Below are 144,179 nucleotides of genomic sequence, written 5' to 3' on the forward strand. Positions count from 1 at the left end.
TATTTAATAAATTGATAAAAATGCTTATATTAATATCCTTTAGAGTTTAAAAATTATTTTAATTTAACTTATTTTCATCTTTTTTTATCATTTTTAGTTTTTATGATCTTGTTTAGCACATAATAATCTTTTTATGCTTTGGAGTTAATAAATATATAAAAATAAAAATAATTCAAAATTGCCCAATATCCCTTACTAACGGCAATAATTTCTTTACACAGTAAGTATACAATGTTTTATACGTATAAAAAAATTGGAAAAAATAATAAAATAGAGATATATTACTAAAAGTGAAAAAGTGAATAACAATTTTTGTAAGAAATTTGAAGGGTGCAAGAAGTAGTAATAGGCTAACAATTTTCATACTTGGATGACCAAAGAGCATCAGAAAGCCCAAATAGCTTTGTTGGAATTATGGGACTAAGCCCAAATCATAATCAAAGTGTACAGATTATTTCTTTTTGCACCTTGTTTATCTTGCACTCTTATAAAACCCATAAACCCCACCAAAGTTTTTCGAAGTTTGAATTTCAAAACACATTAATGCATTTTTGATTTGTAATCTGAAAAGTATTTTTAATATGAAAATACATATTTTATAATGTATTAATTTTCAGATCTAAAATTATGTTTAATACATATTCTGAGATGTAATTTTTAAATGTATTTTAAATTATACAATTCAGAAAATATTTTTAAATTTAAATTTGTTTTCCATAATACACATCATATAATGTATTTTCTTTAAATGTGTTTTAGATTATACAATTCAAAAAATATTTCCAAATCTAAAAATATGATTTAGTATACATTTTGAAATATATTTCAAAATACATAATTCAAAATATATTTTAAAATCTGAAAAAAAAATCAGATGGCCTATTTTGAAAATTATTTAAAAGAAAATAATGCAAAAGGTAATTTGATATTTATGAATTTTACGAGGGTAACTTCTAATTTTGGAATTTTAATAAAATATAATTTGATATTTATTTTTCAGGTTGCACATGCACAAGTGTAACATGATTTGATTGGGGTAATTGCTTTTTTCAGCTTAATTTTTTTCCACATCTTTATTTTCCTGAAAAATTAAAAAAAATATACCTTTATGCGGTTTAATCAGGAAGATTATAAAAAGAATACCAAAATATTTGATTAAAAAAAGTTTGATATATGATTTAAAAACTAAGTATTTTCACTTTTCGCAAACTAATGTAGAAGAAATAGATAGAAATAAAACAGAAAAACAAATGATAAATTTTATGAGTAATGTTATTATAAGAAAAAGTTGTCAAAATTTAATAGTTAAAAAATATTTTTTGAAGATAAAATATAAAAAGGTGTAAGGTTGTTACAAATTTGAGGTGTGAGAAAATAGAGTTGAGATGAGTTGGAAAAATAATGTATCATTGACTTTCAAATCTTAGATATTTTAATTTTATATATATATATATATATATATATATATATATATATATATATATATATATAAATTCCATGAGAATATTTAATCATAATGGGAAAATAATTGTTATACAACTAAAGTAGCACAACTTTGATGTCCACTTTTTATTTTTTTTTAAATAGTTTTTGGATACATACATACGAAAAAAGATAAAATGATAAAAGATAGATAATATCTTAATGTGAATTATTTGATGTCAAAGAATTAATGTTTCGACTTTGGTGAATTTAGAAAACCATTCATTTGTTTGACGAGGAACATGCATTCATTTTCCCCTTGTTTAGGTTATAAAAGAATTTCAAAGAAAAGATTAATATATCTATTTTGTTAATAAATCTTTGTGCTTGTAATACTCACAATTATATTAAGTATGATTTTATCAAAGATTAAATTATGTTACCTAATTAGCATAAACATTAAACATTATTTAGTTTTTCACCAAGATGTCTTAATTTACATGATCATTTATTGAATTTATTGAATTTATGATATGTCCTTTACTTAATGAGTTAACATTATTTAGAAATGTTGTCAGCAAGGTTTGTTTAATTGTATGTGTATCAGTCACTTTTCTACAAAATAATTGTGCAATACGTGATAATAATTACAATTGATAATTAAATTATAAAAAATAATATTTTCACATACTACGTTGATGTTTAATTAATTAAAATTATGTAAAAATAAAAATACTGTTTTTGAGATTTTATCAAACACTTAGAATGCAAAATAAATTACAAAAGATATGGTATGTCATTGTTAGGATTAAACTTCATTGAACATCACTCTCATACATATAATTACCTCTTTCAAATTCACCACAAAAAAGAAATTTGACATAATTTTGTCAAAGAAAAAAAAAATGTCGATAAAATTATATTTTTCAGTAGATTTTACTAACGGATCTCATGATTTTAATTACTGAAAAATATATTTGTTGGTAAATTCATGGATAATGCATAACTTTTTTTACCGACGGATACTTTTGTTGATAAATTTTGTTGGCAAAATGGACACTAAAGTTTCTACTTTAACTTTGACCATATTGTCAGTAATTGAATTTTTCAAAAATCCCTCGATAAGTCCATTGGTAATTGAATTTTTTAAAATCTGTTAGTAAATGTATTTTTTTAAATTCATAAATAATATCATCGGTCAATTTGTCATTAAAATGAGTGTTGATTTTCCCGCCAAATTTGATGGAATATGTATTATAAATTAAATGGAGACGAGTAAGAATAAGAGGATAAGAATACGATAAAGAGGAAAATGAAAAGAAAGAAAAGGAGTAGGCAACGGTGGCAACTATAGCAACAACAACGACAACGATGAAGGAGGAGAAGAAGTTAAAGGTGGTGGACACAACGATGATGGATGATGACGATAGAGAAGGAGAAGGTGGAAAAGGAAGAAATGGAAAAAGAGAAAGAAGACGAAGAAAAGAAAAATAAAAAAGGAGGGGGAGAAAGAAGAAAACCAAATTGATATATTTATCAACGAGTTTTACTAACAACCACAAATCTGTCAATAATTATTAACAGATATTTACAAACGAAGAATTACCAACAAATTTGTTGTCGTCAGTAATTACCAACATATTTCTCAATTTGTTAGTAAAATTTATTGACAGTCATTTTATTGATGAGTTTTTTACTATTGATAATTTTGTTTTATCTACGGATTTTTGTGATTATTGACAAATTTTATAATAAATCAAGATTTTTTTTTCCTAGAGATTCAATGCTAAAATAAATAAAAAAGTTCACTCAAACTTAGAGTTGTCTAAATGAGCTTGACAAAAAGTAAACCCATAAATGAGAATGATGACAAAAAGAACACATTTGATACCCCTTTTCCTTTTCATTATTTAGTATTTCACTTATGTCTTATCATTATTTAGTATTTCACTTGTGTCTTAAATTTTCTAGACTCATTTTTCTTAATTTCACATTATATTTTACTTTTGGACACCTCCTTTTCTCTATTTAAAAATTTTCTTGGAGGCACTTTTCGTGTGGATCATAAGTGGCACGATACCACTCGTCTTTGGTTGTCTAATCCCTTAAGTGGCATGATACCATCATCCCATACCTTGTCCTCTAACACTACGCATAATTTTTTACTTTACTTTGATTTGAGTAAAAATGTATTTGAACTAGTCATGATAAGTATTGTTAACTATCAAGGTCGCATGGTAAAGCAAGTGAAATACTTGTTTTATGCTTCGAGACAAAAAAAAAGGTCTAAAAAAAATTTGCTACTAATATTTCTCTATAAAATTAATTATAAAATTATGTTTGAGAAAAAAAAACCTCGATTTTTTTTGGTACTAATATACTTATACTAAGTTAATTGTAAAATTATGTGTAAGAAAACAAATGCCTCAAATAAATATTTTATTACTAATATAGTTCTATTAAATTAATTATAAGTTTATGTTTGAATATAGGCTTTAATTAAATTATTATTAGTGTCTGCTAATTTTTATTGATATTAAAAATGATAATTAATGAGTCAAAACCTTTATTTAGTAAATTATATTTTAGTTTAAAAAAAATAATGATTAGTTATCTTTATTCTTTTATAATAAACTTGAATTCTATTTTCTTCTCTTATCTTTATATCTCTGTGTGACTTCTCTTCTCTCTCTTTACTTTCTTCTCTTCTTAGAGGCATATTTTAAGGTTTTCACATATTACATTCATTGAATTTTATATTGTATGTGTGTACCAAAATTTTCATCCCCATTTCTGATTAGTATTTTTTTCCTTTTTATTTGTGTTGTTGTGTTTTTATTCTATTATATATGTGTATTAGAATTAGAAATACGTTTCTTTTGTCTAGTTTTGATTTTCGGTACTTTTCAATTTTCGAGTTTGAAGAGTTTTTTTTTGCATATATCTTGATGAGAAACTGAAATTTTTCTACAAAACTATTAATTAGATTAGGTATGATCTTTTGGTTGATAATAGAATAATATGAGCATAATTCAAAGTTGAAATTTCTGTAGAAAAATAATTCAGTTTTAGGAAAAAAATACTTACTATCAAGTTGGGAATTTACAATCAAAATATATGTGCACCGATGAAGCTAGTGAACAATTAAAAGGTCATCTTTTACTTTTCGAAAATGCATTGATTTTTGTCAATGATATTGCTTTTGAAATGAATATAGAACCGAAGTTTCATGAAAAATGTATTAGACACGGAAAGAGACAATTTGATGAAAACATTGAGAATGAAATTGTAAAATATCTTCAAAAATCATTTAGAGTTTATTACTTTTTGTATATCATAGATAAAAACAATTACCATACTTCAAAGAAAATTTGAACAATTTAAAATATGTGATGATATTTTTGGTTTTTTATTTAGTGTTAAAAAATTAAAGTCACTAGATTGTACATTTTTTAAATAAAAATACTTAAACCTTGAAAAATCTTTAAAACATGATAATTTATTGAATATTGATGAATTTGATTTTTTTAATAATTAAATATCTTAAGAGAAATTATAAGTTTGGAAAATGATAAGCCAATTGTCATTTTTAATTGTATAAAAAAAAATAGTTTCTTTTACAAATGCTTATATAACTTATAGAATAATGTTAACAAATTCATATGCTATAGGAGTTTCTCAAAGCTAAAAATAATAAAAACATATTTAAGATCAATAATGTGTCAATAAAAAATAGATGGATTCCCTTATTATCTGCTAAAGAATGAATGTTAAATAAAATTAATGGTGACAATTTAATAAATAATTTTGCAACAAAAAAAATTAAATAAAATGCATATTTTTTAAGTTTGTTTTATCCTCCCAAATTATTGAGTTATCCCTATGATATGAGGAAATTAAACCTGTTTAGCGTCAATCGACTCGGAAAAGCTGACGCTCAACGTTACCATGTGAGGCTCGACACTGTATCAGAAATCCAAAATTTGCACACTATGATATGAGGGAATTAGACCTGTTTCATAACTCAATTTGGTACCCCTCTCTTAGTACTTTGGTTTAAAACACTTTTAAAAACATTGAGGCTCATACCGAAATAGTCAATTTCTCAAATTCTAATTTCCTCAAACATTACAAGATCAAACTAAACAAACACAACCATTATAACCTGCAATTTTAAACTAGATCATACAATATCACGTTAGTAACACACACCATGTGATAATTCATCCAAATAGTCAATTTGTTCCCAATTTATCCTAACAACTAGTGGCGGAACTTGGACTAAAATTGTAGGGGGGCCAAATTAGATTTTTTATATATAATTTTTTTTAAAAGAAAAATTATTCATTTTTTTATCTTCATTTTCTCTTCTTATAACAAACGCATATAACAGTAGAATTCAAAAAAAATATTACTATCATTCGCTATTATATCATGATACTAATTCATAAATACCATTTTAGATAAGTCATTTGTATGTCATCAATTTGATTTGGTGGTATTGTCAAATTTGATGTCGTTTTTCCCAGATCATGTTCTATTGAATTGTTAAATTCATTATATGTAACTCTGATAACTTTAGATATTTGTTTTATATTGTCTTAAATTCTTGGTTCTTATTAAATTTCTCAAGCTTAGTTAACGTAAATGCATTTCTTTTTTATCTTCATCTCACAAACCTTCCTCTTTGAAAAAAAGGAATCATTTTTTTTACTTTTTATCATAATCTTTCTAGTATAAATTTATCACCTCTTACCTATTTAGAAAAAATAAAATTTATATTCACAAATCACAATTATCACAATGCAAAACATAAAAAAACTCATACTACTTTAATTAAATAAGCAATATTGTATAAATTCAAAACTTAAAAAAAAATTACCATAGGTAGCGAAAAACACAAAATCCCTAAATTTCATAATTAAGGATTATAATAATTTAGGAAAAATTATAATTAGGGTTCATGCCAAGTTCATAAAAGAATCCCTAAAATCATAATTAGGGGTTATATTAATTTGGGATAAACTTAATTTGGAAGAAACATCCTAAAAAGAATCATAAACTAACATACATAAATCATAATAAGATACTAACTTGATTTGTGATAGATCATGCAAGAATGTATATATGAATCTCAATCTATTTGTTTCCAACCTCTATTTCCCAACCTTTGTATTTATCTCTCTTCACAGACTTTCATGATAATTTACATGATGAAAAAATCTTATAGTCAGAAAAAAAATCTAATCTCTTTTATAAATTAATGTCTCTATTAAATTTTTTTTTATTTTATCTTTTATTATAATTTTCCATAATATAATTTTAATATAAATAATATATAATATAATTTAAAAAAATATATAAATATATATAAAAAAAATTAAAAAAAAAAATTGGGGAGCCGTGGCTCCCCCCTGTCACATCCTAGTTCCGCCACTGCTAACAACAAACTGTGTTCATTAACTACCACAATGATAACATGTCCTCATAACCCTTGATAAATAGAGAACCAAACAGAAAACTAAAGGAACACATGCAATATCAAAGAGAGACGCATGCAAAGATTGTCAAAATTACAAAAAGCAATAACTAAAAGTCAACTTACTTAAATGGAGAAATTGATTGGATAAACTTGAAGATTTCACCTCAAGAATCACATAAACGGTCTTCGATCTTCAAACATATGATCATAAGATCAAATAACTTAAAGAGAAAAATATCTCTAAGAGGTTTATAGAGATATGAAATATTTTTAAGTAATAAAATTCTTTATTAAATTTATATTTATAATTAAAAAAATTATTATTAAAATAATATAATTTCATTATTTTAAAACATTATTATTTTTAAAATACTATTTTATAGATTCTCACATTAAATACTTAATTAAATATAATCTATAACTATATATAAAGGGGATTCCCTCTTTTGTGTCCACATTTCATAATTCCAATTTTACCCTTTACAATTTAATTATTTATTAAATTTTTAAAAATTAATGGTTAATTTTACAAGTTTTTATAAAACTATTTATTTATCTCCTTTTTCTTTTTTTCTCATACTATTCATCAACAATTATTTTTTTCATATTTTCTCCATATATTTCACTTTAATTTTTATAAATATACTTTTATTTTGTTCATTAACTTAATAACATTACAATATCATCAATTATAAATATAATTCGAAAAATGCGTACACGCAGGCGCGATAGCGCCTGTGTTTACACTAGTATATAATGAATGTAATACTAATAGTACATAACAAATTCCAACAAATTTATAGTTTGGATTTTATGCTATTTCCAAAATATATTAACTTTTATATTTGAAAATATATTAATTTCTTTTAATATATAAAATTAAATATATTTTGAAAGACATATCATGGAGATATTATAAAAAAATCAACAGATTTCTTTACACATTTTTAATTGGACTTTTTGATTAAATGAGGCCAATTATTTTTTAATGTTATAAAAATTAAATTGTCAATTGATTTAATGGTTCAAAATGTAATAATATTGATATTTACTTTATATAAATCGGTTTAGTCGATTTATTAAATCGATTAATGATTCAAATTTGAATATAATAATTAGAAAATTATTATAATTTGATTGTTTGGCTCTTAATTTGATTGACTTATCTTAATTATTATTTGATTTTGACTCTCTACTTTTGTTTTACAAATTACATTTATAAATTTTAATTTCGAAACCCTAATCTCACTTTTTAGTAGAAAAAATAAAATACAATTCAATGTAAATTGTGTTCTATAGCATAATATTTTTAACAAATGCAACATATATAAAAATAACTTAATGTTTTACAGATCTTTATTTGTACTCGTACATCAATAGTACTAAATGCTACCTATAAAATCTGTTCTCAAGTTTAATTTATGAGTACATGCAGATTTATAATGAGATAACATTATAAAAGCTTTTGATATTGCAAGTGTATTTAAATTATTTAAAAAAAAACGCTTTTACTTCATTTTTGCACTCGACATAACTTTAAATAGATTTTAAAGACATGTTTGTTTCAATATATTCATGCGAAAAATGGTATAATTTCTATTCTATGTTTATAACAATGACTTTATTTAATAATTTCTATAATAATAATATGCGAAAAATGGTTTAATTTCTATTCTATATTTATAACAAAGACTTTATTAATAGTTTCTATAATAATAATAATAATAATAATAATAATAATAATGCATTACAAAAAGATATTAATGCTTAAGATTAAATATGAGAATGTTAATTATATGTTCCAATATACAGGAATGAAGATAGTAGTAATAAATAAACCATGAAAGTAAACGAAATAAAATTAATTACATTGATCCTAATAATAAATAGTAACTATATTCATCCTAAAAAAGAATTAATTACATTAATGATTTATGATTCAGGAAAAAGAAAAACAAAATTCTGAATTTGTAGCAGTGCATTAAATTGTAGTGGTGAGAGGGGTAGATGTAGAATGATGGGTGTGCAGTGTTTAGGTTGGCACACAAATTAATAATGCAAAAGAAATTATTATTAATAAAACATCCATGTCCACTTTTACTTTATAGTAATAAATATTTTCTAATTATTATTAAATCAGTCAAAACTATAATTCCAAAAAATAACTATAGAACTTAGAAGCAAAATAATTAATAAATAGTCTATACTATTGATAAAGGTAAAATGGAAGTGAAATATGTTAAAGAAAAAGATTTCCAATTGGTTACCAAAAGATTTTTTTTATTAACAGTTATAGATTATAAATAATTTTTTAGTTGATTTATTTTTAGAGTTAAATATGATTTTATCTTTCAGTAAATTTTAGAATTAGTTTATTTCAAAATTTTAGATCAATTTAGTCATTCATCTATCAAAATACATGAATTTAATCTTTTTAATCAAATTTTGATATCGAAATACATAAATTTAATCTTTTTAATCAAATTTTGATAGGTTTATTTGATGTTTGGGTTAAATATGTTTTTGGTCCCTCAAGTTTCGGTAAATCTTGGAATTAGTTCCTCTTCAAAACTTTATACCAATTTAGTCCTTCATCTTTAGAAATGCATGAATTTAGTCCTTCTTATCAAATTTTATGAAGTTTATTTGACATTTTAAACGCATTTTGTGATAATATTTGAGTTAACATTGAAGCAAAAATGTTTCAAACGGTGTAAATAATTCAAATACTATCATAAAATGCGCTTGAAACGTAAGATAAACTTAACAAAATTTGGTTAAAAGGACTAAATTCATTCATTTTTAAAAATGAAGGATTAAATTGGTCAAAAGTTTTGATGAGGAACTAATTCCAAATTTTGCTGAAACTTGAGGGACCAAAAATATATTTGAGTTGTTTATACTGTTTGATACATTTTGCTTTAATGTTTATACTAATACTACTATAAAACACGTTTAAAATGATAAACTTGATTAAAAAAACATATTTATCCCTTATTATTATTCAATTCTGTTATTTCTTTTATTTTGATGCAAATTTAAAAATAATATTTGTTACATTGATGAACAGTGAAATATGTTTGAAGGCAGTAATAATTGCACCGACGAAGAGTGTGGGTGGCTGGTTTAGAGGGACAGCACGTTTCCCTGTGTGGGTCCCACTCTCTCACTCCATTCCATAAAACGCACAGCACAAACCCTTTTCTTCTTCTCTCTCTCTTTCTCTCTTTCTCTCTCACCAACCACACTCCGTCGCCAAGCGTGGTTGTTGTGTGAGGAGCGCTGCGAATTCACTCGCCGAGACATGATGTCCTCCACCGGCGCCGGCAGGTACATGGCCTTTCCGCCGTCGCCCTCCGCTCCTCCCTCACCTCATCTCTCCGCCCTGCGCTCCTCCGCTTTAGCCGAGCAGGACAAGTATACCTATATCTCTTTGTCTTTGTTACTCTCGCTCTCGATATGTATGTGTGTGCGTGTGGATTGCTTGGATCTTCGGTTTAATTGTTACTTATTGTGTTTAATTTAAGCAATTCCGCTCACGAGATTCTCTCTCTATTTTTGTTCGTCTCGCTTGCGATGTTGTTTGTTTAGCTGATTTCGGACTTCGGCTGAGGGTTTTTTAGCGTGGGGGGAGGGGAGGGGGGATAGGGTTTTGGTTTTTGTTTTTCGGGAATGGTCAAAGAGGAGTCGCACTGTGTTCACTTCAATTGCTGATTGGTTCTTTTGTTTTTGTTTATTTTTTGCTGTGTGGTTGGATTTCGTGGCTGATGGTTTGGATGGTGGTTTTCGTGACCTGATCTGCCGCTTTTGCTGGAGTTGGTCGGGAGAATGGATCCTTCTTGGTGGAAACGGAAAATGGTTGTGGATAGTGGATTTGATTTCTGTTTGTGAATTGATTTTTGTTGTGGTGGATTGTTGTTTTGGCTGGTTTTATCTGTTCACTGATTGCTTTTGTGCAGGGTGATCTTTGTCGCTGATTAGTTGATCTTGTTGTTTTGCGATTAGTTCATCTTGCTGTCGGAAATAAGTTGACATTTTTCTTTGGTTGGGTTTATGTTGTTGTGTGATCCTTGTACTTGACCTGACTTAGTGGTAGAAGGCTTTGTTGTTGTTTGTGCTGAAGATGACTTTGCATTGTTGGTACTGCCTTTGTATGTGTGTCATTTTTGTCTTTGTTGTACTTTTTTATTCATGATCTTTTTTAGTTCATGATTTACTACCAAGCTAAACAACTGGCATTAGTCCTTCATCCTTGATAAGTTTATTAAACTGTTCTTTTTGTTTGTTTTGTGATTTGTAATGGCTACATTGTCCTATTCTCATTGTGAGGTTTTTTGCTTGTTTTTCAGATATCTAGCTGAGTTGTTGGGAGAACGTAACAAGCTTAGTCCTTTCATGGCTGTGCTTCCCCAGTGCTTTCGATTATTAAACCAAGGTGAGATTCGTTACTCAAACCGGTGGCGAAATAGCATGAAGCGCCCCCTGCATCTCTCTTTATGCTTTAGTTATCTTTATCATAACATGAGTTTACTTCGGTCCCAGTCCCTTATTGTCTAGGGATAGGAAATCAAAGCATCTATCAACTTGCGAAGCTTCTTAATCAGTTGTCTATTTACTTTGGCATAAGTCAGATCTCAAATTTAATTGATGTTTCTTATTTTATTCCATGATTAAAAATGTTCCATCGTAGGTAAATTATGGGGCACAATTGTGCTTTGGCAAACTGAAACAAGTTTGTACCGATATAAATTCAATACTTTTCATCTTAAATGTTGTAGACCTGTACGTAAATTTCATCGAACTGTTTAATTATTTTTAAACTAATAATGATTGATTATCTGCATTAATGTTTTGTAGTCCCAAGGAAACGTGGACTATGGGGAATAATGTAGTTGTCCGGACTTATGCTGCTTTCGTGTTGCATAAAAAGTAGTTTATTTTGCGTAGCACCCAATATAGGCAAGTACGTGTTATTTTGCTTGGTTATATACAGAAATATGAAATGTGTTTTGGTAGATTCATACTTAAATGTTTAGATATTCTATCTATAGGTGAAGTTAATCTATTACTCCTATTGTTATAAGTTGGTGTATCATTTACCATAATTCTTGTAAATTAAGAAAGATTGATAGTTTCCATAGTTTTAGGCTTATATCTGGGAAGTGCTGATGCTAGTTGGTGTATGTAATGTACCACCTTTGTATAGTTTCAAACTATCAAGTAATGTTAAGAAATTTCACTCCCATTGAGGTATTAGAACTCCTGATTAATTTAGCTCCTGTCGTGGGCCAACCCTGGCCTTCAACACAACTTCCTTTCGCCACTTCTTGTCCTGTCCCTTCTGCCAAGTCTCCAGAACCTATCCTAATACTGCTGCAGGACCTCCAGAGTCCAGCAGACCTGGCTATCCCTGGAGCCCTATTACTGGAAACGTCCACATTTGCTCTCACATGCCAGTGCCCCTGCTGGCACGTGAGCTCCATGTACCATCTTGCATGAAAACCTGCTGTTGGAGACTTCTTCATGTCCCTCACGTGCCACTTTCCCCTTCTTGCGTGTGTGCTCCATTTACCATCTTCCCAGCCACAATTACAACTTTTTGTTTACATGCTTTTATATATTGGAAGCCCCTTTTTTTGGTGGAATATAGCCTGAGGTGCACCATTATGGTGGTTCCTTAATTAAAACCAAATTCTCTCTCATGAGCAAACCCTGAGCCTCTGGCAATGGAGAGGAAATTGGAGGAAAGAAAATCAAGAGCTCTGTAGGATGTGGTGAGAGCACAGTCGAGTACAATGGTGAGGAAGATTTGGAGGCGGCAAAGACCAAGGAAGGTGAGCTGGTATATTCTGCGAATGGTGACTGATTGTGGTGGATGGTTTGAGCATGGCACTGATGAGAGAGATTGAACTGATGAACTGTTGTGAAACTTCCGAAGCATCAGAAACCAGAAAGAAACAGAGGAGGCATGACAGTGACTGCAACTGGTGCCTTAGTTTGGCTTTGGCATAACTATCTTGGATACCTTCCGTTTACTCCATTAATATCAATGTTTTTGGTATTTATTATACAATGAGTTGTTCTGTCCTTTCATTTTGATGTTTGTGACTCAATAATTTGTTAAAAGCAACAACACGTACTTCCTTTCCAGCTCTAATAAAAATGGTGCCCCTTTTGGTATTCTTCAGCTTGATGCGTTGGGCCTACCACTATTTCTAGTATTTATAGTTTTAAATGGTCAATTTCTTTCATTGATGGCTGTACTTGAGTAACTTGCCTTTTCGGGATGAAAGCTAAGTCAGAAGTATATCAATTGTTTCTACTTTTACCATAGTTTAGACATAATTTGGGAAGCCAATCGAGTGTATATGAAGTGTAATATTTTCTGTTGAATGATAAATTATTCTGGGAGCTGAAGATTATATGCCAACAAATTGTGTGAAAGCCTATGATATTCAGTTGGATGGAGCATAGCAGTGGACTTGTACTAACCTGTGCTGATTTGTGTACGAAAATCTGTAAAGCTACTGTATTTCAAAATACTATAAAGTACAAAGGGTAATGATAGGGAAGCATAAATGTACATTTTTCCATGCTGTGCTAGAAAATTGCACTTCAACTGTGAAGAGAATTATACACTTATATGTGCACTGTGTGTATACTTTATTCTTTTATTATTAATTGCTGCATTTGTTGAAAAACCTTTTTAAGTTTGTTGAGATTGGAGAAGTTTGGGAGGACATCATAAGTTTAAGAATGTAAGCAATGGTGTGAAAGAGTTCATGTGAAGGGTTTAATGAAAAGGATTGACAGGTTTAAAACTTTTGGTCCACTGTTATTTGAGTTCTAACTAATATCACCAATTTTTTTAATGGGGGATTTACCCGTATCTTTTGGTTTGGGGGATGGGTTTGGATGGTGTTAGATCCCTGACCCCTGCACATTGAAATTGAAGAGAGGATCTCAAAGGTGTATTAGAGAAGGAACAGAAGAAAAAAAATGAGTAATAGTCAGATGACCAGTCAGTCAGAGCTGGCAATGAGTTTGACAGTTGAGAGTGGGGACAGTTAATAGATTGGGGGATTTATTGTGCAAGGGATTTGTGTTATTGTACTAAGCCTATCTATCATTCATAGGTTGCGAAAGGGTACTCTGGTGAAGGAGTTCTCTCCTTGTTTCTCCTTCTTCTAAACAGAGATATATTTCCCGAGTTTCTTTTCTATCCCTCTCACCTGATGTATTGTTACTATTTTTCTTCTATTGTGAGATGTTCTTACTAGAATGGCCATAGATGGATTTTTGGTTAACTTGGGGTTTCCTTCACATGACAGTGGAAACAGTGATAGCAGCTTCACGTAATTAGTTAGAAATGACATTTTAAATGGAATAGCATTCAAACTGGAAACTCTTGGTTGAGAAACCTTTAAAAGGCTTTCAGTCTTAGTTTCCTGATTTAATTGTTGAAAAGACTGCTTATTTGCTCCTAGTGGCCTTTTAGAAGGCCTGTACCACACCTTGTATGCTTACCTTTCATCTCATTAGGGTAAGTTTTCTGTAAGTCAAGATATTTTAATTGACTTCAGCCAAAACTAGTTGCAGGAAATCTGTGTCGTATTCTTGATTTCAATTGAAAGTCTAGGGTGTTGTAATACGTGCACAGTTTTAGTTAGTCCCTTGTTCATGACATTGCAAAATTCAAAGCAAAATGTCGGGAAAATTCTTCGTAAGTGATTCAGTAAATGCAGGCGCTGAGGGCTCTTAAACATCATGGCAAGCCTTCTCATTCACCTAATAACAAATCATCCCTTTTCTATTATCTATGTTTAAATAAATGAGATATGAGGGAAAAGGAGGATTTGTGAAAATATTCTCTGTTGGGAGTTAAGTTCTTACTACGTGGAGAGGAAGCTGAGAGATTATCAAGTAAACTCACAAAATCCTCACTAATAAATTTCTGCAAACATTTTAGATTTCCTTTAATTTGGATCCTTTTAAAGGTCCACCAAGGGAAAGAAAAATTATTACTTAACCCTTAATCTTTGTTTCCTTTTTTCACCTTCATTTTCCTTCAATTCCTAAATGAACCCAAATTGGATCAGATGTTAATTGTTAACACTATTTTTAAATACTTATTAAATGAGTGTGAAAGGTGTTTCTTGAGTTGATGACTTAGTTGTTAAGTAATTGAAAGTTAGATGTCATTGATCTTGTACTTATCTGAATGGGGTACTAGGGGTTCAATTAGCTTAGTTTTAGCAGAGTTTAATGTGTGTATAACTTATAGGATCTGATGTATTATTACTAATTGTTTTCCATCTGAGAAAGCAGAGAAAGAAAAATTTCCAGCTGGAATATGTGATTGCTTCTTTATGTTAATCTAATAGTATGTGCTTACAAGATATTGTTTAAACTCTTTAAATGTTTCTGTTAAAACAATGCTTAAATATCTTTCAATTTTTAAAGATGTGTTGAAATTATATTCTTATGTTGGAAATACGAGTTTCAATGGTTTACTAAATGACTTTAAAGGTTTTATAGTTTCAATTAAGTGCGTAATATTATTTTCTGTAAATATTATATGACAAATAAGTGCATTCCCCCCTCACCATTTAGAGTACTACCATCAAAACCTGGAATATATCTCATAAGGATAGCATTAGTTTTTACTGACTCAGCAAACATCCGTGTTGCATCGATTATGTAGTGACTGCTAACATGTTAACAAATGCTGATTGGTAAATCTTCTTCTTGAAAATTGACATTTTTGGAGCAGAAATTTTGCGTGTAACATCGCTGATGGGGAATGCATCAGTTTTAGGTCAAAGTGGGCTTGAACAAGCTAGCCCCCTGGCTACTGGAGGAATATTTTCAAACGGAGGTGCCAATGTGAACGGATGGGCATCACGATTTCAATCAGAAGTATGGATACTAACCATTAACATAACTTCATTAATTCATTTTCATCTAATTCTGTATTTTAGAAGTATTTCTGACTCAATTTTTCATCCCATGCTAACTCATGACATTTGTTCTAGTTATTGTAGCTCTAATTGTTTGTGACAGGCAGTTCAAAGCTAACATCAGGATCTGACAATTATTCTATAGCTTAGCTTCTGTTTCTAAAATCCTGCTAGTCGATATCGTCTTTTTATGTCAACATAAATTTGATGTCAATACTTGGCCGCCTTTACAATTTTCTGCCAAATCACAGATGTGGTGAATATTTGCATCTGGATAAATCTGAGTATATTAGCATGAATTATGAGTGCTAACATTAGCCAGATTAAGAGAAGTGAAACTGTAAGTTTTATGAGGTTTAATGAATTATTAGCTAAGTTCCCAAAATGGCTTGTAATTATCTTAATGTCTTAATGGTCTGACTTCAGCTATAATTTGAAATATTATTTGACATTATTTTCTGCTCTCTGGTTCTTCTTGACAATCATAGTCAGGACATGTGTACATTTTTGTCTTTATGTATGTCATCTCATGACCGTAGATACTCTTTGCTTGATTATATATTCCGTTATGTGTTTTCAACTTATTTTTAATTCTGAGCAGCTAGTATTGTCCCTTTTTGGTGATCTATTGGTGGCCTCTGATACAACAGTAATTTTCATCTGCTTGCCAGTAAATAGACTACCATATGTCTTTTTTCTAATTGACATTAGAATTAAAACATGCAGAGACCCAGCTTGTTGCAGTCCTCACCAACACCAAACTGGCTGAGTCCACAAGGTAGCTCATCTGGTTTACTTGTTAAAAAGACAGTCAGAGTCGATATACCTGTGGACACATATCCTAATGTATGGAGGATCTTATCTCTGCCCCAATTTATGTAAAATTTTACATTGTAGAAAGATCTACTATTGACTTTAGTTTATTGCAGTATAACTTTGTTGGTCGCCTCCTAGGCCCTAGAGGAAACTCTCTAAAGCGTGTAGAAGCGAGTACTGACTGTCGTGTCTTGATCAGGGGCCGAGGTAGCATTAAGGATCCGGCTAGGGTAAGAGTGAACATTTCATTACGTGTTCCAAGTCTAACATGATTTATGTTACCTGATAAAATTACTGCACTATGATGAAACATGAAAATCTTTTGAGAAGATGTTTTATCATGCCATATCGTATCAAATCATCGCATCTGGTTAAAGTAGTAGTATTTATTTTATTAGAGATCTAATTTTCTTCTGGTTGCAATCTTCTCGCATTGATCCTGACAAAAGGATTTTAATAATTGGTGTAGCACCCTGTACTGTCTTAATGTACGTGTGGTCAATTATTGTAGTTTATATTTCTATCCGCTCTGGTGTCCAACGACTGTAATAAATCTAATGTTAATGGCTACATTGCTTAATGTTCTGTAGATTTCATTTGGACTCCTAGGTATTTGTGGTGATTGAGTTTTAATCATATTTTTGTAGGAGGAAATGATGAGAGGGAAACCTGGGTATGAACATCTGAACGAACCTCTCCACATTCTTGTTGAGGCAGAATTACCGGTTGAAATAGTTGATGCACGCTTGATGCAGGCACGTGATATACTTGAAGATTTGCTCAAACCGGTGGTATGTTCTTGTGAATTCAATTGATATTGGTAGTGGTACACAACTTTATCAGGATTTTGCTTGCTCTAATTGTTTGAAGTTCTATCTTTTAGGATGAATCTCAGGATTTCTACAAGAAGCAGCAGCTTCGGGAGCTAGCAATGCTGAACGGCACTCTTCGCGAGGAGGGTTCTCCCATGTCCGGTTCTGTTTCACCCTTCCAAAACAGCCTTGGTATGAAGAGGGCCAAGACCAGGGGGTAAATTGTCTTAAAGGGTGGGAGAGCTTTTGGAGCTTGTGTTAATTTTCTAAATCAGCACTTACCATGCCACTGGAGCTGCTGTCAATGAATGCCCTGAATTGCCATCGGGGCACTGGCACCATAGTGCCAGTTCTAACATGTTCTATGTGCAGTGTGTTTACATTGAGTTTGGGGGAGGTTTAAAGATGGTAGCACGTAGTGAAGGTCCAATTGAGTTTGGTGATTTTTTTTAGTGTCGGTTAGGCGATTTGGTTAGATATTCACCAAATCTGTCTATATCTTATATGGGGTTATATTTAAGCTTGCAATGACAGTTTTGATATGGTTTTGGAATTCTGTGAGGAAGGTTATGTTATGGCTTGTACCCAGATTGTGAGGCAGATAGATAATATTTACTTCAATGCGTGTATGGTGACATTTTGTAGTATCTAATGTAGATTATAAATTTGTGAAAGTACCTTTTTTCGGCTCATTTAGTTTTTTTTTTTTGCTATTGTTAGTGATCTTTCCTTTTTACTTCTATTCTTTTACTAAAACTAATAACTACCTTGTTAGTTTGTGATTGAGGATCTTGGTGTTACTACATTTCATCAAGTTGTTCAATCTAAGATTTGACACTTTCGAAACAGTATAATATGAAATTCTTCTGGTGGTATGTCTCTACTGGATTGTACAACTTACAATTTCATTGAACATGAAATTATACAATTTAGAAATAATTTAAAAATCAGTGGCACCTCTACAGTTGTTCAAATCTTTAAAAAGAACACACGTGTTAAACCTTCACCTCTAATAATATTGGTTATATTCAATGTCCATAGTAAGAGTTCACAAGTAAAGACACTAATGGAAGTTTTGGAGCTTGAACGAATTATAACTTAGAAAGGGCAAAACGAACGTTTTCAGAAAATGGGGAGTATAAGAGAAATATGTGGGAGTGTAGGAAGAAGGAGTCGTAGATTAATCCAAATTAGTAGCACCCCATTTATTTCTTATTGCACCCCTAGTTTTTTAAATCTCCATTCTACCCTTTTGACTTAATATTATATTTTCACTTTATTCATATGAGTTTTTGCACTGTCTTCACTCTCATCTCCTCTCATTCACAGTTCATCTTGTTTGTTTTCTTGTCGTTTTTCATCACTATCCTCAATGAGATGTGAAACATAGAATGGTTTAGAAGATTTGGAACAAAAGTAAGGTGTTTTATCTTTGAGTTTAGATAAGATGTTTATTTTAATTTTGATTTTGACAATGTCAATGGTTGGTGGAGGTTTTGTTAGGATTTTTTCATATTTTTAGAATATTCAATTTGGAATGTTATACCAGATTCGATAAATATGTTCGAGTGAACAATTCGAAAAAAGGATAATGTAGTGGGTGTCTGGAACTTGCAATCCAGAACTTATTTTTGGTTGTGAAATTATTACAAATTAGGTAATCCAAAACATGTTAATCTATTTTTGGATTAGCCAATCCGAAACATCCTACCAAATTCAAAAAGACTTTCGAAATAGAAGTTCTAGAAGAGAGGATGTATATTAAAAATGATGAGAGGAGATTATATTGGACCGTTTACCATTGATGAGATTTTTGGTACATGGGATGCCTAATTGAGTGGGTGCAAGGTGTAGCTTTTGGTCTTGGTCTTGGTGTAGCTAATGGACATTTTGGAGGATGACATATGTGTTGTTAGGATGTGAAAGGGGTGGTAACTATAGAAAATATAAACCTGATTTGTAGCCAAGTGTAACTGGGACAAGAAATGTGATTGTCCTTTTAAATTGCGATGTAAACCAGTTTATAATGGAGAAGGGTGGCAATAAAAGGCAATATGCGGCACTCATAACTATGATTTGTCAAAGACTTCAGTTGCTCATGCTTATCCTAGTAGATTAAAGGCTAGCCAAGCGGACAAACATATTACTTACACTCAAGGAAAACAATGAAGACAATGTGACAACAATAAATAAGTTGTATAATGGAAGATATGTATACAAAAGATCTTTGAAATGGTGCATATATTGGTAAAACGTGATAACTATGTTCATTGGAGTAGATGCATATAACATTCATATGTGGTAAACGACATCTTTTGGATACACCCTAATGCAATTAAATTGTTGAATGCATTTAGTATCTTTTGTTGATGGATAACACATACGAAAACCAACAAATATAGGTTGTTGTTCTTGAGATAGTAGGTGTCACATCACCATGGTTGAGTTTCTCTACAACTTTTGAGTTGTTATCAAGTTAAAGAGATATTAGCTTTATCTGGGCTCTCGAAAGGTTAAGAGAGTTGTTTTTGAGATGTTAAGTGATATGGAATCCACTTTGATAACACTATAAGCAATAAAGCTACAAAAAACCAGTAGCAACAACAAGAGAGAGAACAGAGGAAGAGGAGATGATGGGAGCTACATCGATACAAGGTAAAAGATGATTGTAAAATTAGGATTTCATATTTATTATTTACTCATGAGAAAAATGGATATTTTAAAAATTTATGGGAGTGTAGGGAGAAATAAATAGGGTGCAAGAAGTGGCAACCATCCAAATTGCTTAATGGTGACCAAAGTTAACACTATAATCCAATAAAAAAGGCATTTCTTTCTTTATCTTCGTCTTTTTCTTCCTGCACCCCCATAAATTCTAATATACCCATTTTACCTTTGATTAAAATACATTAAAACCCCTCAAGAAATGGGAGAGACTCCATAAAACCAAAGGCCATGAAAGTCCCCAAGAAACACCCACGTTGCATAGCAGATGGCAATGAGCTACTCAAGTTTTCCAGCACCTCCTTCACATGTTCTCTAGGCCTAAATGTCTCCACCAACTTGTGAAACTCAATACCACAAATTAGATGAGTTGGTTGTGTTTAACCCAAGAAGGAAACAAAGTGTAGAGGTGGGGAGGAAGGAGCAGGAGAAACATGAGGAAGGAAATAAAAAGTGTGGGATAGGAAGGATGATGAAGATGTGACAAAGATGTACTTATGGATGTAGAAGAAGTTGTGTGAGTTTTTGGGTGGGAGAACAATTCGAAACACTTAATCCAAAAGGTATTTTCAAATCTTATCAGATCCGAAACATGTTCTAAAATATTCTTCCGAAATTTGCAAAAAATATATATCAGATTTAGCTTTAAAACCTATTTTTGAATTTAGAAATAAAATCTATAACACTCAATTTGGAATATAAAAATATTTTTCAAATTGAGTGTTCCGAAATATGTTTTTGGATCCAAAAATATTTTCTAAAACACTCAATGTAGAAAATATTTTTATATCCCATATTGGGTAGTACAAAAGATATTTTCAAATTAAAAAATATATTCTTGAACACCCAATTTAGAATATGTTGTTTTAAATAATTTGTATTGAGTGTTTCAAAAGATATTTTCGAATCCAAAAATATATTTTGGAGCACTCAATCTAGAGATATTAAAAAAGGAGATGGAGTTTTTATTATAATTTTAATGAGAGGTAATTTGGGAATTACAAATTTTACTAGGGTGCAAGAAGAAAAAGGGGAGAAGCAGGAAGAAAAACCTTAAAAAAGCCTTAATATAATGAACTCATACCTGTCTCCAGTGAATTGATAGTATTCTATTTCAAAATAGGATAATGTTGCATCTCCATAGGTTTTGTGTCATACAATTTAGAATGCAAACATGACAACCATGTTAGCTAAACATTTATTATATGTTATCACAAGCATAATCGTTAATGACTTAAGTATTAAAGTGTGTAATTATTTATACATCCTTGATAAACCATCGCTAATGACTTAAGTATTAAAGTGTGTAATTATTTATACATCCTTGATAAACCAATGAGTGAAGTCAAATATTAATATATAATGCATATTACCTAGTGTTGAATTGAACATAAAAATAATGAAAGATATATGCAAAGTTAATTGTGAATCACACTTATAATAAAAATCAAATACAAAATTATGAAAATATGAATGATTTTGTCTATAATGCAAAATAAATGAATAATTTGCATAATTTAGAGAGACATACAATTCATTCTTATGATGAAATATAAAATAGTAAAAAATTAGTTAGAATTTAAAGAAGAAAGATCCTAACTAATTATTTAAATGTATACAATGATTATATATCAATGTACAATCTTCCTATATCTCATCATATTGTTTACTCTTTATATGTCTATTACTGGACGAGATCCTTGAAAAAATTTAGTACATCAAGATTAACAAACTTTATCTTGGACTATAACTTCTTTCATTGGTAATTACTACTAATAATTTATATTCAACAAGTCTAAACAAGCACGAATTTGCTTTTGATAACTTACTATGTGAAGATATTTGCCAAATTCTCTTTATTGTCGATCTTCTTCACTTCTATCATACAAAGAAAGTGATGTATGACATTGATGTGTTTTGTTGCAATATGATGAACATGATTTTTTACCAAATAACTACACATGTACTACCATAAAATACCATTGTCTTCTCTTAAGTAAATCATAAGGATTAGACCCTTCAACAAAATACCCTCCTTAGTTACTTTTATTAACTCCATTTGTTTTAATAATATAAAAGGCTATTGTTGGTTGAAGAGTACGTTTCAAAGAAACCAATGACCTGCAATGCATATCCAATAATGGACTATCTAACATCAAAATCCACAACGTAATTAGAAGCAAAGAAACCTGCAAAACTCATTATTAATTACCGTTAAAGATGATTCCAATGTTTTTAGTTCCCTTTAGGTATCTAAGGATTCATAGCCTATCAATACTCATTCCGAAGTTCTTTCACATACATACTTATTACATTGACTGTTTGAGCAAGGTCAAGTTTAGTGTACAACATAACATGTATTGAAATTCCCACTGTATTCCTTCTTCTCATTAGTTTGAGTATAATTGAGCCAAGAAAGGTGTATAAACATTGTTAAAGGTGTACATGACTTAATAAATTTCTAACCTAAAATGTCTTAACACTCCATGTCTTAACTCACTACACGAATAAACAAGATCCTAAGGGACATGTCCTTTGTGAGATCCTATAAAATTGTAACAATTAGTATGGTGCATGATTGGTTAAGGTAACTAAAAATGTAATTTTTATGAGATTAAGAAAAAAAAAAGATAGAAACTTTGGTGAATATTTATTCCATTAAAGTGATTACAAATCAAATCCCTAAATATTTAGTGAATAAAAATGAGTAGATAAGTTGGTTTTTGAGAATAAAAGTAGTTATGAAATGAGATTTGTGACGTGAATCTATCTTAGGTTGTGAGATTTAGGGAGAATGAAGATTGATGAATATGATAAAGGGCAAGCCACATTTTTACCCGTTAAAGGACGTGGTGGAAGCGCAATAAAAAGTGGAGAAAACATAAAGTAGGACAAGAACAAAAGGGAGAAATTTGGGGAAGAAGACAATGCGTTTATGAGGAAAGGGAAGCTAACTAATCATGGTGTTTCTTTTGGGTGTGAATTGAGTCCCTATTATTGTTATGAAGGTTTTTCTTGGAAGAACGTTTTGTCATCATAGACGAAGAGGCTGCTCGGAAGAGTGGTGTGTTCCATTAGTTGGGGAGGTTGTTCGGAAGAGCACTTTGTTCCACACAGTCGAGGAGGCTTCTTGGAAGAGCAAAGATTGTGCGCATATTTATTCTATGTATTTGATTTACTATCTTTGGTTTTTAAACTCTAAAAGTTTGGATTTTGTTAAAAACTGTTGCATTTTGGCAATGAGTTTCATTTTTTTAGTTAGAATTAAGATGTGTGGAAGTAATATGGGGAAAACTCTAGCTAGGAAAGACATGATTTTTAATTTTGTCCATTGTGACTCAAAATTGAAAAGTGAAAGTTGGACAAGACTAGTTTATGCATTCATAGTTATAGAGATTTTATTGTTATTTATTTTTAATTTTGTCAAGTTAATATAATGTACCATGATGTAAAACATGAATTTTCCTTTTTATTTTATATGTAAATAAAGTGTCACATTTTTTAGTAATTATTTGAAATATGATTATTCGTGTAGCTATGTCTTAGGAGAGCGAAAAAAAAATGTTACATCCTTTACTACTTAGAGACAATATCTCATTATAGTTCATTCTTTTACTTTTGTAATAGCCTTTGACCATCAACTAAACTATGACCCATAGAGTATAATTCTCTACCATCAAACAATATAGAATTGATTTTATTCTTGAAGATTTACTTGCAATCAATAACATTCCTACCTCTAAATGGTTTAACCAACTTTCAACTTGTATGCTTTTATAGAGACATTATCTCCTTTTGCATGAAAGTTATCTATATGCCACCCATAACATAAGAAATTGCTTCATGAAATGTAGTTGGCTTTAAGAACTTCACCTCTTTTGTTGCGTAGGTCAAACAACCACCGAAGTCATATCTCATATGTTATCTCACTGTCTTTGAGACTTTCAAACAAAGGTTTCAGAACTTCATGATTGTTGTTATACTAGATGGTTGGGTGCCTAACCTATCATATGATTCCTTCAAAGAGAACTTCACTTCTTTTTAAACTTCCTTACATTCCTAAATGCTTCTCATGGTGTCTCCTCAAGTTAAGGATGTATCAGGCTTCATCAAACACTTATCTACTGATAATTACTTATTTATTAAAAAATGATATACTTTGAAATATTTTACTTCATGAAAACAACCTTTTTGGATGTAAGTCTAAACTTACTGTTATCTACACAATTTTAAGCATCACACCCTTATACCTTTAACATTGAGTAGTTAGATTTTGGACCATATCTTTGTTGTGATAAAATAAATGGACTCTAGAAGGGGGTTGAATAGAGTTTGTAGCACGCAGTACCAGATTCGACGTCTAGTATCAAGAACAAACACAAAGGATTTATACTAGTTCACCTATATTCACATGCTACATCTAGCTCTCCTTCCTTAAGCACTCAAATTAAGAGGTTTCACTAATCAAACACATATTACAAAGAGTACATAAACCTCTTCAGGTTAAAACAAAGGATTTATACTAGTTCACCTATATTCACATGCTACGTCTAGCTCTCCTTCCTTAAACACTCAAATTAAGAGGTTTCACTAATCAAACACATATTACAAAGAGTACATAAACCTCTTTAGGTTAAAATGAGTGCATAAATCTCTCTAAGTTACCACTTCTTAATCTCCCATTAAGATTAAAGACTTATAAGAAAACAAAGAAAGTAGACGGTCTTACAGAGAATACAATATAAGCTCATTTGGGAAAGCTTCATGGTGTGAAGTATTGAACAATTCTTCTCTCAACCTAACATAACACTACATATACAAAATAAGAAATATGTTGCAGGTCATGTCTTTAATTTTCAACTCGTTCTCTTTTCGAAGCTTAAGAGAATTTGACCGTTGTTTCTATATATGGTAGACTTTGATCATGCAATATCTTCTCGTAGATATCTTGATCTTTATCGTTCATCTTGATGTCAGATGATACTTGTTTTAGAAAGATCTAGTGATATCTTTTGTAGTGTTCATGTAAAACTTCACTAAATAATACTTTTCAAATAGGTGTATTAGTATTTTGGTACCTGTAATTAGACGGTCGATTCAAAGTGATCCCTTAATTCTTTTTTGTCTTCAATCCAATTCCCATTTTATTTTAAAACGATTCAATGTGGTATTTTATGTTAAATTAGATATTAACACCATTTAAAAGATGATCACATGTTAGTCCAAATTCTCTTCTCTTTTCCATATTCTCTTATGACACAATCCCTCCATCCATCCCAATGACACCCATCACCACCACCACCATAACTATTACTTAGATAACACCACCATCATTAAAACTTTCTGAACTCTACTCCCTCCAACTCGATATTAAGACTTTAACGACAACTTCTATTAAATTTTACATTTTTTTATTCAATTTTTAACTAAGTTTTAATATTTATAAAGATTAATAATTAGAGATATTTATGTATGATAATATAAATAAATTATTCTAAATCAAAAATATTATTTACATATTTAAATTATTTTGTTTATAATAAACTTAAATTATGCAAATAAATATTTATTTTTGTGGTTCAAATACAACAAGAGTGAGTGAATAATAATAATAAATAAGAAAGTAAGAGAAAGAATATAATAGAATAGAAAAGAAAGAAAAAGAAAAAAAATAAAGTATTTGGACACGTAAGAGCATCACACTTCTAAAGAAACCGAAAGTGGAGACCCCGCTTTCCCACAAATAATAAAATTCATATATAATAATACAAAGTTTTTAATTAAAGATGACATGACACGAATTTTTTGTGACGGATGCTTTAGTAACCGTTGCTAAATGCTGGCACCTTCACATTGCATTTCACTATTATCACTTCTATTTTTTCTCAATTTCTTTTATTTCTTATTCACTTCTTTTCTTTCTTCATTTAATGCATTATTTTTCTTTTGGTTGAGAGTTTTGGTTTCCACTTTTACATGTCACTTCACATCAATACTTCAACCAAATTATAACTTCAATATCACTTTTTCTTTATAAATATCGACTAAACTAGTTTATATTCATCAAATAAAAGTTTCTAATTATTTTTGTTGTAATTTATGATATTGAAAATACCAAATAATAAATGAAAATTATATTTATATAATTTTTTTGAAATATAAAAAAAATTAAAAATATTTTAATAATTTAAAACAAGATAAATGTAAAATGAATTTATGTAATAACTTATGCTTTCTTATTCAATTTAAAAAATTTAAACATTATTTATATCTACATTTATATTTAACTAATATAATTTTTTTAACATTAAAATGTATTTAAAAAATATTTCAAATAAATAAAGTTTGCTTGTGATCCTTATTAACTATTATTAAGAATATAAGTATAAATTTAAGTTTTACTTTAATAAAAATAACAAAAATTAAATATTTATAAATACACAGATCTATAAATTTAATATTTTAAAATAGTAAATAAAAAATAATACATAAATTTTCGTGTAATTATGTTCAACCAATAGTATATATAAATTAATTCTAAACTAATTGTTAAAGTTCAACATTAAACTTTTCTAAAAAAATATTAAAGTGCTGTCATCAAATTAATTTTTAAATTAGAAATTGACAGTTTGTTACTAATTACATTATTTTTGGCCTTCTATCATTAATTTCATTTTAGCAAGTTTTTTTAATGTTAACAATTTATTTTTTGTCTGTATAATTGAAAAAATAATAATAATAATAATAAAGAGAGGAACAGTAGAAAGAAGGAGAAGGATCTACATTACACACACCATTCTCTTCTTTCTAAAAGGTATGTATCATGCATGATATGCATGCCTCATCTCTCTAACTTCATGTACATCATATATTCGTATCTATTCATATATTTACACTTATTTTCTGTTCTTATTTTTTCAAAATTTAAGTTTACAATGAAATAATGATGATGATTATTATTATTATTAATGTAAAATTCAATTGAAATGAAAGATGAGTTTATTTTTGCTGAAGTTTGGTGTTAATATAGGCAACCACAGATCCAAGGCATGACATTAATGATGTATGATGGTTCATGTGTATACCAACTTCACATCTCTCACTTCATTAAAAAACACCTCTTAATTTAAATATAAATAAGAAGAGAAAAAAAAAATAAATATAAAGTCTCTTCTTTTTCTCAACTTGTTAACATTCTCCATTTGTACACTGCAATCGTGGAGAATCTTCGCTCTGCCAAACGCCGTTTTTGGGAATCCGAGTTGTTGTTTTTGTGTTTTTGCTAGATTTATGGTTTTTGTGCTTTTGATTTTGGTTGAAGAATGAAACAGCTAGAAAAAGGTCCATGAGCGACCATTCTCACACCATGCTAGGTTCATTTCTAGATTGTTTGATTCTATTTGATGAATCTGCATTTTGCATTTTATTTTGATTTTTAATTTTATGAGTTTTTGTACCTTACAATTCAGTGACATACAATTAGGTACTAGTTCTGTGTTTTAATGGATTTTTCTTTTGTTATGATTTTGAATTTTTGATTGTGTGTGTGTTTGTGGCAGTAATTTATGATAGGACGGAGGTTGGTGTGAACTTGTTTCGCTGATTCAAGGGTTGCGCATCACCTGTAATTGGTTTTGTGTTGAGACTAAAATGTCTGCATCAGGTATTTTCTGCTCTGTTTTTGTGTATGTTGTGATGATTGGTGAGTCGGTGTGTTAGTAAATTGAATTGCTGATGATGTTTTTTTTTTTTTTCTATGGTTGTTGATGGAATGTGGTGTGGCAGGGTTTGAAGGGCAATGTAGTAATGACGAGAGTAGAGAGAGGAGGTCTGATGTTGAGAACTCCGAAGATGAGAGGAGGCGGTCGAGAATTGGGAACTTGAAGAAGAAGGCGATGAGTGCTTCTTCCAGATTCACTCATTCTCTTAAGAAAAGAGGGAAAAGGAAAATTGATTACAGGGTTCCCTCTGTGTCTATTGAGGATGTAAGAGATGCTGGGGAGGAGACTGCTGTCCATGAATTGCGCCAAAAACTTGTTGAAAGGGGTTCTTTGCCTCCTAGGCATGATGACTACCATACATTGTTAAGGTATATGATCAATTCAAAAGGTTCACATACGAATATCTAATGTTGTCTTTTGGCTCACTCTTGCTATGGTGATCTCTACTTCTTGTTAGGTTTCTTAAAGCCAGGGAGTTTAACATTGAGAAGACAATTCAGATGTGGGAGGAAATGCTTGTGTGGCGAAAGGAATATGGAACTGATACTATTCTTGAGGTAATGACAATAATTTGTCATAGCCATGAAAGAAATATAGGCTGCTTTAGGCTGCAGAATGTTTCAGTGTATATAGGGGCAACACAATTCCTTTATTTATCTGATTATGTAGATTATGAACTTTATCTGTTTGTTTTGTAATTTGAACAAGTTAGACATAAAACCATCCATGAACTTACATCTCATTGCTTATGCTCTCACTAGAATTGGTCATTGGCATGGCATTTTTTAGGCTTTCATGACCAAGCAAAATGGTCAAAAACAGTTCCGCCAGATCTGCTTAATTCTTCTGCAGATAACTTTGGAAGACAAAATTTGTATTTTCTTCACTTCAAGTGAGGCATGCTAGATTTAAATATAGCCACTGGTGGGCTTTCAGCCTTCTACCCAATAGCTTAAGCTTTTAGGAAAGCTAGGCTTTGACAATATTAGAGTCTCTATGGTCATGTGATTAACTCTGTGCTACTATCCCAATTCTGTCCGTGCATCAAGCACGAGTATTCCATGTGAAGGGACATGTTAAAACCATTCATTTACCTAATGGCTTAAGCTATTAGGAGAGTTGGTCCTTGATAGAACAGAGTTATTTGCTCTCTTAATCTTTGAATGTTTCTGCATCAGCATAAATGTACATCAGAAGATACTTCATACACACACTTTTGACGTGAATGTGATAATGTTGTTTAAAAGGATTTTGAATTTGGAGAGCTGGAAGAAGTACTGCAGTATTATCCTCAAGGGTACCATGGGATTGATAGGGAAGGTAGGCCAGTTTACATTGAGAGACTTGGGAAAGCCCATCCAAGCCGCCTAATGCGCATAACTACAATAGATCGATATTTGAAATATCATGTCCAGGAGTTCGAGAGGACTCTGCACGAGAAATTTCCAGCATGTTCCATTGCAGCAAAGAAACGGATTTCTTCGACAACAACAGTATTGGATGTACAGGGCCTGGTACGTTGCATTACACAATTATTTGCATGCCATATCACTAATATCAGGTGTATTTCTGTAGTTTGTTTCTCTTTGTATGCCTGATAGTCTATGCTGTATTTTGGTTGTATATTATTTACGTACTTATCCTTTATGTATTTTATCAAATACCTTTATGCATTATATCAAACACGATTTCTGTTTAAAATATTTAAAATCCGTTGTATTGTATTTACTGCGGGAATCTCTCCTGATTGGGTGCTTCTCAATTTTAGGACAGGAGCATACTTGGTTTAAGTTGTTGAAAAGCTTTTCTGCTAAAACTTTATCTGGCACTTCATATGTGTGATGCAGGGAATGAAAAATTTCTCACGTACTGCTGCAAGTCTTTTGTCTGCTATGGCAAAAATAGATAGCAGTTACTATCCAGAGGTTTTTGTCCCATCTTTTCCCAAACTAACTTCTTCACGTCCCTCCTCCATTTTCTTTTATAAAAATTCGTAGTGTATATCTACAGACATTGCATCAGATGTATATCGTCAATGCTGGTTCTGGATTTAAGAAGATGCTTTGGCCTGCTGCACAGAAGTTTCTTGATGCCAAAACTGTTGCTAAGATACAGGTGAATAATTCAACCTTTTAGCTTCAACTCATTTCATAAGATGTATTCCTGCGGTGAACTGACTTTACATTCATTTCCCAATTTTCCAGATTGTTGAACCTAAGTCTTTATATAAATTACTGGAAGTCATTGACTCTAGGTATACATCCATGTCTTCACCATACTGCATTTCTATTCAATCTATTGGTTAATTTGGATTTTGTAAATGAATCTATGCAGTCAGTTGCCAGACTTTCTGGGTGGTTCTTGTACATGTGCTTCAGAAGGTGGATGTCTTCGGTCTAACAAGGGCCCATGGAATGATCCTGACATCATGAAGGTAATATTTCTTTGTATATCTTGTTTCTTTGTATTTGCAAGTGTCAGATTTTGAAAGCATATACAACTTGGAATTGCCTTATCCAACAAACTAGTATATGTTTAACTAATGTTGGATATTCTGATCTTTAGCTGGTACATAATGAGGAGGCAAAATTTGTGAGGCAAATCATTAAATTACCTGATGGACAACACAAATTTGACTCCTTTCAAATGCTCCACCCGTTGAAGGCATGTATCTTGACATTGAGAAGTCGGGACATCACAAGTGTTTGCTTAAGATATATGGAGTTCTAAACATTTTTTTCTCATCTCCCAGGAACGGTGCAGTGATACATCAACAGCTGAATCGGGGTCTGATATGAATGAATACTCCTCTCCCAACAGATACAGGAGCTGTCCCTATCCTTATTTAGCCCCAGTTCGCGAAGAAGTACAGTCTGGAACTGGAACCTTTGAATCTGATTTATCTGAGATTCCTCATTGTTGTCTTTACCTATATGCACGATATTTGTATTTTTGTCTTGAGTTTTTAGTCATACCTAACGCCACATCTTCTGTAGGTTAAAGTACCAGATCGCAATGGCTACTACAGTTGTGATGATAGCTCTCTAGCAGTGGAGAAAGTGATTGAAAGTGATCATTTTCGCCTTAATCAAGAGCAGCCAGTGCAAAGTAATGATGTAGGGAATGTTTCTTGTAGAACAGATTCAAGAGGTATTGTCATGAGATTGTTCAAAAAATTATATTTATATGCTGTTCAGAACCTAAGTTGCAGATATACCTTGTCATATTTGCATGTGGAAGTTGCAAACTCATAATAGCTACGTTCATGCTAGGTATAACTGATTTAATTGGCAATTATTTCAGAGTGTCCTTATCTAATAAACTCACTAGCTTTTTTTCAGGTACTTCTGACAGCAGTTGGTTCGGCATTGTTAAGGAAAAAGTAGAGAAAATAAATATCTTATACGTGGCAAGAGTACTGACATTTTTCACAGAAAAACTAGTTACACTCCTCCACTATTTAACATTCGAATTTTGGAGAACGCAGAACAATATTCACCCATCAATTACCGTGGACCATAACATTCATAACCATTCAGCAGCTGTTGAATCAGGTTCTGAAAGAGAATATATTCTTCCGTGTATACAACGTCTTCAGAGACTAGAAAAAGTCTTTGAGGAACTTAGCAACAAACCTGATGGTATGCCTCAGGAGAAGGAGAAAATGCTAATGGATTCCATGAATAGGATAAAATCCGTTGAGTTCGACCTTGAACAGACCAAGAGGGTATTGGTCTATATTTCCCAGTCATATAGATCTTTAGATTATGCTGATCTGATCGGATGGTGGTTAAACTTTATGCTTTTAATGCAGGTACTACATGCTACAGTGATGAAGCAGCTTGAGATTGCTGAGTTGCTGGAGAACTTGAAGAAAACAAAGTGCCGAGTAAGTTAACATTAACGAACTATGTTATCTGAATGAATATTAACTTGTAAAAAAGGATTTTCCCTGTTTTTTTAACTAGATTTCTGTATCTTTAGATAAGTGAGCTAGCAATTGTCAAACTCTGCTGATGAATTCGTAGTTACAGGCTTACAGCTTACCAGTTTCATCTAAAATTTGAATAAGATCTCAATTTGGTAGTACTAGTTCGGCTTTCCCATCCTATTGTTCTTGTCGTGTTGTGTTTTGTTTCTTTCTTTATCAGCTATAACGCTACAATCACATCTTCTTGGCTCATTTGTTTTTGCAATTGAAACAAGACATCATAAATTACAGTAACACAAAAGAACACTTTTGTAACCGCTTTTAACAAGGATTATTCTTGCAGCAAAGAAGACTATTCTGTTGAATCATTTAAACGTTCAGCAACACAGGTCGTAGGCACCACAAAATATTATTTACATCAAAGAGAAGACACAGTGCAAGCTCACACTTAGATTGGACCAACCAAACCTGAGGCAAAAAAGGACACATTTCAAGCATAATAAGTTTTGGTAGAGCATACATAGAAACACGAGGAATCGAGATGGTACACAGTCCACTTTCTTTCTATAAATAGGATTATAATAATATATAATATAGATTTCCTTTCAAATCTTCTTTGTAATTTTTGGTAGTAAATAAATAGGTGTAAAGGTGTAATTATGCATGGACGAGATATATTCTCTTAAGTTTTAGACAGTTTTGAGAATAGAAAGAAAATGAAAAGGTTTATACAGCAGAAAGTTTAGTAAACCCCTCCCCTTTTGTTGCAGCTAAAGGATTTTGAAAATGTTTTTAAGAAACATTGGAACGATTTTAAGAAACAGTATTGGAATGTTAGATATCTATTTTCCATGTTGGTGGTGCATGTAAGGGTTGTTCAGCTCTCAAACTGTATTCATTATCACAAATTTGGAAGTAGTAGTACTAAACCACTTCAGCTCAAAGACAATTTGTATTGCACACATTGGTAGGCAATTTACAAGTACCGTGCTGATCAGAAACAAACTTTGGCAAATTTATCTTCGTTGTTTTGGCAAATTTTCATTGTGTTTTACCTCTTTCTCTCTATATTATATTTATTTATTTTTTCTTTTATTGTAAAACATACACTCTTTTCTCGAAAGATGTTGCTTTATAGTTTATTTGAATATAAGGATTTAAATATGTTTTTAGTTTTTAATTTTGGATGTGAAATTAAAATTTATTTCTGTCTGAAATAATTTTGATATATTTTGATTTACAAACTTTAGAAATGAATAAATATAGGTATCTTAAGTTATGTTTCTTTTTTACAATATTTCAAAATAATAGTTGAATTAAAATATGTCAAATGGTTCAATTAATCTAAACGAAAACTTAAACTGTTGTTTCATACATAAAAGAAATTGATGTAATTGAACTAGAAAGATATTTATTTATTTTTAAAACTTGAAGATTAATTATATCAAAATATGGGATGGCAATGATTTTAATTTCAAGTTAAAGTTAAAGACTAAAATTATATTTATTCTTAATATAATCTCAAATCTCAAAAGATCATTCGTCATAATAATTTAAAAAAATGTTGTGAGTTTAGAGTATATGAAAAATAGATTTAAGAAAAAAAGAAGAAAGTATTAGTTAATTTACTTACTATATTAGATAGCTTATAGGACGTTGAAATTTTGAATAGATTTGTGGTCCAATGTCTCGAATATAGTGAACATAATAAATACGCAGATGTAAACATGCTATTACTTTTAATATCTCAAATCTCTGTTAACAAATCATCTTATCTATCACTTTCCACTATAATCTATCCCTTCTTACATCTTAAATCAACATTTTTTCTAAAACAATCTAACGAGTGTTGGTTTTAGTTTATTTTTTAATTGTAATTTTTAAAACACAATTTACTTAGTAAAAAATGAATCTGAAATAATCAAATATTTATCTGATCAATAAAAGATTAAATTTAGATTTAAATATTTAAGGCAAGTCAATTAAATGTATATCATTTATACGATTATATATATATATATATATATATATATATATATATATATATATATATATATGTAGTGATAGTGTAAAATTTTTTATAGTATCATCTAAAATGACAATTATTATGAGTCATATTTACAATAAAATTTTAACTTATCAACAGTATAAAACTACTTGAACAATACATATAAATTAACCTTCACTTTCTTACAAAATATTTTTTACTTCTAATTTTTTACCAATATAGGAAACATTATCTAATGTTATTATGTATAATATAGTATAATCCTTCGGCTTTTAAATGAAGATTTACATTATGTTTATTAATTGATATCACATGAGCTAGTTAGTCCATGCGACAACAGAAAAAATCAAATATAACATTAAACACTTAGTTAACATATATAAGATAGTTTAAACAAACTTCATTAAAATATATTCTAAATGGCTTTGATATGAAGTTGATTTAAAGTTTAATTTAATTCTATAAGATTAAAAATTGAAATTTACACTGTAAATTGATCTTATTTGTGTTGATATAGATCTCTAACACAATTCTTGAGATTTGAAGAAACTATCACATATTTTTAAACTGATTTAGATCAGATTGAACCAAAATTTCAATTTCCTTTTTCTAAAAATTATAATTTTCAAACATCAATTTAATTAAATAAATAATATAGTTTTTACAAAAATTAATTTAAAACTTTAATAATTCATGATATCTAAACTAATTTAAAACATGAAGAAAAATATAATATAACATATTTACAATACAGATATAAAATTATGGATACCAATCATATAATTTAACTCGTATAAAAGCAAATTAATTTGAATGAGGTCAATTTTGATCAATTACAAATAAAACTCATGATAATCTAATCAAATTAAATTAATTTGAGTTAAGTGAAAAAAAATAAATTGACCCATTGATGAATCCTAATTCTTTCAAAAAAATTATTATTAATAATCCTTTTTATATCTTTGAAATCAAATTTAGACAAAGACAGACACTTTAAACATAAGATAAATACAACAACTTCATCTAACTTTATTAATAAACACAGTTCAATATTTATGTTGTTCATTAGATGTCTGAAAAAAAGACAGCTTGCAGAAGAACGTGTTTACGCGTATTTGTGTATTTGTGCTGTCAGTCATTATCTCTTTCATTTCTTTATTATTACACTCTAAAGAACCAAACCACACCAAAATTTCTTAGTTCAACTTTCTTATCTAATTCTTCTACCAAATTTTCATTTTTTTTTTCTCTCTTTGCGTTAAAATCTTCTCATTACCCGTTACTGAAGTCAGAAACATAACTCAGTTTCAAAACAAATCAAGATCAAAAACAACAACTACCACAAGAACAACCCTTTCTATAATTGGATCTACCCTTTCTTCTCTCAGTTTTGAACCAGTCATGGTGTTTTCTCTCCACAAACGCTTCTGGGTTTCTTCCTCGTTTCTCCTTCTCTTCTGGGCCCTCTCCGTTTCTTCTCTCACTCCCACTTTCATTTCAGGTAAATGTTTTTACTTTAAGCTGGACTTTGGTTTTTTGGTGTTTGATTTTCTCAGTTTTGGTGAACCAAACAGTTTTCTGACAAGTTTTTGTGTTAATTTACATTTGGGGTTTTTCTTGTTCTTTGCAGACCACGTTTTCGATTCTCAAGCACATGCCGGTCGGAATCTCCTTCAGGCGAAAAAAGGTTTGGCTTTTTTTTTGTGGTTGTATCTTCGTTTCTTGTTGGATCTACCGATAATAAAGCTCTGAGAAAAAGGAAGAGAAAAACCACAATGCATAATATTACTTGTCATATTAACTGATTCAACTTATATTTTATGTTCAGTTACTTGTTTGTTCTTTATAAATACTAAAACTTTACCTTTTTGTTTGTATTCTTTGAAACATTCAAGTTTAGTTCTTAGTAACTAAAGAATTAGTTCCATAGCTGATCCAAAAGACTAAAACTTGTAGGGATACAAGGTAGTCCCATCTTGGAGTCAAAGGCCTTTAATTATGATAGTTAAGGGAAAATAGTGTTTCCAGTTTACATTATCATCCAATTTTCAAAGTGTTATTTCTGTTAAATTTGACATCTTTTACCATAATTGTCTTAAAAAAAAAAGTCATATCTATATTGACTTATAATTGTTTGATAGTGTCAAATCCTTCTATGTGATATATTTATGGTGGTCTGCTTATTTTGTCTTTATTATTATAGATCTTCTGTTAGTATCATTTTCATTTTGAGATTAAAGAAACTAGGTGCATTCTTTTTGGATAACTGATAAACAACAATGGCTACTACTAGGTGGTTACTGCAATGTAATTTGTCTTCTATAGTTCCATAGGATTTTTGTTATTCAAAATTTCTAACTGGTTTATATGCAAAGTAGAGAAGTGGTAGGTTATATGAACTTCATCAAAGGTACAGAGCAAGTGATTCATGTACTAATCTCTTGAACTCTTTAAAGAACTGAAAGTATGCTGTTTGAAACCCTCAAAATAGTATTCTGATGACACATTTTTCACCTTTTGCACTTGCAGGTTGTTCTGTGAATTTTGAGTTTTTAAACTACACAATCATCACAAGCAAATGCAAAGGACCCCAATACCCTCCCAAAGAATGTTGTGGGGCATTTAAAGAATTTGCTTGCCCTTATGCAGATGTTATAAATGATCTCACAAATGAGTGTGCCTCAACCATGTTTAGTTACATCAATCTGTATGGAAAATACCCTCCTGGCCTCTTTGCCAGTGAGTGTCGTGAAGGGAAGCTTGGTCTTGAATGTCCTGCATTGCCACCATCAGTTTCAGCAGATGACACTTCAAACCAATTTCTTCACTGTCCATCTCTGTTTCTTTTGCTCACAACCTGTTTCTTAATCTTCTTATTCTGATATATTTCTATACCAACTTTCATTCTTTGTTCTTGCACTATATATATTCGTGCATTACCATTTTTTGTATGCTGTGTTTGAAGTGCTTTTTGAGCCAAAAGAATTGTCCATGTGCCTGTAGTTTGAGGATTGTATTATATTGAAAAAAATTACTTATGCCTAGTGATTTATCTTCTTGCTGCATAATCATGTGTTTTGATTTCATTTGATTGAAATGCTTCAAATAACTTCTTGCTCAAAGATCTGTAAAAAAACAAGCCTTGTTTGCAATTTGTTGCTTTTCATAGCAGGGTTGCTGTTTGTTCCTCTCTTGCTATTCTAATTCAGTGTTTGATAACTTTGAATTGAATTGTTTTTTATATAAAGAATAAACTATTTTAGATTGAATATGAATATAAGATTTATATTGACCAAAAATTGTTTAATATCTTATTTATGTAGATAAGTTTGACGTTATGTTGATTTTTTTTTATTTATCTATAACAATATATAAAAAAATTATCTCTTTTTTATCTACATTTCATAATATCAATTTTACTATATAATATAATTATTTATTAATTTTTTTAAAATTAACGTTTATTTTTATCTAATTTTTATAAAACTGTTTATCCTTTTTTTTTATTCATCAACAATTAATTTCTTTAATCATTTCACTAATTTAATAATATTACACTATGATAACCTATTACAATATTATCATATTATCATTCATATCTAAAATACATACACATATATGTGTACTTATTACAATATTATCATATTATCATTCATATTTAAAAATACATATATACATATATGTGTTCGTTAGTGTTTATTTAAAATGAATTGTTTAATTTTCTTTTTATTATTCTTCTATTTTGTCAAAAATTGACATAAACAAGATTATAAATTATCATTCAATTATTGATAGTGTAATAGGTAGTGAAATTTGATTTAATCACAAATAACTTTTTTTGTGTAAATTATGATATCAAGTTTTTAATCTTATTTTGTATATTATATAACTACTATAATAATTTATTAAAATAGATTATCTGGTAATCTGACATGACTTACGGTAAGTCATACAAGATAAATTTATACATTTCTATTCTGAAATTATGAACCCCTAAATATTAAACTGCAATGAAAGTAATTTAAAACTTTGACTCTTGTAATATAATTGATCTAGAGTTTAACCATTGAATTTTAAACCGGAATTTAAAGAAAGTTCTGAAATATTTATTTGAACGTTACATAATTTCTGATAAACAATTTTCCATCTTCTACCGGTTTATCATCTATTTTTGCTTTGTTTATTACATAAAAACACATATTTTTTTACCAATTTTTTTTTAGTTTTTAATTTAAAATACTTATGTTATGAATGATAATTTATAAAAATTTACTACCAATTATTTTAGAAAATATTTTACACAAATTTTATAAAAGATACTTCCAAATTTTATAAATTTATAAAAAATAATTATTTACGAAAAAATTATCTGTTAATTAAAATTCATAGGAAAATAATAAAAAATATCTTTTCTTATAAATCTTTTTAACAAATTTAAAAAATCTTACAAAATATGAAAAATTCTAATATTGGTTTAAGTGTTCATTTCATTGCATATAAAACATGTATTAATAAAGAACTGCATATTTAATAGTTTCTCTTAAATTATCCTTATTTTTTGTGCATAGAATGTTTTCGGTGCATAAAAAGTCGCCATGATTATAGACCGAAACAGATAAAATAATCAAACTCAGAGAAATTGCAAGTTGAGGAGCAATTCATCTCAGAAATTTATGTCATTCTTAAAGGGTACATCTCACTTCAACAATAAACGTGAGAGGGAGATCCAGAAATACATTCCAATCTTGCAGCATTTTTTCAACTTACAGCAAAACTCTCATGTTGTGGTTTTGCTCTTCAACTACAACAGTTTCTTGACACTTGCAGTGTAGCCATCAACCTTATTACATTATTCTTAACAGGCTAAATATTAATTAAAGGCTTCTTATCAACGAGGAAAACATAGTATTTGTACATGCTAGAGCAGTTGCTAGAATTCTGATCTTCTGTTCTTAGAGGGAATAATTGATAAAATAAATTATATATCAAGATAATCACCATATGAGGCTGAGTCTAGGCTTCTGACGGAACTGCTTTTTTGTAACACACCAATGACCAGGAAAGGTGCTCAACTGTACACAATTCAGACACAGTTAGCCTTGAATCAAAGACCTCTTTATTTACCACATTGATTATAAACTAAAATATCTCTGCTATCAAGTAAACCAAATTTGTATGTTTATCTCAGGTAGTACATAACTCACATTGCCAATAATCTTAGCTCCAAACCATGGCGTATCAGCACCATATGGAGGAGGTATGACTCTAATTCCATTGAACATGTAGGGAGGAAGTAAGGTATGGAGTTCCTTCTCTACCCTCTCTGTACCAAAATGGTTTCAAAAGTAGCATAGTTAGAAGAATGTCATACACCAGAAGAGGTGTTTAGATCCATTTCATGCAAATAAGATGTTCCAATAGAAAGAAAACAAAAATCATTTACCAGCCAAACCAGGTAGGCATGCAGTGCCCCCTGATAAAACTATAGTCTTGTACCAATCATTGTCACCTGGTAAATCTGCAAAATGGCAATGTTTCACACAAAGAGCTATTGCTTGGTGCAGACCCATGGCTTGCCTAAACCAACAAGTGAGAACAACATAAGCTTCAGGAAATATATAGAACTCAACTAACAAAAAGAAAGAATCTATATTCTAAGTTGTAACACATATTATGTCCCATAACATGACATGCAGTGTAGTTAGATTTGCATATCATTTGGTTACAAAATCTTCCAAGTCTAACACACAATGCCAACTGGTCCCCTCAAACTTTAGACAAAGATTTCTGAGTTGCACATCTACTGGCCTGACAAAAAATAGATGTATTATATTTTTCCTCCTAGTCTTCTCTTGAATATCTTCTATGTTACCTTCACTTTTTGGATTATTGCTAGACAAATTTTTTTTCCTTTTTCTCAAATTACATAAGATTTCTTGATATCTTATGGTCATTCTTCATTCATTTTCTATCATACCAATTAAGTATCAAATTGTGATTTATTCTCATGAGTTTACCATGGATCAACTAGGAGAAATTTACCCCATTCATCTTAAATTAGACAGCCCTTATGAAATGCAACTTGAAAAGGTTAAAGCAGTTCGAGTATGAAAGTAAACAGAATGGAATTTAACTTAGCCTAAATACACGATTTCAATTTCATCCCGCAAAAGCTGGTAGAAGATGCAATTTAGTGCATGCTTTAAAGATGACAGAAATCGGTAACATCAACCTAAGAAAAAAAATATTTTTACTCAATCAAAATAGCCATTAATTGAAATCTGATTAATAGTTGGGAAAATAAAACAAATAGGCAAAGCCCGTCCATAAGAAGAGGTATCAAATAAAGACTTTACAAAGTCATGCCAATCATTTTCATTTTAACAAAACTTCCTCCTGATTCTTGTGCTTTTGAGTCTACCTGTTAAAAAGGATAGTTTAATTATTAATGTTATTATTATTATTGACAAATTAACCTATATAATGCAAATGGGGAACCCTAAGTTTGTTGGGGGTAGGAGTAAAAAAAGGAAAAGAATTTTATTTATTTTCAAGTTAAATGCACTTTTGCAAACAATCCATCCCAATAGACGATGATATGATATCACAATGATTGAAGTAAATATGCGTGATTAATCTGTCATAGCTGTATGGCAATAAATAGAAAAACTTACACTCCAGCAAAATGAGGCTTGAATAAGACCTCTGCTGTCTGAAACCTCTCTTTTGAGAGGGTAAACCATCCTTCTCCTGCAGCCTCATATGATGCGTTTGTATCCTTTAATAGCTCAGCTTCATAATCAAGTGCAACATAGCATAGCTTCTGTCTCCATGCAAATAAAAAATTACCAAACAATTTCTGTGAACATTTAAGTAAAAGATATCTGCAATACCAATCATTCCCATTCCCACCACACTTCAGTGAAAAAGGGAAAAAAAAGTAAAAGATATAAAATCATATAAAGACAATTAGAAAGATATAAAAGAGGGATTTGTTCAAACAGTAATATCCTGTGTTACTCTCAGATGAATCTTTTTTTCCCAGGCATAACTCATGGCATCTCTCAGCTGAGAATCAAGAAACAATCCTTCAAGATACAGATATTACATTTAAAGGACTGACTTCTGGCGATGAATAATATTCCACACATTTAAAGATTAGCATGTTTTCTTATTTACCAAGTAATGCCAAGATTTCATTCAATTACTGAACCACCACAACCGAGTGCTTTCCACCTCCAGTCTTAGTTCAAGTAGCTGATCTCACCACATGGTTTCAAGGCTACGTTATGAACTGGCTATTTCAAAAATTATTTAAGGTATTGGGTGAAGACACACGAATGTTTTTTTCTATTATATTTCTGACTTTACCCTTCATGCAAGAATCCTTCAGACTTGAAGCATGGGCAATAAACAGATCTACCAACCTTTACTCCTTTACTTATCTGTCATTTATTATTTAATAATGTGCTCTAGGTTGATTCTTGCTAGAAGTTAGAAACATAAGACATAAGAAATATCTGAAGATAATATCTTGGAATATTTTAGAGTATCTCTGATGATCTCTTAGGATTTATTCTTCTTTTATATTTTGATTTGTTTCCTCATTTAATTAGGATATTCCCAATTATAGGAATAACTTATTGTGTGATTTATACAAATCTGCCTCTGTAATTAAGGCCATTAGAGGCCAGAATGACTCTCTTTTTCTTTGTGTTTATACAGGGAAAAGTTTTCATGAGGATTCTGATTAATTTCAGCAAACTCCAACAACAATTAATAAAAGCAAGTTCAATAACGCAAAGTTAAACCTAACCTTTTCTCATTATCATTAGATAGAAAAATCTTCCTCTGGCTGAAGGAGACCAGAGGCTATGTCTTCTCTTAAACGACCAAGTTCTTAGAGCTTCCCATCATCTAATATTTTAACTACTTAATAAGTATCTTTCTAAAAGCTGGCAAAATAAATAAATATTAGGCAGCTAATACCAGGAAACAAGACTCATTATAGGGCAGTTTTTAGAGAACAAATGGTGGGAGAGAGAAAAAAAGAGATGACTAAAACATTGTATCTTTTTGAATATAATGAGTTAAGCTTATAAAAATGTCAAATATTTTGAATTCCAAAATCTAATCCAATTTGAGAAAGCCAGAAGTAAATGTGATAAGTGGATTGCATTTCATAAGTAATGGAGGGTCCTGTACTGTCCTCTAAGATGTGCTGTCGTAGCACACTTGACCTGATTGACATCGTAGAATAAATCTCCACCACACTGTAAATATTTCAGAGCACAAAGATGAATATCAGTACCTCTTTCAGTGTGCGAACAGTATACAAAGATTGAAAAGTTAAGTTGTTCAACTGCATCTTCTCCCTGAGAAATCCTGTAAGCTTCAGTGCTCCCAGCCCCACAACTTCCACACCCACCTTGCGCATTACTTTACCATTTAAAACTGTGAAAAGATAATAGGTCACAATTGCAACAGAAGGAAAAGTAGAAAAATGTTCATTAGCTTCTAACATACAAAATACTGTTTGTGTATCAGAACAAAGTGGTGAGATTTAAGCATTATGAGTCTTTCCCAAGTCCCATTTGCATTTCAAGAACAATTAATTTAATGCAAAAGAATTGTTGCTAAGCATAAATAAATTAAGAATTATATTAAGACAGAAAGGTAAGAGAAAAAGAAACAGAGCATACTTGGAACAATAGAAGTGACTTGAAAACCTATATTAACAACTATTCCAGAAGTTCGTTTTGCAGCGTACAGAGCTAGAGTGGCCTACATTTTACAACATAGATGGTAAATACACATGAAAAAAACTAGAAACACACATAATTCATTAGGTAAAAAACCATGCACTAATAGACAATGATTTCAATATTTGTAAACAAGGTTCTATTCTCCCAGGTTTAAACTCGTAAGCTGGCAGAATAACAATTCTACTGCAAGTAATCAAGTGCTTTGCGCTCTCACTTTCTTGCAACTTCAGCAGAAAAACTGAATACCTAGAAGATGACGGTCAAATCCTAATTTACAAGTGACTCAATATACTTGATGGAAAAACATATATTAAATGTAAAATAACATGTCAAACAAACAAGGAAGTATAAACATGAATTACCTGGTTGACAGCACAAACAGCAGGAACATTCATGTCAAACAAAGATGCGTAGATTGCCTCTTTAAGCTGTTGTCTTGAAGCTTTTGCAGATTGAGTATCTGGAATGAGGAAATAGATTAACATTGTACAGCTGAACATCATATTTTAAGAAAAACTATGTATTATTTGTTGAAATTATAGGAGTGGAAATGGCATGTCAAGACTGTGTTCAAGACAATGATTGTGGCCTCGTGTCTAGAACAGAATGAACACTGCTTCTGAGATATAGAACAAGTTCCCATCGATGCAATGCCTACCATAGGAAAAAAATCACAGAGGATCCCGAACAATGAATAACCACAGATTACCACCACAAAGAACAGCAAGTAACAGAACAAACAAGTCAAGCTTGATGAATGGAGAGAGGATGTCAGAATTGAGCACTGAACACAGAAAAGTGCAGTACATAGAATCCTAAGAGACATGGGAAGGTAGAAAACAAGGCACGTGACAGGGTGAGCTACACATGCTCACAAGATAGGGTGCCTGTTAAGGCACATGACAAAGCCCCAAGTGACAACCTCATAGGGGCAGTTGGTCAAACATTTGAGACAGTTTGTGCCCTCAGCTTGATGGTTTATATCTTAGACTATGGATTGGAGACCAATTACCCAGCCCTGACAATGATAGAACTGTAACAGAACATTCCAGTAAAATAGTTCCAAACTTTAGGGAATACCACAGTGAATCGTGTCAGGTCAAGTCACAAAATGATGGGTGTTTCTCTGATGCAGACAAACCAACGAACAACTATGTACAATAAAAGAAATAAAATAGATGACACATGAATTTAAAACTGAACTATTGTAACAATTGCGTTAAAATTCTTATAGAACTCATTCTCATTTTTCTTTTATTTTGTCAACCACTTGAATATATCACAAAATGAAACTGACCTTCATAATGACATATTGGTACCGAAACAATAACTGGTTGTTTATTTGGTTTCACCTGCATCCTGCCAGCAACATAAAACATGTGTAAATTAGAAACAAAGCTTTTCTGAAGTGCTTTAGTGAGAATCACCATTCAATTGAATGATCTATTTATATTTGATCCCAATTGGAGTACAAGACTAGATATGCCAAAGGCTTGAGGCAAAACAATCCTCAGGCTCTTTATTTACATTAATCAGAAAGGAATACAAATAAGAGAAGAATCCCTTGATAGTAGGGATGATAGAATCTTACATTGAATGTAAAGATAAAACAGTAACAAGGCAATGGTACTAATAACTGAAATAAGGAAAAAAGGAACAATTCTCAACAATATTCATAAGTATTACAAACATAACCATTGCCAATTACATTTTACAACAGATTGAACCTGGAAATACAAAGAATGTAGGCTATTTGGGAAGAGGAACATCATTGAAAATTCTCTCGTATTTTCAAAAAAGCAATGCCTTAATTCACGATAAGTATGAATATTTCTCTATTGATAAAATTTAAATAATCATTAAAACTACTGCCCTCTCAACAGAGTGATTGCTCTGGTACAATACAATTCATCTAATATGTACATTCTAAAGTGCAATGCATGAGACCAATACGGATTTACTTCACTTGAAAGATTATTAAGTGTTAACTGTAACCAATACCTGTTATAAATAGTTGCAAAAAAATGTCGAAGCCTAGTATACATTGGAGACTCAATGTTACCAAACTCCTGCCCATCAAAGAGGAAAGAAAATATGCAGCCAAGTAAGAATAAACTGAAAAACACAGAACGCAATGCCTAGTATCTCCATAAGTGTTTTCTTCTATTTCTAGGTTAGACCAAAGTCGAAATGAGAATAAGGTAAACTGGCAACAACGTGCAAGCAAGCCTCAGTTAGTGCTAGTTTACAATTAAAATCATTACCAAAAATGTTGCTGATCGACCAGATGGACATTCGTATTTGCTCCAGCCAAATTTGCAGTAGCCAGAACCACCTACAGAGATTGATGGACAAAAATAAAAGTAAGAGAAAATATAATCATCACGAATAAGAGAAACATAAGCTCACAGTTCAAAACTGCTAGACTGACCATCAATAATAATAGAACCAGGAACTTGTGCTCTCTGGCCATAAATATGCTTGAATGATAGCTGGGGCCAGTGACCAACGTATGCTCTGCAATTTAGGGAAAACCATTTAAAATCACAAAATATCAATCACTTTCACTTATAAGATCTATAAAAGCATAGGACATCAATCACATGCACAACCCATCAAATTGAGCACAAAATACAATACCAATTACATGCCACCAAATTCAGCTCACAACACAACCCACCAAATCACAGAATTTCAATCTCTATGAAGTAGACAATACAGTCCATGAAATTCAATACATCACAATTAGAAGTGCCAAATAAAAATCACTTGCACATCCCGTCAAACAAAACAAAGCACACAACACCATAAACATGAAAACTAACCATTGCTAAAACCACCAATCATCACTAGCGCAACCCATCGTCAAAGCACAAAATGTAAATGAGTATCAACACAAACAATCAAACAAAGCACACAACACCATCATAGCTAAAAGAAACAACAACCATTTTGGACCACCCACCAAAACACAAACTTCAATCACCAACAGCACAATCCATCAAATTCACAAGCAAGACATACCAGGGCACAAAATTTAAATCACTACCCTACAAAACACAAAAATGTCAATCACCAGCAGCACAATCCATAAGATACACAAGTGACCGGTCAAAGCACAAAATTTTAACCTCTAACACACCACCAACCACTAAAACACAAAATTGTAATCTTTATCACCACACAGTCCATCAAACTCACCAGCAGCAAGACCCAACGATCAATCCAAGCGCATGACCCATCACAGCAATAACTTACACAACCCATCAAACCACAATTTTTCAATCACAATCCACCAAATTCACTAGCACCCATCCAAACATAATTCTCCAGAACCACCCATCAAAAAATAATTTTTCATTCACAAACCAGCAAATTACATGACACGAAAATTGAATCCAAGAAAAAGTGAAGAAGGAAGATCGACGGTAGTACTCACGGAAGAGGGTAGCCAGAACTCAAGGTGGTCTCAGCAAAGAAGACAGAATCCCCAGAAGGTTCAGCCTGATGGGTCTGAAGGAAGTATATCCAAAGTCTGTTATCAGACGCAATGGATCTCAAACTCTTGCAAACCACACTTAATTTTGCCACCGCTTTTGGACCCAAAAGCTTCAGAATTTGCATCAAGATGTCACTGGGTAGCTGCTCCAATTCACCCATGTCAGAATGTGCCACTTCAAGTGAAAATCTTGTTGCAGTTGTTGTTGCTGTTGATATGGATGATGATGATGATGATGATGGTGACGAGTCAGATCTCCACAACACCATATCCCAGGCCTTCCTCAGCAGCATCGACATGTTGAGAACAATGAACTGAGCTTACCTACCAATCACACCAACACACCCAATCCTTCTGGTTCTGTTCTGTTTGAATCCTATCCATGGAATTCTAACAAAAAAAACACCATACACATGTTTTTTGTTTTACCATTCTTATTCTTAAATTATTCATTTTTATAAAAAAAATCTATATATCTCTCTAGAGTCTTCTTATCCAACTACATATTTCTTGTCATCATAAATTTTTATGTGGCATTAGCTTTAGATATTCAAATCTAATTTTACTGAAAAATTAGAAAAAAAAATTAATCGGAAACTCAAGTTTGTTTTTTTTTTTTTTAAGTTTTTTTTTTAATTAGACCACTAATTAAAAAACATAAAATACGTCTTTACATACAAATAAGACTTTTCTTAATTTAGAGAATTAAGAAAAGTGGTTTATGTAGTTTATAATAGTAAATTTGTTGATAATTTATAATTTGTACTATCACTTAGATAAGTTTCTAAATGTATTTGTTTAGGAAAAAACAACTGTTTAAATCAGAGAACTTTATCTTATTTTTAATGAAAATATCAAGATTTATTTAGTTATACAAAATTGATTAATAGAAATATGTTTAGTTTTATAGTCTCACTTTTTTTTCGTGTATGTTATTAAAATATGAATTTTAAATTTAAATCAACTTTACATAACCGATTTAAACTGATTTCAAATTTTAAATGTACTTCAAATTGCATAATTTAGAAATGTATTTGGATTACATTATATAATTATGAATTTTAAATTACATAATTTATAAATGTGTTTTAGATTACACAACCCAAAAATGAATTACATGAAAGTCATTTTAGTTCACACCCAAATGCTCCATTCCCAAGTTAATCCATATTAGGCAATAAATAAGAATCATTGCATACATTTTTTTTTAAGTGAAACCAATACACATCATTCATTTTGTGAAGGCTTCTTTATCATTACCACATTAGTCAATCACGTTGGTTATTAAATTTCACAAATAAGATCAACCTTTCATAATTTTAGTCCCATATTTATCGTCCCCTCTTTTCTTCACCATATTTTCTTCCTTAGGTGATTGGTTTGTCTGAGGATTCTAAAGGCAATATGAGATAGGGAATCAAGATTGATTCATGATATGTCAACCACCAACCACACAAGTATCTTGATATTAACCTTTAAGAACCGGACCATTTTCTCTAGATGCGAGTCACGATTCATACCTACTTTGACCATTTTTCTTCCTTTTAATAAAACATCCTTTAAGTTTTTATTTCGATTCCGACCCAAGTTTGTTCGGCAACCATCGTTAGGAACAACTATCATGTTCCCGAAGTATTGTCCACTTTGGAACGTTTGAGCTTCGTCACGGTTTTGTCCTTAAAAGGCGCCTCGAAGAGTGAAGGGAGGTAGGAGTATTTAAATTTCGCTTGACCTCAATTCCTAAGCGATATGAGACTTATTAGGTATATCGAAACAGTTTTCAACAGGTTTGTGGTGTCCTTCTTCAAACGCAATTTTGGGATCTAAATCTGATATATAAATTTATTAGTTTACTTTTGAAATAAAGTAGGTGCATCCATTTTTCAAGCTACCCTCATAACACTTTTAAACTACATGTCAGTAAACTCAAATAATACCTACATCTTTGTCAGAAATTCGATACTTGACTTTAAGATGATGAGTGGAAACCACAACCCCCAACTTATGTAAGGATGGGTGACCCAAACTAACCTTTTATAAAGATGGAACATTTACCACCAAATACATGGTGAACAACGTTTTTGTTAACTCTCTTGTACTGAAAGTTGTTCTTAACTTAGGATATCTTTTTACCTCTACATGATCATTTATGAAACTTGCCTGTACTCCCTAACAAGTTTTAAGTAGTCTTTTGGACTTAAAAAGGCCTACAAAAGTGTCTCAAAACAATCATGGAAGAGCCTCGATGATCAACCAAAACATGATGCACATTCTAATGTATCATGAACATGAATATGACTATTTGATCATCCTCATATGGTATTATATCATACAAGTTCTTAATTGAAAATGTGATAGTTTGGTTCTTCGTTGGTGAAGAATACCTACCCATTACATTCATTATCTCTTAATAATATATTTTTCGGGTCGAACTAGTACACCCACTTCCAACAAATCCTTTAGTAATATTATATTGGCGGATGATACCCACTTTTGTTCGGATGTATCAGTTTGGTACTTGCTTCTAAAAAGGTATCAATTGAGTCTCAACTTTTGAAAAAATGCCTTAATTAGGCCCCTTTTAGAAAAAAAAATTATTAACGGTATTGATATTTAAAATGACTTGCAAAATCGAGTATTGATATTTATAATAAAATTTAGTGATAAAAGTTATAAATAAAGTTAATTGCGTTAAATTTTTTTTTTCCAAAAAGGACCTAATTGAAATACTTTTTCAAAAGTTGAGACTCGATTGACACTTTTTAAAAGCGAGTACCAAACTCACACATATGAACAAAAGTGGGTACCATCTGACTAATTAAACCTAATATTTAAATTCCCCAAGACAAAAGTTTCATGTTCATCATTTGACTAATGGTTCTTCTTGGACTGTCCTTCTTGACCTTTATCAAACTTTTCCTTACTCATTATTTCTTATAAATCGCAAATCTTTCATCTCTCATTCTCTTTGGACACTATTAATAGAGATCCAATCGATGGATCCATTGCCAAAAGATTCACAAACGAGTGTTGTGTTCATTTTATTCGGTGGAAACATGTATATTACGCATATATGGACAAACCAAACAAGAAAGAAACCATAATCGAAACTAACCAATAAACAATGCCAAGAATCATGACTTCATGCATCAAGAAAGGACGATAACGGAGAAAACAAATGATTAAGAACACTTATTGGAATGGCGCTTCAACCAGTGAGCGGAAGATGAGCACTGGTGCAAATGGAAGAGGAAATGGAAGCTTTCAAGCAACTTGGTGGGAAACGAACCAAGATGAGTAACCGGTGGAGTTGCCACGAGAGTTACAAGCCCAAGTAAGACTTAACACATAACACATTCTCTATCTCTCATAATTCAAAAACCTTTCATTCTCACTTTTTCCCAAATCTCTTTTTGTACAATGCAGCCCACTTATTTATAGTAAAAGGTTACGCATGATCTAATAAAAAGAAGCAACTAATCATGTGAACCCTTGTGGAAAACGTGCTGCCAGAAGCAAAAGTTACGTTGTTGTCTGGCACTAGAAACATGTCGTTGGGCGCTGGTGCAAATGGAAGAGGAAATGGAAGCTTTCATGCAACTTGGTGGGAAACGAACCAAGATGAGTGATCGCTGGAGTCGCCAAAAGAGATACAAGCCCAAGTAAGACTTAACACATAACACATTCTCTATCTCTCACAATTCAAAAACATTTCATTCTCACTTTTTCCCAAATCTCTTTTTGTATAATGTAGCCCATTTATTTATAGTAAAAGGTTATGCATGATCTACTAAAAAGAAGCAACTAATCATGTGGACCCATGTGGAAAACGTGCTGCCAGAAGCAAAAGTTACGTTGTTGTCTGGTGCTAGAAACATGTCGCTGGGTGCTAGACCATGCCGCCGGGCTCTCGCCACTACTTTCCAATAATGTGAAAAATGCACAAATTCTCACACTTTTGCTGAATCATGCTCCCGGTAACTCGCCTATCCATCTGAGGTAAATTCGTAGATGATAAATCAGTGCCTATGATCATATCAAATGTCCAATTTAAGACATAACATTTTTTTCTTGTTATAACTATTGACACAATGAAAATCACACTATGCATCACAAAAAGGATCAAGTTGTTTGCATAGTCATACTTGGAATGTCAAAATCCTAGTTGCATGTTCCTCCATCAAAAGTTAACTTTTGACATGGTGAGCAACATTGGATGGAAATTGAAACTACCATGATTACCCTTTTAAGTTCAGTAATGTAGACTGTTTGTTAAAATTTTGGAGTGATGCTTTTGCCAATTGCTTCTCAAGCCTATGTTTTTTTCTCCTTTAACCTTTTGCGAGCAATAACATCCTCAACCTCAACGATATCGGTAAAATTTTTGCATTATACACCATCAGACATTTAATGGACATGAATTGGTTCATTCATGACCTGGATCGAGAATGGCTAGAAGGTGTATTGTTTGGTCTCAAGCTCTAATTTTTTCCTTTTTCCATAAACCACTTGGTGAAGTGTTCATTGAAACTCCTCTTTGTGTTTATGAAGTTGCTCATATTTGTTAAGCTTTCGTTGTCTATCATCTAAAGTCATCCACCATTTGCATGATTTTAGAGTGAAAGTATCATCCTCCTAATGTATTAAGAGTTTGTTTACAACCCCCTCATGGTTGTGTATTTAGTTTTTTAAGAGTTTTTTTATTATGAAGTAGGAACAAGTTTATTTTCCCATGATTGATGTCAAAATGTTCTAGAAAAAAATTTCTCTATTTTAACTCGGAGAGCATTTAGTATGTGTCTTGTTTATTTTTTAACTAATAATGTTAGGGTCTGTGTATATACTCTTAGATAGTTAATAACAACATTTCTCATCCTTTTCATATTTCATCCTTATTCTCAAAGTAAAAAGTTCATTCTCATTTTCGTCCTAAATCCAATCGTTATCAAACTTTTGTCGAATTCTCTCCCATCTACGAAGAAGTACATTGGTACACACGTTCCTACTCTTTTTTTATTATCTAAAATATTAATTAAATATTTTTTACAAAAAATAAAAATAACAGAAAAGAAAATATCATTTTGTAAGTATTCAATTGTTGAAGGATGTAGTTTTTTCTTTTCTCTAATTTAAAATATCAGTAGAAAATCATAATTATATAAAGATTAAATGAGAATTTCATATAGGTCAATAATTATAGAAAAAATAGAAGTATGAGATATAAAACTATGGAGTTTCTAAAAATAAATTAAAATTAAAATTAAAATAAAATTTATATTATCACTTGAACTTCAAATTTCAATTTTTTTTTACAAACATCATATTTTAGATCGAAACAAATTATTGTTAAAAAGTATGTTATGTATTGTGTGATTTTGTTTTAACATCCTCATTTAATAATAAAGCTAAAAATAAATAGAACTTCAAATCATAAAAATGAAAAAGATAAAAAAATACATTATAGAATATTGACTAATCATTTGTGTATTATACTTTAACTTTTCTTTAAAATTATTTTAAAAAAATAAATAATATAGAATTCATATTATTGTTTTAAAATATTGTATTGTATCTTTCTTCAACTAAAAAAATAATTTTAAAATATAAACAATTGTATAAATTTTTTGTTTACATTATTTTAAGAAATGCCCCTTTTTTTATTTTAAATATAAATTTTAAAATAAAATATTTTCAAAATTAAAGTATAGAAACTTTTTCTAAAATTTAATAAAATATGAATAATTTTAAATTCTAAATTTTGTTTCTGGTCTCTATAGTATATTTTAATTTATTTTTTTTATAAAACTTCTTTCCTTCTTCTAAATATTAAAAAAAAAACATTAATGAAGGAGTAATCGTTAGTAATAATAAAATTAAAGTCGACTTTTGTGTAAGGATGACAATTGATTAGGCGGGACTAGTTTCGCTATCTCATACCCATCCTTCTAGAAAAAATTCATTCATATTTTCATCTCCATATTAAAATGCAACGGGTATCAAACTTTTGTTTCATCATCATTCATTCTCATCGGGTAATGGGTATAATCTCGTACCCATACCCGAATCCGTTTTCTTACTACTCCAATATTAATTTTAATTATTTTTTATAAAATAATAAAAAATTAAGGTAAAGAAAACATAATATTATCAAATATTCAATATTAGGAGGATGATTGTTTTTTCCATATCAAAGACTTTGAACTAAATTATAATTATTTATATTTTAAATTAGAATATCCCATAAAATTTTATGAGAACCAAAACATTTATTAAATTTGTAAATATTAATGAAATCTAGTTGATAAATTTTAAAAATATTTTTTAAAATATATAAAAGAAAAAAAAATATTCAAATTAAAATATATTTTAAATGTTTTTTTACTTCAATTTTTTAAATTCTAATGAATATCTTTTATATACACTAATAAAAGTTATAATACATCACTTGATAAATATCACACTAATAAAAGTTATAATACATCACTTGATAAATATGACACAAACAACAAACAATAAACATAATAATAAAAATTTGACATAGATCTTGTATCTTTTGAACTCTAATATATGTTTGATGGTGATAAAAAAAATATTCATAACAATTACATTAAATTTTTATATTGTATTAAATAAAAGTTATACAATTATAGTGAAAAATATTATAGTATGATTGATAATGAGTTAAAAATAAAAAACAATTATATAAAATATATCGAAATAACATTCTACATGATGAAAATAAACAACAAATAAAATATAAAAAATTAACAAATGTGTGTCTTAGAAACAATTTGAGAGACTATTAAAAGAAATCTAAGAAAACTTTTAAAATATTAACATATATACTCAATAATTGAGAAATAACGAAACGAAACTTGTTTTAGTGAAATAAAAGAGTTATTTAAATGAAACAAAAATGAATAATAATAAGTAAATATTTTTTTCTTATATTACCTAGTAAATGAAAAATTTATGCTATTAAACACTTAAATTGAAAGGATTAAACATTTTCATGTGAAAGAAAAATATACAATAAATAAAAATATTAAAAAAGAATAGAAATATTTAAATGTGAGACAATTTTTTTTTATTTGAGATACATCACTTTAACATAATTACATAAATGTTATGATAAGATGAAAAATATATTGGAGATGCAAATGAGTTTCATGATAAACCAAATAATTAGAAGAAATAAAAAATAAAAAGTATATATATAGTTACTTAATTAATTGTGAATATTTTAATAATTTAAACAGTGATGAAGATATAGCGAGGACATATATTAGGAGAGATATGTACATCCCCACATTCCCAATATACCCATACTCATACTAGTCAATGTAGAGATTTTCCGTCAAAACGGGAACGAGTTCGGACAATACATGGACAATTTATTTGTCATCTCTAATGTGGTGTAAATTAATTTTAGTTATTTTATATAAACGACTCCTTTTTAACTTAAGATTTAAAATAATGCATTTTCTTAAATGTTTAAAGAAGTAAATAATTTTGGGTTAAATATGTTTTTCGTCCCTTAACATTAAGTGAATTTTAAAACTAATGCATTTCAAACTTTTGAACCAATTTAGTCATTCATCTTTCGACATACGTGAATTTAATCATTTTAATCAAATTTTGTTATGTTTATTTGACATTTCAACCGCGTTTCATAATAGTATTTGACTTAACATTAAAGTAAGAATGTATCAAACAATATAAACAACTCAACTACAATCTTAAAATGCGTATATAAAACATTAAATAAACCTAACAAAATTTGATTAAAAGAACTAGATTCACGTATTTCGAAAGATGAAAAACTAAATTAGTCTAAAGTTTCAAAATTCAATAAAAGTTAAGGAATATTTAACGCAATAATTTTTATAATATACCTATTATATTAGTTTATATATGTAAAAAAATGTTTTTAGTTCATGTAATTTAATATTTTATTTCATCGTATTAAGATATCAATTATCATATGATTTTTAGTTTTCATATGTGAACTTTATTTTTATTAAACTTGATAATCAAAAGAATATAAACGGAAGTATATAAAACTCTAACTTTGTGGCAATAGAAAACTGAAAAAGTAACAAATTTTGTTTTTAACTTATTTAAGTAAAAAAAAAAACCCTAACATGTAGCTGAACAAAAGGAAACGGTGGATGTAGAGAGTAATATAATAATTAAAATTTAAAACTTGATATACAGTTGAAAAAAGACGCAGAAAAATAAGTTAATAATCTTTTAATTTATTATACTTTTGAGATAATTTGTTTATTTATATTCATCCGTTAATTTGCATTTCTGAGTACTGACATCGAGACAGCTCCTTCCAACAAAGGTTCGCATCAATCTCTCAAATCTCCATTTTTTTCCTTCAATCTTTTCCACTTTCAATTCCTTTTTATCGTTTTCAGTTCAATTATTCTTTTTTTATTTTTTTTTCAATTTTACGTTTGATATATTATTTTTCCAGAACAACGAGGTTTGTTGTAGTATTTTTTTTTGCAAATATCGTCAATTTCTAGATGGATATTAAGAAATTATCTAAATAAAATGGCCGTAATTTTTTTGTAATGTCATTTTGGGCTATAGTCTTTCAAAACCCTAAGTCTGGGTTGTCTATTGGTTATTTAGTTTTAAATGAATTTGAAAAGAAAAACTGTTCAATTTATCATTTTGTTTCCGTAGAAGTGCCCTTTATTTTATTTGTGTGATTTTGGAGGGTATTTTATCGGAACCCTAGTTTCTGGGCTGTGTAAAGATTCTTTTTTTCTTTTTTTTTTTTACGTTAATGGGTTCATAGAAATTGTGGTTACTGGATTATTGTTTTCTTGTTTTTGTTCATTTTTAGCTCATTTATTTATTTACTTACACATGTAACTTTTGGACCCAATTGTGGCTGCTGGAGTATTGTCTGCCTGTGATTTTCTAATTTTTTTCATCATTCTTGTTATTACAGGTTCTAAATTCTAATTAGTTGGACAGAACATGTCCCATCACCACGAGGGTGATGCTGAATACATGGCGGATGAATGTGAAATGGAGGATGTGGCAGATGATGTGGACGATGAATCTATTGATGATGGAGAAAGGGGTGGTGTAGAGTCTGATGCAGATGAATTTGATTACTCGGTTAGTAAATTGCTGTTTGTGCTGTTGTATGAACACGATGATGAGTCTGTTTCTTATAATGATTAATCATTTTCAGTCATTGGTGATGTGTAATTACCTTCCTCCCACTTCAATGATTCATCAAGCAAATGTCAACTATGTATGCAGTTATCTTTGGATTTCTAGGACTAATGTTGTGATTTTGTTACAGAGTGACAAGGTAGTAGACACTACAGCTGCTCAGGCTAGAAGAGGACAAGACATCCAGGGAATCCCTTGGGATAACCTTAGCATCACCAGAGAAAGATATCGGCGAACTAGGCTTGAGCAATACAAGAATTATGAAAATATCCCTGGTTCAGGAGACAAGTCAGGGAAGGTAACACTTGATATCTTTAAAGAAGACTCTTTGATTTCTATCGATTTTCCTCCAGTCAAGGTCGTTTTTTCAGAAGCATAACAGTATAACACCATTTAACATGTCTATTATCGCATGCAGGACTGTAAGAACACAAAAAAAGGATACTCATTTTATGACTTTAAAAAGAATACAAGATCAGTAAAGTCAACTATTCTTCATTTTCAGGTAGGCTGTTTCTATTCTGGTTTCTATGTAGCAGCATGCTTTAAGTTTTAGGGTACACTGTGACATCTTGCTGCATGCTGCCTCTGTTTATTCTATTTCTATGAAGTTGTTAACAACTTGTTACTGTAAGGAAAAAAAAAAGACATTCAAATATATAAGCAAATTTTGCAGAAGTTCTCTTAAGTCTACAGTACTCTCCCTCCAATGAAAGCCCGTTGATTTGACTGAGAACGGAACATAAGCATACCAGTACTATAACTACCTATATTGGTGCCTAATGCACCTTATGTTGAAATTGTAGACAAATTTCTTAAAATCTTAGAACAGATTCAAAATTAGTGAAAACAATCAGATAGTGTATATTTCTGATACGTAGCTCCTGCACTGACATTATTTAATTTTTAAATGATTTTTCAGTTAAGGAATTTAGTATGGGCTACATCAAAGCATGATGTATACCTTATGTCTCAGTTTTCGATAATGCACTGGTCCTCTATGACTTGCAAAAGTTCAGAAGTTCTCAATGTTTCAGGGCACGTTGCACCATCAGAGGTTAATATCCCTTGTGTAAATGACCACCATAAACGTCTGATTATTCATTGAATAAATGTATGATAAAATTGATCAATCATAATCTTAATCTTCCAAGTTATCACTTCTTATTGTCAGAAACATCCTGAAAGTCTGTTAGAAGGATTTACTCACACTCAAGTCAGTACTCTTGCAGTGAGAGAGAAGCTTCTAGTCGCCGGTGGATTTCAGGGAGAACTTATTTGTAAGGTAATTTGATGATTTGATTGTTTAAGGGATGTTTACTTTTTTAATCTGTACACCTGTAACTTGTAAGTGTAAATTTTGCTCTTGGATCTCTGGACATTTTAGTTATATGAGGCAATCCTCTTCCCTTGAGTTAGCCTTTTGGTTTTGGTTAGGCCCCAGTTTGTTCTTAATATGGTATCTAAGCCGTTGTTGTTAGGATCATGGTTAAATAGTACAACCATAGGATCCTACTAGTTGAACCACCTCTTCCAGGCCTTCATTCATCAAACCTTTTATTCTTATTTGATTTTGGTGGAGTACTATACTGTTGATACTCCTTTCTTCTTCATTATGCATCTTAGTCTTTATTTTTTCAGCTTCTCTTCATAAGCATTGGTTGTTTAATCTTTTCCTTCGTTTCATTCTCTATTAGTCATTTGCAAATGTATATTTTCATAGATTATTGCTATCAGACTGTACATGCTTATGCTTTATAGTTACTCTGCCAGATGCTGCTAACTTGTTCCTCATAGGAATTGTTCATGGTTTTAGAACCATCAACAGATATCAAGATCTTATCTCCTTCTTTGTTACTGGAATGCAGCACCTAAATCGACCTGGTATTAGCTTTTGCACGAGAACAACTTTTGATGATAATGCTATCACCAATGCCATTGAAATTTATAATTCTCCTAGGTATATAGTTTTTCTTCTTCCAGTTATTTTACCACATGAATTGTGGATATAGGTTTCAAGTCTAATGTACTTTTATGATTTTTAGTGGCGCAGTTCATTTCACAGCGGCAAATAACGATTCTGGAGTCAGAGACTTTGATATGGAGAAATTTCAGCTTTCTAACCATTTTCGTTTTCCCTGGCCTGTGAATGTGAGTCCTGACATTTTTTTTCTTCATTTCCCTCTCCTCTCCAGGACTGGTAGATGGATACTTTAATTTTGTTCCTTTGGAAATTGCACTTTGATTTGTTTGCATCAGATTACATTGTCTTGCATTCAGGAACAATTTTGCCATAGGATATGCTGCCTACATTGGCAATATGGATGGGCCAATTGGCAGTATTTGCTGTCTATTCCCAGTCATGTCTAACAACTATCCTGAAATGTTTAAACATTTTATAGAATAAATGAAGAATGGGAGTGTCAATGACTCTGCCTTTGGAATATGGTGATCTAACAAGCCAGTAGTAATATGGATAACCTTTCTGTTGGATCGTACATGTTAATGGTTTTCTACCATTCCCTTACTCTCTAATTTATTTTCTGTCTCCATTTACTGCAGCACACTTCTCTCAGTCCAAATGGTAAACTACTACTAATTGTTGGAGACAATCCTGAAGCTATGCTGGTGGACTCCCAAAATGGGAAGGTAACTCCTTTTTATCCAACAACCAATCAATTATTTTTTCAGGTGTATCCCAAGAGAGCTTATGATGGAAATTTTTTTAATTTGATATTTTTTATTCTGCAGCCAGTCGATACCTTATCTGGGCACTTTGATTACTCATTTGCGTCATCATGGCATCCTGATGGCATGACCTTTGCCACTGGAAACCAGGATAAAACCTGCCGAATTTGGGACATGAGGAATTTATCCAAGTCAGTGGCTGTGCTGAAGAGCAACCTTGGAGCCATCCGTTCAATCAGGTATTCCTCAGATGGCAAGTATATGGCTATGGCAGAGCCTGCAGATTTTGTACATGTGTATGATGTAAAAGGTGGGTATGAGAAGGAACAGGAAATTGATTTCTTTGGTGAGATATCAGGCATATCTTTCAGTCCGGACACCGAATCCTTGTTTATTGGGGTCTGGGATCGCACTTATGGCAGCCTTCTTGAGTATAGCCGGCGCCGGAATTATACATACCTTGATGCACTAATTTAACTTCAACATTCAAGGAGCAATAAATGACAACTTAGTTTAGTGTCTGATTGTGATGAGTTGGTTTATGTATAAATTAAGTATCCTGCTCATGTTCTCTATAAAGTAGTGGTAGGATACGTTGTTATCGGTGTGTGGAAAGGGAGGGAATGTACAGAAGGCTAGAAGGTGATGTTAGTGAAAATGGGATGGAAAGTAAATATTTTGTATGTGTCTGGTTTGTGATGCTGAGAATATCAGTATTTACTTTAGAAAGCTTCTGTCTGTGGCTGTAGAAAATTATGGAGCATATAATTCATGTTGTTCTTTGCTTCTTGCAAGTCACTTCTCTTGTTAATGTTTTTGTGGAAAAGTAAATTTTTAAAGGGAAAAATAATGGATTTTGCTCTTTGGGGATATAGCATTTAGTTTTTCGCATAAAAATTATAACAGATAGTGGTGGGTTTGGAAGTCAAAAAAATATACTTTTATCCGATTTCCCTTTTTTTTTTTCTCTGTGCCCCTCTTGTCCGTAAAATGCCAAGATCTGAGAAGGTGATGAATGCCAGGATATGGCCAGTGAACTTTGTGTGGTAAAACTGATTATTGTTGAAGCAAAGTTTATAATTTGTCATATAGTATTTGGGTTATATTTAGATTTCTGACGAAAAAGTGCACTATTTTTATGTTCGTGCGGTATTCCTTAAAAACATGGAACTAATCTGTCACCTTTGAACCATAAAAGCTATTTTCATTTCAAGGTAACAATATAGATATGGCTGAAGATTGTTGAAACATTGAAACAGTACCATTGTTAAATGGCAACAACTATTAAAATTTTGCTTCTGAACCTGTCAGAACACTGTTTTGGTGAAGGTAAGAGATATGTCTCTACAAAAGAAATGCTTAATTTTGTGGTTAACAATGAATATAAAAAGATGTTGTGTTAATTAAATTAGTGTTAATTAAATTAACAGTTCTGAGTTTAGTTTTATCTAAACTGTTAATCACACCTGTGGTCACTAGCAAGCAATTATAGTACTCATTATTCAAGTGGCAAATTAAAACCACAAACAGAAAGCACTAAAATATCTGTGATCCAAAACTAGCCAATAAAAGCGAGCCATGTCAGAAGGCAAATCTTGATTCCATGGCTTACATTCAAAAAGCATCTTATCTGTGTCTCCAACCACCCCTTTTCATGGTATATGATCCCTTCTCATACATGCTTGCATCCACCTACTCCTCCATTCTGCACAATTCTCTTATCTTCTGTACCTGCAAAGCCACACCAGAACTAAAATGGCAGCCTCAGCTTCATCCATGATATCAACTTCTGCAGCCTTATCTGCCACCATCCAAAAGCAGCATCATGTGAAGCCCTCCAACGTGTGCTTTCAGGGTCTGAGACCCCTCACAAGGTCCACAGGCTCAGCCAGAGTGAGCACTTCCAAAAGGGTCCCTCGTGGCAGTGGTGTTGTGAAGGCTGAACTCAACTCAGCCCTTGTGATAAGCCTCAGCACTGGCCTCTCCCTCTTCTTGGGGAGGTTTGTGTTCTTCAACTTCCAAAGGGAGAACGTGGCAAAGCAAGTCCCTGAGCAGAACGGGCTCACACACTTCGAGGCTGGTGACACACGTGCCAAGGAGTATGTCAGTCTCCTCAAATCCAATGACCCTGTCGGATTCAACATCGTTGATGTCTTGGCTTGGGGTTCCATTGGCCATGTTGTTGCTTACTATATCTTAGCCACCACTAGCAATGGCTATAACCCTGCATTCTTTTAAGTCATCGCCATCTTCTTCCAAACTCCTTGTTCCCTTTTCTCTTCATCATTTTTCTTGGTAGTTGTATTGTAATGTCATCATGTATAGGTTCTCTCTGCGATGCCAACAAGTTCAGCATATTCTGATTTGCTCACTCTTTTCGGCTGCAATTTGGTTTGCTATGGTTAATGAAAAAATGGGACTTCTCTATATATGTTGAATTTGAACTCTCTTAACTATGTTCTGCTGATTCTGTTTTCGTTTATGTTTTAAATTCTGTGGCTTACGAGGTTATGCGATCTTGTTGGCATGTGTTTGTTTGTTGATATCAAATTTATTCACAAAGTATTCTGTGGACATACTTCTTTTGAATCTTGACTTCATAGTTTACTAATTAACTACCTAGCAATAAACAGTTGTAAAGCCTATTTGAAAACCTTAATTGGTTTGCAATTTGGTGATGTTCATTATATTGTAAGAAATTGTGGATAAATACAATCATAATAATGGTTACAGTTGACCCTAAAACTTCGAAGTTGCAATTGAAATAAGTTATAAACCTTTTAAAAACTTAATTGATCACAGGTGAGGAAATTAGTTGAGATTTTTTAGCACGATTATTATAGGAACTTAGTACTGTGATTTGTGTGAAATTGATTATAATTGAGAGCTCTGATGACAAAACTATCGAAGGCATAAAATTGGAAAGTCTTGGAATCATAGTATTTTTTTCTCTTGTATCTAACAAGATACTTTATCTATCTGAAAAATATCTTGCAATGATGGATTCCAAGATTTTGCAAATGGGTTGTTTGATATTACTCAACTTTCTCACATTAGTGAGTGAACTTGAAATTTGAGTATTTTGTACTGTGAAAAATAAAACCTATACAAGGAGAAATTTGCTGAACAAAAAGAGTTCGTTGATTTTATATACTTGATGTCTTCTGAACTGTTCCTCTTTAGCTTCAAATTGGGATGGGTTAGGTTCCACCGCTATAAGCATTAGGATAACGATTATTCTGCACAAGAGTGAAACATCAATATAGATATCTAAGCATCATTCTCATACTCTTCAAACCCCAGTTGCAGCCAAATAATTTATTTAAGGGGGAATGAGGGAAAAAAAGATCAATAAATTAATGATGCAGTAAGTGTAAAATCAATCCAACTTATCATGACTCAACCTGTTGAGAAACCAATCAGCTATCAGTGGGATTACCCAAACTAAAATGGAAGTGCCATAACCACCTCACAAATCGTGTTTCATTGATTCCTAGACCAATATTTTGCACTCACTAAGGGGAATTATTGAGTGATCAGAGAACAATAACAATAGCCAGCATTTCGTTTTAGGTGATGTTGGCTATGACATAGATCAACAAATTGTGTTCAGCACTAACAAGAAAAAATGAATTGGAAATACTTAAAAATTGCATCAAACTTCCTTGGTAGTATTTCAATTTATCATCCTTGGGAGCCTGGCTATAGAACATGCACAAAGGTATTTTAATGGGCATTTTATTTTTAAGCATCAAAACCTGCTGATTGAAACATTGCTACAATTCGGTGAAAAATAGCTTACACAAGAAGACAGAGGCCACCCACCTGTTCTTAACTGCTTATTTAACATTAATTCCTCGTCCACCTACAAGAAAAAAATTGATAAGACTCAATATAAACACCAAAAATTAAATCGAAATTGCTTTCAATTAATTGAAATCCCAAACTACAAGAGAACAAAATCTTCGGTTAGGAATTCAAAAACAACATAAAAGGCTTCCCTCAGATTGAGAGAACTCCTCAGTCTCATCTTAGAATTCAAAACAAAGCTATCTGCTATTTTTCCCAACTTCCTTTGTACATAACTTGTTACAGTATCTTTACTTCCTTCCATCTAAGGCCAATGATAGGAACCATACCTATTTGAGGTGGAAGTGTATTAATGTAAACAGAAGTCGAAGGAATTACAAAAAAATAATGGCCAAGCTCCACGTTTTCTCCCTCCCTGTATATAAAATTCTATCTTCTTTTTCCCTTCTATAACTAACTCCTCGCTTCCCCAAATAGTGATTCCCGGAAGTTTGTGCTAGTCTTAGGCACATGGGCCTTGGACCTCCTAGTGTAGACCAAAGGTGGTTTCTCACTTGTAGGTTGTGCAAGAACAATAGGTAATGGGTTACCATCAATGCCGTCCTCTCTAGTTTCTGTCTTGTCCTCGAGGCAGAAAGAAGGGAACTTCTCTTTGATCGTCTCTGCTGCCTCCCAAGTTGCCTCCTCGACCGGTTGAGCTTTCCAACGGATGAGCCACTCCAAGATTGTCTTTCCATTTCGCTGCTCTTCTCTAGTTGCCAGTATTGCTTCAGGAGCAACTGGTTCCTTTTTATCTACCTGCATGTCAGAGGCCCTTGAGTTCGACTCTCAAAGAAAGCAATAAATAACATAAACTAATGCTATCTGAAATGGATTTGTATTACTGTTTATTAAAGAGGAAGGGATTACAAGAAAATAATGGCCGTGAAACCCCAAAGCCACACACGCCTCCTGGATCTGATCCAATTCAATCAAAATAATCTCAAAACATATCCACCCCTCATTTATTCTCTCTTAGCCTATATATTAGATTGTATCTCCTTTCATCCTCCTATAACTAACTCCTCGTTTCTCCATAACAGTGATTCACGTAAGTTTGTGCTGGCCCTTCTTAGGAAGTTGGACCTCCTAGTGTAAAACCTTGAGAGGTTTTAAGCTGTCCAAGAACCATACCAAATGGGTTCCCATAACTAACACCCTTTTGAACTAAAATTATAAACCATTAACTATAAGATCGTGTTATTAAACATCAAAAAAGAAATACAAATTATCAACTCAATATTTTGGACAGACTTAAAGAATAGTACTTTTAATGGACTCATAATGAGATGTATAGATCAACATACCATTTTGGTGAGACCATGAGTTGACATAACTTCATGCATCTTGCGCATAAGCATTTCTTCTTCAACCTAAAAAATAAAATCCAAAAATTCCATAATTCATGTCAATGTAGATGATCAGAAGAACATGGCTTCAATGTAAAGGTCATCAGAGAAAAGATAAAATGAAGTTAATTATGTCTTGAAAATATTAAGACAGCTTCTCCCCGGGCTGAAAAAGGTGGTGTAACATGACAGCCACCACGCTATCAAATGAGGAGGTGGGGGATTCAGCGTGAAAGTAGGCAGAGTCATTAACCTAGGTTTTGAAGTTTGTTTGACCAAAAAAGCATGCCAGTCAGAAATGAAACAGATATATCACAAATAGTGCTATAATGGAATGAGGCTTTCCAATAAACCATGAAAAAGTGTATCATAAACATATAATTTAAAAGATAAATCAGATAAAGAGCTGATAACATCGATGAACAAAGGGATTTGGGAAAGAATGAGTAGTTGCATGAGATGAAAATAAGATATCAAATGAACTAGAATCATGTGTTAATTAATAAAAAATGAAAATCCTCTTAATCAGACAAACAAAAATAACATCATTCCATTATCAATTCCAAACAATTTGAGATCAAGTCTCAAAAGAAAAATAAACAAAGCAATTTTGAGTTATTTTTTGCTAAACCGGTAGTAGAAGAAAAAAAGTGCAGAAAAAAAAAATACAAGTGATGCAAAGACTGCAAACCCTAAAAACCAAATTGCAAATTGGAAAATCAAAACAGCGGAGATGTGAAAACCTGAAGTTTCCGTAATTCATGGAACATCGATCTGTATGCTTCCATAAGGACCTCATTCTGCCTATCTATGTGCCTGTTAAAGTAGAATCATAAAATGAAGAACAGTTCAAGTACAGTAAGCAGAAGCACAATCGAAATAGTGAATAAGTGTTGGTTGAAGGAGATGTACTTCAATAATTCCCCAGTGTGTCTTGGGTCAAAATTTCGGAAGTCCATATTGATAATGAAAATTGACAATCCAATCTGAGAAGGAGTTCTTAGGAATGCCAAGAGATTCTTATAAACCACACAGCCACACACCTTTTCCGATCTTCTACAGAAGCAAACAGCCACAAAATCAAATTTGCAAAACTTGAAAGCTTCAACAACAAAGGCCAAATTTTAATCTTAGCAAAACTTCCCTTAATAACGTTAGGGGTAAGTCTTAAAGTAAAGATTTACTAAACTCTAGAGGTTAATACAATAAAAAAGAAAAATAAAATAAAAGATGTATATGATAGATCAGATCAATTTGGGTCCTCAAAATCAGAATCCAAGATCCAAAACAACAGATCAAATTTGGATTTTTTCAATGTAATCTAAACCAACCCAAATTTGTCGGTTTCAATTGATTCAGATTTATGTGTTAGGATTTGATACTAATCCATAGCCACCCTAATTCTTAACATTAATATTAGAATGTAACACCCATATATACCCTCTGTTCGTATATATACAATTGGGAATTACTCAATAAAGTGAAATTTAAGCCTAACTAAATTTCAATAAAACTGACTTATTAAGATGAAGTTTGCATCCACTTGTATACTATAATTTGGCCATATTTGTAGACAATTGTGTAGAATGGAATCAAGAGTTCACCTAACAAGAATTCAACCAATTATGTAAAGTGAATGACAGCTGCATATACTCCTCAATAAAACAGAGTTGCTGAGAGGAAAAATAGGACAGATGAACATGGTATATTAGGTCCAAAGCACAACACAGAACGAAAAGTGGGTTCGAAGGGTCTTGTTTTCGCAGTTATGGAATATCAAATTCGGAATAGGTTTGAATTGAATCTCATAAAAACAAATCACACTCAAATAAACAATTGTTCATTAATCACAATGTAAAAAAACAAATAAAAAGATAAAATGCAGGCAACAAAATTTACCTGACGAGATAATTTTGATGAACACAAACGGAGATTGTGTCGATTCGAATTCTCTGTCTGCTATGTTGAGGAAGCTCTTCCGCTGAAAACCCCACAAATTGGGTTTTTGCCCTTTTATTTAGGCCTTCTTCAAAATATCTGAAGATAATAACAATTGTTAAAAATATTATATAAGCTCATTGAATTTAAATTAGAGAAAAAAAACCTTTAAAAAGATTAATAAGCTCATTGAATTACATTAATTTTTTTTTTATCATTGTACAATCATTAAAATCATTAAATTATATATTATTATTTTAACATTTTCAGCTTCCAAATGTTTATTTTATAGGACTAAAATTTATAGAAATACATATTTTTTTAATGTACAAATTATGTTATATCAAAATTGTTAATAAATGAATATTTTTATTAAACAAATTATTTTTTAAACTTGTGATAAATTTATTTGAGAATCAACATAGTCTAAATTAGATTTATTTTGTTTTATTGTGTCTTTTATTTTGAGTTAATTTATTAATTTTCATGTATTATTCATTCAATATATTATTTATTTTGTTAATTGTGAGTTCCCTTCCCTCCCATCTGACTCTCTCTCCTGAGGCTTCATTTCCTCTTCCTTTAAATTCTCTTTAAATTCTTTCCTCCATACTTCATTTCTTATCTTATCTCAAAATCCTTCTATAAATTCACCTAAGTACTCTGCACAGTGTCACAGTGATCCTATAATCTAAAAGCAAGACAAACAAAACCCAACATCTTGATAGCAAAATTGGAGAAAAGAAAGGAGATATGAAAGGAAAAAAAGACAGACTACATGTTACAAACCAAAATTATATGCAGAGTGGTGAATTGTATGTGATTTGCAATTAAAAGGAAACTACAAAAAGAGTAAACCTCCAATTGCTCTGAGCATAGCTCCTCAAACAGAAAATCAGATAAAGTAAAAATACAGAGGGAATTAGTTTATGGAAAGGATCTAATTTATAATTAGTTTCTTCATCCACACCACAGAGGAAAAAAAAAGTTTCCTTCACTCACAATCTTATTCTTGACTGTCTACATCAAAAACTCAAGCACAAGAGAACTTCAAATACAAAAATTCAATGCATCATCTCTTGGCCCAAGTTTAATCATATCTAATATCTAATATGTTAATCCTATAACTCTAAACAATATCCAATATTTCTTGCCCATCTGACTGATTTCAATTCCAATTTCCACATGAGCAATCAAATAACACTTTATGAATCTATCTTCATCATACATTGTCTTAAACTACTATAGCTTGCATCCAAATAACCTAATAATTTGGTGGAACTTACATAAAACTGTCAGTATACAGTTCCCACTTACGATATCTGAATGGCAAAACCTAACAATTTCATGTGTATGGCCAATCACGAATGATTCTACAGTAAGAAAATCTCAAACTTACCAGTAATTCAAGCTTAAATTAAACATTCTCATCAATAAAACTACATAAAAAGTTCACAACCACCAAAACTTGAAAAAAGAAATAGAAAAAGTGAGACATGCCTATCTTCTCTACCAATTGAAAGAGGTTTCTCTCAGTATTATAGCCTCGCCGGGTATTAACAGTGCTTTTCTCTATGGCAAACTCTTCAACAAGGATCCATTCCAAACCCACTTTCCAATACACACATCGATTTACAGGAAACAATTATTCTTCAATATGTTCGTATGTTTATTATATCATTTGTTTACTTTTACAGCTATTGGCACATAACAATCCTCAAATTCATATGTGGAAGGTTAAACCGGGTGATGCAAGAGAAGCAAAAATCAAAAGTTACTGAACGGACCGGAAAACAGTGATGCAGAGGGAGAGTGACGGCGCATGCGGCGGAGCAGTTGGTTGATCAGATATGGAGGCTCAGGATAGGATCAAACCTCTTTTATTCCTCATGCCATTTTATTCTCTTTTTCTTTTACTATTTTAATTTTTAAAATAAAATTACAAACTTTTGAAATTTAAATATAAGGGTAAAATAAATTAAAATAAATTTACAAACTTTCGAAATTTAAATATAAGGATAAAATATTTCGGTGGTTCTTGTTACCAAAATTTAATTTAGTTATATTTTTATTAGTTTTAATTAAATTTATAATTTTTTAAATAAGTAACGATTAGATATTTTTGTTAAAATAAAATTAACAGTTAAGATTTTGATAAAAAACGAATATTAATGGAGTATTTTAACCTAAATATAATTCAAATTACTCTGTCAAATTTATATCTATATCGATACTATCCAACAAATTCAAATTCATATTGTGGAAAATTTTATTTATGCCTTGAATTTATGATTCACAATATTTCTTTTGTACATCTAAAATATATCAAAGTCTCGTGAGTAATAGTTGGCTTTTGAATTTTTTTAAGCAAATAAAATTTAATGACTTTATCCATTAGTAAATAAAAACAACAATTTCGGCAAAGTTATTTGGGTAGTAAAATGTGTTTTAAAATTGAATAAATTTTATGCGACTTTTATTTCAATTATCAATCGAATATTATTTATTAAATTAATTCTTTAGAAATTCATAAAAAAATAAAGCAATAAGCAATAACAATTTAGGACATTACATATATTAATTATATTATTTTATGAAACTGCATAAAATAATTAAAACTTATACTTTAAAACAATCCGTTTTCGTTATAAATTTAAATATTTTTTTATTAAATATATGAACAATAATATATACTATATAATTTTAATATTTTAAAAATATAATATTCAAATAGTCAAAAAGTTATATCATGCATAATCAATATAAAAAACTCAATTGCGTAATAATTTTTACTATATGTCTCAAAATATATACTATTTTTTTATTTTATTAATAAAAATAGATAAAAGATATAAATGTTATATTATTTTTCTAATTATTAAACTTATTAACCTATTAATTGCAAGGTATTTGTAAAATTTGTTTCCTTTTAAAACTCTAACCAGTCATCGTAAAAGAACAGTTTAGATTTTCTTTTCTAACATCTCTTTTATCGTGTTCCACCTCAAGTTGTTTCTCCATCTTTCTCACTCAAATCTCATTCCTTTCATGATGAGAGGTTAGGGTTGCAATCGCTGCAAAGCTCTCTTTGAGTCTAACCAAACGAAATTTCCTTTCGGATAAGTCAAATTTTCATCTTCCTTCGACACCCATTCTAGTTTGGGCAGTACATACAGTCCCCCTAGTTATAAAATGTAATAACATTCACTTACGTTGGAATCACAAATCACGGAAATTGGGGAAAATTCACAGAATGGGTCGTGGTGGTCGGAAATCAGAAAATCAGAAATTGAGGGTTACGAAAATCAGAAGTTTAGGTTACAAATCGAGAAAAAGGGAACCAGAACGCAAATTCCGAACAAACCTGTCTCCGCGGTGGTCGTGGCGGTCGGAATCGTCCGCGAATCGTAGTCCGATGATGGCTCTGCGTTTTCCGTGCACTGCGCTGCGTTTTCTCGCTGCTGCCACCGACGTGGTGGAGGAGAAACGAGACGCCGTGAGTGGGCTGCTGCACTCCGCCTTCGTGTTTCGTAGTGGCCAGCGGCGACGTGTGTGGAGGAGAAACGCAGGTATGGCGCAGAGAAGAGAGTCGAGAAGAGTCGCAGAGTGTGTGAGGAATGTGTCTGTCGCAGTGTGAGAGAGTGATTCGAAAAGGAAAAATCATATTTTAACCTATTTTTTTTAGTTACTGTTAAATATGTTTTTTAATTATTTTTAATAATGTGATGTATTGGAATAGTAAGTTAAAAATGAAATAAAAAATGAATTAAAGTATTATCGTCATTTTGAAAAATATTTGCTCGTGTTCAGTGTTTCAGCAACGCATACGGGCCGCGGGCTGGCCGCGGGTTTAGGGCCTGTTGGAATTTTATTTTAGAATTTTAGTTTATTACAAGAATCTAATTACTTTATCTTTATCAAGATTTAATCAGTAAGATACATGATATGATGTATTATTCACTTTTCTCTATCATTTAATCTCTCTTTTTCTTCATGAAATCAAGTGTTACTGAAAACAATATTATTAAATAAAATTTCAGTTTCAGATTTTTTATTATGTTTAGCTTCTTTTTAAGTTTTAAAATTTAAATGACATTTATGAAATATTTTAACTTTTTAAATTAATAAGTTGTTTTTAAAAAAATATTTTTACCTTGTAAAAGTGTATTGAAAAATTATATGGAATTTTTTATTAAATTACTTTAATTATTATTATTGTTATATATAATAAATTATTTAAATTATCTTTATAACTGTTTGATATGAATTAAAATGACTTTATATATTTTTAAAAGTAAAAGTTATAAAAGCATACATGTTATTTTTATAAATGCTCTTACTGAAAGAGACAATTATAAATACGTATACTTTTGTTACCAAAACTTATAGCTTAAAAAAAGACCTTTAAAACTCAAAATAAACAATCAAACTTACACTTTGTTTTTAAACTTTTTATTTTAAAATTGAACTTTCAAATGGTTATAAGTAAAAGAAAATAGAAAGGGTTATATAGAACCTAAATTTTGGTGTAATAGTTTGGAGTTATACGTTTGTCAACCTAAAACTATATCACAGTAGACTTTCTAATTAAGTTTTCAAACTAAGTTTACTCCTTTAGAAAAAAAATCTATGCAAATATACCAAGTTCAAGCCTTGAATTTAGGAAATGATTGAAACCTATTTCCACCTTTAATTTCGGTTCATGTAAGCCCCACCAATTTCTCAATGGCTAATGCCATCTCACCTAAAATGTTGACCACAAAAAATAAGAGGATATGGTGTAAACTTCCGTTTAAAATACTCATTGTAGCCGAAGAAGAATCCAGGAATCACCAATAACACTATATATTTACTACAGCATTAAAAGCAGAGTAAGAGAAAAGATTAATCTTTCACCCAATGTTGCACAGAACAACTTTACAAGTGTAACTTTTCAAGCTTAAGCCAAACAAAAAAGAAACTAAGAAAGCAGAAAAGAAAACTTTAGGGGTGTTGAACCATTGGCTAAAACTTAGTTTGCTAAGTAGGCCAAAATTATTGACATTTATGTATTCACAAGAAAATGGGCAACTTGTGCTCTCCTGAAGCATAGGAAATGATACCTTTTTTGAGTGGTGATATACAGTTTGCCCCATGGAAAGCAGCAGCTCGCAGAATATTAAAAGGTCCAAAGTCAACAGAATAGGCCTTTTGGAAGCCATCAAGGATCGCCATCATCATAATATTGGCTGATCTCCTCTCTGTTTCATACTTCTTTAATAAATTTACCTGCAGCAAAATAAACAAAGAAATAACCATATCAAATTTGTATGTACAAAATATTACATTTTACTAATATAATTGTTGAATAGTGTATTATTATCTTAATAATCTTGTATACCAAATTTTAGATAGTTTAGACATTCATAGATGTAAAAAGGGGTGACAGTAGAAATTACTAATACTTTAACACTTTAATTTAGTTGATAAAATTTTGTGAAAGAAGAAATTTAAGTTGATAAAATTTAATGTGTACATATAAAGATGTAATTTGCTACAGCTATATATGAATGGGATAATCTAGGAAGGAAGCCTTTTGGATTCCAACCAGCAATTAATCATACGACCCAGGAACACACAATGCACACATATGACATAACATACCTCTCCAATATCAGTTCCCAAAGCAATCCCCTCTGCAATAATTCTTGAAAGAGAAAATGCATCTCCAAAACCCAAATTAACTCCTTGACCAGCAAGAGGATGGACAGTGTGGGCTGCATCTCCAATAAGAACCACACGTTTTGATGCATAGGAATTGGCATGCCTTAAAGTCAAAGGGAACACCATCCTTTCAGATGCCAACTTGATCACTTTTGGAGGAATTTCAAAGTATTCATTAGTTGATATTGTTGCATCCATTTTAAACCAAGAGAACATGTCTCCAGTTCCTAATAAGCCTGATGTAGGACGAGGTCCATAACCATAATCTAGAGCATAATTCACATCCTTTAAAAATTCTTCCTCAGTAGTTGATTTGCGACTGTTTGACTCTGCTGGGCTCATGGTCCAAACAATATTGCTAAACTTATCACCCATGGGTAAAAGAGCAATTGGACCGGTGGGTAGAAAACGTTGCCATGCACATACATTTTCAGAGGCATGCTCTACTGTGCAGATTATTGCATTCTGAGAGTAATTCCATCCAGTCGTTTTGATTCCTGCTAATTCCCTAACATGTGATTTTCCACCATCAGCGCCAACCTTCAAAACAAGAATCTTTATTAATACACATTAACTTATAACAATAATAAGGGGGTTGGTAATTGTCCTCCAGAACACAGTTAAGAAAAATTTTGTTACTGTTTACCACCAACTTTGCATATAAACTGCTTCCATCACTAAGTTGCAGCTTTGCACCATGCCCTTGAGCAGATGGTGGTTCTACGGATTTTGTATTCTCCTCCACTACAGACATAGAGCTCGTATTCAAAGCCATTGAACTTAATCTCAAAGGATAGATTGTTGTCTTGAAATCAGAATCCTGTCAAGAAGGTTGTTGTTCTCAATGTAATGTAAGTATATGCCCCAAAATGACAAATTTTACTCATAGATAATGAAATACGCCATGTTCTTAATGGGGAAAAAATGGAAGCAGCCAAAACATAGCTAGATTTACTGACTTAATGGTCCTAACATTAAAACATATATCTGAACCAGCAAAACATCCAAGGATATGACAGTATTTCATCCCATTAGAAAAACAGCCAAAACACTATTATTAGTAATATTGAGAGATTATTCTAGCACTCTGAACTGAAATACAAGTGACAGCAAAATAATAAAAGTTCAGACGTTGTAGTTGATGAAGTTCTTAGCAGTTATAAATGAACTGGTCCTATTTCAACCCCGAAAGCTAGATCAATAGAATTTTCCAAGTCTTGTTAGGTTTATTTTGGTAATGTTCCTAGCCAGTCTAGGACATCTTAACATCATTTAGACAAAAAAATATCATTTTTGTACAATAGAATAACATGTCAGGAGAGAAGAGAATTGAAGAACAGGAGCGTGATTGAGAAATCCTATCGGCTTTAATTATGAATGACGATCAGACCCCCCAATTTCGAACTTTGTCCAAGTGGCTAAATGCTTATCATAAAATTACTAACCAAGTAAATTCCATAGTGCGCAACATAGACAGAAAATGCAAATTCATACCTTTACACATGACAGTAAGGCATTGTGGAGCACTTTATTCTCGGCCACACACCTAAGTGATCAAGTTTGCCAATTACAAATGGAATAGCTGCTTTTGCAAACGGGGTTTACTTAATGACAGCATGTCCACACTTACCCTAGATAGTCTTTATTTACATCTCTTGCATGATATCTAGCATATCCCAAACCAGTATAATCCCAGACCTGCGATGAGATACAAAACAATTCATGAATTGTTGAATAGAGTCAAAGGGCAGACAAAACAAAATGCACCCACAAGACAACGAGAATCACCGGTCTGAGGCAAGCACAAAAATATGGTATAAAGGACGTTAGGTGCTTAAATAAGAAAAGTGAATAAAATGTTACATTCGATGTTATATATCATTAAGATATTGTTAGTTACAATATCTTATTTTACATACAATATTATGTGTATATGGACTTGGCCCATATTTTCTTCATTATTCTTCATTATAAATATATCACCCTATGTTACGTGTATTTTCTACACAAGGGGAATTAACCCTATACCTAGTTTTCACTACTTTAACATGGTATCAGAGCCATGGTTAAAACTTATCCTAGTAAGAATTGTTGTTTGTTCGGCCTATTGTGTCACCCGCTATTGAACCGCTATTGAACCATCCATTAATGCCTAGTCCCATAGTCGAGATGTATATATGTCGACATGACGGAGTGTGTTAGAGATCTCACATAGACTAGAGATAAGGCGATGTCATAGTATATAAGTGGGTGCAAACCTCACCTTACAAGCCAATTTTGTAAGGTTGAGTTAGGTTTAAAGTTAACTTCTTAACATAGTATCAAGAGCCTAGGTTCTATAGTAATTCTATATATACACTTTCTTTTTCGCCGTCGTAACAACCACCATCACTGCCGCAACCGATGTCATTCATCGTCGCAGCCACCACTAGAGTCGCCTTTCAAATCGGTGATCACACCACTCAAATCGTCTTGGATTAGCAACCACCATGCCGCCAAAATCACACTTGAGACTGAGACTTTAAAATATATTAGTGGACTACAGTACCACTCTCCTCCTCTTCTATTTATAATGAAGCAAGTACATATGAAAAGACTACTCTAAGATACTAGGCATGATTACATGCAATAGTAGATAGTTTCCCACACTCAACACCCTACACATAGGGTTAATGATACAATAGGTAATAATTCTAACACTCCCCCTCAAGCTGGAGCATACAAATTGTATGAACCAAGCTTGGAACAAATGAACTCAATCCGAGGTCCCCTTAATGACTTGGTCAACACATCTGCAAGTTGGTCATTTGACCCAACGAACTCAGTACAAATTTCCTTGGTCATCAATTTTTCTCGAACAAAGTGGCAGTCAATTTCTATGTGTTTAGTTCTCTCATGAAACACTGGATTTGATGCAATGTGGAGAGCAACCTGGTTGTCACAGTACATCTTCATGGTCTGAATTTCACAGAAGTTAAGCTCTCGAAGAAATTGCTTTACCCATATGAGTTCACACGTGAGAGAAACCATTGCCCGATATTCAACTTTAGCGGTGGATCGAGCCACTACATTTTGCTTCTTACTTTTCCAAGAGATAACATTTCCTCCAAGGAGGACACAATATCCCGTAGTAGAACGTCTGTCAATAGGAGAGCCTGCCCAATCAGCATCACAGTACCCAGAGATTTGAACATTTCCTTTATCTTCATATAGCAAACCTTGTCCTGGAGCCTTCTTGAGGTACCTTAAAATACGGATGATGGCATACCAATGTCCAAGACATGGAGTCTGCATAAACTGGCTAACAATTCCAACTGCGAAAGATAGATCAGGCCTCGTAATAGTGAGATAAATTAACTTTCCAACGAGCCTCCTATATCTCTCTGGATTGGAGAATAATTCGTCTTCTTCTGTTGTTAACTTCTGATTTGGGTCCATAGGACTCTCTACTGGTCTACAGTCAATCATACCTGTTTCTTGTAATATATCAAGAGCATATTTCCTTTGAGAGATTACAACTCCATCTTTTGACTGAGCTACTTCAATGCCCAAGAAGTATTTGAGGCTTCTGAGATCCTTGGTTTGAAAATGTTTACACAAGTGCTCCTTCAGTTGAGATATTCCAGTAGTATCATTTCCTGTAATAACAATATCATCAACATATACTATTAGGTAGACACATTTCCCAGGAGAGGTATGTTTGTAAAAGACTGAGTGATCTGTCTCACTGCGTCTTAACCCAAATTTCTGAACAATGGAGCTGATATTTCCAAACCAAGCTCATGGTGATTGTTTGAGGCCATATAAAGATCGATGCAATTTGCATACCATACCAGACTCCCCCTGAGCAACAAACCCAAGAGGTTGCTCCATGCAAACTTCCTCCTCAAGATCACCATGAAGGAAGGCATTTTTGATATCCAATTGATGAAGCGGCCAGTGACGAATTGCTGCCATTGCAAAGAAGAGGCGAATAGTAGTCATCTTGACCACGGGAGAGGTGTCACAATAGTCAAGGCCATAAACCTGAGTGTACCCTTTTGCAACCAATCGGGCTTTGAGTCGATCAACCTGACCATCGGGGCCAACTTTAATTGCATACACCCATCGACAACCAACAGCTTTCTTACCTGAAGGGAGGGGCACGAGCTCCCAAGTATGATTGCTTTCAAGAGCCTGCATCTCTGCAATCATGGCTTGTCGCCATCCAGGATGATCAAGTGCTTCATTCACATTTTTGGGAATAACAACAGAAGACACTGAGGATAAAAGTGAACAATAGGAAGGCGATAATCGGTGATAGCTAAGAAAATTATAAATGGGATGTGGATTTCGAGAGGAATGAGTACCTTTTCTGAGATCAATGGGCCAACCTGAATCACCTTCACCAGGAGTCGTGGGATCAAGAGACGAGGGAGAAGAATCTGAAGTAGGGGATTCACCATGTTCTTGAACAACTGGACTATTCGTCGGCGTCCTGTGTTGGAGAGAATCAATAGGTGGAGATGATGGCTCAGGAGGACTTTGGTCGAGACTAGGAGGGACAGGGACATTGGAAATATTGTACTCAACCACGGGAATAGGAAGAACCTGCTGTATGACATGGACATCTTGAACAGATGGAGAGAAGTAAGGGGTCTGTTCAAAAAATGTAACATTGGCAGACATGTAATATTTCTTGGTTTCAGGAGAGTAACATCGATACCCTTTTTGAAGTCGTGAATAGCCCAAGAAAACACATTTGAGAGAGCGAGTAGAAAGCTTGTCTAACTCGGGAGACATGTCATGAACAAAACATACACAACCAAAAACTCTAGGAGAAGTGTGAAAGAGAGGATTTTTTGGAAACAGAATGGAGAAAGGGACCTTATGATTGAGAGAGGAAGATGACATCCGATTAATAAGAAAACCTGCAGTTAAGATGGCATCTCCCCAGTAATGGACAGGAATGTTGGCACTAAGCAAAAGGGTACGAGCAGTTTCAACTAAGTGTCTATTTTTTCTTTCTGCTATACCATTTTGTTGTGGCGTATGAGGACAAGTAGACTGGTGCAGGATACCATGGGAACTCAAAACATTAGAAAGAGCAGACGAAAAATACTCTTTTGGCATTGTCACTTCTTAAGATTTTAATTACTTGACCAAATTGATTCTTGATTTCATTCAAAAAGGATGTGAAGAGAGATAATAATTCAGAATGATCTTTCATAAGATAAATCCAAATACATCTCGAATATTCATCAATGAAAGTAACAAAATACCTAAAACCAAAAGATGAGACACGACTAGGTCCCTAGATATCGGAATGGATGACAAAAAAACTAGAAGTACACTTTGATTGAGACCTTTTGGGAAAGGTAGATCTAACATGTTTTCCTAGTTGACATGACTCACATTCTAAAGTCTGGAGACGACAAGTTCAGGAAACATTTTCTTTAACTTGGACAGGTGAGAGTGACCAAGCCGATCATGTAACATTTAAGGATTGGGAGCTGCAACACATGACACACGTGGACGAGATCCAAAATGGTATAATCCGCCCGCTTCATATCCTTCTCCAATCTGTCTCCCCGAGCCACGCTCCTGTATAACAAAAGATTTGTTATCGAAGGTTACAGAGCAATTCAATGTTTTGGTTAACTGACTTAAGGAAATTAAATTGAAAGGACAATTAGGGACAAAACGGACAGATTTTAGATTTAAGGACGGAGATAAGATGGCTTGACCGACTCCCTTTGAGGATGTTTTAGAACCATTTGCGAGGGTTATAAAATGAGATTTTTCTTGGAATGAAATGGTTGAGAACAAGGAGGTATTACCAGAAATGTGATCAGAAGCACCAGAGTCAATTACCCATGAATTGTGACCTTCCATGGATTGAGAGATGCAAACAGTTGATGTACTTGGAGCTTGAGATGACTGTGCCAAGTTGTTGGATTTGAGGCGCAGGTACTCTTGATACTCGTCCTCAGTGAACTTGGAGTTAGTAGTCTCTGCCTGGGAGACATTGGCTGTTTTGGCAGGAAATCCATGTAAAGTGTAGCAGTTTTCTTGGGTATGACCCATGAATTGTGACCTTCCATGGATTGAGAGATGCAAACAGTTGATGTACTTGGAGCTTGAGATGACTGTGCCAAGTTGTTGGATTTGAGGCGCAGGTACTCTTGATACTCGTCCTCAGTGAACTTGGAGTTAGTAGTCTCTGCCTGGGAGACATTGGCTGTTTTGGCAGGAAATCCATGTAAAGTGTAGCAGTTTTCTTGGGTATGACCCATCCTTTTACAATACATACACTGAGGACGCCCACGACCTCCACGTCCACCTCCTCTAGTTCCACGACCTCCTCTTCCTCGGGTGGCGACCATGACAGATGGTTCCACTACAGCAAGAGTTTCTGGAGTTTGAAGAGTTGGAACATGTATCATGCGGGAGATCAAAGTTTCCATGGAAGGAACCTCATGAGAGGTCAAAAGCTGATCTCGGATATGATTAAAGTCTGGGTGTATAGCACGGAGGATCATTACCATATAGTACTTGTCAAGCTTTTTCTTCATTTCATCTAGAGAGTCGACTTCCAAGAACATTCGAAGTTCTTCCATAGCAGCTTGAGCGTCATTCATTAATGACATCATATCATGGTTAGTCATTTTCATAGATGCCAACTTGTAGGGACATTTGCATAGATATTCTGAGTTCGCTTCCAAAACGAGTGGCAAGTTTTGAAGGCCCGTAAGGACATCAAAAGTCGTGGTTCCACCGACTGCCACAATAGAGCACATAGTTGGAAATCTGCTTGTTCAGCTTTTTCAGAAGGTACGTGGCTGCCATCTTTCTCAAGGTGTTCGTGGTGTCCTTGACCGAGAAACCACATCTCGACGGCAGCGGACCAAGATAAGTAATTTTGGCCATTTAGTTTCTCGGACGTGATGCAGGGGCTTCCGGAGAATGAAATAGCACTCCCAGTACCTCTAGTGGCCATGATATGATCAAGAGAATAAACAAAAACAGAGAGGATCTCGGAAAACAATGAAACAGTGACGATTTTCGAATTTGAAAGTGACGATTTCCACAAGAGGTGCTACTGGACTTCACCGGAACAGAGATTTGAGGGTCAAAACGGGTAGAGGAGGCTCCGACAAGAGAAGTGGTGCGACGACGAACTGGAACGCGGCGCGTGAGCGGCACGCACCTGACTGCAGCGAACAGAGATGATGCGCGCGGAGGCGCGTGGCGACGGCGCTGCCTGCGACACCGGCGGGGTTGGTTGTCGCGCGGAGAGGCGGTTCAGATCCAGTGGTTTACGGACGGAACTGCGTCGGTGGACAGCGACGGAAAGCGGCGGAGGACTGCAGACAGTGGCGGACAGTGTTGAAATGTTGTTTGACAGTGTTGGGTAGTTCAAAAACAAGGTTAAACGAACTTGGACAGCCGCGGACAGCGGCGGTGACTAACGGCGATCAACCGCGGACAGCGGTGACGGACCAGATGAGACAGAAACCAGAGCGGGATCAACCCGCTCTGATACCAACTTGAGATTGAGACTTTAAAATATATGAGTAGTGGACTACAGTACCACTCTCCTCCTCTTCTATTTATAATGAAGCAAGTACATATGACAAGACTACTCTAAGATACTAGGCATGATTACATGCAACAGTAGATAGTTTTCCACACTCAACACCCTACACATAGGGTTAATGATACAATAGGTAATAATTCTAACAATCACCTTCATCAGAACTTTCACAAGCCACTTCAACCTTGCGACTGCGAGAGCGTTTCATTCGTGTGTGGCAGTGCATGTCAGACCCTAGCAGTGACTACCTGTGTTTGAGTCGCCATCCTCTACTCACTTGGATATGGGATTATTGGCTTGATTTGAGAACTTTGTTACCCATGCTTTCGCTGATGATGATTCTTCTACTTTAGTTTCTCAATGTGGTGAGCGTAATTGCTCTCGCAAGTCGAGCAAAGGGCGTCACAAGTGTGAACATTGTCACAAACCCGGTCATAAGATTGTCAGTTGTTATGCTTTACTTGGTTAGCCACCTGGATCTCATGCAATAGTCAAAACCATGGTTATCAAACCCGCGAGGTTGACTCGAACACCTGTACGAGTCTACGAGTCTGGGCAGTGGTCACAAGTTTACTCATTTGTAAACTCGTTTATGACTAGACTCAGTTGACTCGTAACAGACTCGTGAGTTCAAGAAAGGACAGCAAAATTTGTCGTTCATTTAAATCCAAATGAAAACCCCAAACCTAAATCGAAGAAAGGAGATCTAGAAGCCGAATTCACAAATCCAATACGTTAATCGAAGAACAAAGCGAAAGAGAAGGTGAAAATACCTCTACTTCACATTTCGCCACCTCTTGTTATAGCTTTACCACAATTCGTATGTCATCCCGCCGTCGTCCGTCGCGTCGCAATCCTCCGGCGAGTGGGTGATCCGTATTCCGCCAGTCCATTCATCTTCTTTGCTTCGCGTGGAGCTCACTCACTCTCGTATTTTTCTGTCTCCCTCCATGCATTATCTCACATATATTAAATATATATATATTGTTTTCCTGATTTGAATTATTATTTTTTATTTCTATGTTCTAAAACAACAAATTATTTCATTTTTAGTTGAATGACACCGATTTATAATGTCTGGAGATGGAACTACTTCAAATTTGTTTGATCCCAGTGTTAGTGCATCTTCATTTCCTAGACCTAAGAGTAAAAACGCATCAAGAAACAAAACTCAGGACTGACATTAGATGGAAACATTGGATCAAAGTAGACTCTTATGAGTCTACGAAACTCTCACGTGTCTACGTAGACTCTCGAGTCTGATAACCTTGGTCCAAAATGATCCTCTCTCCCAACCATCAAATGTGGATCCTATTTCATCTGCAAAACACTCTGTTGTTCTCAATGAATTTCTCAAATGGTATGAGGATCTTTTTGTTGGGCTAAATCAATTTATTTCCCTTTTGGACCTTGGATTCTTGACTCAGGTGCCACCGATAATATTATGGGTAATAAACCTTTGTTATCTTCTCTATATTCTACAAGCTATTTACCTTCAGTTGATGGATCTAAGGTCTTATCTCGTGGTGTTGGTACTGTTAATCTTTTTCCTTCTTTATCAATTAATAATGTTTTTTATGTCCCTGATTCTCCATTTAACTTACTATCTATCATTCGTCTCACTCATTCCCTTGATTGTGTTATTTCTTAATCACCACCACCAAATCCTTATCCTACTATGTGGACTTAGTTACTCTTTTCAACTTATACTAGAATTTAGAGAATAAAACTAAGGTTGACAATATGTTTATAATAGTACATGGTCGGTATATATTAGTGTGCTGGAATTAATTGCAAGGATTCAATCTCAGATGCAATAATCTTAAGTTCCTAGCTGATTATCCTACTACCAAAATCTCTTATAACTTCTCTAAATTTTTTATTTTTAACTTGTAAATGGAATAATTTTAGCTTATGGAAAAACCCATTAGTTTTTTCTTCATATTTTAATGTTAGAAGTCCTTATGGAGAAGCTTGTCCAAACATACCCTTTATGAATTTTGTTGCTATCTTAGTATACGACATTCTCCCAAACAAAAAGACAATCAATCTCAATGATTTTAGTCCTTTCATGAATAATAGGATTTGAAAACATGTGCAGTGTCGCCTGACTATCACATGAGTTCATTGACTGTTGTTCACATATCTTGAAACTGTGACCAATTACATCAACCAAATTTGCTTATTGCTTTTCCACAATTTCACATTTTTCCCCAAGAGAACATAGTAGAGTGCTTGCAATATCAACATTTGTTTAACCACCAATCTCCATATGCTCCTTATCTTCGAATGGTAAGCCTTCATTTTCTAAGTGCTCTCTAGAGATTGAAGTAAATTGATAGTAGCATCCTAGTGACATTTACATTGAGAGTTGTGGAATTGGCTTTTTCTACTCACAGCAAATGAGATATCTAGTCTTGTTACAGCATGGTAATTTAACTTTCCAATTAACTTCTAATAAGTAATGAATATTATCTAAGCAACCACTCGTTGCTTTATCAAATATTATCTAAAGAAAATTGTCAAATTTATTGCACCACAGATTTGAGAGTTTGTGTTGGCATTGTTATGGAGGCTATAAATATGATTCACATTGTTTTGGTAGTAACTTAGCCATTAAAATTGATATAGCGAAGGCATTTGATACTTTGGATTGGACATATAACATACAGGTGTCATGAGTGTTGCTACTCGACATGCTACAGTAGAGTTGTTTATGCTTTATAGGTATTTGCACAACATTTGTGTCAATTTCCTAAATGTACTCCTAATAACTATGCACTTAGAGAATGCTTTTTCTAGTATTGAGCTATTCACAAGAGAAAATAATAACAGGGTGAATAGGAGAGAGAGAAAAAAAGTTACCTGCATTGCATTAAAATAAGCGTGCCTGTTTTGCTCAACATATTTCCAAGCACCAGAATCTAAAAATAGACAAAAAGTATTTGTTAAGAAAAAATAAAAGAGTAATAATTAGACTGAAAGCTATGTGTTTTACTACACAATAGAGGATGTACATATATATATATATATATATATATATATATATATATATATATTGAGAGAGAGAGAGAGATAGATAGAGAGAGAGAGAGAGAGAAAAGAGCTAATTCTTAGACTTCTCTAGGATTTGATGAAGATATTGACCAGTTGATCACTAGAGTCGATGAGGTGACAATCTACTTCAACATGGCCCTCTCATGAAAAACAATAGTAAATGCAATATGCAAGGCAGTTTGGTTATCACATATCAATGCTATTTGCATAGTCGCTTTAAATTGGAGCTCTTTAAAATTTGCTTCAACCTGATGAACTCACATTTTAATATAGTCACCACCTTGTATTTGACTTTAGCAATGGATCTTACCTTGACATTATGTTTCATAGTCTTCCAATATATTAGGTTTCCTCCAGCCATTACATAGTATCTACATGTGCTTTGTCTTTGTAAATGAGTCCTTTGCCGGTAAAACTTTCGATGTATTGTCAAGATTTAAGTTACAACATCCAAATGATCCTAAAAAGGAGAGCTCAAAAACCGGCTCAACACACTAACTCCAAAACCAATGTTTGGACAAGTGACCATGATGTAATTGTTCTCTTTTCTCCTCCTTTATATATCTGGTAATCATTCTCTTTTCTCCTCCTTTACTAATCCTGCCAACTTTCCTTTTATAGCTGTTGTCAGTCCACAAACACAAGTTTGCAACATTGGCACTAGCCAACCCCTCTCTTCCCTTATTGTTGACTTCGTTCTTTATGTTCTTAATTATCCTTTTAATTTATTATTTGTCACCCAATTGACCCAATCCCATGATATTATGCTCATTTCCATTAAAAATAATGTTATATTGCATCATCAAATATCAAGCCAGACGATCCGCATTGAATGTGAGTCACATGGCCTTCACTATCTCTCAACATTACCATCATATGTGCATTGACAGCCTTTTCAATGATGATTCATGCACAACTAGGACATTGTAGATTGACAAAATTGTAGAAGATGGAGATGAGTTTAAAACATTTGTCTACTTTTAAGTTGTGAGTAATGTTAGTTAGGAAATCATATTCATAAGCTTTTCTTGATAGTCTTATTGAATGAGTTTCGTCTCTTTTATATTAAGTTCACTCCAATATTGGGGTCCTTCTTGTACTATTGACTCATTTGGTTTAAAATATTATCACCTTTGTTAATAATTATTCTAAATGTACTTGGATTTGGTTAAGGAATAATTGATCAGAAGTGTTTTCAATATTTTAAACCTTTTTTGATGAAATCAAAAACACAATTTGGTATATTGAATTGTGTTTTTTCATAATGACAATGCTCTTGAATATTTGTCTCAATAGTTCTAGTAGTACATGGCATCCAATGGTATTCTCCGTTAAACCTTGTGTCCTCGTACTTCTCAAGAACATGGATTAGCAAAATAAAAAAGTAAACATCTTATTGAAACTACTCAAACACTTCTACACTATCATTCCTCACAATTTTTTGGGGCATGTTGTACTTGTCCTAAAGAGCCTTGAAGAATGAAGATTGGATGAATCCTTGAAGCTTGAAGAATTTATGGTTCATTTTTGCTCAACCTAGAAGCTTAGTAGTTGCTTATGTGTGTCCTGCAGTTATTTAGTCTGTTAAAAAGGAGTTTGACATGTTGAATAGCTTGTGCATATCATCCACTAATGTGATCAACATATCAAATTGGCTCAAATAACAACCAATGACTTGATTTTACTCACTAAAGGAAAATCAATCAATTTACAATTACTTTCAATCAGTTTAATATGTTTGTTTGCATTGTCTATATAGTCTCTCTTTTTCTGTGAGATGAAGTAAATTTTTGAAACTACGAGAACACCGGAAAATTTGTTCAACTTTCTCTTAGAGAAAGTCAGAGGTGCTGCAATTCGTAAGATCAATTGTGAAGTGTTGGAGCTGTGATTGTCTCCATTGCAGTCTTGAAAGACGCTTCTTCGTTGGCCAGGAAGAGTTGATCTTTGGGGTTTGATCTTTCTTGTATCCAGCTGTGTTGTTTGGTGCTCCTAGTGTAAGTCCATATCTGCAAGAGAAGTTCTTGTTGTGTTTGTTTCTCGTGTGATTCAAGAAGGTTGTATTTTCTTTTTCAAGAAATTATTTGTAATGATCTTCTAATCTCTTCAAATAATGGAAAGTCAAGTTCAGGTTGTCTTGACTAACTGGATGTAGCTCCTTGTGAGTGAACCAATATAAAATTCGTGTCTATTGGCATCAAGAAAGTTTGTATGTTGTATCTCTCATGGCAAATTTGATGTAATTGTGTAATCAATTAACAAATCTATGTGTTGATCGATATCTTGCTAGGTCTTTAACATCAAAGCACTTAAATCTTATATGTAAAGTCTATGTGATATATATTAAGATATACTATCAGATTTTAATCTATTGATTTCTCATTTTAATCGATTAAAATGAATGACCAGAAGTGGTGCATGACTAAGTTCCTTGGACAATTAACCCCCGCCCTTTTGGCCTTGATACATTTAGTGTTTACAGTCCTTACAACATATTATGTCATTAACTAGATTTCATCATCTATCATTAATGACCAGGTACCCCACTCTATCCATTTTCATTACCCTCCCTCTATGTTTATACCTCACACCTATGTTCATTAACTAGATGTCATCATCTATCGTTAATGACCAGGAACCCCACTTTATCCATTTCATTCTAAAAAAGGGTAACCATAATTCTCTCATGATCTTCTTCATAGGTATTTTGTGTTTGTTTACAATTCTTTCTTCAAATTTGTTCCTTCTAATGATGACATGTAATCACTTTCCAACCATTATCAATCTACCTTCATCACCACCAAATGACTACCATAACTCGAGATGTTTCTCTAGCATATTTTTGGGTGTATCATCTTCATATATGACCTATTGAAAATCTAGTACAAGACTCATCTTCAACAAATAATAACACAACAGAGGCCATGGCTAATCCTTCCCTAACACTATCATGTACTGAATCCAATCTCTTGAAAATTATTGGCCTTATTCTACTTGTAACCCTTCTCCCCACTATACAAACCTTAATTATCACCGACTTTCCACCATATATTGCACTTGTTTGTCCTTATTATATTATAAGTCTAAATGAGCTTTCTTATTTATAGTGGCCACAAAAGATGATTGATGAGATGTTACCTTCAAAATAGTGCTACTTGAGAGTTGGTTCCTCTCCAACTTGAAAATCAATCATTGGGTATTTATGGTTGTACATTCTTAAGACCGAATGGTAATATTGACCAGTATAAAGTTCAGCTACCTGCCAATGGTTATAATATTCTCTTTTGTTCATGATCATGATTTTTGTTTTTGGGTCCGATTTTTTCACCACAACCGCTACGCCGCCGACACCCACCATGCCAAAAGCGGCCGTCATGAAAAAACCGATTCGCCTCCGCCTTGATGTGGTAGAAGGCTGTGTTACCGATTTTTGCCATAGCCGAAATTTAACAACACTGCTCTCGGAAAAGGGTTGTTGTATGGTTCCAATAACCATACCGAAGTGTTTGTTATTCAGATGCTGATTGAGCAAGGTCTCCTTCTGATAGAAGATCTACATCCAGATATTGTGTCTCTATTGGAAAAGCAGGAAACAAAGTGTTGTGGCAAGATCTAGTGCAGAAGCGGAATATAGAGCTACGATCTCTGCCACTTGTGACCTTGTTTGGCTTAAGCAATTGCTTAGAGAGTTACAATTTGGAGATGTTACTCAAATGACACTTGTATGTGACAATCAAGTTGCTCTTCATATCAGTTCTAATCCTATCTTTCATGAGAGGAATAAACACATTGAGATTGACGATCATTTCATTCGAGAAAAGATTGTATCTGGAGACATAAAAACTAAGTTTGTTAACTCAAGTGATCAGTTAGCAAATATTTTCACTAAGTCTTTACGGGGACCGAGAATTGGTTATATTTGTAACAAGCGTGGTACAAACGATTTGTATGCACCAGCCTGAGGGGGAGGGTTAAGATAGATCATTAGATATCTTATCTCTATCTTATTTTCAATTTCTATTATTATTATTCTTCATGTGTATTTTGGACTTAGGCCATATTTTCTTTATTATAAATACAACCCTTATGTGTATTTTCTACACAAGAGAGATTAATCTCATTCTTAGTTTCACTATATTTAATAGTGATCATGGTGAAGTCTACATGGAGCAACCTCTTAATTTTGTTGTTCAAGGGGATTTGTCTAATATGTTATGTCATTTATGTTGGTCCCTCATTTTGGACGCTTTTGGACTATTATCGGCAATTTGAGATGTACGAGGTGATGATAATCATCCTCCCCAAAGATGTATCTATCTCATTGTATATATGGATGGTGTTGTTACCACAGACAGAGATAATTAGGTATTGTACAACTAAAACAATATCTTGCTCAAAAGTTCCAAACAAAAAATCTTGGAGAACTGAGGTATTCCTTTGTCCACAAGTTGCAAAATTCAAGGATGGTTTGGCCATATTCAAGTATTTCCCACTTATTTGATTTTAAGATTCTTGAACGAGAATAGAGGATCACTTATTAGGATGTTGACCTCCGAGGAGTGCCAATCTAGACAATTTAGAGATGGAGGCTTGTAGAAAATTTGATATTGGAAAAATATTTTGAATTGCATGAGGGGTATATTTAGAAGAAATGGTTATTGCTAAAAAGAAGATACAATGTCTTTTCAGTAGAATTAATAAAATAATAACTAATTACCTCTCACTTATAATTGATTTTCAAATTTATTTTTTAGTTATAAACTTTGTTTGGAGATTAACTTATTTATTTTTATCTAACTAAGCTACACTCCCCTTTAGGAAGTCATTGATCAAAGATGGAGCAACTAATTGCATAGGCCATTGCATGTTGTAGCTATTATCTTAATCTCATATTGCACTATAATGCTAAATTTAAAGTTTATTATAAAGTGAATTATGGAATGTATGATCGTTTGGATAGGTTGGTGAGAGACATTGATGAGATCAACAAGATTGATGTTCAAATTGAGAGTTTCAAGAAAAAATAGGGATTTTTTGGCAGTCTAAGACCTGCGATTAAACCAAATTCTAGCAGAGTGCTTGGCATCATATGGTGATGAATATCCAGAATTACAAACATTTGCTATCAAAGTATTGAGTTTGACTAATACATCATCTAGTTGTTAGTGTAATTGGAGTGCTTGAGAGGATAAGAATTAATCTATGAAATTAATGTTATGACTATTTACCTATACCACCTAGTAGTAGTCTGTATGATTTTATAACATTGATGATGAATGGACTATGGAGGAGAATGAGGCAAATTCAACTTTGGATGGGAAACGATAATGATAATGGCTTCTCTTTGAATTCTGTTTATTGTTGTCCCCTTCGGTATAGAAGGATTTAGTAGGCATGTTATATTATTGGTTCATATGTGTGTGCGTATGTATGTATGCATGCATACACACAAATATGTAAGCTTTTAAATGTGTAAAAATATTTCATCTTTCACATTTACTTTTGTCCTTTTTCTCTAATACAAGTTTTTCCATTTCTAACAAACAAACAAGATAAAAAAATAAAGAATTAGATTTTGAAACGACAACTATAGTGATTATTGACTAGCAAACCTAAGACATAATACCTCGGAGAAAAGATATGGAAGCAGGAGTTACTGTACTGACTCTTGGATCAGGGGGATCTTCCTTCTGGATGTGCAAGCCACTACTTAGAGCCGGATTACTATCAACAATTGCAACGTTCAACTGCTTTGTCATTGGCATACTTGCTGGAAGAACAAAATAATTGACCAGATTTTAAGTTATAACACATTCTCCAGCATCATCATCATCATCATCATCAATAACATTACTATTTGGTGTCTCTCTTGTCTTAATGTGTTTGGATAAAAGTTTATTTTAAGGAAATAGTCACTTTTCTAGACAGCTTCTAGAGAGAGCTTTTAAAAGGAAAAAACAAAATTCTAATAGTGTTCCTGACATCACCTTCTATTTTACTATTTCCACCTCACTCACCCCCTTCTCACACTCATTATTTAATACTTCCCTTCATCGCCATTATCATTCTTAGCCCACTTCATGGCAATATAAAGAATACAAATTAGAGACAAATAGATGAAAACAAGGAAAGTAGGATACAATATTGAAGTGTAAGAACAAAAACACAATTTGTCACAAATATATGCAAACTGTAAATGCAAGCTTCAAATCTAATAGGCAGTCTTTGGAATGACAACAAGTGAACAACGTAGAGCCATATTCTCTGTAAATGATCACAAATAAATGGACTATCGGATAAATACATGCTATAATGCTCTCTTTGATAAAACTGGAGTTACCAAATACCAAATCTTTACGGTGATTAAGATGCACTGAAGTAATATCCTAAAAGCCTAACCATTCAATTTTAATTTTTCCTCGAACCTTACAAGAATAAAATCTAATTATGATTAAAAATGCTGCACAAAAAACATAAATTAATTTTAACAATATCTCAAAATGAATGACTACAGGTGACAAATTAATATAATTTTATGATACAGTGGTGATTAGCAATCCATTGACATGGTTTGGAACAACCAAACCGGGCTATAACAAATGACCAAGGATGGATCCAAGTAGGCAGAATTCTAATTAAAGCATATATCAATAATGTAACAGATTGTCAAATATTTTATGGATCCGGATCAGAATCAGTTCAATAGTCACCACAAATTTAGATAGAAAAAATATGTGGAACTTTTATTCCAGTCAATTCACCTGAGATAAGGGGTTAAATAGGTGCAGATTGACAAAAAAATTAAACTCAGTAAAGACATGATTAAATGACGAATTATGCTAAAGCTTATCTATCGTCAGATATCGAATCAAGAAAAACTATGACTTAGACACACCCAACTCCATGCAGATTATTACCGACCTAAGAAATAAGCAAGAGCCATGCCAGATTATTACCAACCTAAGAAACAAGCAAGAGCCATGCCAACCATCCCTCCTCCAACAATAGCAATATCATACTGTGGAATAATTTTGCTAATAGTCTGCTTCTTCTTATGCTCCTGCAAATTTTCAAGAATATGAATAGGGCATTTTCATTTGATATTCCATAGTGGAAATGATTATCTTTCAATATAAACTAATATAATAATGTGAAAATGCATAAAGGTGCGAGTACGGGATATCATCACATATGACAAAGATTACAAAGAAGTTGAGGACTGAGTAATCACAGTCATTACTTTAATCAATGTAACAAGAATAAACTACTAAAAGTAAAGGTAAAAAATATAAATTAAAGATATGATGCTACTCATCTACAATCCTAGTCAACTTAATAAAAGAAAATAATCATGTCACAATTTCTCCTTGTTGTGCTTGATTTAGCCAGAGAGCTGGTTGTTCAAGGAAGAAAGGACAAGTTGCCCAACACAAAAATGAATCCAGTCGGAGTTAATTCATAGAGTTTATTGATCACATCAATGAAGATAGTTATCCAACTTAATAATGATAAAGATCGGTGTTAATGCAGAGAGCTCCTCGCATGGGGGAGCGACGGTACGTTGCTCAACTTTAGTGTTTCCTTCTGGTTTGCAGTTGATTTGGCGTCAAAAGAGTTGGAGCAAACACGGTGGTTGGAAAGATAATTGATTAACATCATAGGTTGTAACCAAATAGTCATGAATATAGCAAGATTCAACCTAGTGAATACCTATGTGGAAAAATCCAAATGGCTGTTTCCTCAGAGAAAATGGGGCAGCCTAGATTCTGAAGAACATTGGGAATTCTCCAAATCTATTCTACAGTAAACAGAATTTCTTGGATAAGCAAATTCTTTTAGCTTTTATGTTGACAAGTATTTATTCTAGGTGTGGGACTCCCAGAACATATCTAATAATATTATCAATGTTAATATATAAATGGTGATAACACTTCAGCGTTAACATACTTCAAAACTATCATTCCCACATGCAAATCAATTTGTTTAGCCTAATCAATCATCTCAAAATCAATTATTTCCGCGTCAATTCTCTCAAAATCAGTGCTACCAATACCTAAATAAACATTCCCTAAGTTGGTAAGGGGTCATTGCCCAGAAATTTGGTGGAGAGATCTTGCTTTTATTTGTGATTTGAAGACTTAGAGTACTAGTAGAGAATCTTTGGTTGGGTTTCTGGGTATTACAATGATGTGAATTGGAGACCAGCTTGGGAGCTGCGGTGACCAATGATGAGAAAGGCCAAAGACATTTGAATCTGTCTCAAGTGCTTGAAATGTTCATGGTCAGGATTGAAAGGTTTTCATGGTCAAGTGGAGTACTAGTTGCCAGATATGCTTGTAGAAGGAGATGGGAAGAGCTTTCATATCTTGCTGTTTTTCCTTTCTGTTCGTAAATTTGCTACTTGAAACAAGAGCTTGCAGCATAAATGAGAGAATTAAAGGAATGTTGTATGCTGTCTTTCTATTTTATTACCCAAACCAAAGGGTATTGCGTCTTTATGGTATTAATAATTAACAATACAGCAGCAGGCAACAGTAAGATAGAGAAAAGTGAGATGACCTCTATTTTAAACATTTTAATAAAAACTAAAATGTAGACTACACATATAAGTCACAGTTCACCGAGACATCACTTTCAATCTAGGAACATGTAATTTAGTCAAAAGAAAGAAAGATGACAAACAAAAACGAACACCACAAATTAAATTAAAATGAGAAGAATGTGAACTGAGAAGTTTAGAGAAATAAAATAGATCAGAACAGAGGGAAAAAGATGTTATATACAGTGTAAAGTAACAGAGGTAATTTTGTGGAATGCCCAAGGAAGAGGGTTTCACATCCTATTTTTGTTTCTGAAGCAAACCTTTCATCAGAAAATAGGGGAGAAATCACAATTCAACCCCACAACCCTTAAACAAATGTTACTATAGTGGTAAAAGTGGGATTTTAAGAACCATATCAAGGTGGCGGTACTACTATAGCCTAAACAGGCCATTATTTTAGCCACTATGAGCACTACTGAAAACGGCTCCACACCACTATTTGAATCACATAGAAGTCTAGGGCTACTCCACTGCATTACTCCTCCACAGTGCTACTGCAACTATAGCACACTATTGATTACTCATTAAATAAATATTCTGGTCCAAGGTATTGTTCTATAGTACGTTCTTGGATGTTGGTTATAGATAAAAGAACAAAAAGTATTTGAAGCCCTCCCTTCTCTGTTGTCCCAGACATGCTCCTTGAGATCCCAATTGTTTCTCAGCAGTTTTAATGTAATTCAAATCTGAATTTCCAGTAAGATCAAAATGGGTTCTCCTGGAAATATTCAATTTTCTGTTATAATAAAAGACAAATACCAACTATATTGCTCGAAACTTTTCAAAATGTTACTCAAAACAATTATGCCAAACTCAAATCCCAACCAGATTTTGTAAAACAGTGACTATAAAATTACAAACCGAAACTGATGATCACCTGAAAGCTCATCAAGATGCCATCAAAGTATCCCATGACTACAGAAAGCCTTAAGTAAATCTAGCCCACAATATGTGATTGTTCCCTAGAAGTATTAAAGGAAATAGGTTGCATCTTTCAATGAGTATTAGAGGAATCTTCCAAAGAAGAAACCTGGAGCTGTATCAACAAGACAGGGTTACAATCTTCAAGAATATCCACACCAAACAGACAATTTGAAAACACAATAATCAAGCCCGTTTTATCAAATTATATTGCTAAAATTTGTAGTTTCCAAAATCTATTGCAAAAATAACTATCCCCGTATTGTTCTAACACTATGTAAATGAATTCAATTTTGTACACACACACACACTATAAAAAACTAGAAAAATATAATTATTCATAATGCTATGTGTATGCTTACATTGGACGCCTCCCCAATAGCGGAACCACCAACTTTCACACCCTCAGTACAAAAATACTTTCTTGGAATTTTGAGGGCACAGACGTTTGAAATAGTCTTCTTCATCACCCTATTACATCAGTTACAGAGTCACAGCCCAACACAGAAGCTCAAATAGGAAGATAGAAAAGCACAATAAACACTATAAACCACATTCTCATGCTGGCATACGAAGAAACAAGAGTGATTGAAATATCCGAAAAAATCATTCATACATGTTCATTGTGTGAAGAGGGAAATGGTGGAATACAAGAAGAAAGAAGAAGTGTTTGGTATTTACGGAACTGGATTTCAGACCATGGGAGGGGCTATGTTGTGCTTTCGAATCGAACACACGTGGGATACACTGCAAAATCGCGTTAAAGAAGAAAAATGTGAAGCGCTTAATTGCGTTGTTGCAAATGAAACGTGATTTTGCTTTTCTCTTTTCTTGGTTAAGAACTTGGTGTTAATTTTACGCTTCATCTCTCACTAATCCTCTTTTGACGAATTTTGTTACCTAATTTTTCTAAACATTTTATTAATAATTTGTAATAATTTTTACATCATGTTATCCATCTGTTAAATTTCTACCATAACAATGATTTTTGTCGAAAAACAAAACTAAAAAAATGGCATTATTTTGAGTGTTGAATTGATACTGAACTGTATAATTTGGTGTATGATTGAAATTGTGTGAAGAACCTGGGCATTCTGCATGTGGGAACAGTAGAAGAATATGGTATTTTCGCCTAGGCGAGTGGCTCTCGCCCAAGCGAAAACACCAGAAAACCCACCCTTATTCCTGCGTGAAGCCTCGCCTAGGCGAGCTGAGGCCGCTTAAGCAAGAGACACTCTCGTCTAAGCGAACCAGCTTAGCCTGAGCGAGAGTTCGTCCAGATTTTTATTTTTGCCACGGTTAGAGCCTCGCTCAGGCAAGACTGATTCGCCTAAGCGAGATGCCCTCTCGCCCAGGCTAGATTGTCTAGCTTGAGCAAGAGCTACTGCAGTGGGGTGCTTGATGTTTTGTTTTAAAGGGTGAAATTATATGTTTAAATGTGATCTTGTGCAATTAGTCTTTTATATGCTTGGAATATCATTGCTAATATTGTGAGTGGTGAAATTGGATGAATATGAATTATGAGAAGTTGTGGTTGAAATAGAATTTCAAGGGAAATTCATATGAGTATGTTAGTGTGTGTAAGGACGTGAGGATTCCGTATTGGTTGGTATCCTGAAACTCTAATAATCATTCACGCTCAAATAGAGCGGAATGGATTATGTCGTGAGGAGTAGCGGGAGGTCCTAGTCTTTGGACTTGATCAAGTCTTAGACGCGAAGAGGACTTACCCTGGGAGTGGTTAGGTGATAACCCCTTATGCCCAAACTCTGCAGAGTTTGGAAACCTCCACAGGTGCAAGCCACCAAGAGATCCAATGTCACTTACACAATCCAGATATTGAGTGTAGATTTATATAATTGAGCTATGTTTTGTGAATGACATTTATACTGTGAATTGCATGATTTTTTTCTTATTTTAGTTAGCTTACCCTTTTTTTGTTTATGTTGTTTCCTTGTGTGTTTTTCCCTTGCAATGATCACCTACTTCTGGTGTGAGCAGAGAAGAATCCAGATGAAGACACCCCTCTCCTGGACCGGAGTTGATCTTTGGTCTTGTGATTTCAGTAGTGGCTTCTGGACTAGGTTCTTTGGAGTTTTGAGTTGCATAAATTAACTCTCCCTTGTATAGACTGGGTTTTCTTGATAGGGACTTATATAGTAGTTTTGGATGACTGTATTAGTATTCTATGACAGTTGATTCCACTATCTGCTTTGCTTGATCATGATATAATATTTTTTTAGTAGCGTGAAAACTATTAAATGGGATGTTACATTTTTTGTATCAGAGCAGTAGTTCTTTAGGATCTGTAGGTGTGAGCTTGTTTCATTTTTGTTGTGTGTTCCTCGTAATGTCTTTAGCATGGATTTAGTATCTATTAGTCAGACCGATGGTTCTCTCTTTGTGTGGTCAGAGCTATGGCACCTAGGCCTCCCCCTCCTCCTCTTCCAAACTCGGACAGTTCTCACTTGGTGGGGACAATTGAGGCGATGATATCAGCCATGTAGCAACAGAATGCTAACATGGTAAATCAACACAACCTGGCCTTGCAGCAAATGGAGTGTGCTAGGCTGGCAGCGAAGGCGACTCAGCAGAGGCCTTTGGAAGCCCTGCATCAGATAGGGGAGAATCGTTCTGCAGTTGGTTCTTCCCAAGCTCCACCACCTCAAGTGCAAGAGTGGAGTTTGGAGGATTTTCTTCAGCACCATCTATCTCGCTTCGATGGCAAGACTAGCCCGGATGAGGCGGATCAGTGGATGAGAGATATGGAGCGGATTTATGATGCGAAGAGGTGCCCTGCAGAGAACAGGCTGGCATATTCTAAGTATCTTCTTGTTGGAGAGGCCATTCATTGGTGGTCTAGTATGAAGATAATGCTGGAGGACAGGACGGAGCCCATCACTTGGGAGTTGTTCAAGAAGAAATTCTATGTTGAATACTTCCCAGACAGTGTGAGGTACGCCAAAGAGGTTGAGTTCTTGCAGCTGATGCAAGGAGATATGTCTGTACCGGAGTATGCTGAAAGGTTCAAACACCTAGGCAGACTTCACACTTTGAAGATGGCTGAAGATGGCTGAAGATTGGCAGTTAGGAAGTTTGAGAACGGATTGAGAGGTGATCTCAAGCTCATGGTGGCCCCGCTCTCTATCAAGGAATTCCCTGCCTTGGTAGAGAAGGCAAGGGTAATGGAGAAGTTAAAAGCTGAAGTCGAGATTCAGCGGTGATCACAGCAGAAAGTGGGAGGACCATCTAGGTCCGTGAGCAGACCAGATAGGAGGAAGCCATACTCCATGCCTCAGCCTCAGGGACCTAAGAGGTTTTCACATTAGCCACAGCAGCCTCAGCTTTCTAGGCCGCAGTGTTATCATTGTGGAGGGCCCCACCTGACGAATGATGGCCCCCAACTGATTGGCAAGAGGACATGTGTTCTATTTCAACCACAACTTCTCATAATTCATATTCATCCAATTTCACCACTCACAATATTAGCAATGACATTCCAAGCATATAAAAGACTAATTGCACAAGATCACATTTAAACATATAATTTCACCCTTTAAAACAGAACATCAAGCACCACACTGCAGTAGCTCTCGCTCAAGCTAGACAATCTAGCCTGGGCAAGAGGCCAACTCGCTTAGGCAATCAGTCTCGCCTAAGCGAGGCTCTAACCTGGCAAAAATAAAAATCTGGATGAACTCTCACTTAGGCTAAGCTGGTTCGCTTAGACGAGAGTGTCTTTTCCTTAAGCGGCCTCAGCTCGCCTAGGCGAGGCTTCACGTAGGAACAGGGGTGGGTTTTTTGGTGTTTTCGCTTGGGTGAGAGCCACTCGCCAAGCGAAAATACCATATTACTCTACTGTTCCCACATGCAGAATGCCCAGGTTCTTCACACAATTTCAATCATACACCAAATTATACAGTTCAATATCAATTCAACACGAAATCCTGAACCAACAGAACACATTTCCTTATGAATTTAAAGGAGAATGGTTAGCTTCCCTTACCTTTGCAATTACTACTAGCAAGAACTCTTTCAACAAGGGGAGCACCTCAATTTCACAACCTAAGGTACTGGATTACAGATGTCAAGAGTAAGAACCGACCCTAACTCAACCCAGAAAGATGGAAGCACCCAAAATTCGAAAATTTGATAGCAAAGGAGAAATTGAGATCGACTTACGCGTAGGGAGGGGAGGCTCAGCTTGAGGAAGAGGTCCTGAACTAGCCTCAAGTCTGATTTCTGCAACAGAAGAGAATGATTCAGACTTTTGGATGGGAATTCAGACCCCTTTTTGGTAGAGAGAAGGTAGAGAAAATAAAGAGGGAGAAGAGTGCAAGGTGAGAGTGAAATGTTGTTTATGTGGCAGAGAGAAGGAGAGTTCATGGAAAAAGAAAAAGCAAAAAGGGGCTCTCACATATTTTACCATAAAATTTCATTTATGTATTTAACTAATTTATTAACTTTCTAATAAAGTGGTACGAAAATAAATAAGAATAAAATAAGGTTAATACAATATTATTATTTTACAAAATTTGGTAATAAAATAATGTCATTTTTTTTAGTTTTGTTTGTCGACAAAAATCATTGTTATGGTAGAAATTTAACAGATAGATAACTTTAACGCCGTCTGGTTCAAGTTGACGGTGATAACCAAATTGAGTCATTTATAAGAAATGATGACCAAATTGAGACAACATTGAGACAACAAAAAACTAATTGAAAACCAAATTGAAATTTCATGACAAATAGAATAACCAAAAGAGTAATTTAACCTAAAATCTATCATTACTATTGTTTTAGTTCACAAATTACAATAGTTCTAATAGTAGGGTAATTTCATAGAGTGCTAAGTTCTGAAAAGGTTGAGCCATTTTGTTAAATTATTATTCTTCTAATTAACTTCATGATTAAACCTAGGCAGCGACGCCACCGGCTGTTTGTGAAAATTTCACATCAACGAAGGATTCACAATTTTGAAACAAAAGAACTTATTGAAGAGCACAAAGTATAGTTGATGTACTTTAAGAGAAGCATGAATGAAATAAAAACTGACCTGGAAAACGTTCGCTAAGGTGAGGAATGATGCGTTGAAGTTGTGAGGCTCAGCGCTACCACAGTGCGAAGTAATCTTCAATGGCTTCGCTAGGGTTTCTCTCTTTCTTTCTCTTCTGCGTAGCGTAACGTTGGCGAATGATGGGAAACAAACAAAATACAGTGATTGCCTTTGCCCCTGCCACAGACTCCGGCCAAGAACCAAAGCTTTATTAATGGGCTTCTGCTTTGGGCCAATCATCTTTTAACTTACTTACGTACCACTCTCATACCTCCTTTTTGCACCCCTGTATGTAGAGGAATTATTAAAATATCATTGTCCATGTTTAAATGAAAAATCTCATTCTTTTTTAAAATTCATTCAAAATATTTTAGAAAATTTAGAATAGTCTATCCAAAACTACATTCTTAGTAGTAATTTACGAATTAGGTACCTAAGAATGGTTTTTCTAGAATTAAAGTATTTTGAGATTATGCAAAAAAAAAAAAAAAGTATATATATATATATATATATATATATATATATATATATATATATATATATATATATATATATTATAAAATCAATTAATACGGGGAACTTTAACATTACACAGTTAAGTGATTATGATAGTATTATGATAAGAATATTTTGATTATTGTATCTTGTATCCCGATCTTATTTAATTGTATTTACATATTATTTGTAATCTTATATTATATTCAAGTTGATCAACCAAACTTTTGATAATATCTTAATATCTAAAATATCATCCCAAATTTTACCTCTATGTTATTTAAACAACTAATTGAAATTTAAATGATATATACATTAAAAATTATATTTTTAGTTGGTCAGTTGATTGTCGATTGTTTGAGATTATTTTAAAGAAGATATGTCTAATGGTGTAAACATGTGTCGTCGTGCGTGAAGAGCTATGACATGATTCCTTGATTGTTGTGGTCTGTCAATGTCAATTTCTCGGTCGGAGGTACAATGTCACTTGGCGCTTGGTAGTCAATCGAATGAAATTATTTCGAAAAAAGACAGCAATCATGTAGTCAACAATGATTGGACCCTCACCCATTGCCAACAGTTGGACTATCCCCAAGATTCCACCCTGCGGTCCATTTACGAAGATATGTACAATTTTGATCAACAGTCAGTCGGATTCCCCTCACAATGTCAATAGTTGGATTGTTTCCAGGATTCCATCCTAGTGTCCTCTTATCCAAATTATGTGTGACGTCGTCCGGCAAAATTGATAAAATGACGTTTGTGATTAGCGTTAACAGGTTAATAATTAGTTTTATAAGGCAATTGAGTCGTGGTTAGGTCAACCTTAATCATGACCTCATGCAGAAAACTATAAATACTCAAAAGTATGATTGTTAAGACTTTTCTTTCAAATTTATTATAACATTTTTTGCTTTCGTCGATTAAACCATCATTGACTGTAGCATTAGAGTCCTTTTAACAGGTGCACCCGATCAACAAATGAATAGAAGGATACAGAAAACTATATATACTCAAAGGTATGGTTGTTGAGACTTTTCTCTCAAATTTATAACAACATTTATTACTTTCGTCGATCAAACCATCATTGACTTTAACATTAGAGTCCTTTTAACGTGTACACCCGATCGACATGTGAATAGGAGGAACGAACGGACGGTTAGAGTGAAGATAAAAAGACTTGGCAGATTATTTAAGTAAACATTTAACCTTACGTCCAAAACAAAAACAATATAATTTCACCGTTTTATCTGTTATAATATCTCAATTACAAGTACTTGATGTAATAAATAATATATATATATATATATATATATATATATATATATAACAAAAAAACATTTATTAACACTTAAATTTAACTTAAAACAAAAATTTTAATAATTGGAATTTGTAAATCAAACTATTTTATACAATTTTAATATAATCTAAGAATAGTTTAGTTTCTCTTATTTAATAGTTAAAGGTGTGGTTGTTGAGAATTTTCTACTATATTTATTAAAATATTTATTGTTTTCGCCGATTCAAACTATGATTGACTTTAGTATCGAAGTTTCTTTAACATGTACATATAATTGAGAGACAAACAGAAAGACCGAACGGACCATTCGATTGAAGATTATAAAACTTAACAAATAATTTAAATAGATGCTTAACTCATAATTCTTCGTTTTGTTTATTCTAATATCTCAATTAAAAGTATCTGATGTAAAAAAAAAAACCTTAATTACATTATTTAACGAATACAATTAACAAAAAATATGATTGATCTTGTAAAACACCATTGTATTCACAAATAAAAAAAAAAGTAAAAAGTATTTGAAGTAAGAGAAAGACTTATTCTAAAACAAATTTGAACTTAAATGTATAGTCAATGTGCTGAGAAGGAGAATAACAACCAACCTAAAAAAGAAGAAGAAGAAGAGAATATATAATTTGTTTAGCAGATGAAACATTTTTTAGATTAATAGCTAAATAATTATAATTTTTAATTTATATACTTTATTATAATTTAAAATTTTAATATATTTTTTTGAGAATGACTCCTTCTAAATTTGAAAAAAAAACTGATTTTTACAATATTTCTATTGCTTAATTAAATTTAAATTGATTCATTAACAAATATCCTTAATTAATATTGATTAAAATATTTTTTTTCTCAATTTTTTTAGACTGAAAATAATCTCATTTTTAGAAGAAAAAAAATCCATACCAGTGAATGCCAACCATATATGTCGATTAACAAAAGTTTAAAAATCAATAGAGAAAATACTCAACATAATGAACAGAATTAATAATTAGCATACGACATATACTCCACATGGACAACAAATAATTTATTTAATAATTATAAATTCCAAATAAAGAAAGAAAATGTACAATTTTATTTACCATAAAAGCAAATAAATCCAGAAAGTCATAATTTCTTAAGCAATTGTTCAGATTCTTTTTAGGTAAGGGAACAGACTTACACATATTGTGAAAATATATTAATATTAATATTAATATTAATATCAATATTATTTTATATTATTTTATTTTCAGCGATGAGTGCATTAATTTATGTACAATATACTAAAAGTTGGACGCACCACCCTAATACCAAACATTACACAGAAGATGGTTATGCAGTATATAAGGTTGTTTATATAACCTATGATTTTGCAATAATCTAAAGCTAAGGTGTGAATGCATACATAGATTAGGATTTAGGACAAAAGACAGAGACATGAATGTGACAAATAAGTCTAACCCAGATGGTTCCACCAATGGGTTTCAGTCTCAGCTTCAACAGCAACACAGTAATGGTTGGGAGGGATCATCTACACACCCACCCACTAAGCCTTATCCTGCACCAACAGCTAGCTACCAGGACATTGTTCGTGATGAAAGCCTCTTCTGGGAAAAGCTTCAAGCTTTTCATCAATCACTTGGCACCAAATTTAAGTAAGGAGTACCCTGTTTCAATTGCCCTCTTTTAGTGTGGTTTTTGCCACTGATTTTTGTTTTTGCCTTTGTGGGGTTGGTTTGTTGGGTTATGGGGAGTGTAAATTTGTGTGCTTTTGGTGTTTTTGTTTTCCCACTTGCCCAGCTATTATTTTTAGCTCATAGTGAAAAATGAAGTAATGAAAATTGCTTCTTCTTCTTCTCCTGTTTTATTTTGCTACCGAGTTTAGAGTTCTAAAGCTTTCGTGTTTTGTTAATGATCATGGAAATTTGCATCTTGGTTAAGTTAACTTTTTGCCATGCTTGTTGAAACTTGCCTTGACTTGCTCTATTGGTTGGACAATTGGGAAAGTTCTGGTTAATTGATTTTCTTGAAGGTTTGGTTTTGAAGTTTGTCTGGTTTTAATGGGTTTGATACTTCCTTTAATCCTTCTTATCAGTTTTATAGTACACATGTTGTTCTCAGTTGTTCTCTGCTGTCTATAGGTGCACATGGGGCATGTGAGAATTACGCAGAACAGTAATGGAGTTAAAATTGATGTTACTTTTCCCTTTTTGTTTGTGTAGGGTTGTTATTGTGGGAGGAAAGTCACTTGATCTACATCGTCTTTTTGTGGAAGTTACATCTCGTGGTGGGATTGAAAAGGTATGCTATGCATACATCATTCTCTATTAATTCTTGAAAATCAGCCCTTTTGAGTCATGAAGCATATGTGTTTTCTTTTCTTTGTTTATTTTGCCCCATCGTGCTGATTGTAGAGATTCTAGGACTGCAATTTATCTGTGATGCAGCTCTGTGATCTTAAAATTTTTTGTTGGAGTCATTTATCTCTTCGATGTAGCTGTTTAAAAATGATCCTCCTAAGCTATTTCTTCAAATTCATGTAGGTGATTGTTGATCGTAAGTGGAAGGAAGTGATTATGACCTTCAATTTCAAAGATACCATAACGAGTGCATCATTTGTGGTGCGAAAATCCTATCTATCCATGCTTTATCACTTTGAGCAAGTGTATTATTTTGGGAAGCAAGGCTTTCCTCCCCAAACACCTGGTATGCAATATGAATTTCTTTTTCCCTTTTTTGTTAGAGATCTCACCTTAGTAGTATAACAAAAATGGAATATATAAGTTAGGGACAACTCTCACTTTTTTAGCATGTCTTTGTGTTGAATTAGGCTCAAATTTGATGCTAAGAGTACAGAATCTATTCCAGTGATTGTTTTAGGCTGACCAATCAATACTTTCAAATATCCAGATATTATGATTAGAGGCCAACCAGGCCTTTCCAATGGCTCCACATCTATGTTGGAGGTTGCTGATGTGAATGATTCACCTGTTCAGGGTAAGTCAACATTTATATCTGATTACTGCTTTGATGCTTCATATCTTCATTTGAATCTATATATTTGTTATTTTAAAACACAGCTTAATAGCACAAAGTCATAATCTCCAAATTACTGAGAAATTAATGTAAGACACTTTTTAATAGAATTTATGTGTGGAAGAATCAATTTTGAAAAACATTTCTTTTAGTGGATAGAGTGTTATGTCTAACCTAAAGTAATTTGTGCAAATGGTTTGTTTGGAGAACGTATTGTACCTTAAAATTTAGGTACTCGTGCTACCAGTCCCCGTACAGCATGCTAACTTTACTTTGTAGGGTTTAGGGTTTAGGGTTCATAACTGATAACCCTAATACTATGAAATTGGTTTTTGTTGTCAATTATAAACAAATTGAAGATAACACACCTACATGCAGTTATCTATGGAATGCTCTAACGTGCTGTGAAAATTCATTTATTTGTTCTTGTCCTGCAAATAATATATAGCAAATACCTGCTTCTGTTCTTAGACAATTTGTTTCATCAATTTTCAGTATACTTGGTTTGTAGCTTTATGTTCATCTAATCTATGTGGTTAAAATACTCTTCATGCATAATTGTGACATGAATTTGCTTTCATGCATGCAGTTACTCCAGTGCAGGGATATGATGCTGTGTTTTCTGGTACAATTGATGTGAAATTTGATGGTGGATACGTAGTCACTGTGACTGTGGGTTCTGAGGAGCTGAAAGGTGTCCTGTTTCATGTTCCTGATAACATGTCCCGGAGATCTAACACTGAAGGCAATCCTAGTTCAAAGAATCATGGTGAAGGCACATCCGGGTCACAGAGTCGAAAGAGAGCAAAATATACGCCGCGTGATCCATTCCGGCCGAAGTCAAACCGGAGCGGTTACAACTTTTTCTTTGCTGAGAATTATGCCATGTTGAAGCCCTCTTATCACGGGCAAGAGAGAGCAATTAGTAAGAGGATTGGGTTTCTGTGGAACAATCTCTCCGAAGCAGAAAGACAGGTACAGAAGCACTCCCTTTTGCAGTGACCATGGTTTCATGCTTTAGTTTTGTTTTTGCTGCTGATTGCTATTAACTTCACATACCAGTCTGTGACATACATAATGAAGATGGAGTGAAAGAAATGGAAAAGTTATATCTATCTGGATTAGTTTTTCAGGGACATGATAATTTTCTTTCTTTTGTTAGGAATCTCTAAGTGTGAGTTTAAGTCTCACATTGACTAGAAATGAGAAAGTAGAACACTATATAAGGATAAAAACCCATAAATCCATTGTCTTAAGGTTTTGGGTTGAGAGTGGTGTCAATGCCTTATGTGATTAGGCTCAGGTCTCATTGGTGTTTGTTTTTTCCCTCTTACTAACCAGGCAAATGATGGATTGACTTCTGCTTTAAGATTCAGAATATTAATAACATGTCTGCTATTTTTCTACTTTGGAATTTCTTTGCAATCTTACATTGATGCTACATACTTTGTTGCTTGTTGTATTTCCATTTAATGTACCTATATGGTTCCTAATCTAGATATGTGTTAGGTCTCAAAAACAGTTTTTTTTTTTCTCTTTTTTGTATACATGGCTAGATGCTTAGCTATTTTACATTCCTACCTATGACTAAGATCATTTTAACATTTGAGAGAATCTATAACATTGTTTTTCTATTTGCTTATGGAATCTATAAGGGAAAATGTTTCTATTTAGTATAAAAATGCATTTCATGCTAACCAAAGTTCAATTATTTGTCTTATGTATGGAAAACAATTTGTTAGAAGATGTAGCAGAAGATATCTCTTAAATTTTCTGATGCTGTTTTCTGTGTGTGTGAATTTGATGCAGGTTTATCAAGAGAAAGGGGTGAAAGATAAGGAAAGATATAGAACTGAACTGATGGAGTACAAATCCAACAATTCAACTCCAAATGCTGAATAGGGTGTTTTTGTGTAATTTCATATGGTTTACGTTTTGTTCATTGCATTTGTCTTTGTTTTAGTTAATTTTGTTATGATGATTCTACAGAGAAACTTAGAAGAGTAGCTTTGTGACAGTTCTGGTGTAAATTGTGCAGAATGGTTTTGAATTTTACAGTGCCATGTTGTAGCAGTTCATTTAGTGTGGTTGCTCTATAACAAAGGATCCTTCATTCAATTTAAACCTTTTATTACCTTGGAATCGAAAATTGGTGAAATTTACTATATTGAAAATATCAAAGGTAATTGAAAATATTTTACTTTTTGCATTAATTTATTCTTAGTACAGCAAAGCAAGCTCATCTTCTTCCCCATTTTACCACTAAAATCGGATTTCGAAATCTAGTGACTAGATTTCGAAATTCGGTTGAAGGGTAGCAGATTTAGGACAGTGTATCGAATTTCAAAATTCGGTTAAGATTTTTATCAAATTTCAAAATCCGGTTTTCTTCTGTATTTTTTTTATGTTTATGTTATTTTACATAAAATATATATGGATGTAAATTTTTACATAAATGAGACATGGACAGGTATTAAAAATTAATAATAAGATAAATGTATATTTTGAAATTGTTTAATGTATATATTTATAAGATGAATGTATATTTTGGAATTGATTATTTAAATATTTAAATGTTCGTTATTAATAGATTAGTAGATATATTAGAATAAAAAAAAGGAAAGGAATTATTTAATGTAAGTTGTAGAGAAGTTTTTTAATTTTTTTCATTTTAAAAAAAATTATATTTGAAATAAGTTGTTTTTGTTTATTTTTATTTTATAAAATATATGTTGCGTAATTAGAAAATTTATAATAATGAAATTGAAAATGTATAAATGAATAGAAAATTTATTTATTGAATGAAAACAATTATACCAAATAGAGTGATATGATTGAAAATGAAATTAGAAAAAAAAGAGTATATATATATATATATATATATATATATACTTTTTTTTCAACGGTTTATCATTTGTATAACATCATTGTTTGATTTGATTGAACTATATTAAGCATAAGTTTGATATTGACTATTATCACTACATGGAGGTAGTTAATTTCACTTACTATTTTGCAATTCCCGCAATGTATTTTTTGGCTTATTTTTTTATAAGTTCATTGAAGGTGCAATTGTGATGGATTGACATGGTGGCTGAGGTGTCTGATTTGAAGTATAAACTGTAATCATATGGATCGTTTGTGATGTTTGCTTGTTTGATAACTCATGTAATAAAGTATTGAACATGAACACGAGATAATGTTTGAGTTTGTGGAAGAGGATGAAAGAGTTCAGTTTAAAAGAGAAAGTATTTCTTCAGTCGGACTTGTGAAGGTAACAAATAATTCAATTATTGTGTTAATAAGGAAATGAGACTTACAAATAATCATTTTTGCAACCTCACGATCTGTTGATATTTGAAGAGCATCATATGTAATGGCTCCTTGTTTATTCAATGTGGGTCTTCGGAAGTACAACTTGTTTTTAGATGAGATGGTTGAAATTTCCAAAGTTGTGCACATTTTTGTCTTTAGGAGGTTGAATGTGCATTTTATATGGTATGCGAGTGAGTTTTGGACTTTCACATTGGAACTGGACACCATTTTAGATTCAGTAATGAGGTAGGAATTATCATAGTTCTCTTTGTTGTTGATGGCAAAGTTCTACATCTCAAAGAAGTTGATGTGTGGAGAATGATTGTAATGGCTGGGTTTGTTAAACAGTGAAAGATTGTGATAGGTTGGGTTTGAAGTGTTGGTATTTATATGGGAAGTATTTTACGGTGTTGTTATTGACTAATGAGTCACAAATTTAAGATAAGTCATATACACAACAACTCATATTCAAAAAGATGATGACTTGGATGGAGCCATCAACATCAGAGAGGCCAACCCAACTTTGAGATCCCTAGAAATGTGCACGACGTACACCACATGTATTCCATCTTCTCAAAACAATTATTTTACTCATTCTTACCCACATCAACAACCCTCACAAACACAAACCACACTTCAGGACTTTGACCTTAACACCATAAATGTATGGGAATGGGAAAACGACATATACTCATACACCTAACTCTTAACTGGTCCATCCAATTCACAACTTTTTCCATCTTTCGCATATGCCAACACAACTTGTTTCCTCTCTTCCTCTAGCAGACAACGAAACATTAAGCATACCTTCATCGGTCATTAGACCCATTAAGTGAGGATGAGGATAACATGATCACCCGAGACGCAGAAGATAAAGAAGAAAACTTAGACACCCCTCATACAACAAGAATAAAATCCTCATACATCTCTTCCATACAACCTACCCCAACACTTCTAATCCTACGAAGAGTTTCCCCAACATCTACACCAATAGTATCCTCATGCATGCAACCATTATTCATTCCAGTTTGACACATTCGACCATGCACTTGGTACATTAACCCAAGGAGTGAGGTTCCAAACAAAGGAACAAGTCATAGATGTTATAAACATATTTCACATCAGAAACGATTATACGTACAAAACCACACACTCAAACACAACAAGATTGAGGGTGCAATGTGTCCACTACCATTAAATTATTATATAATCAAAAAATCCAAGAAATAAATAAATAAAACAATACTAAAAAGTTTAACCACATACTATATTTGAAGTAACGTTATATTTATATTACTTTCCTTCTATGATTATTAATTTAAAAAATTGAAAACAAAAAATATCAAAAATACACTTAGAATTTAGGATTGTTTTCCATCTAGAACAAATTTTGAAAAAAATTACACAAATAACATATTGTGCTTTTTATTTACCAAAGTAGCACAAATTTTTTTTTAGTTTAGAATTCGGTCCTTGGGAGCCGAATTCTAAACTACGTATTTGGTAATCTTGACCTGTTTTCCAATCGGAATTCAGTTTTCGAAGAACCGAATTCTTAACTGATTTTAATTTTTGTTTTGTTTTTCATTTATTTTAAATAGAATAAAATAATGAGTGTTTTTTTTTGTAGTTCAAAATTGGGTCTCCAAGAAGCCGAATTTTGAACTACGTATATAATGTGGGTGGCCCGAAAAAAAACCGAATTCTGAGCTGGGTTTGTAATTTTTTTTTTTGTTTTTTAGATGGAAGGACAAAAAAATATTTAAAAAGTTGGCTTTTTTATTTGTTTAGTTAGAATTATTTAATTAGAGAATGAGTTTTAAGAAAAAAATGTAAGAAATATAATAAGTTAATTCAGTAATGTTTAATGTAGTAATTGATAATGCATTAATTGATGAAACAATTGAATATTGAATATTTTATAAGTTTTTTAAAAATAAATGAATTATGTTATGGATTTAGATTATTAAAAATTGTATTAAATAATTGTTTCGAAATTTTTTAAACAATACTATTTTAAAAATGAAGAAAAAAAAATAATCACTTGATTTATTAAACAATAGTAGAAATGAAAAATGTATAAGTAGTCACTAGAATTCCAATATGAAAGAAATAAAAATGATATATACAAGTATATTCAATACAATTGAAATATTAAAGAAATAAAAAAGTGTTTAAGTATATTTTTAACAACAAACTTATCAATTATATGGTTGAAATAAAAAATAGATCATGATATTGTACAAATGATCAACCGATAGAAAAAAGTTCAACATATGAATTTGTTTGTGAAATGTTTCGATATTTGACAATATATTGAATTGTTCATCCAAACAAGATGTACATGTCCACCTCGTCTCTATGAAATAAGAGAACATTTGAATCCTTGATTAAATTAAGATTCATGGGATACAAAATTTAAATATCCATTTTGATTCTAATCAATTTCATTTTATTTTTAATTATGTCAATTAGGGTATGTATAATGACTTTCATTCAATAAATATATTTCCTATTCACTTGTATTTTATAAATTTCAATTCTACATTTTCTGTAATTCATAAATATAATACAAAAAAAAAACCACAAATAAACAAATTAATACAAACCATATTTTTTTTTCATATATTACTTAAAAATATTTACTTATACATTTTTCAATTCTTAATTTTTATTCTCATATCCTATTTTATAATTAATCAAACTAAAATTCATTAATCAAACTATTGATTAATTATAAAAAAATATACGAGAATAAAAATTAAGAATTAAAAAAAATTAGAAGTCAATAATTTTAAGTAATATATAATTTTAGAATCTATTATTTCTTACTATTTTTCAAGATAATTATTCACTATATATTTCAATAAGAAAATTTATTTATTTCAAAATATTGATATACATTTTTCGGTATTTAATTATTTTCAAAAAATATTCCTACATAATAAATTACTACAAACTAAACAAATCAAATAACAAATTATTTTTCATCCCCTTAATTGCTTTTAAAATTTTGAAAAAAAAAAAATCAGCTCAGAATTCGATTTCTAGAAACTGAATGCTGATTGGTTTTCTGGTGATTCAATATAAATGAAGGTCACAATTCAGTTCTCCAAGAATCGAATTTTTACTTAAAAAAACTATGCTATATTCGTAAATAAAAGGTACAATGTAGTTTTTTTTGGAAAAATTTGCAAAATACATTACTATTGACCGACATTACTAATATTTGCTTTCCAAAATTCACAGTTTGTAATATCGTCATCAAATAACACAGAAACAAAACACCAAACAAAAACACACATTGAACAAAAAAAGGAAAAGCGACTAACCTAAGAATGATCCACCGATTGAAATCAATGTGCAATCCAATAACTCAATAATTCAATACGTGATGACGATGAAAATCAAATGGAGGAGCGTACTCGAAAAACCTTCCAATCACACAATCCCTAAATTTTCCTAACTTCTTTAATTTTAAAACCCTAAACCTAATTTCAGTAATCTATTTTTTTTTAAATTTCCTAGGTAAATTACAAATCCCTAAACCTAATTTAACTTACCCATTAATTTTTAAAAACAAAAATTATCCATGCCATTTCACATCATTGTTTTTCCTGCCTTATCACTGTTTCAGGATTGGTCAATATTATCATGTCAGTATTTATTTAACGCCGTCTAGCCAAACTTAACAAAAAGAATAAATTTGAGACTTTTTAACACAAAAGTGGAACCAAATTGAAAATTTTAAAAATTCGAATATCAAATTAAAATTTTAACTTCAAAATGGAGATCAAGAGTATGATTAAACATAAAAAAGTTTAAAAATCTGGAATCACAAATTGAACGTGTTCCCTCTTTCAAAATTGTGCTAATGAGACGAGATAAGGGAAATAATATTTTAACAATTTATTCGATAAATTTCAAAAACAACCATTTTTAGTAAAACATTTTAAAATTTTATTACTTTATTTTTTGTAACTTATAAAAAAAAATATTCTATACAGTAAATTTCTCCCCTTTATAAAAAAAATGTTTGATTTTCGAATGGGGTAAATATAAGAAGTGCGCCATATATGTGTATTTAAAAGAGCAAACACTGCTCTGAAAAAAAAAACAAAAAATCTTTTAGTTTTCGTTCTGCTTCTCTATTGTGGTTCTTTCCCCAAAATTCCACACCTGTGTCGTGATTCTTTTCCTCTATTCTATGTTGTGTCGTGGTTTCATTGATTTGGTGTCTGAAAAATGGGCAAATTATAGGAACCAAGATCTTCTCAATGATCAAGCTTGGTGAAGCCAGAAGGTGTGGTTTTTCCCATTCATTGTCCCGTATTCTCTGTTTTTTTGTGTAATTAATTTTTGTCATTCATTTAATCTTTTGCTTTTTATTATAGTAATTTTAAAAATGTTGATTAGTCATTCAATGATCTACACATGCCGATTTTACCTATTTTACCTATCGTCTTTGCTTCAGTATCATTATAGTCGTTTCTGAAAATAGTTTCTAATGACATCACCAGAATTTGTATTATTCTTCAAAAAGTTATTCTCAAATATGAATAGTCCCATCCCAGTTTTAATGTGATTTATTGTTTTATTTTATCAGAAAATGTCATGGTAGTAGCTTATCTTTGGTGTGGAGTTTTATGCTGCTAATAAGGAAGAAAAAGGAAATGAATGAACATCTAGGAAAGGAACTAAACCACACATCTTATTCAAGTATATTCAAGTATAACACAAATGTTCTAGGTTCTCCCAATAATGTCATGCATGCACTTTATTTAATAAGGATTTAATTTAGGAGAGGAATACTTAGTTCATTCCTGAAAAAATTCTGGGGGTCAAACCTTGTCTTAATCTGTGCCAATCTCCTAAAGTTTCCCTTAAAGTATTTCTCACCCCAAACACTAGCCATTGAGTAGCTTGTGTTGTCAAGCAGGTTTTGGCCTAAATCAAGATCCTTATAATTGAAGTACGCAGCTCGTGGAGATTTTGACACATATGGAGTCATGTAGCTGTAAATCCTTTTAGCCCAGTCTAGATGCCTCTTGGATGCTTCGTAGCCATTCCCTTTCCATTTCACCAAGTATTGTATGTTATACAAGTTCCCCTTCCTGTGGGGAAAAGGGGTTTCAGATTCTGAAATTTCATTCATTCTACCACCATAGGGTTCCAATATCATCACGCTTAATGCTTCTTCTTCCTCTACAAGCATTTTCCAAGCTCCTTCTAGGCCAGATTTTGGTATTGGCTCAGTTACAAAGTCAGACTTGGCCTTGAAAGGGTCTTTATTTGTGGTGGTTCTGTTGAGCAAGAGTTCTAGAGGGTCGTGTATATTGTATCCAGCAATAAACATAAGTGCTTGAGACCAGTTCATTTCAATGCAGTCTTTGGCCTGCAATCCCAATTCTGGGAAACTCTGATTCATCAGTGGGATCAACCTGTCTACTCCTCCCAGAAACATAGAGGTGAAGAGTGCTGTGAATGTTTTTGACTTGTCACCACTGTTTTGAGCTACTACTCTAATGACAAGATCCTCAGGCAATTCAGGTGCAATGTATTGCCACCTGTGAATCAGATTGTTGGCTCCTTCTTCCACTGTTTTGAAAACATTGAAACCTGTAACAATAGGTGGGATTCTGACCAAGCTGATCTTCCATGCAAGGATGACTCCAAAACTAGTAGCACTACCTCCTCTTATGGCCCAGAAAACATCTTCTCCCATTGATTTTCTGTCATGAATCTCCCCATTTGCATCAATGATGTAAGCATCAACAACATGGTCTGCAGCCAGGCCATGTTTTCTCAATATAACACCCTGTCCCCCTCCACTGATCAGCCCTCCTATCCCTACACTTGGACAGGTTCCTGCAGGGAAACCATGCACTTTACTAGCCTTTGAGATTTGGTAGTAAAGTTCACCCACTGATGCTCCAGCCTGAACCCAAGCTGTTTCATCAGCAATGTTAACTTGAATGGAACGCATGTTGATGAGGTCAACCATCACAAATGGGACCTCACTGAGGTATGATAGCCCTTCATAATCATGGCCACCACTTCTGACTCTGAGCTGCAACCCAAGTTCTTTGCTGCATCTGATGCCTGCTTGAATTTCTGATTCATGGAAAGGTGTTAGAATCAGAAGAGGCTGCTGCATTGAGGAATTCACCCATCTCGGGTTTTGTTCCAATGCTTCAAAGACTTGGGGATATTGTGATGAGGATTTGGTGAAGATTATTTTGTCGACGGATGCAGAATTGCCATCAAGTTTTGTTATCAAGCATTCCTTGAATTTCTCCTCAACCAAGGTAGAAGCTGCAGATGAAGATGAGATTGGAAGAAGCAGTATCAGAAACACTGCAAGATAACTCATCTGCATGCTTGCTTCTCTACTTTTGGTTTATTGAGTTATCATGTTTCATAACTCAAACACATTTATATAGATACACATGTGGAGTTCATGTTCACTTGAAAACATACTTGGAAACGTAGGATAATTTTGATGCTATTTTTGTCACAAGTTGGAACAGTTGTTGATTTCACTCTGTGCATGATGGCTGCTAGAAAAGGAAAACGTAAATATAATTAAGACATTGAAATTAAATGATTAAGAAGTATTTGTAAAAATGAAAGATACTTGGAAAGAAATAAAGAGGACTAAAAAGTAAGCAAAAATCAATAGAAAATGTTAATATATTTTAAATTGAACGCAGTCAACTCATTGATGTTCTTGTTTAGGTTGCTATGGTAATATTTATAATTAGTTTGCCATGACTGAAGATGGGGTGTGTTTAGATTTATTATTTTGACTTAATTGTATTTTATAAGTCTTTTTAAAAATTTGGGTAAGTTGTGTTTTGGTTTTTTGAATTTTAAATTAATTACTAGTTCTTGTAATATAAAGAGTTGTTTTAGTAAAATTATTTTAAATGTTACAGAAGATTTCACTTTCTCAAATAGACTCACATTCCATTTAAGAATATTCCACTTTCATATTTAATATATGGCAATTTATTTTTATTTTTGTATTATTGTTAAAATATTTTATGTCTGAGCATAGAATTAGAACAGGCTTCTTTCTCAGTTACTGAAATAAAAAAAAAAGGAAGAAGTTAATTTTACATTTCAAGAACGGAAACAAATTTATTTTAAATATTAGTGACCAAAAATATAAATGAGCCTAATTTTTGAAATTAAGCTTTATTATTTTATCAATTAAATGAATAAAATTAAAATTGTGTAGGAACATTTTTTAAGTTCTCTAATTGTATCATTTTTTGTTTTTGTGCCTGGTAATATTTTGTTTTGGTTCCTATAACTTCTGATTGCTTTTTTTTTTTAAATTTCTGCTGTCACTTGTTTAAGAATATTCCCCGAAGGTTAAAGTAATGATGATAATGTAATAAGGAAAAAGAATTTATATATTAATGTACATTTTTTAAAAGGATAATTAAAAGTTTGATTAAAAAATTAATTTTAAATTTTGTATATAGGAATCAAATACATTTTTTAGAAATTTCTTATTATTTTTTATATGTCATTAAATTTATTAATACGTGTATTATTTATCTATATATAAAGAAAAAAAATTATGTCCTTTTTTTTTTACTTTTTAACCTTCAAGTTTTCGTTTTTTTAAAATTTAATTTTTTCTAAATTTAACCATTTTTAAAACTTTAAATGTTTTTCTCAAAGAAAACTTACATACTAAATAAAAAAAAATCATCTAAAAATTGTTTAATGATTGTAAATTTAATTGTTCATAGCATGAAATTTAATTATACATTTTTTAAAAGGATAATTAAAAGTTTGATTAAAAAATTAATTTTAAATATTTTTTATAAAGTATATAGGAATCAAATACATTTTTTAGAAATTTCTTATTATTTTTTATATTTCATTATTTCATTTAATTTATGAATACGTGTATTATTTGTCTATATCTATATATCTATATATAAAGAAAAATTTTCTTTTTGGTGTCCATTTTTTATTTTTAACATTCAAGTTTTCGTTTTTTTTTTAAATTTAACTTTTCTAAATTTAACCATTTTTTAAATTTTAAGTATTTTTCTAAAAAAAGTAAAACTTATATACTATATAAATAAAAATCATCTAAAAATTATTTTTATTTATTTTTATCATTATAATTTTATTACTATTTTTATCATAAAAAACAAACATTGAAGCACATGTATTTTCATGTATATAATAATATTACATACATGTGTTGTGTTTTCATGTATATAATAATATTATATTGACATTTTTCTACGCACAAATGTTTTGTGTTTTAAAAGTGCATTAATGATTTTTTAGAATTATACTAATATTTTGGATAAATTCATATCAAGTTTTTAATATAATATGTTATATTTATTTGTTATGTTATATTTTTTCACTTACTTTTTATTTTAATAATACAATAACTTGTTTTATTGTTTCAAATATAACTTAAATGATCATTTTGTATAAATAAATTTGAACATTTAAAATGGTAAGAATAATTATAAAGAAAAGTACCTAATAGAGTAAATTTTTATATGTCATTTTTGCTTATTTGATTTCTAGAAATGAAATGTTAAATATTAAGTAATGTTTGTATAAATATTTATGATATTCTCTTAAAGTTATAATGCACTTTAATAAAAATATAATATTCTATACAATTTCATCCTTATGTTTGATACTTCTTATTTTGAAAAATCTCATTAAGCGAGTTAAATTCAAGTTCAATATAAATAATTTAAAAGTTAAATTGAAATCAAATGAATACCTATATTCTGTAAAATAAAACTAATTTAAATTAAAATAATTAGATGTACTAGTCTATTTTAAATCCATATTTTCTAAATTAAAGTTTAAATGTTTAAAATTTATTTATTTAAGTTTATTATTATATATTTATTTACAAATTCAGTTTTTATGAAAACTTTTGTTATACTTTTATAAACAAATTAAATTATTAAAATTACCTTTTCTATATTTAGTTAATAAATTTAAATATAATGCACTGATTTTTTTTCCTTCTTTTGTGTGTTTTTAATATTAATTTACTAAATAAAAAAAATATTTGAATTATATTTATACATTAATAATAAATTATTTTTATAATTTGTTTTAGTATTATTACTACTATTATTATTTTATTTTATTGTTAACATTTTTTTAATTAATATGTATATAGTATAAAAGTTGATTTTAATAAAATATAAATGGGTATATTAACTGTACATGCAAAAGTATGTATAACAATATATATATATATATATATATATATATATATATATATATATATATATATATATATATATATTAATGGTACAATTTGATATATCATGAGTTATTTGTAAATATTTAGTACAAGATGACTTTTTAGAAGTGATAGTCGTTTAAAAATATTAAGATTTGATTATTTTAATATTAATAGGTTTTGGTTTAAATAGAATTGTTATAAACGAGTTTCTTTATTTTTAAAACACATTATCTTTCTATAAAGCACTTTTCTAAAGCTTTCTAACTTCTTTCTTCTTCTTCTTCGCTACTTGTTTGTTTAAAGATCAAAGACCGCTAGGGTGATCCTCTTGGCGAACAACTCTTCCTTTCTGTCCGATTAGTTTCTTCAACTGTGTACGTTGAATTTCTGCTCGTTTTCATGTAGGTCTTCTCTGTTTTGGCTTGGATGTGACTCTTCTTTAGTCTTCTTTGGTTGCATGTGAGGTTTTAACTCTCCTTATGAGTATTTGTTGATCAATGATCATGATGGTATGTCCTGATCATTTGTGTGATGTTTCTATATGTAGATAGAGCATCCTGTGGAATTAAAGATGTTTTGGTGTTTTTAAAGAGCTATATGGGCTGCCTTTTATAAGTGAAGAAAACTAATTTTAGTTTTGCATGTTGAGAGTTATTAATTAGTGCTATGAACTGTGAATGTAGTGTTTTAAGTTGTAAATCTATATTTCTTTGCTCTGTGATGATGAATTGCATGTGTACTTGTAAAGTGGTGAATTAAATTGTATGTGTGAGTGCTTGATTTGATTTTGAATATGTGTAGTATGTAAAATTCTTCATGACTTGTATTTCAATTGGTGAAATGTTGTAAAATTAATCATTGTACTATTGAGAATACCCCTTTGAGAGTGAATTGGGTAATTTGCCACTGGTTGAGCCAAGACATACGAGTTTTGTGATAATTGAAGTGTTTGAACATTGAGACTTAGCTAGAAGAATAGTGTTAAATTACTCAAATCAAACTCAAAAGGAGAAGTAGAAATTTCTGATCAGGTCGGGCGCCACTGTTAGGGTCGGGCGCCAATGAGATAGTGGCTCCTTTGAGTTAGTCGTTGTTGGACGACTCCAAAGTTAGAGAGTTCACTTACTTGGTGTCGTCGGATGCCAAAAAATCAAGTAAATCTTGGTAGTTATAGGGGTCCTCTCACTAGGCAACTATGGAACTCACTAGGTGCCTAGGCTGGCACCGAGCGCCACTCAGTTTTTCTGGTTTGTGTCATCTTGGGAAAATTGAATTCTCGTTTCGTTAACTGTCAGATCGAACTGAAATTTTGACAACAAATTCTAGGCAAAGGAATTATTGCTTTGACCAGTTGTGGTATCTTTGATTACAGGTCATTAGTTAGAAAAGTTAGTTTCTTATGTTTGTCCTATTTTAGGTTTCCCTTATTAGAAAGAGCGCTTCTTATTTGTGGTATTGGTTTGAGTTGGAATAAATTAAGGTATCTGGTTGTTTATAGAATTTTTTATCGATTCTTTAATGAATATGCATGGATATAATGATGTATGAAACTATGATGATGATGGACTTGTTAATGGTTATGAGCATGTAGGGAAATATATGACGATTGTAATTGATCACGAATATGATGCTTGGTATTTGGAATTTGATGTGGAATAATGTTTGTGGATGAAAGTATGATTTTGACGTAATTCCAAGAATCTTGTAGAGAGATTCTATGGTAATGTTCCTTTAGTGTATGGATTGATGTGAAGAGTTTGTACTAGAGGTTTATCCTGGTACTCAAATACCCATTCAAGACTCACATAGAGTAGAATGAATTATGTGGTGAGAGAGACAAAAGGTCTTGTCATTAAGAACGACCACATGGTTCTTATGACTGTTAAAATGACTAACTTTGTGTGTATCAGCTCAGGTAGAGCAACTCAGGTCGAGTAATATTCTTTTTATTACCATACATGCAAAAATCACAAAGAATCATACATCAATGCCTAGATCCAAATAATTGAGTTTAAAAGAGTCGATTACATAGTTTATATCTGTATGATTGGTTCTAAGGCATTGTAATGTGATACAACATGTTATTTTTTTATATATGATATTCATTTTGTACATTAGCTTACCCTCTTTTGTTTGTTGTTTGTAAGTGTTGTGTTCTTCTTTTGCAATGATCACCTTATTGATGTGAGCATACGAAAATAAAGGTGTAGAGGCATCGCTTAATGTTACGGAGTTGGTTGTTTGGGCGTTGAACGATATTAGATTATGTTAGGTATAGTCTTGTGATATGATCATAGTATAATAGCTTGATAATGTACATGAGTGATAATACTACATTCTTATCTGGTAAGACTGTACTAATATACGATATACATTGAATGATCTATTTTATTTTTTTGAATATTTACAATGATCTGTTTTATTTTAGTAGTGTTATGCTATTAAAACGGAATGTTACATTATTAATGTAAATTTTACATATAATTTATATATTAATAATAAATAATGATATATTAATTACACATTAATAGTAGGTTAAATATATTTTTAGTTTATAAAATTTGATGCAAAATTGAAATTTGTTTTTGTCCAAAGATTTTATACATTTTAATCTCCAACAACATTAAATTGAAAAATGAATGATTAAAATCATTTTAATTTAATTACACTAAATGTGTTTTACAATTAACATCTAAATAGGAATATGTCAAACAACACCTAAATAACTTAAATATTATCATAAAATTTAGTTTGAAAACTTAAATGTATTAAAATTTCAAAAAAGGAAATTCTATTTTTCCCTATTTAAAGAATTAAAGACATATTTAATTAATTATATATCTTATGATTAGTTGTATATATTAATGGAGTAAATATAAGGAAGAAGGCGCCATAAGTGTATTTAAAAGACGAAACAGTGGTCTGTAAAAGAAAAAAATGTTTTAGGTTCTCTCTTATGGTTAGGTTCTGCTTCTCTGTTGTGCTTCTTCTCCCAAAAGTTCATACCTTTCTCGTCGTTCTTTTCCCATTCCTATATTCTGCAATTCTCCTCTATTATATGTTGTGTCGGTGCAGTTTGGGTGTTCTTTGTTGTGTGTCTTCTTCGTCCCATATTCTGTTTTCGCGACTTAGGTTTCATTGATTTGGTGTCTGAAAAATGGGCAAATTATAGGAACCAAGATCTTCTCAATGATCAAGCTTGGTGAAGCCAGAAGGTGTGGTTTTTCCCATTCATTGTCCCGTATTCTCTGTTTTTTTGTGTAATTAATTTTTGCCATTCATTTAATCTTTTGCTTTTTATTATAGTAATTTTAAAAATGTTGATTAGTCATTCAATGATCTACACATGTCGATTTTACCTATTTTACCTATCGTCTTTGCTTCAGTATCATTATAGTCGTTTCTGAAAATAGTTTCTAATGACATCACCAGAATTTGTATTCTTCAAAAAGTTATTCTCAAATATGAATAGTCCCATCCCAGTTTTAATGTGATTTATTGTTTTATTTTATCAGAAAATGTCATGGTAGTAGCTTATCTTTGGTGTGGAGTTTTATGCTGCTAATAAGGAAGAAAAAGGAAATGAATGAACATCTAGGAAAGGAACTAAAGCACACATCTTATTCAAGTATATTCAAGTATAACACAAATGTTCTAGGTTCTCCCAATAATGTCATGCATGCACTTTATTTATAAGGATGAGCATTTAGGAGAGGAATACTTTGTTCATTCCTGAAAAAATTCTGGGGGTCAAACTTTGTCTTAATCTGTGCCAATCTCCTAAAGTTTCCCTTAAAGTATTTCTCACCCCAAACACTAGCCATTGAGTAGCTTGTGTTGTCAAGCAGGTTTTGGCCTAAATCAAGATCCTTATAATTGAAATATGCAGCTCGTGGAGATTTTGACACATATGGAGTCATGTATCTGTAAATCATCTTGGCCCAGAGTAGATGCCTCTTGGATTCTTCGTTGCTATTCCCATTCCAATTGACCAAGTATTGTATGTTGTACAAGTTCCCCTTTCTGTGGGGAAAAGGGGTTTCAGATTCTGAAATTTCATTCATTATACCACCATAGGGTTCCAATATCATCACGGTTGATGCTTCTTCCTCTACAAGCATTTTCCAAGCTCCTTCTAGACCAGTTTCTGGTATTGGCTCCTTCACAAAGTCAGACTTGGCCTTGAAAGAGCTTTTAGGTGAGGTAGTTCTGTTGAGCAAGAGTTCCAGAGGGTCGTGTATGTCGAATCCAGCAATGAACATAACTGATTGAATCCAATTCATTTCAGTGCAGTCTTTGGCCTGCAATCCCAATTCTGGGAAACTCTGATTCATCAGTGGGATCAACCTGTCTACTCCTCCCAGGAACAGAGAGTTGAAGAGTGCTCTCAATTTTTTTGGCTTGTCACCACTGTTTTGAGCTATTACTCTAATGACAAGATCCTCAGGCAATTCAGGTGCAATGTATTGCCACCTGTGAATGAGATTCTTGGCTCCTTCTTCCACTGTTTTGAAAACATTGAAACCTGTAACAATAGGTGGAACTCTGACCAACCTGATTTTCCATGCAAGGATGACTCCAAAACTAGTAGCACTACCTCCTCTTATGGCCCAGAAAACATCTTCTCCCATTGATTTTCTGTCATGAATCTCCCCATTTGCTTCAATGATGTAAGCATCAACAACATGGTCTGCTGCCAGGCCATGTTTTCTCAACATCACACCCTGCCCCCCTCCACTGATATGTCCACCTATCCCCACACTTGGACAGGTTCCAGCAGGGAAACCATGCACTTTACTAGCCTTTGAGATTTGGTAGTAAAGTTCACCCACTGATGCTCCAGCCTGAACCCAAGCTGTTTCATCAGAAAGGTTAACTTGAATGGAACGCATGTTGATGAGGTCAACCATCACAAATGGGACCTCACTGAGGTATGATAGCCCTTCATAATCATGGCCACCACTTCTGACTCTGAGCTGCAAACCAAGTTCTCTGCTGCATCTGATGCCTGCTTGAATTTCTGATTCATGGAAAGGTGTTAGAATCAGAAGAGGCTTATTTGATGAATTCACCCATCTAGGGTTTTGTTCCAATGCCTCCAAGACTTGGGGATATTGGGAGGAGGATTTGGTGAAGAGTATTTTGTCAACGGATTCAGAATTGCCATCAAGTTGGGTTATCAAACATTCCTTGAATTTCTTCTCAACCAAGGTAGATGCTGAAGATGAAGATGAAGATGAAGATGAGATTGGAAGAAGCAGTATCAGAAACACTGCAAGATAACTCATCTGCATGTTTACTTCTCTGCTTTTGGTTTATTGAGTTATTATGTTTCATAATTCAACACATTTATACACAAATATATCTGTAATACATGTTCACATGATGAAAATATAGGATAATGCTGAAGCTATTTTGTCAACCAGTTGAAACAGTTGTTGATTTGACTCTGTCCATGATGGCTGCTATAGAAGTAAAACGTAAATTTAATTAAGACCTTGGAATTAAATGTTTAAAAAGTATATGTTAAAATCTAAAGATGCGTGAAAGAAATAAAGAAGATTAAAAAAAGGTAAGCAAAAATCAATAGAAAATGTCAGTAAATTTAAAATTGCACGCAGTAATGGAAAATTCATTGATGTTCTGTTTAGGTTAATGCTGTAATGTTTATAAGCATAAATGTATATAATTTTAAAAATTATACTCAAAATTTATATATTTAATTATTATTGCTACTATAATAAAAATTAATATATAATTTAATTATTAATACTATAAAAAGTTAATAATATATATATATATATATATATATATATATATATATATATAACTACAAAATAAATCACACATGAAATATTATTTTGTGAGTAATTTTTTTTTATAACTTTTAAAAATAAATTTATTCTTTTACTATTTTATTTATATAACTATTTTTTTTAATTTAAGATGAAAAATAATTTATCATAATACAGTAAAGTAAAAGATCGAAAGTTGTTAAGAGAGTAATTAATCTATAATTAAAAATTGGCTATGAAATAATATATAGTACATTACTTTTTCTTTTATATTCATAAAAAAATATAAACAAAATATTCATGAAATAAAAAAACAATGTTAACTATTAAATAAATATTTCATTATCAAGTTAAATAAGAGATTTATTTTTTTTCTTTAAAAATGAAAAATGTTAATTATTAAATAAATATTTCAGTATCAAGTAAGACAAGATTTCTTTTTTCAAAAAATAAAAGAAAATACAAGAACAAAAATAATAAATTTGTTTCTAGTTTCACTTTTTTATTTCGATTAAGAAAGAAATCAAGTGAGATAGAGATAATTTAAATTTGTGAGAAAAAATAATAAAAGAAAATAAATAATATTTAAATAAGTATTTGTTTTTATTATTTTGATTTTATATTTGAGTATTTATTATCATAAAATATTGTATTTTATAAAAAAAATTAAAAATATCTAATTTAATTTCCATCCATTTTTAATATATACTATAATTAAAAAAAAAATAAAAAAATAAAAAATTAGTAATATACACATAATATAAAAAGATTTAAAAGTTTTGAGTACCATAACACCTATCCCTTAATGATCCGTCCTGTTTATAATCATAACTGATGTCATTTTGGATATATTATTTTGACTTTATTATATTTTATTTAGTCTTTTAAAAAATTGGATAACTTGGCTTTTGATTTTTTGAATTTATAATTAATTATTTTAGTTCTATGTAACCTAAAAGGAGTTGTTTTAGTATTTTATTTTAAATGTTATTAAAGATTTCACTTTCTCAAATATGCTCTACCTATATTCTATTTAGAAGATTTCACTTTCTTAAATAGGCTCAAGGTATCATTATGAAATTTTTGACATTCCATCTAAGATTTCACTTTCATTTTTAATGAATTCTGTGTTCTTTATATGGCATTTTTGTTTTGCTTTGTATTATTGTTAAGATATTTTATGTCTGAGCATAGAATTAGAACATGTTTATTTCTTTGTCATGAAATAAAAACAGAGAGTTAATTTTACATTTCAGGAACGGAAACAAATTTATTTTTAAATATTAGTGATAAAAAATATAAATGAACGTAATTTTTAAAATTAAGCTTTATTATTTTAACAATTAAATGAATAAACTTATAATTGTGTAGGAACATTTTTTAAGCTCTCTAATTATATCAATTTTTGTTTTTGTGCCTGGTAATATTTGTTTTGGTTCTTCTAACTTCTAAACATTTTTGTTTTTAATTTCTGCTCTCAAATGTTTTAAGAATATTCCACGAATATCGACGTGGTTCTTAATGATGATATAATATAATAAGGCAGAAGAAAATGGACATTTATAAGTAAAAAGACATTTTGAAATTACAGTAAGAACTAAAATAAAATAAACACATAAAATAGTTAATTAAATTAATAAAATTAATAATATGAAAACAAAATATTGTTAAAAAGTAACAAATAGAAACTTAAAAATATTGAACTGAAAATAATTCAATTATAGAAAATATATTTAATGTATAATTGTTTTAATTTTTCAAATATCTCAATAAAATAACATTTGTAGGAAAAATATCTCACATAAGAATATTATAAGAATGTTATAAGAATCTCGACTTTGTTGATAATGATGATAATATAATAAGGAATAGGAAAAAGACATTTAGGAAAAAAGACATTTGAAATTAAACTAAGCATTAAAATAAAATGAACACTTAAACATTATTAATATAGCTTCTCTTCTTTTAATTGATTCAGAATTGGAAAGAGATTATCTAAATTCTAACCATTTCAAATTTGCCTTAAACTTCACGAGTAATGATGGGTATTGATATCTTATTTTTTTTATTAATTAATTAGATTGAAACACTTGTCTTGCAGGGTAAAGGAATTATTAAATAAATAAAATAATGTATAACACGAAATTGTAAAATAAGTAATTTAATTAACATAATTAATAATATGAAAAAAAATTTTTAAAAAGTAACAAATAAAACATTTAATATAAAGACCTAAATAATGATATTTTAGAATTGATAGTGATATAAAAATAGTGAGATTTCATATTATTTTAATATTAAAAAGATTTAATATAAATAATTTTGTTATAAACGAGTTTCATTATTTTAAAACACATCATCTCTATAAACGATTTTTCTATAGTTATCTAAGAGTTTGTTCATTTGTTTGAAGATCTCAAACTGTTGGAATGATCCTTGAGGCAAACTCTTTAATTTGGACTGATTAGTTTTATTTTTGCATGTGGTCCTCTTTTGGTTGCATGTGTCATTTAAGTCATCAAGGTAAATATTTGATTAGTGATCATAATGGTATGTCCTTATCGTTTTTATGATGTTTCTATATATAGATAGAACATCATGTGGAGATAGAGACAATTTGGTTATCTAGAATTGTTTAAGTTGTTTTCAGGTGAGAGAAGCTAATCCTAGCTTTTGCTTGTCGAGATTGTTAATTTGTTGTTGTCAATTGATAATTTGGTGTGATAAGTTATGAATTTTTTATTCACTTGTTCTGTGGTGATAAACTGCATGTTTTATCTGATAAGTTGAGATTGAACTTGTGTAGTCTGTAGGATTGTGCAAAATTTTGTTTACATCATCTAAAATTTTGAATGGTTTGTTAAAGTTGTTGAATTGAGGTTAAACATGGGTTGTGTGTTGATTTCTTTTAAAATATATGGTTTTGTATGTGAACTTGGATGTCTCTATAAGATCCTTTAACGAAGTAATTTGGTCAAACTTGAGTTAAGAACCTGAAATTTGAAGTGTTAATTTTAGAAAGTGGGGATTAACCTAGAAGAGGTCTAATTACTCAATTAAAGCTCAAAAAGGGGAGTTTGAGGTTCTCGTATAGTGCTAGACGGTATTGATATCGCTGGGCGCCACTAATCCAGTGGCTCTCTGGTTGGATTTCTTGTCGTTGGGCACTAGTTCCAAGATTTCAATCATGGAAGCTGCAATGGTGCTTTTATTGGACGAGAAAGTGGTGTTGGGCGCCATTTGGTTGGCACTAGGCAGAAACCTTCCAGGGATACCTCTAATTGAGTGGCGATGGGTGGTGGTCTATTGTGCTGGGCGGTATTAGAAACTCTTCTTTTTCATGTTTGGAATTTCATAAGAACTTGTTTGATAGGTATGATGTATTTATAATGAAATTATTGATAGAGTATAAATAGGTATGATAATGTATGATGGTTATCATAGATTTTGTATGAGATAATGGTTAATAAGGATGAAATAAAGGGTTGTTTGTTTTGGATAATGGAATTCCATAGGAAAGTCCCATTTGTTGTGTAGTGTAAGCATTGATGTGGGAGTCTAGGGTTGGAAGTTATCCTGATACTCCACTAGTCATTCAAACTCACATAGAGAAGAATGGACTAGGGTTGAGAATGGCAGGAGATCCTGGTCAAGGGAACTTTTTGAAGTTCTAAGTGGTCTGTATAGGATTGACCTTATGGGTGGAGAGTATCCATCACAAATGCTAAAACCTCTTGATATTAAATATCAATTTATGTATTGAATAATTTAGTGGAGAGTCTTTGTTTATATAGTTTGTATTTGTATGATTAGTTGGAGTGCATTGTATTGTGATACAACATATTATATGATGTTCTTTTTGTATATTAGTTTACCTTTTCTTCTTTGTTGGTTTGTTTTGTGTTTGTGTTCTTCATTTAATAATGATCGCCTTATTGGTGTGAGTAGATGAAGATACAAGTTTATAGTTTTCCTCTTAGAGATAATGAGTTAGTTGTCTAGTGGCGAAACTTGGACAAAAATTTTAGGAGTGCCAAATTAGATTTTCTATATATAAATTATTTTTTTCTAATTAAATAAAAAGACTCTTCATTTCTTTTGTTTAAACCATTCTCATAAAGTGATTATCGTCTACATTTTTCAATTTATAATATTTCTAATTCATTTTATGCAACAAGATTCGTATGCAATGTAGGATAAGATACATCCATAAAATTTTACAAATTTTACCATATACAGCATAAAACACAAAATTTCTAAATTTCATAATTTAGATTATACTAATTTCGAAAGAAAAAATATAATTAGGGTGCGTGTCAATTTTATTAAAGAATCCTACGATCATAATTATGCATACTAATTTAGACAAAACTTAATTTGAGAAAAATATCATAATAATATAATCATGATACATACATCATAATAAGATATTAACCTCGATTCATGAGAGATATTGTGCGTTTTTAATCTTTTATTTCCTAATATATCTCTTTGTCTCTCTTTCTACTCTCATTCTTTCTTAATGATTTACTATAAAAGAAAAAAAAAACCTGACAAAACCCTACTATATTTTATTAATCAATGTTTTCATTTTATTTTTTAAACAATAAATATATATAAATTTTAATATATATATATATATATATATAATAGGTGATATAATGAATTTTTTTACTAAATTTAATATAAATAAAATAATAATATATAAATATAATTTTAAAAAATATATAATATTATATAAAAAATAAAATTTAAAATTTTTAGGGAAGCCGTGGCTTCTCTCAGTCATAGCAATGGTCCTTGCCATTGTAGTAGTCTAAGTCGTGGGATGATAGTAAATCTTGTTTGGTATAGTTTGAAATAGAATCATAGTTTAGAAACTTGGGGTATAAATATCTATTGTTTGAATATTTTAATGAAATGTTTTATTTTAATAGTCTTATACTTTTATACTTTTATACTTTTAAGATGAGATATTACATTTAAAGTATATTTATCTGAAAATAATTCAATATTAGAAAATATATTTGATGACCAATTATTTTTAAATTTTTAAATATCTCACATAAATAACATTTTTGTGTAATTTTTACTTCTTAAATCATTACAATTAAAAATAAGTATTTGAAAATACTTTTAGTACAAACTAAAGTAACTCTTCCTCTCAAATAAGAAATACTGTTAAAATTTGCAATAATATTAAAATAAAAATAATCAAATCATCAAAAATAAATTTAGAATTTAGGGTGAAAATATTCTAACACTTTTTTTACTCATTTGTTAAATCTCATTCGAGGTCAATTTGCAACTTTTAAAAGTCATTCACTAATTGTTATTGTTATTTTTATTGCAGACTAATGACCATGAGAATAAACATTTTACCCATGCCTACATAATCATATAGAAAGAAAAATTATTTTGGTGGTTCAACAATTGTTTGTATTATCTTTAATTTAATCATCTATGATAAGATATTGATTCAAGTGATAAATAAAACAAGTGTGATAAATAAGGGCCATAAAAATTTCAACTTTTTCTACCATAAAGCCTTTACTAAAAGTTTATGACAAAATTAATTTAAAAAATGATATTAGTGGATAATCCTCTTATCATTGTATATGAGAATTACTTCTATTTCTACATGATAAAGATACTTGATTTTTGTATTATTTATGTAAAATCAAAAGTTAAAATAAGATATGAAAAAAATTCAATGTAAAAAAAATCATAAAAAAAATATCTTTTGATCAAGTCTCACCAAAAAATCTTCGTAGTTATACCTCAAAATCATTATTATAAACAAAGTCAAACAACTCTAACTCTAAATTATTAATTTGTGATAAATACAAAGTTTTACATTAATATTTTTTACTATAAGCTCCACTACTGATCTTTCACTTTGCCTAATCATTTAAATATAAAACAAAACCACTAATAATTGCAAGAAGAGTAGTTAGTCAAAACTATTACTCTCTCATATCCCATTATTTAAATACTTATGTTTTATTTTAGGTTAAATATGTTTTTGTCCCTTAACTTTGAGTGAATTTTGGAATTAGTCCATTTCGAAACTTTAATCCAATTTACTTCTTCATCTTTCGAAATACGTAGATTTAGTCATTTTAATCAAATTTTGTTAAATTTATTTGACATTTCAAGCGTGTTTTATAATAATATTTGACTTAATATTAAAGCAAAAATGTGTCAAACAGTATAAACAACACAAATACAATCTTGAAATGCGTACGAAACATCAAATAAACCTAACAAAATTTGATTAAAAGGACTAAATCAACGTGTTTTGAAAGATGAAGGACTAAGTTGATCCAAAATTTTGAAATAGACTAATTCTAAAATTTACTAAAAATTAAGAGACCAAAAACATATTTAACCCTTATTTTATTTTTTAGTAAAAAAGAATGACCGAATACATAACTAAATAAATAAATAAATGTCAAGACTTAAATTTAATTCTAACAGAGCAGAGAAAATTGATTAAATCAAGCATATTATTGATATGTTTTGAAGAAGAAAAAAAAAGTTTTGAAATTTTGGAGGAAAAGCAAGCTTTCAATTCACGTATTATCACTATAGAAAATCTGCAAAGAATTAATACCGACAGATTAAAAATCGTCGATAAATATAAGTTATTGATAGATTTAGTGACGGATCTCAAACATGAAAAACATCAATGGATTAGTGCTAAAGTTTTAGACAATTTTAATCATTAGTTTCTTTTTCAAGTTTTGTGAACCACTAAAAAATGGGATAAATGTTTGATTTTCTTGTTGCCACCAAACCAATGACACAATCATGAAAAGTGAAATTTTTTAATTTTTGGATCTGATTGTGAAAGTGAATCGAAGAAGAAAACTAAAAAACAAAGAAGGTGAATAGAAAAAATCACAATAAAACTTAAAAATCTATTAAGGCAAAAAGCATCTTAGAATTCATCACTTCTCATTTTTTCATTTACTTCTGCCATAGCCTCGCTGAAATCCAGATCAATAATAGGTTATTAAGTTTTAAAATAAATTTTAATTAATATGTTAATTTATTTTATTGTAATACATCAACGTTCAATTTTTTCCCGATAATAAAAAGAATGATAAAGTAGAACTAACTTACAAAATAAAAAGAGAAAGAAAAGAAATACAAAATTAAAAAAGAAAACATATGTATTAATTTGAAGAAAAAAAATTGGAGATATAAATATTTTAAGATTTTCTTACTCAATTTGAGACAAAGAAAGGTGTGGGACCTACTTTTGTGATATGTTATGTGTGGAATATTTATATATAACATTTTGCATGGTATGGTTTTAACCCTTATTTGATTTTACGTGGATTAATCCAGAATTAACGTAAATTTTTTATTTTTTAATTAATTTTAGAAACCATATATTAATTCTGCATTAAAAAATCAATTTTAATCAATTTTATATTAATTTGATACAGAATCAAACAGTCACTTAATTGCATGATCTATTTTAAGCTCAGTTGAAAAACCTATTTAGTAATTTCTTTTAATTAAAATATTTTATTCACATTAAATTGATATTTTGGTAGTTTGATTTGTCGTTGGTTGTTATACTTTAGTTTAAATTGTAATATTATATAAAGTGGAAGTTCAATAAGTATGGTTGCACACACCATTCCATAAGAAAACATTGCATTTCTTTTTCTAGTATTTATATAATTATCCACGTCATCTAATATTCTAAAATAAAGATATGCCACTCGTTTGATCGCGCATATTGTTCTATTTTACTCGGGTTTTTTTCTTAATAATTCAAAAAAGCAATTTTTTTGCTTTTTCCTCTCTAAATGTATGTATGACCGTTAGTGTAAATTTGACACGTATTCATTACAATTTTTTTCATGTCACTGTATTTCTAACGTTGTTTTGTGAAAATCTAATATTGTATTTTTGGACAAAGAATTTTAATAATTTTAAAAAATTGTAATACTTACTAATTAAATTACTTATGATTAAATTATTTTTATTTTTTAAATAATTAGTTTGAATAAAGTAATTTGAATATCTTAATTTTCAATTTTCTTATTTGGATAAGACAATTTAATTTTCATTTACGGCGAGCTGAAATCTACCTTTAAGTCTAACTTAACTTAGTTTGACTTTTGATATGGTTGGTTAATTTCAACCTTCGTCCGAAGTTGGTCTGGCTTGAACTTCGTCCTAAATTGATTCAACCTTCGACTCATGTCGTCCCGACTAAACTTCTACTTGTGCTGGCCTAGCTCGACCTTTAGTCTGAGCTTATTCGTCTTGACCTTGGTCTGACCTAGGCTGTCTCGACCTTTGCTTGGGCCGGCTCAAATCGACCTTTGACCCAGGCCGACTCAAATCAGAGCCATCTTGTCTTGACCTTCGATCGAGGTTGACTTGTGGCAAAGGTCGACTTGGCTCGACTTGGGACCTGGACTGACCTGGCTCGACCTTTGGTTTGGGACAAATCGGATTGACCTTCGATCCATACCAACTCGTCTCGACCTTTAATCCGAATTGACTTGTCTTGACCTTCGGATCAAACTAGTCTGACTCAACCCTCGATCTGACTTGATCCAATTCGACCTTTCGTCTATCCTGAGTCCGCTCAACTTTTTGGACCTATGGATTTTTTTGTCCTAACTAATAAGTAATTTCACAACTTTGAGAATTTCAATTTTCTTCTTCTTTGAATGAATGTCAAATTTTACTACTTTAGTTAATTAGTAAATTTGAAATACCTTCTTAAAATTTTTTAATTTCAAATTCCTTTTAATTTTTTCATCCAAAAATATCATTTTCCTTAAAAATTTCAAATTCTTCGTACACATGAATTACTCTCTTCGATTAGCTTTTCCAAACACATTATAAACGCAATGACTTGATTGAAGTTTTTTAAATCAATTTGCAACGCAATTGAAACAAAAATTTAAGTGGACATCGACTCTTAAACTTTTTAACCAACCTGAGACAAGTTACTAAGGCTTTTAAATATATAGAAATCGAATCACTTTTGCTTCCGTATAAAAAGACACACAAATAAATAAAAGAACAATTTACTCTGTATTTACGCTGCTTTTGTATGTACGTTATTAATAATATTATGTAAAAAAAATTAACATTAATAATTTATAATTAAATAATAATGTAAAATTGTGTATAAATCTTCTATTTGTTTTTAGTTTAATTTCACTGTGTAATTTTTTTTTCAAGAAGAAGACACATTTACTTTTTGGTTACATTACTCTATCATCATTTCATCGTTGTTTTGAATGTTAGTTTTTATTACTTTCTTACATTTTTTATATTAGATCTAGTCTCATGTTCTTTGTTACTTATTTATTGTCCATTTAGTATATATATTATTTATATATGTTCATTACAAATTAATGCATGGTAAAGTATGTTTGATAAGGTTAGTAATTTAGTTTTTAACTTATTTTATTAACTTATATAAAAGTATTCAATAATATAATTCAAAATATCAGTAATAGGTTGTTATATTTTTCGTGTAATTTGTAAACATCTTAAATTAATATAATTAATCATTCAGAAAATTACGTATAATTTTGTATACAATTTATTTATTTATTTTTTGAATTTCTTTTTAAAGATTAGTCCATGCTTCACCATCTTAACGTATTAAAACAATGAAAAAAAAAATCAAAATTTCTCTCTAAACTTGTCCGTCTCGGTCCAGTCCGTTTCAACTGTCGGTCTAATTCGATCCGGATCGGTCCATCACAGTTGTCGACCCATACATCATTGACCAATTTATATAATCAAAGAAAAATAATTTTTTATTATTAAATTTTGACAATTTTATCTTATAATCTTAGGTATTATTTTTTAAGTGGTTTTCCATTTTTTTTTTCATTTTTAATATTCTAAAACTATTTAAAAGATGACACCTCATGTTATAAAAAAAATTTCAAAGTTCAGTAGGTATCATCTTCCACAACAAAAGATCATTCTAATATGCTTGTAAACGTTTACACCATAGTGTGGTACCATAATTTGGCATCGATAACAGTAGCAATTAGTGTTCTTGTAACTGTTCATAAGAACTGCGAAACATTAGCAAGATATTTTTGGCATTCCTTATGAGATTTCGTAACTTCATGACATTTTCCACAACTCCAAAACCATTACCAAAATACATCATATCCATTTCAAATTTGCATCCCCAACCTTTGAAATGTTTGCAAAAGCAGCATACCATTCCAGATTGGGTTATTAGCAACAACACAAAGCAGAAAATGAACATAGCAGTGAACCTGCTCGACATAATGTCATACCCTTTAAGAATGAAAGGAATTCAGGAGAGGAATGCTCTGTTCATTCCAGAAAAAATTTTGGGGGTCAAACTTTGTCTTAATCTGTGCCAATCTTCTGAAGTTATCCTTGAAGTACTTCTTCCCCCAAACACTAGCCTTTGAGTAGCTTGTGTTTTGATGCTTGTTTTGGCCTAAATCAAGATCCTTATAGTTGAAGTAGGAAGCTCTAGGAGATTTTGACACATAAGGAGTCATGTATTTGTATATCCTTTTAGCCCATTCTTCATGCTTCTTGGATGCTTCCTTGCTATTCACTTCCCACTTCACCAAGTACTGTATGTTATACAAGTTTCCCTTTCTGTGGGGAAATGGGATTTCAGATTCTGAAATTTCACTCATTCTACCACCATAAGGCTCCAATATCAGCATTGCTAATGTATCTTCCTCAGAAACAATTTTCCAAGCACCTTGTAGACCAGATTCTGGTATTGCCTCCTTCACAAAGTCAGACTTGGCCTTGAAAGAGCTTTTGAATGTGGTGGTTCTGTTGAGCAACAGTTCTAAAGGGTCATCTTTGTTGAATCCAGCAATGGCCATAACTGATTGAATCCAGTTCATTTCAATGCAGTCTTTGGCCTGCAATCCCAGTTCTGGGAAACTCTCATTCATCAGTGGTATCAACCTGTCTATTCCTCCGAGGAACACAGAGTTGAACACTGCTTTAAATGTCTTTGAATTGTCACCACCATTTTGAGCAACTACTCTGATGAAAAGATCCTCATGCAGTTCATGTCCTATGTATTGCCACCTGTGAATCAGATTGTTGGCTCCTTCCCCCAATGTTCTTTCAACATTGAACACTGTGACAATAGGTGGAACTCTGACCAAGCTGATCTTCCATGCAAGGATGACTCCAAAACTAGTAGCACTACCTCCTCTTATGGCCCAGAAAACATCTTCTCCCATTGATTTTCTATCATGAATCTTCCCATTTGCATCAATGAGGTAAGCATCAACAACATGGTCTGCTGCTAGGCCATGTTTTCTCATTATGGTACCTTGTCCCCCTCCACTTATATGCCCACCTACCCCTATGCTAGGACAGGTTCCTGCAGGGAATCCATGAACTTTACTTTCCTTTGATATTTTGTAGTAAAGTTCACCCAATGATGCACCAGCCTGAACCCAAGCTGTTTCATCAGCAATGTTAACTTGAATGGAACGCATGTTGATGAGGTCAACCATCACAAATGGGACCTTACTGAGGTATGATAGCCCTTCATAATCATGGCCACCACTTCTGACTTTGAGCTGCAACCCAAGCTGTTTGCTGCATCTGATGCCTGCTTGAATTTCTGATTCATGGAAAGGTGTCAGAATGAGAAGAGGCTTCCTTGAAGAATTCAACCATCTAGGATTCTGTTCCAATGCTTCCAACACTGGTGTATACAGTGAGGAGGATTTGGTGAGGATGATTTTTTCAATGGATTCAGAATTTCCATCAAGTTTTGTTATCAAGCATTCCTTGAATTTCTTCTCAAGGATGGTTGAAGCTGAAGATGAGATTGGAAGAAGCAGTATCAGAAACACTGCAAGATAACTCATCTGCATGTTTTCTTCTCTGCTTTTGGTTTTAGTGAGTTATTATGTTTCATAACTCAACACACATTTATACACAAACATATCTGTAATACATGTTCACATGAAAAGATAGAATATTGAAGGTGAGAACATGTTGAAGCCATTTTGTGAACAGGGAGAAACATATGTTGATTTGACTTTTCTAAGGCATTTTTTATTTTCCAGATTTGCTGCTGAAGAAATGGAAGCTGAGTAAAATACTGGTTTAAAAAACTTACTGGTATGACTACTTTCCACACAGAAGTAAGTTCTGTGTGTTTGTCACTGTATAAACAATATTTTAATCTCTTAGATCCTTATATTTAGGAACTTTAAATGTCTGTTGTTCTTTGTTAAGTAATTTTGTTAACTTTTTAAGTGCTTTAACACCATCACAATTAAATTGAGAAAAAGAAATTTCATTATCTATAACTATTATAGAGATTTCATTTTTTTCACATTTTTTCACTAAAACATAAACATTAAAAGATAAAAGAAAAATTGTTTGTACAAAAACTAAATAGTATGAATTAAAATATAAGTATGTATTAAATAACTAAGTAAACCTACAATTAAGAACTTTTAAATTAAAACATTAAAATTAGTTTATAAAAATTAAGAGATAAATAAGAAAAAAAAAAGTCCAATAGAAAATCCTGAAATTGCAGACAAATAGAAACTTGATTCTTGCCAGAGAAAATTTTGTATATTAATTTTTAAAAATCAAGCCTTACTACTTTTAGTTAAATCACTAGTAAGTTTTAAAAAATAAATTTACCAATTAATATTACACAATTTTTTAAACTTCAATAAATTCTTACACTTTAAGTTTAAGTCATTCATTATTGTTGAAGGAGAACGTTTTTTTTATTTCTATTATATGTATTCCCTGCAGCAAATGATTTTGTCAATTACAAGTTTTTAACTTTTGTATTAATTTTAAATTTTAAAATTATTAATTATCGTAAATTTGATGGAAGTTTCGAATCTGAAATATTAATTATTTAGTAATAAATTTTTGGGTATGTGTTTAGTTTTAACCAGTGAAAATCATCCCTTAATTCAAACTTCATAATTTTTAATGGCTGCGGATCTGAGTTGTTTAATATTTAATAATAAAATGGTCAAATCAATTATTAACGGATATTTCTGACTGTTGACAAAAAATATATAAACTATTTTTTTTTCCAGTTAGCTCAATTTTAATTATTTCAAAGCTCTTATTATATTTCAATTTCAACTTTCAATGATTCATATTTTAAAGTTAATTCATTTCAATTACTTATCAAATAGTTTTTTACTAATTTATTTAAATTATTCATCTACATTGATATTATAATTTTAGGTGCTATTATATATTTTTTTTAAAATGCAACTAAATAAAAAAAAAGTTAATTGTATTTAGTAATACTAATAAGTTAACTTCTAACTTATTTAACTACCTTGTAGTATATAATCCTATCATCATAATATCTGATAAATTAAATCAAATTTATTAAATATACAGATAAATTTGTTACTAAAAAATTTAAGTCCACTTTACTTTGCGAACTATTTTTTCCCTTCTAAAGTAGTTGCTAGTTAAGACTTAAGATAAAACTTAAGATTTATTAAAAATATTTTGAATATTTTTAAAAAAGGATCCAAGTTCTTTTGTCTGTATTTTTTTAATCTTTTTTTTATTATTAATTTATTCTTTTAGTCTGCTTTGTGGTACACCACCATACACGAGTTTAGAATCTGAATGTTTATTTTAATGGATTTAAAAATTCAATTTAGACATGTAAATTTTAAAGTCTCTTTTGTTTTTTCAATGGCATTAATGAGATTATGCATATTTGTCTCCTATTGCAATGACAACAACTTTCTGATTTGTAAAATTTTATGTTCAAGCATGTGTTGGGAGCCATCGTTTGATGATATGTTTTGGTTGTATTAGTTGACTAAATTAATGTTTTTCTTAAAATATTTATTTATGAAATTTAAAATAGTAAAGTGATTTTTATTAGTTAAAAAAAGTGTACAAAAAAGGTTACATTAATAGGAGATAAAAGTTAAACTCAACAAAAAATAATTATAGTTGGATGATGAGAGTTTCTTAGGTTGGAAACATGTCACTACTGAATAAAAAATATTTTTTTAATCAAATAAATAATAAAAAAGGTTAAATATTTTGGTCAAAAGTTAATTAAGTAATTTAAATAAAAAGACAGTAAACATTCATCCAAGTCCGCACCCATTTAAGTTTGTATTTCGTCTAAATTCACATTGAAAAATGAAAAATTTTCGGATCAATAATTTAGTGATTTTATTTTCACGCTAAAAAAATTACGTAATATATCTTATATCTCTCATATTTTTATAATACCTATAAATTTTCAACCCTCATAATATTTTATATTGTACATAATATATCTTATATCTCTCATAATTTTATAATTTCTACAAATTTTTAACACTCATAATATTTCATACTGTAATTATATGATCCTTGATATTTTATATGGTAAGATGACTCTTAAAATTTTATAAATTTATATCTCATTTAAATCTGTATCAAATTTTCATAATCAAAATACATATTTAAACAAATATTTAGGGTTATATTGAGTTGACTGCTAAACCTAGACTATCACATACAAAATATCTTCGATCTAAGTACACATGGGCTGCTATTCCACAAGCCATTAATGAGAGTAAAGTTAGAAAATTCAAATTAATGCAGAGAATACATACACTCAATAGAGACCAAAATAATTATTTATTTAATTAAAATGACAATAAATTACAAAACTAAATTCATTCTTATGCTTAACAATTATTTTGCGATCTTCACATAGTTGTTAACACAGTGGCGATAAATTTGTATATAAAAAAGAAGTTAAATTTTTAAAAGAAAGTAAAAGAGTTGTGTTTCTGAATTTTTGTATGAAAAGAAGACGTGCCAACAATGTAGAAATGATTCTTGAAAATGTTCATCCATTGACCACAAACATTTTTTACTTGAATTATACTGAAATTAAACCCTCTCTACTAGAATATTATTACTCTTCATATGTTCTATAAGCTAAGTTTTATTAAATATTTTTTTTACTCACCAATTAGCAAGTAGGACTACTAATTTATCATAAATAATAAATAATAAGATATTATTAAATAAGTATATTTTATGTCCATTAAATACGCCTTATTCCATGCAAATAAGCATCAATGATATGCTATTATTTTATTATAACATAGTCCAATGCACATACCTGGTCAAACAAGCAGTTGCCAAAATAGATAAACGAAAGTAAGGTCTAAATTATCCAATTATATATATATATATATATATATATATATATATATATATATATAATATTAAGCAAAGCAACAAGAAATTTGGACCATAAGATCTTGATTATGAATGACAAAGACTCAAATCAAGTATGAATAGTGTCTACTGCAACTCGATTTGTAAAAAAAAAAAAATTCACCATTACCTGTTTGTTTACTCGTTGGGTACCCGCGAATACTCACATACTCGTAAATATTTCAAAATAATATATATTTCATAAATTTTTTAAATAAAATTATAAAAATATATAATATAATATAATATAAATTTTAATTTTAATTAAATTTAACCTAATAAAATATTTTTAATTTTAATTAAATTTAACTTAATAAAATATAAATTAAATTTTAATTTTTTGTGAGTAAAGGATATTCGCGAGAATGGGTAGTATGATACCGGCACCCGATCCATTTATAAACAAATATTAAAATACCGGTTACCCGCTATCTGTGGATAATAAATACCCGCGGATACTAACTATTCCCGGTGGATTTTATCCACGGATATCGCGGACACATATATTTTTGTCATCTCTAGTCTTGATTGCGTTGAGATATAATTTTGTGTATTAGCGACCAAACAATTAATTAGTGATCCTAATTCTGGATTTGTTACTTAGATGCTATTTTTTAATGCATTATTTTTTTTTTCTCTTTGAATTTTCATGCTTGTAATTTTCGGAAGAATTTATACGTGAATATTCATGTGTTAATCAATTATTAGATTTTTTTTGTCTCTTGTGAGCATTTTCAAGCTATAAAAGAATTAAAAATCATTTTCAAACAAACCGTATTGTTAATATTTATTTACAAATTTGTATTACATTATATTTTTATATTTTGAAAAAAAAGTAACATCCAACAGAAAAAACAAATTCAACTCCAAACAAAAAAAAATAATCCCATGTATTGCATGGATTTGTTACTTAGATGCTATTTTTTAATGCATTATTTTTTTTTTCTCTTTGAATTTTCATGCTTGTAATTTTCGGAAGAATTTATACGTGAATATTCATGTGTTAATCAATTATTAGATTTTTTTTGTCTCTTGTGAGCATTTTCAAGCTATAAAAGAATTAAAAATCATTTTCAAACAAACCGTATTGTTAATATTTATTTACAAATTTGTATTACATTATATTTTTATATTTTGAAAAAAAAGTAACATCCAACAGAAAAAACAAATTCAACTCCAAACAAAAAAAAATAATCCCATGTATTGCATGAGAAATAAACTAGTATAAATTGTTTAAACATGTGTTGTATGTATAAATATATAGCTTAAAATATTTTTATTTATTTTGTGTATTAAATGCATAATGTATTATCTAAGTAAAACTTGAACATGATAGGAGAACAATATTGACTATAAATATAACTGTCTTTAAGCTTTTTTCTTCTTCTTTTTTGTCAAAAACAAAACAATAGTGGAATTATGTTTTTATAGCTATGAAATTATATTTGTATTTGAAATTTTTTTATTCATTTTGTTTATTTAGTATGTCAATATGCAAGTTATATTTCAACTTTTTTTTTCCTAAAACAAGTTAACCTATTATTGACCGATTAAGATAGGTTAAAATCGATCCTAGTTGATGTGTTTGGATAACCGGAAGAAATAATTAACATAAACTTATAATTAATTTAATATATCTATATTAATAATAAAATATCTTTTGAAACTTTTTTTTCTTAAACATAATTTTATAATTAACTTAATAGAGATACATTAGTACTAAAAGAATTTGAGACCTTTCCTCTTGCACATAATTTAATAATTAATTTAATACAAAAATATTAGTAGTAAATTTTTTTAAGGTCTCATTTTGTTGGAGACCTAAATCGAATGTTTTATTTGTTTTATCTTTGAGCCGATTTTGATAACAATAACATATGACTCCAATTTATATAAAATATTAATATTTATAATACATCGATATTTTAATTCGTGACACATACATGTGTTTGATATTTTAAAATATTTTATTAATATTTACCAATAAAGTATCTAATGTATAAATTAATCTTTGGAAGATTAATGTGAGTGTGTGTGGTTCAAAAGTAGTTTCTGACTTTGGAGCAAGATTTCATCCAAAATATTAATAAAAGTGGAGATCTTTGCAACAATTTTTCAACATAAATAAAGACGAAAGAAATAATTAAATCTAACCAAATTTCATTAAATGTTGAGTGCAAAATTACAACATTCAACACTTCACCATCTAATCTGATGCTGTTAAGCTTTCAGTAATCACAAAAAGAAAAGCACTTTATGTTAACAAATCTAGGAAGTTAGGGGAGGAATACTCTGTTCATTCCAGAAAAAATTTTGAGGATCAAACTCTGTCTTAATCTGTGCCAATCTTCTGAAGTTACCCTTGAAGTACTTGTTGCCCCAAACACTAGCCTCTGAGTAGCTTGTGTTTTGATTCTTGTTTTGACCTAAATCAAGATCCTTATAGTTGAAGTAGGAAGCTCTAGGAGATTTTGACACATAAGGAGTCATGTATTTGTATATCATTTTAGCCCATTCTTCATGCTTCTTGGATGCTTCCTTGCTATTCACTTCCCACTTCACCAAGTACTGTATGTTGTACAAGTTTCCCTTTCTGTGGGGAAATGGGGTTTCAGATTCTGAAATTTCACTCATTCTACCACCATATGGTTCCATTAACAGCATGGCTAATGTATCTTCCTCAGAAACAATTTTCCAAGCACCTTCTAGGCCAGTTTTTGGTATTGGCTCCTTCACAAAATCAGACTTGGCCTTGAAAGAGCTTTTGAATGAGGTAGTTCTGTTGAGCAAGAGTTCTAAAGGGTCATCTTTGTTGAATCCACCAAAGAACAAAACTGATTGAATCCAACTCATCTCAGTGCAGTCTTTGCCCTGCAATCCCAATTCTGGGAAACTCTCATTCATCAGTGGAATCAACCTCTCTATTCCTCCAAGGAAGAGAGAGTTGAACACTGCTTTAAATGTTTTTGATTTGTCACCACTATTCTGAGCAACTACTCTTATGAAAAGATCCTCATGCAGTTCATGTCCTATGTATTGCCACCTGTGAATCAGATTGTTGGCTCCTTCCTCCAATGTTCTTTCAACATTGAACACTGTGACAATAGGTGGAACTCTGACCAACCTGATTTTCCATGCAAGGATGACTCCAAAACTAGTAGCACTACCTCCTCTTATGGCCCAGAAAACATCTTCTCCCATTGATTTTCTATCATGAATCTCCCCATTTGCATCAATGATGTAAGCATCAACAACATGGTCTGCTGCTAGGCCATGTTTTCTCAACATAACACCCTGTCCCCCTCCACTGATATGTCCACCTATCCCTACACTTGGACAGGTTCCTGCAGGAAAACCATGAACTTTTCTAGCCTTTGAGATTTTGTAGTAAAGTTCACCCAATGATGCACCAGCCTGAACCCAAGCTGTTTCATCAGCAATGTTAACTTGAATGGAACGCATGTTGATGAGGTCAACCATCACAAATGGGTCCTTACTAAGGTACGATAGCCCTTCATAATCATGGCCACCACTTCTCACTCTGATCTGCAACCCTAGTTGTTTGCTGCATTGAATGGCTGCTTGGATTTCTGATTCATGGAAAGGTGTCAGAATGAGAAGAGGCTTCCTTGAAGAATTCAACCATCTAGGATTCTGTTCCAATGATTCCAACACTGGTGTATACAGTGAGGAGGATGTGGTGAAGATGATTTTTGCGATGGATTCAGAATTCCCATCAAGTTTTGTCATCAAGCATTCATTGAATTTCTTGTCAACCAAGGTAGAAGCTGCACATGAGATTGGCAGAAGAAGTATCAGAAACACTGCAAGATAACTCATCTGCATGTTTTCTTCTCTACCTTTGGTTGATTGTGTTGTGTTTCATGTATACATATATGCACATTAATATTGTACCAGAGAAAATGGTGAAGCAAATATTTTTTTGTTTCCATTGGTCCAAATCAACGCAAATAAATAAATAAACTGAGGGGAGTGATATTTCCAACGCAGAGAGAGAAGGTAATGTTTAATTTTTCTTAGTACTTGGCATATCTTAAATCGGCAGCCACATATAAAGTATTGTGCTGAAGAAACCACGTGCAGTAGTTTCTATTTATTATTGATTCTTGCTTTGTTGATTTTTTTGATTTCCTTCCGACGGTAGCACGTTGATTGGAAATAATTAATTATCTATGAAAGATTAATCCACTTGTATAATTATATAATTAAGGATGTCAAAAAATATTTGTACCGGCGGGTATCTACGGATAAAACCCGCAATGGGTAGAAAACGAATATTAAAAATGGATACCCGCTACTCGTGGGTACGAGTATTTTTGATACCCATGTTAACGAGACGGGTATGAGTATCATAGTATCCATATCCGCTAAATTTTAATTCACAAATATATATATATATATATATATATATATATATATATATATATATATATATATATATATATATATATATTAGTAAAAAACATTCTGACCGAATATTTTTATCAGGAATCAATCGGAGAGAGTGAACTTGTTGATCAAAGTACTAATCAAAGAATTTCCATTGTGTTGAACGTTATTTTATATTTATTTTTATGATTATTTGAATTTTTATGGACTTGAGTTTGTCTGAACTTTATTGAAAATTTATGACAGTGATATATTTTATTTGAATTTATGATTAAATATTTATTTTTTAATAATTTTGTAAATACCTGCAGGTACCTGTAAATACCCACGGATATGAAAAAAATAGACGGGTAACGGATACCCGACAAATATGGATATGAGACGAATATTTACGGGAAAGCTACTACCCGTACCCTACATGTCCCGTTGACATCCAAATGTATAATTTAGAACACAAATTTAACCCTCATATGCATCTACAATGTCTAACATTGGATATATACACCTTTCTATATACGTAAATATTCTCAAACTATCAGAATTTATTTTGATAATAAGAAACTCTTCAAAAATTAATTTCTCAATAGCTAAACATTTTATAAAACATGAATTTTGAGAGTATGAAGAAATTAAGACATAAAGTTAAGCTTAAATATATTATTTAAATCTACATGTACACGTAAATACATATTATAGGAATATGAATGATAGAAATCGACCTTTACAAAAGAAATCAAAATCAATCTTTGAAAATTTTCTAATTCCAATTATCTTTCTTTCTCGTCTAAGACAATTAGGGGCTTTTATAATGGATAGCACCGAGAGTTTTCAAGTAATTATTTAAGATTATTTGATCGAATAAAAGCTAAAAGAATTTAACAACTTAAAAAAAATACAATTATTTATATGAGGTGGATATGAAATTAATGAATAACTAAATAATAATAATAATTTTATGGTTTATGGTTGTTTTCTACTAACATATATTTGTCATGATTACTTCTTTTCTTTTTCCATTTTTACCAATGTCTAAAGGAGGAGAAAGGTATATTTTCTTGAATACAAGTGGGTTATCATAAAAAAGGAGAAATTGTTAAAATGGGAGATTGTGGAACTCCAAGTCTTTAGTTTTTTATGATGTACAAACATTGATTAAATCTACATAAATAAATTGAGCCTAGAAAATGCTATAAGCCAAGCAAAAATATTTTTAAAATCAAATTAATCACAACATAATCAAAGTCAATTTTGGCACGAAAATAATTCATTTCAAAATATATACCTACCATTGATTTATATTAATAGATTAGCTTACTGATTTAATTGATTAAAACATAACATGTTTACAAGTTTTCAATGCCAAAGGACATTAATTGATTAGGTTATTTTCATAATCGATTAATATCATCCATAAACATATTTATCTTTAAAAACCAGCTTCCTTTAGGTTTTTGAGATTTTTGAAGTTCATCGAGAATCAATCAAAATGAATTTGATAATTAGAGCTTCTTGCTTGTTAATATGACTGTTTGTAATATCTATACTCCAGATTTTCATTTACCTTTTGAATTCTTCAGATTTTGATATTGTTTTCACTGTTTTGGTAATAATCTTGATGCAATTATATGAAACATTGCATTTAAAGTGTATTTCTTGACAAGTGTATCAAGTTCTTTATGTCTTAAGATTTAGGATTATTAAAGTATCCTTATAATTCTGTAAACTCTTTTGATATAGTATAAATTTTGTAAGCTCATATTGCTTAAAAGAAAATTGGATGTAAATTCTAATTGAATTAAACCAGTATAAATTGGTGTGTTTTGTTCTCTCTTCAATCTTGCTTTTCATTGGTGTGTTTTGTTCTCTCTTCAATCTTGCTTTTCTTTGATAGTTTGAAAAAGTTCAAATAAAAAGCATCTCAATGTAACTTGGAAATTGTACAAAAATATTTTTAATTTTTGAAAAACCAATTCACCCGACCCCTCCCCCCTCCCCACTCTTGGTTTGTAAACATTTTTTTTTAGATATTTATCTAATCAATATTATTATCAATGATAAGGTAGTTAATTTATGTAATAATTACCATAAAAATGATATCAAGACAAGATTATTTCCAAACCATGTATTAAAACTAACTACAGGAAGAAGAAGAAACTTACAATAACAATTGTTTAGTAAAGCACAAATTACAAGGGGCTGTGCACAAAATCATAATAGAACAAAGAGAGGAAAATACAAGCCTCTCCCCCTACCCAGAGAAAGAAGGGTCAGTTTTATATTATAACAACGGAATTTTACATTCAAAGATCAGCCAAAAAAAGAACTTTTGAGATTGCACAAAATGAACCTAATTTTGCAGACCTAAGTGGGTACAACCATCCCAGAATTGGGTGATAACTGTAACAGAAAAAGCCAAAAGAAGAAAACTAAAAATATGATCTGTAAGAGAAGATAAAATGTAAGCTTACATACTCTTTTCTGCAGCACAAAAGACTCCTGAACAACTACACTATCACCACAATATTTTTCCAACTCTTCTGCTTTGCTTTTCAGAACTGAAGCCTTACCCTCTGCATCTACAAGTTTGTCAAGAACCTGCGCTTGAGTTTCAGACAGTTTCTCTTGTTCTTCCAATAATGTCTGTTGGATACTTGCTCCATCCTTCAGTTTCTGCGTGGCCTTTGAGATGGCTAGGTATTCAATCTCAGCTTCAATCTTCAGCCGGAAAAGGCCCTCGATCTCTTCACCAGAAATCTTTACACTACTCAAGGATGTTTCAAGTTCAGCAATCCTGGAGTCTTTCAGAGCAAGCACACCCTGTAATTCCTCCAACTTGCCTTCCAAAATATTTATATTTTGTGTCAGGCTCAATACCTGAGGATCTGAGGAACTCGAAGTAGTTTGTTTAATTTCTTCAGCACCAGAATGATCAGAATGGCTTGACTTATTAAGTCCAAGATCAACAGTAGTACCAGCAGATGCACTGCTACACTTGGCAGAGTCGTCAACATCCGGTGAAAGGGATTCAATCCCAATCTCCCTGAATTTCTGGAGTTCTGCAATAGTATATGTGGATTGATCGTCAGCAATGGCACATCTATATTAGTTCTTCCTACTTTTAAACCACTTAACAGAAAAGAAGGAACTTTAACATACCATAATAAATTAACAAGAAAAAATTTGTTGTTTCTCAGTATTATGCAATTAATCTACTTTCAGCATCAACACAAGCAAAACCTAAATAGATTGAAGGAAAGGTTATAATATATATAGTCATTAATTATTTAAGTAAAACAAATTTAAATATAAATGAGAAATAGAAAACAGCACATGCTTTTCCAACAGATAATAGTTCAGATAGGGTAGGAAGGTAGAATTGTAGAAAGTAGCTTAAAAGTCAATAACCTATCTTTCAGTGTATATCCCGTTGGTGATGTCATAAATGATGTATTTGACCATTTAATAGTACCAAGAAAAATTAGCTGATCTAGAATTCATATACTCTTGAATACATGGATTTGACTCAAACAAGTAGAGGTAATGTAATCTTAGTCGTTAATGAAAACATTACTGGTCGATCTTCCTGTGATTGCATGATTTGTTGTGCATGCACACTAAACATTAACCATTAAGCATAGATTTTCTAATTAACATCTAAGAATATGACCTCCCCTCCATGAAGGAGTTGGTCACTTTTACAGTGCTAGATCATGAATAAATAATCAACAGCCAATATCATAATACCATGACAAACAAGCTAGTTTTGAAAAGAAACATAAAAGTAATACATTATGCATGGTGGTCTTACTAAAAAACAAAGTTTAATAAAAGAAATATAAGCGAACTGTGAACAAAAGTAAGAGGACAACGGGTTTTAAATTTAATATTAGAGGACTATTTGATTTATGAAGAAGGTTTACAAAGGAGACTAGAGTAGACCTGAAGACCATCACATATTTAAGGTATATAATAAATTAATCAAGTTTAAAAGAATACAAACTGTAAGGAAACAGAATATTGATCATTCAATGATTTAGTTCAAAACACATTCAGATCCATTGGATAAGCCTCAACCACATACCACGTATAATTTATTAGTGAAATATTTATGGAATGTCCAAAATTATACCAAAAACTGGCAACTGCTACTCAAACTAAAATGATAGATTTGTTTTCAAACAAGAATAGACTCCTTCATGCAATAACACCCTTCACTATTCCACATGCAAGGTGCTCAAGGGATCAAATTCGTTAAAATGAACCAAATCAATGGTATCCTCTTGTTGAGTTTAGAAAAATATAAAATCATAATGTTTAAAATGTTGAGGTTCAATCAGACCGAAACGTATTACGTAAGTCATTCCATTAATATCTACTGTTATAGCTTAATTGACAGCTGAATTAAATCATGCAGCAGAATCCAATAGTCATGAAACTGCTATTAAGGTAATATTTGCAGCATAAATTTTCTAAAGGATTATAAAACAAAGAAGCATAACAATATCAGTTGCAAAATGGTGCAAGAGAAATATTCACAGAAAAGATCAAGCTTTCCAGAAAAATCGAAAGGACAAACCTTGTTGAAGTGCTTCCTGGACAGCCTGAAGACTGTTAACTGATTCAATTAAGGGATCTTCAACGGACGATGGTTGGTTGTTCACACTTTTTTCTTCTGTAACATCCCAAGACAAATTTGTAGCCAAATTCTCCGGTAGAAGATCTTCATCCTCAACAATATTTTCGTTGCCATAACCAGCTTCAACTCCCTCAGTGAAATGTTCATTAACGTGTGCTTCACCGCTATTAACTCCATCATAAATATTTGTCCTACCACTGTGTTTTCCATTACTGGTAACTGAAAAAGCACCCTGCTTAAAGTTGGAGCTTCTAGAATCAGATTCCAAACTAGAGAAAGAATTTTCTTTCTCAATTTGCACTCTTCCACCTCCTCCTGGTTTCTTAGTGCTTTCAGTCCGTCCCTTCCCCTGTTGAACTCGTTGAGCCGAGTTTGCTAAATGCTTTGAATTCGCATTCTTACTACGGTTTTTCTCTGGCCTCAACTTGGGCTCACTAGCCGCCGTAGAAGACTTGCTACTCCGATCCTCGCTATTCTCGGAATCAGTTCCAACAGCAAAACCAGATCCAAGTGCGTATCTAGAATCCGAACTCGAACCATGAATCACATTGCCGTCAGAAAACACTACATTCCCAAACATATTCGAAGATCCATCGCTTTTCTC

General features: G+C 31.5%; 11 protein-coding genes and 3 pseudogenes across 31 annotated transcripts in view; 6 read left to right on the forward strand and 8 right to left on the reverse strand.

Annotated features, from left to right (window-relative positions):
- Positions 1–10,109: 10,109 nt before the first annotated feature.
- Positions 10,110–18,166, forward strand: LOC114169535 (KH domain-containing protein At5g56140-like). Of its 2 annotated transcripts, none has more exons than XM_028054770.2 (7): positions 10,110–10,321; positions 11,254–11,339; positions 15,678–15,823; positions 16,591–16,710; positions 16,794–16,910; positions 17,328–17,471; positions 17,564–18,166. In XM_028054770.2, exons 1-7 carry the CDS (start codon positions 10,209–10,211, stop codon positions 17,711–17,713), a joined length of 876 nt encoding a protein of 291 aa, XP_027910571.2. In that variant the 5' UTR covers positions 10,110–10,208; the 3' UTR covers positions 17,714–18,166. The 2 variants fall into 2 exon arrangements, with proteins under 2 accessions (XP_027910571.2, XP_085527503.1); XM_085671377.1 differs by having other exon boundaries at positions 15,717–15,823.
- A 9,182-nt stretch (positions 18,167–27,348) lies between these two features.
- LOC114163742 (Sec14p-like phosphatidylinositol transfer family protein) lies at positions 27,349–32,608 on the forward strand. Of its 3 annotated transcripts, none has more exons than XM_085671442.1 (15): positions 27,349–27,589; positions 27,776–27,879; positions 28,002–28,305; positions 28,395–28,494; positions 29,185–29,451; positions 29,785–29,862; positions 29,948–30,052; positions 30,142–30,191; positions 30,272–30,371; positions 30,503–30,601; positions 30,690–30,803; positions 30,934–31,087; positions 31,279–31,664; positions 31,752–31,826; positions 32,212–32,608. In XM_085671442.1, the coding sequence occupies exons 2-15, from the start codon at positions 27,867–27,869 to the stop codon at positions 32,230–32,232; spliced, it is 1,866 nt and encodes a 621-aa protein (XP_085527568.1). In that variant the 5' UTR covers positions 27,349–27,589; positions 27,776–27,866; the 3' UTR covers positions 32,233–32,608. The 3 variants fall into 3 exon arrangements, with proteins under 3 accessions (XP_085527568.1, XP_085527604.1, XP_085527587.1); XM_085671461.1 differs by having other exon boundaries at positions 27,394–27,557; XM_085671478.1 differs by lacking the exon at positions 30,503–30,601.
- Positions 32,609–35,050: 2,442 nt separating this feature from the next.
- Positions 35,051–36,920, forward strand: LOC114178314 (GPI-anchored protein LLG1-like). The gene is made up of 3 exons (XM_028064149.2): positions 35,051–35,377; positions 35,507–35,563; positions 36,406–36,920. Exons 1-3 carry the CDS (start codon positions 35,278–35,280, stop codon positions 36,756–36,758), a joined length of 510 nt encoding a protein of 169 aa, XP_027919950.2. The 5' UTR covers positions 35,051–35,277; the 3' UTR covers positions 36,759–36,920.
- A 1,595-nt stretch (positions 36,921–38,515) lies between these two features.
- Positions 38,516–46,547, reverse strand: ARP8 (actin-related protein 8). Its single transcript, XM_028072549.2, has 12 exons — positions 46,081–46,547; positions 45,073–45,158; positions 44,906–44,976; positions 44,643–44,710; positions 43,939–44,000; positions 43,004–43,101; positions 42,579–42,660; positions 42,188–42,330; positions 40,551–40,699; positions 39,320–39,453; positions 39,081–39,199; positions 38,516–38,948 (listed from the first exon to the last, which is right to left on the reverse strand). Exons 1-12 carry the CDS (start codon positions 46,437–46,439, stop codon positions 38,871–38,873), a joined length of 1,449 nt encoding a protein of 482 aa, XP_027928350.2. The 5' UTR covers positions 46,440–46,547; the 3' UTR covers positions 38,516–38,870.
- A 7,793-nt stretch (positions 46,548–54,340) lies between these two features.
- Positions 54,341–58,826, forward strand: LOC114183292 (putative WD repeat-containing protein C2A9.03). 2 transcript variants are annotated; one of them, XM_028070264.2, is made up of 10 exons: positions 54,341–54,490; positions 55,112–55,284; positions 55,475–55,642; positions 55,763–55,849; positions 56,267–56,401; positions 56,519–56,629; positions 57,213–57,304; positions 57,390–57,495; positions 57,907–57,993; positions 58,096–58,826. In XM_028070264.2, the coding sequence occupies exons 2-10, from the start codon at positions 55,141–55,143 to the stop codon at positions 58,507–58,509; spliced, it is 1,344 nt and encodes a 447-aa protein (XP_027926065.2). In that variant the 5' UTR covers positions 54,341–54,490; positions 55,112–55,140; the 3' UTR covers positions 58,510–58,826. The 2 variants fall into 2 exon arrangements, with proteins under 2 accessions (XP_027926065.2, XP_027926072.2); XM_028070271.2 differs by lacking the exon at positions 54,341–54,490 and adding an exon at positions 54,857–54,875.
- Positions 58,827–59,708: 882 nt separating this feature from the next.
- Positions 59,709–60,461, forward strand: PSAG (photosystem I subunit G). Its single transcript, XM_028070359.2, has one exon. It carries the CDS (start codon positions 59,788–59,790, stop codon positions 60,268–60,270), a length of 483 nt encoding a protein of 160 aa, XP_027926160.1. The 5' UTR covers positions 59,709–59,787; the 3' UTR covers positions 60,271–60,461.
- A 466-nt stretch (positions 60,462–60,927) lies between these two features.
- Positions 60,928–68,813, reverse strand: LOC114183306 (uncharacterized). Of its 9 annotated transcripts, none has more exons than XR_003604344.2 (8): positions 68,533–68,781; positions 65,130–65,267; positions 64,143–64,286; positions 63,974–64,046; positions 63,189–63,254; positions 62,172–62,640; positions 61,858–61,897; positions 60,928–61,271 (listed from the first exon to the last, which is right to left on the reverse strand). XR_003604344.2 is itself a non-coding variant. In XM_028070347.2 (8 exons), the coding sequence occupies exons 3-7, from the start codon at positions 64,187–64,189 to the stop codon at positions 61,872–61,874; spliced, it is 420 nt and encodes a 139-aa protein (XP_027926148.2). In that variant the 5' UTR covers positions 64,190–64,286; positions 65,130–65,267; positions 68,533–68,781; the 3' UTR covers positions 60,928–61,271; positions 61,835–61,871. The 9 variants fall into 9 exon arrangements, 7 of the variants coding, with proteins under 7 accessions (XP_027926148.2, XP_027926139.2, XP_085527726.1 ...); XR_003604343.2 differs by having other exon boundaries at positions 61,835–61,897; XM_028070347.2 differs by having other exon boundaries at positions 61,835–61,897; positions 62,433–62,640.
- A 1,184-nt stretch (positions 68,814–69,997) lies between these two features.
- LOC114183228 (uncharacterized) lies at positions 69,998–96,357 on the reverse strand. Of its 9 annotated transcripts, none has more exons than XM_085671799.1 (13): positions 96,084–96,224; positions 95,210–95,269; positions 95,034–95,100; positions 91,390–91,498; positions 90,984–91,142; positions 88,465–88,564; positions 87,131–87,274; positions 81,313–81,371; positions 72,502–72,569; positions 72,366–72,417; positions 71,518–71,691; positions 70,812–71,411; positions 69,998–70,436 (listed from the first exon to the last, which is right to left on the reverse strand). In XM_085671799.1, exons 5-13 carry the CDS (start codon positions 91,017–91,019, stop codon positions 70,221–70,223), a joined length of 1,449 nt encoding a protein of 482 aa, XP_085527925.1. In that variant the 5' UTR covers positions 91,020–91,142; positions 91,390–91,498; positions 95,034–95,100; positions 95,210–95,269; positions 96,084–96,224; the 3' UTR covers positions 69,998–70,220. The 9 variants fall into 9 exon arrangements, with proteins under 9 accessions (XP_085527925.1, XP_085527899.1, XP_085527897.1 ...); XM_085671773.1 differs by lacking the exon at positions 90,984–91,142 and adding an exon at positions 91,714–91,774; XM_085671771.1 differs by lacking the exon at positions 90,984–91,142 and adding an exon at positions 91,709–91,774.
- A 2,845-nt stretch (positions 96,358–99,202) lies between these two features.
- LOC114174196 (HMG (high mobility group) box protein with ARID/BRIGHT DNA-binding domain-containing protein) lies at positions 99,203–103,029 on the forward strand. The gene is made up of 6 exons (XM_028058989.2): positions 99,203–99,524; positions 100,092–100,170; positions 100,413–100,575; positions 100,780–100,866; positions 101,495–101,880; positions 102,715–103,029. Exons 1-6 carry the CDS (start codon positions 99,307–99,309, stop codon positions 102,805–102,807), a joined length of 1,026 nt encoding a protein of 341 aa, XP_027914790.2. The 5' UTR covers positions 99,203–99,306; the 3' UTR covers positions 102,808–103,029.
- A 5,983-nt stretch (positions 103,030–109,012) lies between these two features.
- Positions 109,013–110,599, reverse strand: LOC114193617 (berberine bridge enzyme-like 22 pseudogene; annotated as a pseudogene).
- Positions 110,600–117,071: 6,472 nt separating this feature from the next.
- LOC114193606 (berberine bridge enzyme-like 22 pseudogene) lies at positions 117,072–118,856 on the reverse strand (annotated as a pseudogene).
- A 10,479-nt stretch (positions 118,857–129,335) lies between these two features.
- On the reverse strand, positions 129,336–131,215 carry LOC114175819 (berberine bridge enzyme-like 22 pseudogene; annotated as a pseudogene).
- Positions 131,216–136,669: 5,454 nt separating this feature from the next.
- LOC114196257 (berberine bridge enzyme-like 22) lies at positions 136,670–138,449 on the reverse strand. Its single transcript, XM_028086848.2, has one exon. The coding sequence runs from the start codon at positions 138,373–138,375 to the stop codon at positions 136,798–136,800; it is 1,578 nt and encodes a 525-aa protein (XP_027942649.2). The 5' UTR covers positions 138,376–138,449; the 3' UTR covers positions 136,670–136,797.
- Positions 138,450–141,150: 2,701 nt separating this feature from the next.
- LOC114186121 (WPP domain-interacting protein 2) overlaps positions 141,151–144,179 on the reverse strand; it is a 3,770-nt gene continuing 741 nt past the window's right edge. The window contains exons 2-3 of the mRNA XM_028074152.2: positions 143,516–144,179; positions 141,151–141,995 (exon numbers count right to left, since the gene is read on the reverse strand). The exon at positions 143,516–144,179 is cut by the window's right edge and continues 375 nt beyond it. Of these exons, the coding sequence (XP_027929953.2) occupies positions 141,301–141,995; positions 143,516–144,179 (1,359 nt within the window). The 3' untranslated portion in view covers positions 141,151–141,300. The remainder of the gene's footprint in view (positions 141,996–143,515) is intronic.

This window comes from Vigna unguiculata, chromosome 1, assembly GCF_037176805.1.
Source record: "Vigna unguiculata cultivar grain cowpea cultivar isolate G323 ecotype 2 chromosome 1, ASM3717680v1, whole genome shotgun sequence".
NCBI lineage: Eukaryota > Viridiplantae > Streptophyta > Magnoliopsida > Fabales > Fabaceae > Vigna > Vigna unguiculata.

Coding starts and splice junctions, on each gene's coding strand:
- LOC114196257 (XM_028086848.2), bottom strand. CDS start 138,375: ATGCAGATGAGTTATCTTGCAGTGTTTCTGATACTTCTTCTGCCAATC.
- LOC114183306 (XM_028070304.2), bottom strand. CDS start 64,189: ATGGACTTCCGAAATTTTGACCCAAGACACACTGGGGAATTATTGAA. Junction 64,047..64,142: donor CACACTGGGGAATTATTGAA/GTACATCTCCTT, acceptor CTACTTTAACAG/GCACATAGATAGGCAGAATG. Junction 63,255..63,973: donor ATGAATTACGGAAACTTCAG/GTTTTCACATCT, acceptor TTTATTTTTTAG/GTTGAAGAAGAAATGCTTAT.
- LOC114183292 (XM_028070264.2), top strand. CDS start 55,141: ATGTCCCATCACCACGAGGGTGATGCTGAATACATGGCGGATGAATGT. Junction 55,850..56,266: donor CAACTATTCTTCATTTTCAG/GTAGGCTGTTTC, acceptor ATGATTTTTCAG/TTAAGGAATTTAGTATGGGC. Junction 56,402..56,518: donor GGCACGTTGCACCATCAGAG/GTTAATATCCCT, acceptor TCTTATTGTCAG/AAACATCCTGAAAGTCTGTT.
- LOC114183228 (XM_085671709.1), bottom strand. CDS start 96,323: ATGATTGGCCCAAAGCAGAAGCCCATTAATAAAGCTTTGGTTCTTGGC. Junction 88,565..96,083: donor CCTTAGCGAACGTTTTCCAG/GTCAGTTTTTAT, acceptor GAAAATTTGCAG/GAGCATAAGAAGAAGCAGAC. Junction 72,570..81,312: donor CTTATTTTAATGCAATGCAG/GTAACTTTTTTT, acceptor ATCTCATCGCAG/GTCTGGGATTATACTGGTTT.
- PSAG (XM_028070359.2), top strand. CDS start 59,788: ATGGCAGCCTCAGCTTCATCCATGATATCAACTTCTGCAGCCTTATCT.
- LOC114163742 (XM_085671442.1), top strand. Junction 29,863..29,947: donor ATAGCAGTTACTATCCAGAG/GTTTTTGTCCCA, acceptor GTATATCTACAG/ACATTGCATCAGATGTATAT. Junction 31,665..31,751: donor ACCTTGAACAGACCAAGAGG/GTATTGGTCTAT, acceptor CTTTTAATGCAG/GTACTACATGCTACAGTGAT.
- LOC114178314 (XM_028064149.2), top strand. CDS start 35,278: ATGGTGTTTTCTCTCCACAAACGCTTCTGGGTTTCTTCCTCGTTTCTC. Junction 35,378..35,506: donor CACTCCCACTTTCATTTCAG/GTAAATGTTTTT, acceptor TGTTCTTTGCAG/ACCACGTTTTCGATTCTCAA. Junction 35,564..36,405: donor TCTCCTTCAGGCGAAAAAAG/GTTTGGCTTTTT, acceptor TTGCACTTGCAG/GTTGTTCTGTGAATTTTGAG.
- LOC114169535 (XM_028054770.2), top strand. CDS start 10,209: ATGATGTCCTCCACCGGCGCCGGCAGGTACATGGCCTTTCCGCCGTCG. Junction 10,322..11,253: donor GCTTTAGCCGAGCAGGACAA/GTATACCTATAT, acceptor CTTGTTTTTCAG/ATATCTAGCTGAGTTGTTGG. Junction 11,340..15,677: donor CTTTCGATTATTAAACCAAG/GTGAGATTCGTT, acceptor TTTTTGGAGCAG/AAATTTTGCGTGTAACATCG.
- LOC114174196 (XM_028058989.2), top strand. CDS start 99,307: ATGAATGTGACAAATAAGTCTAACCCAGATGGTTCCACCAATGGGTTT. Junction 100,867..101,494: donor GAATGATTCACCTGTTCAGG/GTAAGTCAACAT, acceptor TCATGCATGCAG/TTACTCCAGTGCAGGGATAT. Junction 101,881..102,714: donor TCTCCGAAGCAGAAAGACAG/GTACAGAAGCAC, acceptor AATTTGATGCAG/GTTTATCAAGAGAAAGGGGT.
- ARP8 (XM_028072549.2), bottom strand. CDS start 46,439: ATGTCGATGCTGCTGAGGAAGGCCTGGGATATGGTGTTGTGGAGATCT. Junction 45,159..46,080: donor AGTTCTGGCTACCCTCTTCC/GTGAGTACTACC, acceptor CCTAAATTGCAG/AGCATACGTTGGTCACTGGC. Junction 39,200..39,319: donor ATGCCTACCTGGTTTGGCTG/GTAAATGATTTT, acceptor ATTTTGGTACAG/AGAGGGTAGAGAAGGAACTC.